The sequence below is a fragment of the Lemur catta genome, chromosome 1 (genome assembly GCF_020740605.2).
Source record: "Lemur catta isolate mLemCat1 chromosome 1, mLemCat1.pri, whole genome shotgun sequence".
NCBI classification, from domain to species: domain Eukaryota; kingdom Metazoa; phylum Chordata; class Mammalia; order Primates; family Lemuridae; genus Lemur; species Lemur catta.
The window spans coordinates 67,399,674-67,527,006 of record NC_059128.1 but is presented as its reverse complement, the minus strand read 5'-3'; the positions used below and the strand labels follow the sequence as shown (position 1 = coordinate 67,527,006).

The window sequence follows — 127,333 nt, the reverse complement described above, 5'->3', positions numbered from 1 at the left end:
TGTGACTCTGACAGGTGAAATATTTGTGTCAAGGTTTAGCATTCAATGAACCCACAGCTAATTGTGCCTCTTTAGTTCCTTGTTTGCATGTTTCATTACTGATTATCTTTGACATGCTCCATCTGATTCATGTGTTTTTTTATTTATGGAACAAATGTGTAGGCTAAAATTTAGATGGTACAGTGTAGGGAGGAAAAAATCATTTTTCCTTAACCCTCATGAGTTCTTAGTTGGAGTGGACTCCTGTAACAAAGGGCAGATTAACAGGAGAAAAACAAACAAATTTATTTATGTGTATATTTCATTTATACATGGGAGATACCCAGGGAATTAGAAATTCTTAAGAAAGTAGCATTGAATTCCAGTTTATATAACATCTTCAGCAAAGAACAGTAAATGTTTAAAGAAGTGACAAAACAAAGGAAAAAGACTTCAGATTTCTAGGGGCAGAAAATTGTGGGAAGGCAAATAAATGGCCAATAAAAGCTAGTTAGTAAAGCTTGTTAATGTACATTCCTCTGGTGCCATCTCCAGGCTCCAGAAGGGTCTAAAGTTGTTGGCAGCAGTTAATCTTTGTCCTCCCTGGTACGGAAAGAAGGCGGGATACCTTTTGTTTTCGTCAATTTACATCCTGCTTTTAAGCCAATGGAAGGAGGACAGAGAGCTTTCCTGCATCTGCTTCCTCTCAATGTCTTCAGCTCAAAATAATCCTTATGCCAGAGGGATATTTTGAGGTGGCATATTCCAGTCTGCCACAGTTCACATTTCTCTGATGCACAACTTAAATTTAATCATGAGGAAACATGAGGCAAACCCGAATGAAAGGACAATCTACAAAATAACGGACCTGTAATATTCAAGAGTGTCAAAGTAATGAAAGTCAAGAAAAGAGTAAGAAATTGCTCCAGACTGAAAGAAAATAAAAAGACATCCAACTAAAAGCAACATGTGATTCTGAACTAGAATCTTTTGCTATAAAAGACACCATTGAGGCAACTGGCAAAACTTGAATGGGACCTGAGAATTAAATTGTAGTAACGTACCAATGTTCATTTCCCGATTTTGATGGCTGTTCGATGATTATGGTTAAGTAAGAGAATGTCCTTGTTCATATGAAATATGAAAATACTAGTATATTGGGGGTGGGTGGGAGATATCATGTTTGCAATTTGGTTTGTGTCTCAATTGGTTCAAGGGAAAGAAAGCTCTTGGAACTCTAATACCAACTTTTATGTAAATTTAAATTTTTTTCAAAATAAAAAAATCATTACATAAAAAAAATCTCAGTGGGAAAGTCCCAACTGAAGACTTCTAAATCTAAGAGGACTTGAACTAAAATTTCAAATACAAGTATGTTGCAAAATACTCAAAACCAGGACATTTTCTGAGTTCTTTCACTCTTAACAATGGCTATCCTCCTAACTGGTTGGACCAGATCTTGTGATGCTGTAACTCAGAGCTGCCTCCACAGGCTTGTCTTATTCATCATATTTACAAATGACTTGGATGTGAGAAGCAAAACTCATCACTGCAATAGATGACATCATGCTCAGACAGAGAGAGCAAATAATATGGATGATGGAATCAAGATCCAAAAAGTTCTTACCAGCCTAAAGCAGTGGATTACATCCAGTAAAATGAAATTTCACACGTATGAATTTTTTGCCCTTGGGAACAGAAAACCAATTGTATAAGAACAGGACAGGAGTTGAGTGGTAACGAGTCGCTTATCAGCAGTACCCTAACTCACTTGACATTCACTAAGTGCTTGCCCAGTGTGGGGCTGTGCTAGGCAGTGGGGATACAAGAGTGAGTGAGACAGAGTTCCTGCCTTCAGTGACTTTGTGGTCTAGTGAGGAATATAAATAAGGAAACAGGAAATTATAATGCTACATGAAACACTATTAGTGCTAAAAAGCACAAACAGGGAGCACTTTACCCAACTCTGTTTGGATTAGAAATTTTTCCTAGAGCAAGTCACAGCTAAATGAGTACCCAAAATACAAGTAGGAGTTAAATAATTGAAGGAGCTCAGGGAATTTTACCCCAAAATATGACTCCTTGGTATAAAGGGCATTTCGAATTAAAGGCTCTTACAGATCAACAGGCATTGGAAAGGGGTTTCCCTCCATCTGCATAAAATCAGAGGGACCCATCAAAAAGAACAATTGACTTTCTTGGTCTCCTCTGCTGTTACCTCAATATATTGCAGGAAAGAAGATCAAGAATGCAACCAGAACTGACCCAACCCATTTTAAAGGTAATACCTGTTTCTCAGGTTTATTTAATTTCCAAAGAGATCATTTACAAGTCCATCTGTTTTCCCCCATCCATCTATTCTCCCAAGTATCTATTCATCCTCCCTAGTAACCATTTATTGCCCCTCAACAGACTTATCTATATTCCTCATCTCCCTCTCCCCTCTAAAATGAGGGTATATATACTTCTGGACCTCGTTGGGATATTGGGTAGTACTCTGATTTGCACTGGGTACATAAACTTACAATCTCGTTCTCTTAATCTGTTTTATTATGAGCTGAAACTTCCAGGGGTGAAAGGGAAGTTTTCCTTCTCCCCCACATAATGTTGAGGTTAAGAGCTTTCCAGACAAATTCAGTGGCATTTCAATGACCTGTAAAGGAGGAGGGCATGGTTCACTGGGCCCTGAAAGCCCTGGAGGGCCTGTGTGGCTGGAGTAGGAGGCTACAGGAGCTGGAGAAGGGAGCAAGGAGGGACCAGATCAAGAAGAGGGGTAAACTGGAATTTAATCCTGAGGATTAAAGACTTTTAAATAGGGTGTCAGATTTATCATTTAAAAAGATTACTCAGGCAGTAACGTAGGGAAAGTTAAAGTGAGACCGTGCTTGGGAGCAGGGAGATTATTAAAGAAGCAATTACGGCAAATAACCCAGGGCAAATAATGAGGGCCTGAAATACGCACTTGGAATGAAAAGCAGTAGACAGTAACGAAAGAGGGAAAATCAACAAACCTGGTGATTGGTTGGTTAAGATAATGAAAGAATTACATTGTCCTATGTGGCAATTTAATTTTTCATTTAATGCTCCCAGTAACACTCAGAGATAGAGATGCTGTTATTATGTCTACTTTACAGATGAGCAAACTTGGAAAAGTTAAATAACTTGTCAGAGTTCAGGCTAGAAAGTAATATATTTGATATTCAAACCCAGACAAATCAAAATATAATGGACTAAGCACTTATTTTCATATATCAGGTATAAGACATAAATAAGGACTAATAATTTTTAAAATATCAATTCCTGTTTAATCTTAAGAGTTGATGACTCTACCCTATTTTTCTGAATTTAAGTCTTTGTCCATAGATGTTCATAGATGTCCAAAAGTATTGACATTTGAATCACAGGTCATAGCAAAGAGGATAGTAAAGCAATTTCTGACATCTTCCGTTGTTACTAACAGAATGTCCAACAGCCAAGGAGGTCTGGCTTAGGTGATTCACTTACAAAGACAGGAGGAATATCCAGTACAATGAGACAGACAAACTACAGGGTTTTTAAGATTACCTTCAAAGGAATGACAGACTGATTCCTGACTTCTCAAAAGAGACTATGTAAACCAGAAAACAGTGACTATTATGTTTAAAGTCCTGAAAGAAAATTACAGCCAACTTAGAATTATGTAATCTGATAAAATGTCACATTAAAATGAAGGTAAAATAAAACATACTCAGACCAAAAAAATCTAATAGAATTTATAACTAGTAGCCCTTCACTAAAGGAAATTTCTTTCTTTCTTTTTTTTTTTTTTTGAGACAGAGTCTTGCTCTGTTGCCCAGGCTAGAGCGCTGTGACGTCAGCCTAGCTCACAGCAACCTCCAACTCCTGGGCTCAAGCAATCCTCCTGCCTCAGCCTCCTGAGTAGCTGGGACTACAGGTATGTGCTACCATGCCCAGCTAATTTTTTCTATATATATTTTTAGTTGTCCATATAATTTCTTTCTATTTTTAGTAGAGACGGGGTCTCTCTCTTGCTCAGGCTGGTATCGAACTCCTGACCTCAATCAATCCTCCCGCCTCGGCCTCCCAGAGTGCTAGGATTACAGGCGTGAGCCACCGCGCCCAGCCACTAAAGGAAATTTCAAAGGATGTATTTCAGGCTGAAGAGAAAAGCTACCATATGCAAATCTGGAGTTCAGGAAAGAATGAAAAACAAAAAGCATGGTAAAGCCAGGCACAGTGGTACACACCTATAAGCTACTTGGGAGATTGAGGCAGGAGAATTGCTTGAGCCCAAGAGTTCAAATCCAGCCTGGGCAATATAGCAAGACCCTGTCTCTAAAAAACAAAAACAACCAAAAAACCCCAAAAAAGACATGATAAATATGTGAGCAAATATAAAAATGTTGACTATATAACGCAATAATCATTTATAGAATTAAAAACATAAAATTAAAATATACATCAGTAACAATTTACAAATGTTATAAATTGAGTCAAATATTCAAGAGATGATTTTAGCTATAATTAACTTTAGGCTTTTATATGTTTAGTATGCATTTTGGAATTTCTAGGGTATACAATTAAAAGAATAGAGACACAGGATATAAATTCCAAGCTAGCAGAGAGAATAAGTGAAATGTGGATCAGTTAGGATAGGCTCGGTTGTGTAGCAGTAACAAACAACTTTCAAATTTGTTTGTTATTGCAAATTTTGAAGTCAAAATTTCTGTGGCATAAAGGTTTATTTCTCATTTGTTTTACATGTCCATCCTGGTCCAGTGAAGTCACTTGGGAACACAAGCTGACACAGCCTTCATCTTGACACACAATTTCACAATCACAGAGGCAAAGCGAAGAGAGCATGGCAACCCATAGGCCAGCTCTTAGGACTTCTACTCATACTTTCTTGACCAGAGAAAGTCACATGGTCACCTCTAAATACAAGGGATGTAGAAGTCAGATCCTTCTAGGTGCCTGGAACAAGAAAACTAAACATTTATGATTAGCCTTAATGGTAGATAAGGTTTATCACTTATAGATACATAACTAATCCAAAAGAAAAGAAAACAGGAGAGGAAAAAGAAATGCCAAACAAATGAGCCAAATAGAAAAGGCAAAATAAGATGGTAGATATGTACTTAGGAAGATGAAGATGAATAATTACAATACATATAAATGGTCCATTTGAAAGACAAGATTGACAGACAGAGGAAAATATAACTGTGCTGTTTACAAGAAACACTTCAAAAACATAAGAATTCAGAAAGCTTGAGAATGAAAAGATAGAAACCATAAAAACTGCAGCATATCCATGCTTTAGAATCCCATATAGCAATGAAAATAAATAAAATATATCTACTTGTAGCAACATGAATGGATTTAATTTAATAAGCATAATGTCAAGTTCAGTCACAAAAATAAAATAATAAAATCATTATTGACTTAAGTTCTCAGCAAACAGTGGGGTATTTGTTAACATTTCAGAGCTGCTGCTGATTGCTCAAGTTCCAAAAAATGTCCTCTTCCAGAGAAAAGTATTTAAAATTGGATTGGGAGTGGAGAGTAAGTAGAATAGTTCTGTTGGTGGGGGAGGTCTGGGGTTTGCAATGAACCTTCACTGACCTTCCAGCTCCTGAGAGCATGTTCCTTGTCATCTGTCCATCATGATCAATGGCCAGCCTAAGGGAAAAAAAGAGGGAGCTCTCTCCCCAATGCCCAAATGTATCTGCCTGCTTCTCTGTCTGTTACCATCTCTGTCTCTGAACCACTTCTGCTGCTCCTGACCTATGCCCATTTAACTTTTCAACTGTGACTTTATGGAACATAATACAGTGGAAAAAGACATGGGCTCTGGGGGTACATATCACATTTTATGTGATTAAAGAAATATTTCCTAGAGATGATTACAGGCAAAGCGCAGACAGTTTTTGAGCAGTGAAACTATTGTCTATGATACTATAATTGTGGATGCATGTCATTATACATTTGCCAAAACCTGCAGAATGTACAACTCAAGAGGAAACCCTAGCCGGGTACCGTGACTCACACCCATAATATCAGTGACTCAGGAGGCTGAGAAGAGAGGATCCCTTGAGCCCAGGAGTTCAAGATCAGCCTGGACAACATAGTAAGACTCTGTCTTCTAAAGGAAAAAAAAGAGTGAACCCTAATGTAAACCACAGACTTTGGGTGATAATGCTGGATTAATGTAGGTTCATCAATTGTAGATATTGTACCACCCTGGTGGGGGGATGTTGATAACTGGGAGGCTGTGCTTGTGGGAGGATTAGGTTATATATGGGAACGTTCTGTACTTTCTTCTCAATTTTGCTGTGAACCTAAAACTACTTTGAAAAATAAAGTCTATTTAAAAGGGAGGGAAAAAAAGTCTCACCTTTTTTGTTTTCCTTAAAAATTTCAAAGAGCAAAAAAAGACACAGAAAGGCCCTGGAAATGTTTTGGGCTAAAGGTGGCTAAAGAGACATGGCACCTAAATGCAACACCTGACCTAGGCTGGAACCTGTACTGGAGGGAGAAAATATACTATAAAGGATATTCGCGGGTCAGTTAACAAATTTGAACACAAATAGTAAATTCGATAAAATTATTGCATCAATGTTAAATTTACTGCTGTCTATTTATCGTTGTCTGAATCTTCCCTTTGAATCACTTCGGCCACCCCTGCTTCCTACAGTGCCTTTTCCCATCTGTGTAAGTCCTATCCACCTCCAAACTTCACCCAACCACCCACGACCACACTGAAGACTTACCCAAACATTTCAGCCCTGAGTGATCTAGTCCTCTGAACTCACAGAACCTCTTTCTGCTGACTTTGTGCTTTTACAGCCTCACGCTCTCAGTTGTCCCTCTCTATCAATATATTATATCATATCTCCCCACCTAAACGAAAAGCAAACTAAAAAGGGAATGTTGCTATATGCTTCCTTTTACCTCGTAGGTCTTGCTTATGATACATGTTCACTTTATTTATTTGACAATTATTTATTAAGCAACTAAGATGCACAATATACAAAGATAAATCGGATGTGGTCTCTGTCCACAAGGAACTTATAGTTCTATGTGGCGAGTCGAACTATAAATACAAGTTTTAAATGTGCAAGGAACATAAGTGAAGGAATAGGAATAGTTCTAAGGTAGGCTCCATGGAGCAGTTGATACTTAAAAATCAAGGCTTGAAATGTGAGTGGGTGTCCACCAGGTGGACAGGGAACTGCTGGCAAGGTCTTAATCTGGCACACAGCTGAGAGAGTATGGGTCACACGAAAGGCTTCTACAGAACCTCCGAGTCTGTGCTTGTGGGCTTTTAGCATGAGAACCACACTTCTCACCCCACCGCATCCCTATGACTGAAATGTGCATGAAAGGGAGGCAGTGATGGGTGACCTCAGGAGACTAAAGCCATTGCTGTAGACAGGAAGAGCTAGAGTGGGGCAGGGGAAGTTCCAGAGTTTGTCAAGGGCAGAGAACTGAAAAGGATGTCTTGCTATTAATCAGGGACATGTGCACAGTCTGTGAGACTGATGGGTTCAGTTAACTCATCCTGAGAACAAACTGTCATATGGTTGGGCAGGTTTCCCGCAGTGGCCATGCACCCAGAGAGGACAGACTGCACGCTCTCTGTGTGGACAGACCTATCAGACCATGATCAATGATGGGAGGACCCAATTCAAACTCTTCCCATCATTCCAACAGTCCCCATCACAGAAGAAGCATAGAAGCCTTTATTAACAGAAGAGAAGGAGTAAGCTTTTGGGCTTATCCTAGGGGACAAGAGCCAGAAGAATTTTCTTCATGTTATTTTTGTGGGTCTTTGTGCTGTGAAGGTAAATGGCACCATCTTTCAATCTGCATTTGAAAGCTTCCATCTGGCAAGGCTCTTGTGACCTGCTGGGATCATAAATTCCATTCAGAACTGTGTGTAATGTTCAGGTTCACCACCTGGTGTGACATCAACATTACCTTGACAATGAAGAACAAACATGAGAGGGTGAAGAATTCCAGTTCTCAAAGGAGATCATAAAATGTTTCAAGAGCACTTCCCAAAGTTTGTCAGGAGTTATAGGGGAAGCAGTTCCAGGGCCCAAACATTTGTGAATGAAGAATAAAGTAAACTTAAATGGAATTTATCACAGAGCTTTCTATGTTCTAACATGCATTGTAAATATCTAAGAACCAACTATGATAAGCACATTTCCTAAATTTCTTTGAATGGGTCCTATGGAAGAACCAGGAGAATAAAATGGAAATAAAATGGTCAAAGGGAAAGATGGCTTTATTTATTTTAACTTCCCCTGAGTGGTTTTAGTGACTATTTTGATTATTGTTTTTAAAGCCTCCTATAAGATGGTAACTGACTAATGTGAATCAATAAGCTTACTTGGCCCCCTTCTCCCCCTTTATAGCACCTGTGGGATTTGGAGTCCTGCAATTTTGGTCTCTTAGATAAAGGGGAATTAAAGAACTTTGAAATTCACTATTCGGGAGAGGAAAAGACATGCGAAGCAAATGAGAGAGTTCCATTTTAACTCTCCTGGGTGTCCCTAGAGACTTTTCAGATTGCCCTTTGTAAAGCCTTCTTAACTATAGACACTGCACATTATTGTGGATTAGAATCAAATATTCAATCACAGCACCAGTTTCCAAAGGATTCATTAGGATATCGAAGATACAAATGCATTTTCCACACTCCCTCTGCATGTCCCCACTTGACTTTTGGTCACATGGAAACCCCTGAGATAGGCCACTGAGTCAAAGAAGCCAGTTCTTGGCAGGATTGATTGAACTGGCTAAAGAGCTCACTCCCGAGGAGGGTGGCCAGTGGTCCAAAGTAAAACGCCCAGTTGATTCAGGCTGATGTCAGAATTTTATAAGAACCAACCCAGTGGGGAAGTAGGTACCACGGGAGGTTTCAAGCATTGTCTGACACTGTAAGTCATTTGGGAGCCATGGTAATGTTTCAGTGACTAGTCCATTGAGAGAAGGGCCCTGTCAGCAGCCAGAGGGCATGGGAAACAGGCCCCCGCCCTTGACAGGAGAGCACTGGTGAGAGAATTGGATCTCTAGGGTCTAGTCATGATGTCAGTGCCAGAGAACAACAAAAGTTCAAAACAGGAAACCCAGATCATTGAGATATAGAACATTATATTACTGTATAATATATAATTGGTAGAATATTCTAATTTATACATTTAATGACTTGTAGCAAACTCAGCCTACCAGTGCATTACATGTCCCTCCATTCATGGATCAAACATTTACTGAGCACAGACTATATGCAATGCAGAGCACTAGGTACTGGGGATGCAAACACACACCCCAGTCCTAGGGAGCCTCTATTACGGTGGACTCATTAGATGTGGCCGCTCATCTGCCTCAATGCACAGCCAGATGCCAGCCAGGCATTAGGGCAGGAAGAGAGTGTCTGCCACACTGGAAGCTTCCTCTTCTCATGGAGCCTTTATTTGTGTCCCCTTCTCTTCTTCCTCCCTTCCCCCTTCTTTCCTTTTCTTTTCTCCTTTTCTTCTTTTCACGTATTTCGTAGTCCCTGGCCTATTTCGTTACATGGCTCACATTTTATTGCAGCACAAGTGTGTCTCTGTCTACAACAATGTGTGGTGACCTGGACATCCCAGAGACAATAATTTGGAGATAATTTGGCTTGGGTATTATTAGTGGGCCTTCACGTGTTTTTGTTCTTTTTCCTAATAGAGAGAATGCTAATCCAGGAGATCCTATTTATGTTAAAGTTTGTAGACCTCTACTTCAGAGAAATCAGGAGTGTTTGTGAATTCATGATCTTACATAGTAGGGAGAGCAAAAAACACAGTCTAAGGGTATTTAGTTTTTAAATTATTCTTGTAGAAATACTCCATATTTTTATAGAATTTTCTTGTTTGCCAATTAACAAAAATCTATACAAAAATAACTTCTAATTTTTGGCAATGAATAGGAAAGGAGGCTCTCGGGAAGGTTAGTTACCATGCAATAGAAACTTCTCCATCCCCATCTTCTTGAGACTAGGGAAGAGATACTTATCATCATGCAAACCAGACCCTTTTCCAGTTCTCTCTCTCTCTCTCTCTCTCTCTCTCTCTCTCTCTCACACACACACACACACACACACACACACACACTCTCCAAAGCCCTCCTTTCAGTTAGGCCTGGAAAGAGCGCTGAGAAGCCCAGCATACGGACTCCCCTACCTTTGCAGAAACTGCCTCTGTAAGTCCCTGCAACTGGATCTAATACTGCAGTTCAAGGTAAATTTGATATTACACCTGTTCAGATATAACTTCATATTCTCCCTATTTTTGGATCCCGTGGTGGGAAAAGCATGGAGACAGAGCTCAGAAATTTTCCAGTAAGAAAATTAAAGGATTTGCATGAGGCAGGATGTTTTGCTGAGATATTAATATTGCTTTCTTCTCCTTGTATTTTCCTCATGTCCCTAGTTCTAAGCAGGGAGCCAGACCCTTTGTAATTCTTTGGTTCACAGATATCAGCAGAGTAGAAAGCAGAGAAGTATTTGAAGCTGATTTTAATCTCACTGTTTTTTGAGATACCTGAAATTTGATGAAAAGAAACTGCCTCTTTTTTTTTTTTTTTTTTTTTTTTGAGACAGAGTCTTGCTCTGTTGCCCGGGCTAGAGTGAGTGCCGTGGCGTCAGCCTAGTTCACAGCAACCTCAAACTCCTGGGCTTAAGCGATCCTCCTGCCTCAGCCTCCCAAGTAGCTGGGACTACAGGCATGCGCCACCTTGCCCGGCTAATTTTTTCCTCTATATATTTTTAGTTGGCCAGATCATTTCTTTCTATTTTTTAGTAGAGACGGGGGGGGGGGGGGGGGGGGGGGTCTCGCTCAGGCTGGTTTCCAACTCCTGACCTGGAGCGATCCACCCGATCCACCCGCCTCGGCCTCCCAGAGCGCTAGGATTGCAGGCGTGAGCCACCGCGCCCTGCCAAGAAACTGCCTCTTGAGAAGTGTGGAAACCTTGAGACTGGAGGGAGACTCTAAGGGCAAAGTTGGAGGGGAGGACGGGTGCACGGGAGAGGCAGCATGGTGCCCCTAGGCTGACTTCAGACACAGAAGATCCCGGCCGCCATGCAAATGCCTATTCCCTCAAGAATGAAACAGAAGCAGCTCGGTTAAGATTTACGGGCGCCTCCTACGCCAAAGAGGGGGAACCAGGTACAGGTCCAGCAGGAGTAGCAGCTACATGGGGCCACGGCCAGAAGCGGGCCTCGCCATCGCCCGCTCAGAGCCAGAGAAGCGAAAGCAAGGCAGGAGCCTGGGGTGCCGAGCCCAATGCGTGCCGGCAGGGGGCGCTCTCCGGCTGCTGCATTTTCTTTTTTGGGACGCGATCAAGATTCAGGTCGCAAAAATTCTCTTCAAAGATGCAAATTCAAGTGTGGCTGCTGTTTTTTTGTTTTTGGGTTGTTTTTTTTTTAAATATCCAACCCCACAACCACAGACTACCCCACAACTTGTGCTCGCTGGAGGGTCCACCCTCTGCGTTCTCTTCATCACTTCAGGTTTCTTTGAGTTGCCTCTCCCTCCCTCGTCTGCTGCCTGATCTGGCCCTGTGCATCACCGTCCGTCCCTGACAGGCAAATTCCTCCCTGGCACCTGACTTACACCAACCTTGTTCTGTCCGAAGACTGTGGATTAGGAAGCAAGTACCTCCTTTATTTGCATCCATTTGAAGGCCTGATGCTAACACAATATGATTTTCACAATTCCTCCCATTCTCCTCACTCTCCCATTTACCTCCAAAGGTTTGAAATGAAGTCTAGGATATAGTTGTATTTATTAATTGTTATCAAATATACTTCTCAGGATATCTTTTTGGACTTCTTTATTGGGATCTTAAATGTGAATCAGAGGAGGTGAGAAGCCATCAGTGACACTGCCCACCTTCCACCTCTAAGGGACGTAAAGAATCAGAAGCGAGGCCTGGCGCGGTGGCTCACGCCTGTAATCCTAGCACTCTGGGAGGCCGAGGCGGGAGGATCGCTCGAGGTCAGGAGTTCGAGACCAGCCTGAGCAAGAGCGAGACCCCGTCTCTACTAAAAATAGAAAGAAATTATCTGGCCAACTAAAATATATATATAGAAAAAATTAGCCGGGCATGGTAGCACATGCCTGTAGTCCCAGCTACTCGGGAGGCTGAGGCAGGAGGATCGCTTAAGCCCAGGAGTTTGAGGTTGCTGTGAGCTAGGCTGACGCCACAGCACTCACTCTACCCAGGGCAACAAAGCGAGACTCTGTCTCAAAAAAAAAAAAAAAAAGAATCAGAAGCGAAAAGAGAGGGTTTTTTTTTTTTCCTGCCCTCCACCCCCAACCCTCAAGAGAGGGTTTTTACCCCTTTACCAATTGTCAGATTTCCTGGAAACTCCGTAGGTCTGTCCTAAGCCTCCCTAGTTGACACTCAGTGCATCTCTTCTCCTGTCGTCCCTAGTAAAGATGGAGATCTCTTGACTACATGACATGTTCTTCTAGACACTATCTGTCCCTGTCTTAAAGCTTTATTCTTGTTCATTATATTATCCCACAAGCAGAACTGTAAGCATGCTAATGAAGTACAATTTAAATTCTCCACTTACTTTCTGAGCTTCAGACTAAATAATTTAATTTCTTTCCCCCATTTTTCCATCAGCATGGACTTATAAATAATTCAATTCCCTTTCTCCATTTGCTCTGTTGTCATTAACTTAGTTAAATCCAGTGCCTTTGGTGAGGATGACTGGCCAACAAGCTTCTTTCCTCTGGGTACTCAGAGTGTGTGTGTGTGTGTGTGTGGTTTGTGGTGTGACAGACCTGGTTACATACACAGAGGGAAGAGCACCCCTCTAGCCAGATGGGAACATGTGGAAATTCACTTCAGTAATAAACATCCTATGTCAGACACAGACCCAGGTGCTAGGGAGACATGAATGAATATGCATGGACCTTTCTTCTGATGATCTCTTGATTCAATTAAAGCTGAGATTCTGGACACAGTAAATTTAAAGATGGAATATTCTCCATAGAATAATGGGCATACCCTGTAGTTACCTCTGTCCCCTAATCCTATAAAAAAGAAAGTTCATATTCTTTGTAAGCATCAAAGAGTGAAAAAGAATCAGATCTGGCAATAAGCTTAGTTTTATTGCCTAAAAAAGCTAATGTCATGCTTACAGTTTCAGAACTATAGTGTTATCTCCATCACATAATGTGATTTTGCATATGTGGCTTTATTTCTCATATATTCATGGAACTAGGGGGACAAAGTATCCTGGGTTGGAGTTCTGTTCTGTCATTTGCTTGCAGGGGTGACTTAACAAATTCCCTTGCTTTTTCTGTGGGACTTAGTTTTAAGGGCCATTCTGTAGCTAGTACAGGCCACTGTATTGCTCCCTGGTGGCTCAGGAAGGGCAAGCACCTTGTTTAGGTCCCACGGGACTTTTAGTGACATCTGTGTCTGTTTTCAGACAAAGTTCATGCTTTCTTCCTGACACCTAGCTTTGTCTTCTTAAGAAAGCATGGCCGGAGACCAAGGGAGAAGTCAATGATGATGATTCTTGGAGAAAAATATTATTTCAAAAGTAGAGGATCCCTGGATAGTGTGTGTTACCAACCAGCCTTCTAAAAGACACAAAGAGAAAATTCTAGTTATTGAAAGGGTGAAGCATTTTTCTTGAGGGGTGCTTGGGGAGAAAGAAGTGGATTTACCCAATAGAAATTAGGCAAGAGTTCTCTGAGCAAACCTTGGTATTCCAAGTACTTCTCTGTCAGTATCACCTTGCTGGGAAAAAAGTCCAAAATTCTAGGTGAGTATGCAGTCTCCACTGTAGTAAGAACTGAAAATTTGTAGGGCTGGAAAGGGCCTCAGAATGTCTGATTAAGTAGCCAATATTGTAAGTAACATTAAAAAACTTTTTTCTGATTAGAGAAGTAACACACATTTAATACAGAAATGTTAGGAAATTTGGAAAAACCACAAATCTAAAAAACAAAATTTAAAAAACTAGTCAGCCATAATCTCACCAACCAAAGATAAATACTGTTTCTATTTACAACTTTCCAATCAGTGTTTTTGCTGATTTTATTAAAAACTAAAATGTGTGATATTATACATATTTATTTTATGGCTTGCTTTTTCTTACTTACAGTATAAAGGGAATGCTTTTCCATTTCCCCACACACATTCCCCCAGAGTGTATTCATAACAGTAGCATAGTTTTGCACCCTAGAGATGTGCCATCGCTTATCTAACTTTTATCTTACTGCTGAGTATTTCAGTTATTTTTCCCTACTCAAGCCTGAGAGCTGATTAAACTGTTTCAGTTGCTTACTTAATATACTTATTTCCTGCCGTCAGGAGCCTCCTTTCCTTCCAAATGGCACCATGAGCATGCACAATCCTAAAAATATATTTATTTACCTTTTTCCCTCTGAATAACTAAAGAGTTCTAGTTAAAGCAATCAGCTCAGCTTTCTGGGCTGAAGTCCCAGGTGGCAGTGCCACTGCCGTGATCACCACATAACCAGCCCTTCATTGTCCATAAAGCAGCTTCCATCAGTGAAAAGATCCCAGTTTGGCTCTGGCATTGGCTAATAATCTGAGCCTCCATAACCTCTACTGCAAAGGTTCATTCTCTTTGGCTGGTAACAATGTGGCAGGAAAGAGAATAGAAACGCTCCTTAATAGCAACTCACAAGTAGCCGCTATTCCTAGAGGAATAGCTAAAGCAAGAATGGCAGTGTTAGAGGCAGCTAATTACACTACAGGGGGCTTCTCATTCCTTTGTGAGTTTAGATTTTTTAAAAAGGATGCGGTTTAAATACTTAGAGAAATATTTTGTAAGGAAGTGCACTGTGAAAGCATTGCATTGTGCAATCCCATGGCATTTCTCTCTTTTGGGGGACTGGAGAGCCAATGTGAGCTCCACCCTGAGCTCAGTGGTCCAGTTAACGAAGAAAAAAAAAAAAAAGACTAAATTAAAAGCTACTTGTCTAAAGGAAATTGCTCTCCTTATAAAATCCCATGATAAATTCCAAAGATTTTTTGTTACTTTGGCATCCATTTTTTTTTTTTTTTTTAACAGAGACTCACTCTGTTGCCCGGCCTAGAATGCCATGGCGTTATCATAGCTCACAGCAACCTCAAACTCCTGGGCTCAAGCAATCCTTCTGCCTCAGCCTCCCAAGTAGTTGGGACTACAAGCATGTGCCACCATGCCCAGCTAATTTTTTCTACATATTTTTAGCTATCCAGATCATTTCTTTCTATTTTTAGTAGAGATAGGGTCTCGCGCTTGCTCAAGCTGGTCTCGAACTCCTGACCCTGAGCGATCCTCCCACCTCGGCCTCCCAGAGTGCTAGGATTACAGGCTTGAGCCACCATGCCCAGCCTGGCATCCATATTTAATCTTCCACTAATTGACCCAACCAAACCTCTTCTTAAGAAAGCTTAGATTCTTTCCTTCTCTGTGTTTTGAGATATGAATTTGCTATCTACTTTCCCTAAAACTCAACAAGGGCTTCTTCTCCACATAAATTTCTACCTTTTCCATTCATAAAGACACAGTTTGAATTTAACTGTTCTTTTAAACTAATGTTTTACTTGTCTTATAGCTAAAATTCTAAAATCAATACTATAACGTCTTTATGTGTACATATGTATATGTTGTGTCTACATAGATATAAATGTCTACACATATGTTTATATATTGTCTACACCTGGTACCAAAATAACTTAAAGATAAGTGAGTACTAATAAATTAAATAACTAGTCCCAATACTTTTCAAGTTCGTGTGACCTTAATAATCCTTGATAAATGAAAATAGTTTTAAAATTATTAGTAAAATAGAATTAAAAAGTCCTCAAAATTTATTTTAGACATTTTTGTCTGTGACTACTGGTCAGGTAAGTTTAGTCAATTTCTGTTAGATATTTTAAGGTCATAAAATTGTTGATAGTTGCTTAACTTGTCTGTAAACTTATCTCTTTAAATTTGATCTTTTAGACCATGGTGAGGTGTAGGGACAACACTGGCTTGTCTTTCTTGGCCCAGATGTGCCTATTGGCCACACTGGAAAAGATTAAATAGATAGATAGATACCACCTCACATAGTTACCACTTTCTTTTCTTGATGCATATGACTCATAGTTCTTAGTAAGATCATTTTTTACCTTTTACAATGCTTTATGCTACATAGTTCATACACACATACATTACCACATTAAGTTTCCCCTACAAATCTATTATGTATGTGTTGTTGTTGTCAGTATTTTACAGACTAGAAAACAGAAGCATAGAGAGGATAACTGGTCAACTCTTATAGTAAGAGTCTCAAAAAGACTTAGGACTGGTGCCTGGACAAGACTGTACAAAATCTACACTCCACATCACTATGATACAACACTTATAATGTCATTTACAGAGATGCTAACCTACATAATAATAATTTATTTCCCATGAGCCCTAAGATCTCAGTGAATACCTCTACATGCTCGATATGCAATGGGATTGAAGAGAGGTTGATTAATGGGTACATATATACAATGTGATAGAAGAAATAAGACCTAGTGTTCAGTAGATCAGGAGGGTAACTCTAGTTAATAATAATCTATTTACATTTCAAAATAGCTAGAAGAGAATAATTTGAATGTTTCTAGCATAAATAAAAGACAAATATTTAAGATGATAGATGTCCCAGTTTCCCTGATGTGATCTGAGCACATTATATGAATGTATTATATTATCACATGTATGCTGAAAATGTGTACATCTCCTATGTATCAATAAAAATAAATAAATTTTAAAAATATGCAGTGAGTCCATTTAACATGTATGCAATTTTCCAATTTCTAAGGAAAAATACTTTATTTCATCCCTTCTCAGATACACCTCTCTATAATCCCATCTGAACTTTATTTCTATTTAAGAACTTGTCATAGGGCAGGGCGCGGTGGCTCATGCCTGTAATCCTCGCACTCTGGAAGGCCAAGGCGGGCGGATTGTTTGAGCTCAGGAGTTCGAGACCAGCTCTGAGCAAGAGCGAGACCCCGTCTCTACTAAAAATAGAAATTATATGGACAGCTAAAAATATATATAGAAAAATTAGCCGGGCATGGTGGCTGAAGAAATTGCAAGCATTGGACATCATATTTTTGCACATGGAGCTTATGCAAAGGAGACATTAGTCAATCCTGAGACCAGTGTACTCAACAGTGGTTTTTACCACAAATGCAGAAATCTTTTTCTGGGACAATATCGTACGATGTTCATCAGTTTCAAAACGCGACTTAATAAAACACTAGGGCATAATTCTGGCTATTCCTCTCACTGGTGTGGATCAGGTCTGGAAATGTGCCACTAAATTGGGCTGCAAGGGAGGTTATGCTAATAAATAACAAAGAGCCCATGAGAAGTGCCTTTTGTCTACTAAAGACAAAATCATGCTGAAGTTACAGTGCATGTTATTTAACATAGGCTTACATTTATTCCTGCTTCATAGAAAAGGGTCCTCTCCCAAAGGTTTTAAATATCGAACTAGATCATTTGTACTAGTTCTGGAGGCAAATGAGGGTAGTTGGAAATGTACAGAGGAAGCCTACACAAGGAACAATCAGAAAAATCTCATGGGGCATGCTCTGAATACAATTTTGAAGGAGGAATATGGTTGAGAATTGAGCAGGTTATGGTCTGAGTCATTTCTTAAAACACTGTGACAAGTCTGATGGATCATAGGCACAAATGTCTCCAGGAGCCAGGCAGGTGTCATCACTGAGGGGACAGGACCAGAGTCAGGAGGGAGTGGAGTGGTGAAGGCCCCTGAGCTAGCACCCTTTCCACAAGGGGGAGCTACAACTCAGCTCTAAGTGAAAATTGATAGTGCCGCCATAACAGAGGCTGAGTGCACCAACCTACATCATAAGATTTTTTTAAAGATGAGACAAGAATACAAATTTTCTGAGTGAACTATTCCAATTTCAAATTTTAGCTTCCAAACCAAACTTTCTAAATAATGCTGTATATGCTGAAAAGAAGAGGGGTTTTTTTGTTTGTTTTTTGAGACGGAGTCTCACTCTGTCACCCTAGTTAGAGTGCCGTGGCGTCATCGTAGCTCACTGCAACCTCAAACTCCCGGGCTTAAGCAATCCTCCTGCCTCAGCCTCCCCAGTAGCTGGGACTACAGGCGCATACCAGCACATCCAGCTAATTTTCCATTTTTTTGTAGCGATAGTGTCTCAATCTTGCTCAGTCTGAGAAGAAGTTTTTGAGCCAGATATACAGTATATAAATATATGTGTGTGTATATATATATATATGTAGCCTCATATTATATTGAGCACAGATCTTTCTGCCCCGTGTGGATGTCAGCATCACAGAGGGCATACTCTGTATCTCATTCATCTTTGGATCCTCATAACCTATAAAAATGATCTCCACACAACATACATTACAAAAAAACGTGCTTCATGATAAAAGACAGTAATGAACATTACCCTGCTCAACAGGGTTTCAACGCAGAGCGCTATTAGCTCTGGATTGAGTCCTGACCAGGTCACCATTGCCCACATTTACATAAGGACATTAATGGTAAAATTATTATACTTTCAGACAATAGGAAGAAAGAATGGTAGTTAAAAAATTATGTGGATTCGTTTTGCTGGAAGGTTGTATGATGCCATGCAAACTTCTAGTTCTAGTTTTTTAACCTAGAAGCTGGACAAGAAATTTAACACCTCCTAGCACACAGGTCTTGCCCCCTGTAATTCACTGCCCACCTCTGTACAATGTCCCACACCATGCTCTCTGCTTGGAATCCTCATCTCTTCGCTAAAGTTCCAACAAAAGCCTGCTTATCCTTTAGGGCCAGTTCAAGTGGCCCTTTCTTCTGGAAGCCTTCTTTGTCCCATCAAGCCAAGTAACTTCCTTCATCCTCAGTGCCCATAAAACCATGTTCACATAAGTGGTATTACCTCTGTCACACCGTAATAAAATTAGGTATTTATAATTATTTTCCCAGTTTTCTCTGGGGACCAACACAAAATGTGTTTCATGTATCCAAGTATACACTATGACCTTTACACTTTCAGGAATACAGGGCCCTGTCCTTAAATGTTCATTTTATATTAATAAACATAGAATCATTTTCCTGTTAACATCACAAAATGAAATTTACTAGGAAAGTGAATGACAACTCCAGAACACACTGTTTTGTAGGAAATAGCACAGATTGAAAAGAAGCAGGACAACTCAGTGCTAGGTTAGAATCCTTTCTGACAGCTAATGTTCACTCTTCGCCAGATTTTACAGAATGACTTTCCTCTGAGTATTTTCAGGTTATGTGACTTTACACCAAGTGGAAACAATAATCAGCGCAAGAATTAAAAGAAGAGAAAGTGAATCCCAGGCTAGAGGAAAAAAAAACCTTTCAAATATGTGTAAAAAACTGTTTTAATAACCTGCAGAATCTTGAGCATCAAGAAATTCAGAGCTCAGGTTTCCAGCAGATTGGTGATGAGATGTGGATTTGTTTGAGAGGGAACTGGGGGTATTATAAAACATGAAAGGAAAGCTGAGTTCCTCCTGGGCAAATGGCCCTACCTGACTCCACTTGTTCTGAGTACAGGGCATGCTTTTATATATATTTGTCTTTTAGTGCCCTGCCAAAGCACAGTTATAAAATCTGTGGCCATTCTGCAGGCAGTGTATGGCTTTCATCCACAGAGTCCAGATCCAACCAGCAAAACTGGGTCCTACCACAGGAGGACCTGAAATTAGATTCCTTATCACAGAAGCAGCAGCAGTGAGGTCCTTGGGTATCCTTTGGTGAGCCAAGCGATCAAGCAAAAATGTTGATTGCAAAAGTAGACCACTTGCCAATCTGTGGCTTTCTGCGTGGCCAAGATTCAGACCCTCCTGGCTCTGCCAGCCCCACCCACCCTGGCTACTCTATATCTACAGTTCAAGGTAAGGGGGGATCGGCTGCCCCTGAGTCTCAGGTCGACCAGCTGGATCACAGGAGCCGCAGCACAGAGACTGGGTAAGTGTGACATCTAGAGCTGGGACAGGAGGAGCAGTGATGGGACAGCAACTGAGGGAGGGGTGAGCTGAAGTGAGTGCCTAGGAGACATGGCACACTTTGGGGACAGGAAGGGAAAGGAAATGGAACCCCAGCGTGACAGCAGAGGGGCCTGCAGACACTAAAGCATGTGTCATACCAAAACAAATGCAGGAGCAGTTATTTCTCTTCTTTCCTCACAGGAAACATGGTTCCAAAGCTGCTCGATTCCCAACTTTGTCTGCTTCTCCTGCTGGGGCTCATGGGAATGGTGGGCTCCTTCCATGCCGCACCTCCTGGTTTAACCTTGGCTGGGTGGTTTGAAATCCAGCACATACATCGGACCCACATCCGATGCGATAATGCAATGCGAGTAGTTAACAGTTACACAGGACAATGCAAAGTCCAGAATACTTTTCTTCATACAGCTTTCGCTAATGTAGTTAATGTTTGTCATACCCAAAATAGAACCTGCCATACAAGCAGAAGTACAAATTGTCATAAAAGTTTCGTCCCGGTGTCTTTAACCTATTGTATCCTCAAAATTCCACGGGCTTCTGTTGCAAACTGCAGATATAGACAGATACCAGAATGGAAGTTCTATATGGTTGCTTGTGACAGAAGATCTCCAGAGGACAATCCCAGATATCCAGTAGTTCCAGTTCACTTGGATGCAACCCTCTATGGTGCTGTGTCGGCACTTCATGTCATAGTTCCTCTGCCAAACTTCACAATCACAGCCAAGATGTCATCCCTCCATGCACCCTGAGCATCAGCATCTGTCCTCTCAGTCTACAAACTCCTTGAAGCTTTCCTGAACTCATGGGCCTTTTGGACCTTCCAATAAACTTCTTTGCAGAATCATCAAGGAGTCCCTTTGTGTCATTTTTGCCATTCTACTATCATTTAGTCACAATCTGCTCTAGAGATTTTTCCCTTCCTCTAGCCTGAGATTTGTGGGAAATGGAGAGATGTGAAGATAAGAGACTCTGCATCACAAAGCAACACAGACATCCCTCTCCCTGCTTTAGGCCAAGAAGCTGAGGTCTCAGCTGCTATCTGCCAACTGACAAAGACCCTCTCCTTGACCACACCTTAGTCATGCTCCTCTGAACCCTCTTCACAAGTAGGTCCTTAACTTGGGCTTCATTGTCCTTCACTGTGGAGTCCAGATTTAACAGGAGTCCTCCTAACTCAGCCTACTGTGAATCTCTCACCCTCTATAGCTGACCAAATTCCTCATTCCCTGCCAGCCCCCATGTGACATCTGATCATCCTGGCCTGCCTTCAAACAAACAAACAAAAAATCCAATGTCTAAGCTCTTTATATGTCAGGCAAAAAAGAGAAAAAACAATCCAATGGAGTCAATTTAGCAGTGATCCCACTAGCCTTGATATCTCCCATTGGTAACCTTCCCTCCACCAACCCCCACCCCATACACACCAACCTATAACTTGTGTGTAGATCCCCACTTGTCCTAGTTGTATTCCAGAGTCCAGCCCAGTTTGGCATTGAGGTCTCATTTACCCTACTGTAGTAGTCCCTGAGTAAATCTGGTTTTGATGCTTTAACTGTAGTCTAGCTCTGGTTTTCTTTGACATTATTTCCATCCCAAGGAGAAAATGAACATGTTTGATTCTTTCTGATTTATGAATCATTGTTTTGATAGAATTGAGCTTTAGAGTACAAAATAAACAAAAAGGAAATAAAAAGAGATAAGAATACTATAAATGTAGTGAAAGCAAAAGAAAACAGGAAAATTTTAGCCTCAGAGATATTTCTTTTAAAGGAGTGCAGCAATTTTTCCTTTATTAGTAATTCTACTAGGGGTGAATCCAGGCTTTGACTCAGATCTGGAATGAGGTAAATTGGTCAGAACAATATGGACAGATTCTAGTACTGCCTGGAGGAGAAGTGGCCATCTTTCCCCACACTATCCATGTCCTGGGGAAGAGGGCAGCTGGACACCTGGTGGAAAGGGGAGGGAGGAAGACATGGAAGTGGGAGCCCTAACCTAGGCCAGTCATCTCCTGCCCACTCTGCCTCCATAGCTGTCCCCAACGGTGAGTCATCTCTTCATTCAAAACCTGTCGGGAAGGACACCGGCTCCAGGATTGGGGATTTGTAGACCCAAGAGACAAGAGATGGGTAATGAGAGCCCCCACCCTGCCTCCATTATAGGGCTGCACTCAGGAATCCATGAGAAACAGGAAGAGAAAGTCCCTTACAAGCTATGGACACGTGCAGCTTTCAAATGAGTGTTCTGGTGATACAGTGGGTCTTTTTGGAGTGCCTCACTCAGAATAATACAACAGAGGTGTCAGGTCATCAAATCTGCACGTTTGCTCTTCAGTCTGAGATTCCCGACTTCCATTTTTCTGCTCTTGTTCCAGGTCCTCAGAAACAGCAATTTCCATTCCATAATGCAGCAATCACCACTCCATAATCTCAGTAATTCTTGTTCTTATTAGTAGCACATACAGCAGCTGCATTTGAGTCTCTCTTCTGGAGGAGCCATTGGAGATTTTCCTTCTCCTGGGGGCAGGGGAGGGAGTGTCTGTGGACTCAAGGGTTTGCACAGGAACACTGGGTTTGGGGATCCAGTGTTCCACTGACTTTAGGTAAAATAGGAAGTGGCATGACATGAACTCACTCTTTCAACAACCTTGGAGCAGCAGAGGAGGGGGTGGAGCACTGCAAAGCTGGAGAGAGAGATGGAGTGAACCTTCATCTTTATTTCTGTCCTGTGAAGAAAGATGGAGTGGACCTCCATTGCCTGTGTTAGCAGATCATGCGTCTCTTCCCAGCCAGGGATGCCACATCTCTAACACCCTAAGATAGAGGGATCACTCGTCTGCCCCACGTCTTCTCCACCTTGAGTCCTATCCCCTCTCCTGTCATTCATTCATTCACTCATTCAGGCATCCAGCAGACATCTATTGAGCAGATAGTGTGTTCCAGGCACGGTTCTACCAAGGTGACAGCACAACAGAACAAAGACAGGTTGCCGCTCTCCTGGTGCCACATTCTACTGGGATAAGAATTAATGTAAAAGTTGCTTTAAAGCATACAAAATTGTGTTAGGTGTCAGGAGGAAAATACACAGCACAGTACACAGAAAATTACACAGAGTAGTACAATGTGGAGGTGCTGGGAGTGTCATGGGAATGATACAGCAGGGTGGGACCAGGAAAGGCCCATCTCAGGGAATGAAATCTGAAGAAGATGATCAGCAGCCAGTCATGCAGACACCAGGGGATAATCAGCCCAGCACAGAGAGAGACAGAAACAGAGACAGAGTTCAAATAAACTCAGAGACCTCAGCACACAAGTTGGGGAGCTGCACATAGAGTGGGACTTACCAGTGAGATCCAGATACAACATGAAAACAGCCAGCACAACGGGCTGGGCCAGCACCTACACCTGGTTACTTCTTGTGCCCAGGGGTAGTCAGGAGTCTCCTCCAGATCCCACTTTTCTGACATCAAACTATTAAAAATTAATTTGAGGAACAATAAAATTTAAAGACTTTATTTGATACCAAGTAATTGGCCTCCGTGGAAAAAAATTTTAAAAAATTAAAAGAAAAAAGCGTTTATTGGAGTAAGTAGCAATTTATGCATTTGAAACACAAACCAAAAGAGGTTTAATATTCTCATGACTAGCATCAGGGGCAAGTTTTTATTAGGAAAATGTGGAAGCTAAATAAACTGATTGATTGTAAATACAAAATTCTCTTTTTTAGTTCATCTTCTCAGAAAGACCCTACTTATTAATACATGGTCATATACTAGTTGGCTGATTATGATTGGCTGAGGTTAAGTTTTATTTCTGTCTAACATAAACCTTTACCAGAATGGACCCAGGTTAAGTTTCACTTATCTTTGCAGTTTAAGCAAGTCTAAGTCTATTTTTAATGCCTACTTGGCTTTAGAAAACAGAGCACTAGGTTAGAATCCTTCATGACAGCTAATGTTCATTCTCTGCCAGATTTTACAGAATGACTTTCCTCTGAATGTCTTCAGGTTATGTGACTTTACACCAAATGGAAGCAATAATCAGAGCAAGAATTAAAAGAAAAGTAAATATAATGCAAGAAGAGTCAAGAAAATAAACACTCAAACATATGTAATAAACTATTTTAGTCACCTACAGAACTTTGAGCAGCAAGAAATTCTTAACTCAAGTTTACTGCATGAGATGGGGTGATGAGATGGAGAACATTTGTGTGAGAAGGAGCCAGGGGTAATACTATAAACAGAAGGAGGACATGAGCTTCTGCTGTGCAAACAGCCCTCCCTGGCTCAATTTGTTCTGAGTATTTGTTCTAGGCCTGCCTTTATGGATCACCATCCTGTAGAAGCAGAGTTATAACGTCTGTGTTCATTCTGCAGCCAGAATATATTTTTCATCAACAGAGTCGAGATCCACTAGCAAACCTCTAGCCTGCACAGGATGCCTTAGATCTGTTACAACAAAGCAACAGTAGTGCTGTCTTTGGGTATTCCTTAGTCAGTCAAGTGATCAAACAAAAAGCCTCACTGCACAACTGGGCCAATCAGGAGGCTCAGACCTTCCTGGCTCTACCAGCCCCACCCACCCAGGCTAGTCTATATTTACAGTTCCAACTAAGGAGGGACCAGCTGTCCCTGAGCCCCCAGACCTGCTGGATCACAGGAGCCACAGCACAGAGACTGGGTAAGTCAGTGACCCCTAGAGCTGGGACTGGAGGAGCAGTGATGGGACAGCAACTGAGGGAGGGGTGAGCGGAAGTGAATGCCTAGGAGACATGGCACACTTTGGGGACAGCAGAGGGGCCTGCAGACACTGAAGCATGTGTCATAACCAAGACAAATGCAGGAGCAGTTACTTCTCTTCTTTCCTCACAGGAAACATGGTTCCAAAGCTGCGCAATTCCAGACTTTGTCTGCTTCTGCTGCTGGAGCTCATGGGAATAGTGGGCTCCTTCCATGCCACACCTCCTGGTTTAACCCGGGCTCAGTGGTTTGAAATCCAGCACATAAATATGACCCACGCCCAATGCGATAATGCAATGCGGGTAGTTAACAGTTACACAGGACGATGCAAAGGCCAGAATACTTTTCTTCATACAACTTTCAAGGATGTAGTTAATGTTTGTGGTACCCCAACTATAACCTGCCTTACAAGCAAAAGTACAAACTGTCATAATAGTTCGATCCGGGTGCCTTTAACCTATTGTAACCTCACAAGTCGACCGACTCCTGTTGCAAACTGCAGATATGCACAGACATCAGCACAGATGTTCTACATTGTTGCTTGTGATAACCCATCTCCACAGGACCCTCCCACGTATCCAGTGGTTCCAGTTCACTTGGATGGGACATTACAGCTCCGGGATCAGCATGCTGTGCCATGACTCATCTGCCAGGATCCACAGTCCAGGAGTCTCTATGTGTCTATTTTTGCCACTCTTCTATCATTTAGTCACAATCTGCTCTAGAGACTTTTCCCTTCCTCTAGCCTGAGTGTAGAACAGGACTGAAACAATATTTTAGTTAATTCTGTGATGACTTGTTTTGCTTATAGCTAACAGCCAAAGTCCGCTTTTATATACAAGGCTTGCTTGCTTAACGCTTGGTTGCGACAGAGAGCTAAAAACATGCTCCAATGTAGTTAGAGAAAAACAACCACGAGTAGCTTCCTGATAGGGGGCCAAGGCCTGATCAATACGTGAATAAGTTTGTGAGGGGTGTATGTCCCCTTATCGGAAGTAACTGGCTGTAACGAATTCCAGCAAAGAATATAAAAGACATGCACCCCCGCTGCGCGGAGTCCCTGCCCATGGAAAGAGACCACTGCGTTGGTGCTCGGGGCTTGGACCCTAGCTCGAGCTAGTCAATAAACTCCTTTGCCTTTTACAGCCTCAGTGACTCTGTCATTCTGTTCCCGGGGCCGAGGGAATCCGGCTCTAACATGAGATTTGTGGGAAATAGAGAGATGTGAAGATAAGAGACTCTGCATCATGAAGCAACACAGACATCCCTCTCCCTGCTTTAGGCCAAGAAGCTGAGGTCTCAGCTGCTATCTGCCAACTGACAAAGACCCTCTCCTTGACCACACCTTAGTCATGCTCCTCTGAACCCTCTTCACAAGTAGGTCCTTAGCTTGGGCTTCATTGTCCTTCACCGTAGAGTCCAGATTTAACAGGAGTCCTCCTAACTCAGCCTACTGTGAATCTCTCACCCTCTATAGCTGACCAAATTCCTCATTCCCTGCCAGCCCCCATGTGACATCTGATCATCCTGGCCTGCCTTCAAACAAACAAACAAAATCCAGTGGAGTCAATTTAGCAATGATCCCACTAGCCTTGATATCTCCCATTGGTAACCTTCCCTCCACCAACCCTCACCCCATACGCACCAACCTATAACTTGTGTGTAGATCCCCACTTGTCCTAGTCATATTCCAAAGTCCAGCCCAGTCTGACACTGAGGTCTCATTTACCCTATTGCAATAGTCCCTGAGTAAATCTGGTTTTGATGCTTTAACTGTAGTCTAGCTCTGGTTTTCTTTGACATTATTTCCATTGCAAGAGATACAGGGGCCAAGGAACAAGTAGAAAATGAAAATATTTGATTCTGTCTGATTTATGAATCATAAATGTTATGATAGAATTGAACTTTAGAATACAAAACAGAAAAAAAGGAAAGAGAAAATGATAAGAAGCTAACAAATATAGTGAAAGCAAGAAAAAGAAAGGAAAAATTTAGCCTCATAGATGTTTCTTTTAAATGAGTGCATCAATTTTTTCTTTATTAGTAATTCTACTCGGGGTGAATCCAGGCTTTGACTCAGATCTGGAATGAGGTAAATTGGTCAGAACAATATGGACAGATTCTAGTACTGCCTGGAGGAGAAGTGGCCATCTTTCCCCACACTATCCATGTCCTGGGGAAAGGGCAGCTGGACACCTGGTGGGAAGGGGAGGGAGGAAGACATGGAAGTGGGAACTCTAACCAAGGCCAATTGTCTCCTGCCCACTCTGCCTCCATAGTTGTCCCCAACGGTGAGTCATCTCTTCATTCAAAACCTGTCAGGAAGGACACCGGCTCCAGGATTGGGGATTTGTAGACCCAAGAGACAAGAGATGGGTAATGAGAGCCCCCACCCTGCCTCCATTATAGGGCTGCACTCAGGAATCCATGAGAAACAGGAAGAGAAAGTCCCTTACAAGCTATGGACACGTGCAGCTTTCAAATGAGTGTTCTGGTAATACAGTGGGTCTTTTTGGAGTGCCTCACTCAGAATACAACGGAGGTGCCATGTCATCAAATCTGCATCTTTGTCCTTCAATCTGAGATTCCTGACTTCCATTTTTCTGCTTTTCTTCCAGGTCCTCAGAAACAGCAATTTCCATTCCTCCCACCACTCCATAATCTCAGTAATTCTTGTTCTTATTAGTAGCACAGACAGCAGCTGCATTTGAACCTCTCCTCTGGAGGAGCCATTGGAGATTTTCCTTCTCCTGGAGGCAGGGGAGGGGGTGTCTGTGGACTCAAGGGTTTGCACAGGAACACTGGGTTTGGGGATCCAGTGCTCACCAGAATCCACTGACTTTAGGTAAAATAGGAAGTAGCATGACATGAAGTCACTCTTCCAACAACCTCGGAGCAGCAGAGGAGGGGGTGGGGCACTGCAAAGCTGGAGAGAGAGATGGAGTGAACCTTCATCTTTATTTCTGTCCTGTGAAGAAAGATGGAGTGAACCTCCATTGCCTGTGTTAGCAGATCATGTGTCTCTTCCCAGCCAGGGATGCCACATCTCTAACACTAGGATAGAGGGATCACTCGTCTGCCCCACGTCTTCTCCACCTTGAGTCCTACCCCCCTCCTGTCATTCATTCATTCACTCATTCAGTCATCCAGCAGACATCTATTGAGCAGATAGTGTGTTCCAGGCACGGTTCTACCAACGTGACAGCGCAACAGAACAGAGACAGGTTGCTGCTTTCCTGGTGCCACATTCTACTGGGATAAGAATTAATGTAGAAGTTGCTTTAAAGCATACAAAATTGTGTTAGGTGTCAGGAGGAAAATACACAGAACAGTACACAGAAAATTACACAGAGTAGTATAATGTGGAGGTGCTGGGAGTGTCATGGGAATGATACAGCAGGGTGGGACCAGGAAAGGCCCATCTCAGGGAATGAAATCTTATCATCAGAAGCAGCAGGTCACCAAGGAAAGACACCGAGGCAGAGGGTGGGGGTGGGGAACTCATCTCAACACCAAGAGAAAGAGACAGAGAAAGAGTTCAGAGGTCCTGACATTGACAGAGCCTTGGCATGTTAGTATAATAAAAGTTGGTCTGGCAGGACAAGAACACTTTAGCCATGAGTATTAATGATAGCAATTAATGAGGTTCAGACCCTTCACACCTGTGAAGTTGCAAGAAGAGTAAGTTCTTAGTGGGGCACAAGTTGAGCATGTTAAATATGAGAATAATGTGACCTAAAGATCAGTCTAGCTGCTGTGTGGAACAGGACTATTTGGGGGACAATATTATCGAACTGAACTGGAGTCTGCTCATCCCGTGCAGTAAAGCCAGATTTGCAGTGGGAGAAAGGGGCATTTTATCGTATGTTGCCGAGTAAGCAAAACAGGCAACTAGCGCTTAAGATTTGAACTCCATGATGGCTTACAAGGAAGGGTTTTTAAAGGCAGGGGTACATTTTAGGAAAGCAGAAGTTGTAAGCAAAATCATAAAACCAGTACATAGAGCTTATACATTGGTTTGGCTCAAAAAGGTGGGATATCGTGAAGCAGGGTCTTGCAGGTCAGAGGTGGATTCAGAGATTCTTTGATTCCTCTAGGTGTGACTCTCTCCAGGACACTCAGGAAGAAATTTAGAACAAAGAACAGCAGTCAGAGTGGTCTACATGATAGAAGTTGGCATTTTCCATTTGGTGAGGATTTCTGAAAAACAACTCGAGAACATAATTTAAGATGTTATCTTTTAGTTTCTATAGGGAACCAGACTACCTTGTGACTCTGGCATACTCAGGAGACTATTGTTACCATCTTCTCTTTTACCAGGTTGCTCATTTTCTTTGAAGTGCTAGGTAGGTGCCTGGGATTTCCCTTGAAGGGACTCAAGCTTCTTTTTTGCTTCCATGCTTGAGGGTTCTGGCAGGCCCCTAAGAAGAATCCCTGATCCATCTCAACAAGACTGGAAATGGGAATACCAGTCAGGAGCTGACAGTGTCCAGGCCAAATAACAGCACATAGACTAGAGTATTAGCAGGGACTTTGGAGATAAGGTGCAGATTCAGAACAGATGTTCAAGGAAGAATCAACAGGCCCCAGTGGAGAACTGGAAGTTGAGGGAGAGGGAAACAGAGGAGTCTTCCAATATCAGTAGATCACATCATCATCCTCTCATGTTGCAGTCCCATCCTAATCCCCTCCCTGTATCCATGGCCTCCCTCCTACCCCTCTATACCTTCCTTACCCTCTTCCTGCCATTCCTGTGCAGCTCCTCTTCCCCAGTCTGTATGCTGAGAATTGGGCTAAGATCAGAGGCAGTTCGTGGACCCAGAGCTCCCAGAGGGAAAGATGATCCAAAGTAGAGCAAAGAGGGTCCTGTGCTTGGCCATGTGGACACCCTGGCTGGCCTCACTACCTTTTCTTCAGTAGACATCCAAGGCTTTCTGATCGCCCTGAACCAAAGGCTAGCACCACAGAGACTACCATTAGAAAAGTTAAGTGATCATACCTGTAAGGCTGGTGGCAGTCACCCCTCCCCTCCTTAATGGAAAAAGAAGAAGCCCACGAGACCTGCCAAGGACAATGCCTGCAAGGCCCAGCTAAGTTAAAGGACGACCACACCTGGATGGTTACCCTGATAAGAGCCTTGGTTCCTGGAGTCCACACATACCACCGGCCCCTCCTATTTCTCAATACCCGCCCTAAAACTGCAACAAAGAAATTCCTCACTCTTCGCGCCAAAATCTTCCCACCGAAGAAACCCCCATTCCCCAACCTTAAAAACGTATATAAGCCCACTCAAAACTTCTGGGCAATGTGACTTCTCGGGTGTCTCTCTCTCTCTCCCCCCCGCCCCCACTGCCTGGGACCCAAGAATCTCGCCCAGGCCCCTCTCTTGGGACCCATTACCCTCACCCAGGAGCGCCCCAATAAAGCCTCTTTACTTATCCCTTTCAACTCTGCTAGTATTTCTTTCTCTGGCGCCGGCCAATCCGAAAAACCTTACAATACCAGCATATTCCAAGGACACAGTCCTTGGAGTCTATTTCTCTTCCCTGAACCTCCCTTGCCTGATTTTATTAAATTCTCATAATAACGCCACACCTTCAAGAAGTCTTACAGGAGAAAATACAGCTAATGGTTCTAACACATTCTGTGAAGTCCAGCATGGAGGGAAGGTCAATTCACAATGCCACTGTTTTTACTTTATTTAACATTTTAATAACTGGGAACATTTCAGGACAGGTGCCTCTAGGTGGGAGATGAATGGAGGTTGTTAAGATGGCAAGTCATCAACCTTGGGGAGATACACTTATAGGGATTATGACTGCACTTGGGATTCATGGATATGAGACCCCACCAGTGAAGTGGTCCACAATCTTCAAGGAGATCAAGCATCTCAATGAACCAACAGTAGGAATAGTACTTCAAGATGGTCATGGATTGGTTTTTCCATTAGGGAGAGAAGGCTCCACTGTCAGGTAAGAGAGGGGAGAGGAGAAGGATCTAGGCTAAACAGTGTGATTAATTTTGCCTGATATTGAGATTTTATGAGCTGTGTTTCCACTTCCAATTTCACAAGGGGGTGAGGCAATTAATAGGGAGAGGAGCACAGAAATCCCATCTCCATCCCTGTTTCAGATTTGCTATGAAAAATAGCCTTGTTTCTCAACTAAAACTTTATTTTGGTTAATAAATTTCTTTCTTAAAATGCAGAGCTAGCTGTCATTCATGTCTCAAATCTGATTTACAATTACTTAAGAAGGTCAATAGCCTACTTCAAAATTCTCATTATTTCAAAGATCTTTTGGATATAAATTTGGTTGTTGTGAGAGATTCTAGCAAATAGGGCCAAGCAGATTATCACAGTGGATACCTGGAAAACTGAATATATTAAATTCTTACCATACATCCCCACTGAGTTAGAAAATATGACTCTATTAGTCAAAGTTATCCAGGGAAACAGAACAGATATATAGAGATATAGATGTAGCATAGACATAGACATATAGAGATTTATTATAAGAAATTGGCTCAGGCAATTATGGCATTTGAGAAGTCCCACGATCTGCCCTCCATAAGTTGGCAGACCCAGGAAAGCCAACGATGTAATTGAATCCGAGTCCTAAGGCCTGACAACCAAGGCAGCCAGTGATGTAAATCTCGGTCCAAGCGCAAGAGAAGATGAGACAGGAGGTCCTAGCTCAAGAAGAGAGGCAAGAAAAAAGGGGTGAATTTCTCCTTTCTCCTTTCCGCATATTTTGTTCTATTCAAGTCCTCAACAGATTGGATGGTGCCCACCCACACTGGGAGGGCAATCTTCTTATTGAGTTCACCAATTCAAATGCTAATATTACCCAAAAACACCCTCACAGACACACCTAGAAATAATGTTGATCTCAGCACCCAAAGCCCAGCTAGGTTGACATATAAAATTAACCATTGTGATGACCTATGGTTTGCCCATGTGCACCACTAGACATTATCAAAATCCCACTGTTAGCGGGACCCACATATACCAGGTCGGTGTACTTCTCAATTCACCAGAGATTCATTTTGTTCTGTGACATCACATTTGCCTGGAATGGAGCCAAGAACCAGGCCACAACTAATAATGAGAAAGAAAGAATTCTTCATTTGCTTTTGTATAAATGAGAGAGAAATTTGCTACAATCCTTTGATCATAAGTAGTTATCTCAGAGACAAAGAGATTCGAAACCAAGCAGAGGATCTAATTAGTCATCTAATAGTCTATTATAATAATTTTTTTAAAAGAAGCCACACATTTTCCTTTTACACTGGGCCCCACAGAGACATCATTGGTTCTGACTACAGATGTATTGTATAATGTCTTAGCTGGGCCCCATCCTATGATTACTGACCCTTCCCAATACAGATGCTATTGATGGTGCTATTGTTGCTTCAGGCTCCACCCTCACTTCCCTGAATCCCAGTTGAGCTGGGTACTGAGTTACTATTGGCAGCCACTCTGGACTTCCTGACAATACCAGGTGTGACAGGGTTTATTTACCACGTAGACAAAATTTTGAAGCCTAGACTACCAGAACAAAAAGACTTCCTAAAGGAAGTTCTATGGATTCTTAGTGGGTGCAGGGCAACAACAGAATATACTTCCCTAGTCTTCAAATTGTGCAGTCTTCTAACTGCAGAGGCATGGGAAAGATTCGCTTTGTGACTAAGTTGAGCACAAGCATTAAATATTAGTAATCACCAGAGGAGTTTAGGTTCTTCTCAAGTATCTTAATAGATACAACAGAAAATCCTCACTGAATTCAACCTCATTTGACTCCTCAGTAAATAACCCCTGAGAAAGTTATTGATTGAGTGACCAAATGCAGATGTTTTGATTTGATAGATGATTTCCAAACAACATCTTCCTGCCACTGCCTCATATACAGAAAGCATGTTTGGATTTCTGACCTCACAAAATGTCAATATATTTTTATTGTCACCTCTAAAATGAGCATAACAAAATGTCAATGCAGAATAGCAGCTGCAGGACTGTTATGAACTCAGGATTCAATATGAGACAATCCCCATCTCATTTACACACCCCAAACCTTGTCCAATATTCTATAGAAGCAAGACTCAAATGTTTGCTCTCAGGATCTCTTTACCCTGTAAAAATTATTGAGAACAGTTTGTGTGTGTGTGTGTGTGTGTGTGTGTGTGTGTGTGTGTGTGTGTGTGATATCTGTTTATATTTACCATATTCAAAATATCAGAAATTAAAGCTGCAAATTTTAAATATATGTTATTCATTAGTTCATTTAATAACAATGATGCACCTACTACATGTTAATGTAAACTTCATGTTTTTATGAAAAATAACTCTGTTTTAAAAAAAAACTAGTGAGAAAAAATGACATTTTTAAAATTTTGAAAACCTTCCATGAATGACTCAAAAGACAACTGGATTCTCAGATCAGCTTTGGCATTCAATCCGTTGCACTATGTTGTATTGCTGAACTCTATAAAGAACATCTACCTTCACAGAGATACATACTATATTTGGAAAGGTGAGATCTCACAGGCACCCCAATGGACGCTGGGATTCACCAGTGTCTTTGGACTACAATTTGACAATCCCTTTACAGAAGTAAGACTCCTATGCTACACAAGCCTCCAAAAACCTGAACAGAAACACACATCGACCCTAGTTAAGGATGAATAGGAGAGGTTAACGATACAGCTCAACATCAGGCTATGATAACACCACTGAACTCAGATATGTGAGTCATTGCTTGTCAATACATACCTCTGTCTTCAATAAAAATGGCAAAAGTATTTTACTATTTCATAAATTTAGTTTCTTTGTATAACAGCGATGGAGGCTTGGCATGACTAACTCCATTTTTGCTTCTGACCACCAGCAGCAATATCTCTTAGGTTAAAATTTCTGCTTAGCTCTGTATGTGGACCTGCTAATTAGGAGAGGAATTAAGTTTAAATTTAAAAGAAAAACGATAACTGTCCCTTTCCCAAAACTAATTCCTGGGGAGATAAGGAAAGTATGCACACAAGTAACAAGTTATGTTAAAGATTTATAGGAGGTCAACTGACCTAGAACAAAGAAGTTTCAACTTTTCTAGAACAAAGACGTTTTGCAACCTCCTTGGATCCTCACTGACCCCCAGATATCAGTGGTCAGCAGTCATCTCTTGACCTTAACGGCTTCCTCTTCCCTGTTCCTTTAACATAAAAAAGGAACCTAAAGTTTACACTAACTTAAGGTGGTTCCTTGAGACACTAGTCCTCCATCTTCTCTGTTTGCTGGCTCTCTGAATAAAGTTGCTTTCCTCGCCCCAACACCTTGTCTCTCTACTTATCAGCTTGGGCTTGGTTCCATTTGGTGTGCTTTGAAACATAGGTTTCATGGCAGTGTAAAGGGCGGAAACCACAGAATGGAGGACTCCTCCCTCTTGCATGTTTTATGAGTATATTTTATTAAGGAAAGAACACATAAACTAGAAAACAAAACCCAGGTACCGCAGGTAGGTCAACCTGGATGGTTATGACCATCTTAGAGATGGGGAATTACATACACCATGAATGGATAGGAATTACCTTCAACCTACTCTCCACCTTTGTTCCCTCTGAGACGGAGCCCAGAAATGAAGAACACCCAGGCTCTGGACGGGAACACCTGTGGTTTAATAGCTACTTGCTATTAATTCACTCTCTGTGCCTTGAGTACTCATCTCCAAATGGGGATAACAATGTCTGCCTTATAGACTATTGTGAAGGTTAAACAAGTTTATATAAATAAAGTGATTTCCTCTCAGAAGTTGCTTTAGCTTTCAATTTGCTCTACAGTAGTCATGATATGAAAATGAAAAAAGTTATCCTTCCCAGTGTCCATGTTTTTATTCTACATATAAAAATAGGCATTAAGTTCACCCTTTCTAGTATGAAAGATTACAGTCTAACGCAATAATGCTGAGTCTGAGTGTAGAGATGTTAGTGGATTCTCATTACATGGAAAATGACAGACATGTTCTCCCACTACAGGTGATGTTTTGTGGTGACAATGTTTACGTTCCCAGGATCCTTTGGTTAAGTGACACACATGTGCATCTGGAAGGATTTGCTGTTGCCAACCCACAGCTCCCACCACCCTATACGTGTGCAGAGCTTCAGTACATCAGGTCCTAGAAACATGGATAGTACACAGGGGTGACTTGCCAACAGCAATGCACTAGTGATACGTACAAGGGGGTCGGTGTTGCTCTTTCATTCAGGATATACAGTTCAGAATTGTTTAAAGTAGTAAATTTGGGCCGGGCGCGGTGGCTCACGCCTGTAATCCTAGCACTCTGGGAGGCCGAGGCAGGTGGATTGCTCGAGGTCAGGAGTTCGAGACCAGCCTGAGCAAGAGCGAGACCCCATCTCTACTAAAAAAAATAGAAAGCAATTATCTGGCCAACTAAAAATATATATATATTAAAAAAAATTAGCCGGGCATGGTGGCGCATGCCTGTAGTCCCAGCCACTCGGGAGGCTGAGGCAGTAGGATCGCTTAAGCCCAGGAGTTTGAGGCTGCTGTGAGCTAGGCTGATGCCACAGCACTCACTCTAGCCTGGGCAACAAAGCGAGACCCTGTCTCAAAAAAAAAAAAAGTAATAAATTTGGGAATAAACAAAATATTCCTCATAACTGTTTAAAATATGGTTGTATATCTTTACAATGGAATTTTATGCAGCTGTTCAATAAAATGAGCAGGGTACTGGCATGAAATATTATCAAAATATATTGTTAGTGGAAAAGAAGTATGGCATAGGCCACTGTAATAGTCTGCTTGGGCTGCTATAACAAAATACCGTCAGCTGCTACAACAAAATACTACACACTGGGCTGCTTAGACACAGAAATTTCTTTCTCCCAGTGCAGGAAAAACCAGCTATTCTCCTCTATACTCACACTTACACTTCTGGTCACCAAACTTGGACAGGTTTTCCCACATGGACCAATTCTCTAACACCAGCCGGGTGTCCTACAATTCAATCGTGACACTAACTGGAGTTGGTGCAGACCCCACAGGTCCAAGGGCTCAGTCCCACAAGACTGTTCCCAACTTCAGTTGCCAATCACAAGTAGTAGATCATTATCTGTGCTTTTGACCTATTGGCTACAAATCAGAGGTTCTTATGACTCTCTCCTCAGGTTCTATCATTTCCTAAAATGGCTCACAGCACTCAGAGAAACACTACTTAGGTTCACACATTTATCATAAAGGATATACTAAATATATAGATGAAGAGATACACAGGACGAGGTTTGTAAGGGTCCTGAGTGCAGGATCTTTTGTCTCTGTGGAGTTGGGTTGTGCCACCATCACAGTGTGCGGATGTGTTCTTGTTCACCAAACCCAGAAGCTCTCCAAACCTTCTTCCTTTTGGGGTTTTATGGAGGTGTCATTATGTAGGCATGATTGATTAAATCACTGGCCACTGCTGATCAATTCAACCTTCAGTCTCTGTCCCCTCCCCAGAGGTTAGGGGTAGGAATGAAAGTTCCAACCCTCTAATTGAAACCATCCCCACAGGGTTGGCAAGAATTGCGTGTCAGGTTCTGGATGGAAATATAGGTACAATTAAGCATTAATCAGGTTGTACTTTGGCCCACTTCCTTATAGCTGTTTACTTACAAAAAATTACATAGCTCTAGATACTGACCATTTGTATCCCCTTGTTCCTACAGACAGGATTTCCAACATTAGAATTATAGGACTTTTGTTTAAGAATTGCTTACCACATTTTTCGGAATTCCAGCATAACAGCTAATGCCAACAAGTTTGAGGACTCCCACAAAGGAACTGAATCTGCATGAGGATGCAGTTTCTCCATCTCGCCTTCCCATAACTTCACCCTGCACTCTTCAAGCAACCTACACTGTGTTTCAGCCTACTCCAAACTCCTTCGAATCCCAAACTCAGGGAGGCAGATTTGAGGTTTCCTCCCATCTCCTCATTCAGCAGCCCTACATTTAAACCTCTTTCTCTGCTGCAACCCAGTGTCTCCATGTATTGACTTGCTGCACATCAGGCAGCAAACCTATTAAGGTCACATAATCACTTGGTTGGTCCTCCAGGCAACCAGCCCACACACATCGTGAGGCTACCCAGGTGTCCCCAGCCACCAGTCATCTCATTAGCACATACATTTCAGAAATTTTAAGAGTTTTAGGAGCTATGTGTCAGGAAACAGGGATGAAGACCAACTACATATGTTATTTCTTATCATAAATCACAATATCATGCTCACAGTTTTGGACGCTGGGAAGTCCAAGGTGAAGGTTTTGGCAGGGTTCAGTTTCTGGTGAGGGCTCCCTTCCTGGCTTGCTGACAGCTGCTCTCCCACCGTGTCCTCACATGTGGGGTAGAAGGAATAAGCTCTCTGGTGTCTCTTCTTATAAGGACACTAATCCTATTGAATCAGGGCCCAACCCTTATGACTTATTTTAACTTGAATTACCTCTTTGTAGGCCCTCCCTCCAAATACAGTGACATTGGGGGTTAGGACTTCAATGAATTTTGGAGGGACATAAATCAGTGAAGAGAAAACACTGTTTATAGAATGTTACTGTCTGAGGGGGCAGGGGGGAAAGAGGAATTACATACAGAAGTCTATGCAAATGAGAATAAACCTATATGCTTGTATGTATACATATAATAGAAAGGGTACCAAAAAACTGAATAATTATTCTTCCTGGAATTCAAAACTAGCTCCAATAAATAAAGAGTAAATGGAGATATCCCTTTCACTGGATATTCTTTCCTAACGATTGAATTGACATTTTTGCCTTGTGAATGTATATGCATTCCATCTGTGCATACGTACTTTCCATATGTACACTCCATGTGTGTATAGATAGAGATATAGATAGATACAGATTTATTAAACACAGACTCCCTGCTAGGAGAAAGTTCAAACAATGAAGAAGTCAAGTAAAACTTAAAACTACATAATAACGTAGTATTCAGTGACCTGGAAGACTGAGGGTTAGAGAGACCTCCAGCCCTCCCTGCTGAGAATCACAGTCATGTAGCTATCCCTCGCTCCACCTCCTGCCCTCCTCCTTCTCCACTCCCGCCACGCGGTGGCAGGCAGCTCGCGGCTCTAAACTGGCACTCGTTACGTAGGTCTATCCCACTCCTTCTCACTGTGGACGGAGAGTGTGAGTATCCCAAGGCTGCAGTAGCAATGAGATAGAGCTTGGGAGCCAGATAGCTGAGAAATTGTAAGAACCGTGTGCTTTGAAAGCTGATATGCTTTGTGATGTTGAAATCCCCTGAGTTCATTTCCCCGGGCTTTTCCTCATTATCATAGAAAAGGTATTTGCAAGTTCCGCGTCTTAGTACAGGAGGAAAGCGCTAGTCCTCTTCATGCAGCGGTCCCGACGCCGCAGCGCCCCCTGCCGGCCAGTGCGGAGGCCGCGGAAACCTACCCCTGCTCTGCCTACGGTCCTTCCCCCGCAAGGCTCTTGCCCAGGCCGTGCTGGTCACTTCAAAGGTTTGCTTTTATGAAAAGAGGCCCAGTCCCGTCGCCTGTCCCCTCCAGATACTCTCCCAGGAATCTGTTTTCGATCCCCACAGTGGAGGATCCAATGGATCGGGAATTAAGAAGGTCGGAAATTAAGAAGACACTTTATAATCGGAGGCTCGGGAGGCTCAGGGTCGGCGCTGTCAGGAGCTGTATTAGAGCATTTCAGGGAGTATCAGTTCTGTGAGCCAGAGGTCACCACCCCTGCATAGGGGGTGCTGTCCGGGGGCTGCCAGCTCGGACACGAAGATGAAGAGGCATAGCCCCTGCCGGTCAGGCACTTTCCGTGCAGGAGTCCTGGCACCACAGAGGAAGGACAGCAGGTGTGGAGGTGAGGAACATTTCCTGGGAGAGCTGTGATCAGGTTGAGAATGGAAGTAGGGAATATTGGTTGTTTGGGGATGGCCAGACTTCACTCCCTCTTTTAGAAACTGTATCAAGATTGTTTCTGTTGTTGTAATCCATTGGCTACTCTGTCCTAGGCTGTGGTTGGGTGGACTGGCTCCACCCCAGCTCCAAGCATAAGGTAATCAATGCATGCATCTGATTTCTAGGGTCACAGTAGTTGGGTCCTCAAGCACTTGACCCAATCAGTGATATTAGCTAGGAACGTTGAGGGATGAGGCAAGTGCTCGTTCATACTGGATTTGATCAAGAGACCTAAGGGCTGGAGTTACTCAAGCCATCTTACAATACATCTTGCTGAAATGAAGCAAAGATGAAGAAGGGAACCAAAAAATAGACGGAAACTGGGTTTTGTTTTTATCATCTGAGATATCATAAATTGTTCACGAAGCCATTGCCATCACTTATTGCTTAAGACACTCTTAACCATACACACAGGCTATTAGGATTTTTTCACCTGTTTTCTTCCTTTTCCTAGTTGTAAGAAAAGGTGGACTAACACACATAATTTAGTCTATGTACTAGCATTTCTTAATTTCATATTTACATCATTACTTAAAGTGTCAAAGTTAAAAGTTTGAGTACCTAGGTATTAAATGAATAAAGCCTTAAGTTTTTTCTTTTATTTCTCCATTCCAGAAAAATATTCCAAATTTCCTCATGCAAACTGTGCACCATAATACCCTAGCCCATTTCCTGGTGTGCAATTCTGAGGTGGACACCTGGTCAACAAATTTCTCATCTCTGTGCTCCTTACTCTGATTTCTCACTGGTCTCACCAGTGGCCCATGTGGAGGGAAGGGAGTGTAAACTGAGTCTCACAGACCATGTAGAGCAGACAGGATCACTTCAGCAAACATTGAGCACCTGCTACAACACAAGCACAGACCCAGGCACTGGGAATGCAGAGATAAAGTCAAGATGGCTCCTACTCTTGCAGAGCAACTAGAATGACACAGAATCATCAGAATCACAGACAAGTCATGCTTAAAGGAGTCATTCCCCTAGTTACATACACTCCCAACTGAAGTGAAACTTGAGTCTCTTCTCTCCTTCTCATATCACAGAGCACAGATTATGTGAAGCTCCTTTTGATGGTCCACCATGATGAAAGTTCTTCAGATCTGGCAATTTCCTTGGACAAATTTCCTACCATACACATTTCTCAAAATACAATGCATACACATATTTAGGATTGTAGTAGTGGGCCATTACATGATCTCAGCTGTATAAACATTAATAGAAGTCTCAGGGCAAAACTCTGGGGGGATGAAGTCCAGATCATGTACCAGTTAGATATGGAACCTTAGGGAATCATCCCAACTTTCTGCTCCTCATTTCCAAATTAACAGGTTTGGGCAAAATGGCTCTGTAGCTCAGACACTTTGCAATTCTATGGGTCCTTAATGAGAAATTATGTGTGCATGCATGTGTGTGTTAAAGAGGCATATATCTGGTTATTTGGTTTGTGTTCATGAATTACTTGATTACTTAAATTGTATTATTCTGAAAAATAGATTAATTGGATAAATAAAATATAATTAACCAAAATTACATCATTTCATCTCGTTGATCATTATTCCTGTAAGTAACCATAGTAAAATCTAATTATATTTATAACGGGGAAGCTATTTTGGCCTGACCTTCAAAATTGTCTTTGCATTTGGGTAGGATAAAAGTCTAGAAAAAAATCTTGAGGGATTATTTAAAGTATACTTAGGATATAGTGCTCTTGAGACTATCTGAGTTAGCTGACTTGTGAAAAAACTAGAGAGATCAGTTATTCAGTAAGTATAAATTTAATTGTTACACTGCTCAGCATTTCTCGGACAGGAAGGGTTTTTCTTTCTGCTCACAGCTGCCTCTAGCCAAATGGAAAAGCAAAAGCACAAAATTCTTTAAATTTTAAAAGGAAGCCATGGGTAAGCAGTGATCTATAAAGACCAGCACACAGATTATTAATTTTGTCTCACTGGGACACTTATAATCAATTCCTAAGGAATGATAGCTAATCTTCTATGCTAATAAGCTATATAATCAAGCATTATGCACAAATTCATAAGTGGTATTTTCTGCCAGCATGCCTGCAGTGAGCGCCATGCTGGAAAAACTTTCACAGGCTAAGTATTTTCCATTTGATTCACCTGGGGAGTTTTGTGCACCATGGATTTTTGGGCTCCACTCCAGATATACTGACACAGAGCGTCTGCATGTGGAGCTCAGGATTCTGCATTTTCAAACCTTTCCTCAGGTTGGTTCTGAAATAACCTGTCTCCAGTCTCACATTTGAGATCCACTTTTATCTGACACTGACTTCAGAAGCCTTAATGGACATTGGTAATATCATGGTGTTGGGGCTATTCCAAAGAAGAGTAACACCATTTGCATTGGCATCCAGACAATTTCAGCTACATACATCTCTTATCCAGCATTTATATCTTGGTGTTAGGCTTCCATTCAATTGACACCCAAGAGTACACAACTTGACCTATCAGCCATTGTAACACTCTCCACTTAAATGTAGAGAGAATACACGGACAGTTTAGCTAAAGTCCACTGTGTCGTATGAAAAGACTCAGTCTCATTGCTGTATGTCTTGGGTTTAGAAGAGTGCCAGGCACTGAGCAAATGCTTAGTGCCTGTTTGCGGTTAACAACTGTTAAAAACTGTTTGGGGTTAATAAAAGAGGACATGATTAACTCTTCAGATAGCCAAAGAATCAAGGGAAGTGGTTTGAGTAGCCAAAAGACAGTTGTTGTCAAACGGCTGATAATAGATAAACTAAAGCTGCAACCAAGATTCCAAGGAGATAACAGCATTTCACAAGGAGTAGGAAAATGCCATTATTCGATTGAGTCTATTGTATAATTTCTCACTATTCTCTGGGTTAGCTCACTCAAATTGTTTTGGCTCCACATGGTACCATCTGGGCTTGGTATTGCAGATATAATTTGGGCTAGAGATTTCAAGAGGACCTCACTGCATGTCTGGTTGTCCTCTATCTTCACCATCCAGAACCTCTGTCTCAGTACATTTTCTGTTGCTGTAACAATACGTGAGACTTGGTAATTTATAAAGAAAAGAGGTTTATTTGGCTCCTGATTCTGGAAGCTTAGGAGTCCAAGTAGCATAGCACTGGCATTTGCTCGGCTTCTGATGAGAGCCTCATGCGGCGTCACAACATGATGGAGAAGTGGAAAGGGAAGCCGAAAAAGGGATAAAACATGAGGCACAACCTACCTTTATCACAACCCACTATTGTGGTGACTAATTTAGTACCTGGAAAACCACATCAATCCATTCATGAGGGTGGCGTCCCCATGACACAAACACATCTGAAAGGCCCCAATACCTCTCAATTCTGTTACACTGGCAATTAAACTTCAACATGAGTTTCGGTGGGGACAAACCATACCCAGACCATACAAGCCTCTCCCTCCACATGTTCTTTCCAAAAATGGAGCCCAATCTTTACATGCTGCTCAAGCCTCCAAGACAGTGAAACAGCAGCAGAAAGCCCTGTACTCAGAGGTGTACATGGTCACTCTGTCACAGTCTTTTAGTCAAACTAAGTCACAAACCCAGCCCAGAGTCATTGTGACAAGGAATTACAGGAGGGGGTGAATGCTAGGAGATATTACTGATTTATGAGAAATTAGATCAGCTTCACGGGCATGTGAACTGTGAAGTCACACAGGGCTCCAGGCTTAGAAGGAGCCCATGCTTGGTTTAACAGTCTTGTGTTACCATTTGAAATTCCTAACAGCCTCATTTTACCTTAATCACCTCTTTTGAAGCTCTATCTTCCAACACAGTCACTTTGTGAAGCACCAAGGGTTATGACTTAAATGAATTTTGAAAGAGCACAATTCAGTCCATAGACTCACCTCATTTTTATTTCTACATAGTCCATACAGAATCCTGAAGGGACGGGGATGTGTATTCAATACCAAATCTATCATTAATTTTTGTGGGAGTTTGGCAGGTTACCTCATCTTTCTGTTTCTCAGTTGGAAAAGGACAGGGTTAGAATAAAGGAATTTCAACTTCTTTCCAGCTCAGACTCTCTGTGTTCCTCACAGTTCCTGATGAAGGAATACAGCTGTGTGGGGGTGGGTGTATGTGTGGGTGTGTGCGTGGGTGTGGGGGTGGGTGTAGGGGCGGTTTGAGTGTGTGGAGGAATGTTGGCAGAAAATGTAACCTATATCTCTGTACTGATAGATCCTGAAAATCAAATGTTCTTAAAATATTATGGATTTAAGTAAAATGAAATATTGTCTGGTGAAATTATTGTTATTTCCAAATTACATTATTACTTCAAGACTGTCCAGCAAAAACCTAATTTTATTGTAGGGAACAACGAATGCCTGTCCCTCAGAACTGTCATTCAGTTGTCCAACAGAAAAGACTACAATAATGTCATGCCTCTAGAGGAAAGGAGTGCTTAGCACACTAAGAGACACCGAGTTGGCAGACACCAAGAGAGTAGAGCCCATCCATGCCCATTTCTAGAATAAGGTTCCTTTCATAACCCACTATTGGTCTCAGGAGAACAAGAGGCATCAAACTTGTTGAAACTAAAAGGAAGATTTATTTGGCAGGTGTTATACAGCCAAACTATCTCAATATCGTTTACTATTTTTGTGTCTTATGGTTTGACAAGGAGGCCTAAAAATAAAAAAGGAACCACTAGCACTTTGGTGAGCGTATTTCGTACAAGGCAACTGGGATTCAAACTGACAGTGGTGTGGTCAGGAGGTGACACTCTTCTCACCTTTACAGAGACGATACACGTGTTACCTGTGCTCAGGACTCTGGTGACCCACCAACAGGCTTATTATCCTGTGTATTCATAAAGGGTTTTGCTGTTTCCCTGGTGGAACAGAGCAGGCAGTCACCTTGTCTGAGGTCACATTGTCGGTGAGTAGCATTTAGGTACACACAAAATAAAATATCATATTCTGAGGCTGCTGCTACTGATTAATTTTTTTTTCAAGAAAATGATTTGGTAACACAAATGAGAGGGGGAAAATAAGGAAATGTGTCACTAATATAGCTCATTCCTATTTCTAGTTTGTGAAGAGATTGCCTTCACATGTCAGTTTAAGTGCTTTTTAAAATGGAAAATCCCAGTTTTCTCTCCCCCCTCTCTTCATGCTTAGCGGAAGGAAACAACAACAAACAAGACAGAAAGTTAACATTTTGTCTATTTCAAGTTCATCCTTGAAATTACAGTGTAGACTAAGTAAACATGATGGTCAGCTACTGCCCTCTGTTGGTAGCATGTGGGTATGCAGTAAACACGTCAACCGTGAAAAGCTGAGGGGATGGTAGCATTAAGAGAATAAATAAGAAGATAACACTAATGGATTTAAAAAACGATCTTTGTTCCTTAACTTCACATTTATTGAATACTCTAGAAGTTAGAGTAGAAAGCAGAAACTTATTCGGTCAACAAACTGGCTTTGTCATTCCCCAATGACTCATGGGGGAAAAAAACAAAAAACTGGCTTTGCTAGGAGATTAGTATTATAGCTCCAAAAATGACTATGATTAATTCCTGCTCTGAAGGCCCTGAGGATTTATTATTATTTTCCCAGAGCTCTTTTGAAATTATTTTAATGTTTACCAAACATATTACAGCATGTCTGACATATCAAAATCTAATGTTAAATGTTACTTTTAGTTTTTTCTGGCTAATGCCATGTTCTTTTTTTTTTTTTTTCCAACAGAGTCTTGCTCTGTTGCCAGGGCTAGAGTGCAGTGGCATCAGCTTAGCTCACAGCAACCTCAAACTCCTGGGCTCAAGCAATCCTCCTGCCTCAGCCTCCCAGGGTACAAGGATTACAGACATGAGCCACCACACCTGGCCAATGCCAGGTTCTTACAACATTCTGACTACATTTACCTTGATTCTGATTCAGTCATCTGAACTCTTTTGTTGGACTGACATGGTCCAATGTGAAGATAATGGTCACCTGGTTGGGTATATTCCTTGCTGAATTTCCCTACAGTGGCCCATGTAGGCCAAGGAAGGGGACATGATGAGTCTCTGCATGTTTTTAAAAAATTTCTTTTCCCTTATAGTTTCCTGTTACTGATATAATAAATAACAAAAAACATAGTGGCTTACAACAACAAAAATTTATTATCATGTAGTTCTAGAGGTCAAAAATATGAAAAGTGTTCCAATGGGCTAACCTCAAGGAGTTGGAAAGGCTGCATTCCTTCTGGAGTCTCTAGAGAAGGCTCCATTCTCTTGCCTTTTCTAGCTTCTAGAGACCATACATATTCTTTGGCTTGTGGCCCCTTCCTCCATCTTCAAAGCCAGCATCATAGCATCTTCACCTCTCTCTCTGACTCTGCTCTGTTGTTACATCTCCTCTGACTCTGACCCTCCTGCCTCCCTCTTATAAGGACTCCTGTGATTGCATTGGGCCCATTCCAGTAATTGGAGATCCTTCTCACATCAAGATCCTTAATTTAATCACTTCTGTATAGTCTCTTTGCCATGTTAAGTATGGCATCTTTGCCATCTTCGGAGAGCTCATTATTCTGCCTCTCACATCCTTCTTGCACCTAAACCTTCCAGAGAAAATGTTTGTATGTGAGTAGATTGGAAACAGGTGAAATTAAAACTACTGGGATAGGACCCACTGATTTCATGACACAAAAGGGGAACAACCCTGGCACCTGGACCGGGAACACCTGAGACTCTGGAGGTACAGAGTTAGGAGCAATTAATGATACCTTTGTCTCCTAGATTCAACACTGGTGCCTGAGCCAAATAGAAGCTGCAGTTGACAATCTGTGAACATGTCTGTGCCTGAATTATTCTGCTATGTCTGATATCATCAGTAGCAGCTCTCAACATGGACCCTTTTTATACATGTATAAATGCACCAACCTTGCTTCATTCTGTTACAAATTCACATCCTTCTCTGATGCTTGAGAGGTCTTGGTTATGCCATGTATGGTAAAGTCTACAACTCAGTAACACTGCCCAAGTGATTTAACCAAACCAATGTAATGCTAATCCAAATCAATTTTAAAGATGCATCCTAATAGGAGTTACCTGTGCCTGTTTGGGTTATATGTTTGTATGTGGGTGAGAGTGGACCCTGGAATGTCTCTCTGTTGGGGACAGTGTTTGTCTTGTACCCCACCTATAGCCCCTTATAATTATTGGCAATGACACCAAAGATCATCAGGTCAGTGTAAACTCCCCTGCATGGGTTGTAATGGGTAGTAGACTACCTTACATCCTGACTGTCTAACTCCTGTTCTCCCCCAGGACACAAGTCTGAGTGCAAGACCCTGGAAGTCATGACCCATTGAAGTCAACACTGCAGGCTAACTTCCACCCTGTTGTTTGGATGTCTTTTTGATAGTCGCCTTAATTAAATGCCGTATGAGACAAATTGAACTGGTTTAGTTCTAGCCTCTGATGATCAAATTAATCAGAGTGGCCAACAGAGTGACATAACAAAGTTCACCAGAAGCCAAGCAAGATGCATAGGGACAGAGGGTGGGTAGATGAGAAAGGCAATCTTTCACAGGCCCTGAGCATCCCTGCACATTTTTAATGGGTGTGCCAAGAATGCATGGCCCTGATTTCTCTTTGCCCACACCATTTCTTAGTGTTGTGTTTATAGTAAACAACCTTAAGGACTGAAATTATATAAAGTCAGATATTTGCTTCAAAAGAATTAAGTGGGGTTGGGACAAGAATTGAATGAAGGTATAGATGAAACAATATTGTCCAAGACTTCATCACTGTTGAGTCTGGGTCATGGCATAATCATGGGTCATGCGTACACGTGGGTTCAAGTGCAGGCTTGCTTACTACTTACTGCAAAAGCAGTGAATCCCCAAGCTCAGTACTCTCTGGCTGTGACATAAACCCGTTGTCTGTGTTGCATCCTTCTAGGACCTTTCTGAGACTTGGGACATCAGATTTGTGGGACTTGGGACAAGGAGAACTGATGCAACATGATGCCATGCTTGCTTTGTCATGAGTAATAATGAGACTCCTATGACCCAAGAGCCTTGGGTGTTCTGCCAATATCCATAAAATAATAACAGACTCTTATTAGATTGTAAGTAGAGTAAGATCCCAAACCCTGACAGGTACCAGTGTTTTTTCTTAATTTACACATAATAATTGTACATATTTGTGGAGTACATGTGATATGTTGATACATGCATACAATGTGTGATGATTGATTCAGAGTAATCAAGATATCCATCACTTCAAACATTTATCATTTCTTTGTGTTGGGACCATTCCAAATCTTCTCTTCTAGTTATTTTGAAATATACAATAAGTTATTGTTAATGATAGTCCCCCTTTTGTCCTATCAATCACTAGAACTTATTCCTTCTATCTAAGTGTATTTTTGTACCCATTAATCAACCTCTCTTCATCCTCTTCCCTTCCCATCCTCTGGTAACTGCCACTCTGTTCTCTACCTCCATGAGATCAACTGTTTCAGCTCCCACATACGAGTAAGAACATGTGATACTTGTCTTTCTGTGCTTGGCTTATCTCAGTTACCAAGATGACGTCCAGGCTCATCCATGTTGCAGTGACTCACGAGTCACTGTTGGGTGACTTCTTACCATCACCTGACAAAATTATTCTAGCATCATACTTCACCATCCTTCCACACACCAGGCACGTGAGGCTGTTCTCAGTGAGACATCAATATCCTCAACAAAATTCTTGGCAAAAATGTTGACTTGGACATGGCTGAGAGCAGAGCCTACGATAGAGACCTCCTTTGGTGTCCTCCTGTCCAAAATTCATTAATTGTTTAGTATGTTTAACAAATTCTGTTGATTGACTTTTGTGTGCATGCCTGGTCACACTTTTTTAAGTATTTGGCAGCTTTTTTTCAAATAAATTTACTTATTTAAATGTACATATAAAATTATATGTGTTTACTGTGCACAGTGTGATGTTTTAAAGTATATATACATTGTGGAATGGTTAAATCTAGCTAATTCACAAATGCATTACCTCACATAGTTATCATTTTTTGAGAAATGTCTATTTAGGCCTTCAGAAAGACAGTAATGTCTTACTCAAAGGAAGACGTACAAATGGCCAACAAGGATATGAAAAAATGCTCAACATCACTAATCATCAGAGAAATGCAAATTAAAACCACAGAGAGATAGTATCTCACTCCTGATAGAATGACTATGATCAAAAAGAAAAGAAGTAACAAGTGCTGGCGAGTGTGTGGAGAAAAGAGAACTCTTGCACACTTTTGGTGGGAATGTAAACTGGTCACATTTTATTTTATTTTAAAGATATCTGTCCCTTGAGTACCTAGTCATAGACTATTTTCTCTGGAAGCTTACAGTCACTTTGAGGAGGGGGAAAATATGGCCACAGCAACAAGACTATAAAGCAAAGGTTAAGTTCACAATCTGGGACCAGAAGGCCGATTCTGGCACCTACAGCCACCTTCGGATTACCCCACACTATGTTATTGCAGTATTTGAACTTAGTTGCCAAGTTGTAAACATTTTGACTTTTCAACCTAAAAATCTAGATTTCTGTCTTCTTTCTAAAAATCAGAAAGACTGGCAAGCCCGGACCTGCATTTCCTCAAGGCAACACTCAATAGAGTCAGAAGCAGCTGCTCTTTTAAACCGGGTTAGAACTCTCCAGGTCACCAAGCGCTGCCTGCTGTCTCATGCCTGTTTACTCCTTCTGATACCTGCCTTGGTCCTGCAGACACTGGATTTTGTGGCCCCTGGGGAATAGGAACCCTCTCCTGGGAGAGATCTAGACCATACCCTGCTCAATTCCCAACATTCCTCCTCCCTCTAAATTGGGTTCTGCACATACTACTAAGGGGATTTCTTCAATTATTTCCTCGGTAGCTTCTCTCTATACTATTTTTAAATGTTCTCCATTGTCTAGGAAGAAAATCCATGTGATCTAGTCTGACATGAAAGACCTGAAGCTGAGCATTCATATGAGTGAAGCGGAGGTGGAACACAAATCAATATTGATCAAGTCACACTAGATTCTCGGCGTGATTCTGCTCTCTTGGCAGACTCCTCCCATTACCTCAGTCACCTCAGCACCCCAACAGTGGCACACCAGGGTATTCTACACCTTAGTAACCCTGAAGAAGCCCCTTTCTGACCCAGAGGGCTCTGGGCTGATGCTTTGCCATTGACAGTAACTGAGAAATCTTATAAACCTCAAACACAGGGAGAGCACTTCTGCACTTGTGGGTTCTTAAAAAAAATTGTTTTGAAAGCCAGGAGCAGTGTCATGCACCTCTAGTCACAGCTGCTCTGGAGGCTGAGGTGGAAAGATCACTTAAGGCCAGGAGCTTCAGGCTGTAATGTATGATCATGGCACCTGTGAATAGCCACTGCACTCTAGCCTGGGCAACATGGGGAAGATTGTAGGATCAGGAAGGACTTTGGCTGTCATGAGGCAGTCCTATGTCCACAAGGAAGGGGACTGGGCTTTACAGTCAGGCAGATCTGCAGTGAAATCGAAGCTTTGTAATGTGAGCAATTTGTGCACTATGAGCCTTCAATTCCAGACCAAAGAAAGTCTTCTCTGATTCCCTAAACTGGGTCAGCTCCTCTTGTTTTATGCTATTATGTAACGGGTAGCCCTCTTTCATGTTATTTGTTACTGTGGGTGATAAAACAGTAATTTATACAATTATTTGAATAATTTCTGTTTCTCCCACTACTCTGTAAATCTCATTAAGAGCAGAGACTGTATTTTGCCAAACCAAGGCTTAGTGCATGGGATATATTTGATAACTACTTGCTAATGAAGGTTCAAATGAATTAGTGAGTCAATGAATGCATGGATGGATTATTAAATTGCATATTAACAGTAATGTGCCTAAAAGCAAGATACCACTTGCTTTTAAAATGTGGATCCCTCTTTTTTTTTTTTTTTTGAGACAGCGTCTCGCTTTTTTGCCCGGGCTGGAGTGAGTGCCGTGGCGTCAGCCTAGCTCACAGCAACCTCAAACTCCTGGGCTTAAGCGATCCTACTGCCTCAGCCTCCCGAGTAGCTGGGACTACAGGCATGCGCCACCATGCCCGACTAATTTTTGCTATATATATTTTAGTTGGCCAGATAATTTCTTTCTATTTTTTTAGTAGAGACGGGGTCTCGCTCTTGCTCAGGCTGGTCTCGAACTCCTGACCTTGAGCGATCCACCCACCTCGGCCTCCCAGAGTGCTAGGATTACAGGCGTGAGCCACCGCGCCTGGCCTGTGGATCCCTCTTGACAAATAAATACTCTTCCATCTTTCTGGTGGCCAGAACTGCCTACCTCATCATGATCCCTTTTGAATTGCTGCTGACTAATTCAGTTCTAGTTTTGCTATAAATTGTGTAAATTATCACAATTTGTTTGTAAATTACACAAAATTTTAGTTCAAAATTAGAAATGAACAAAGGAAATATGGAATACAAATGGAGTTTGAAAAACACTATCCTTATAATTATTAAGTTCCTCTGGGTGCCACCGCATAAAGGATCAGGAAGAGATCACACTTGAATCCCAGCTTTGCCACTTAAATCAGGTGAACTTGGACAAATGACTTCATCTCTCAGAGATGGTTTCTATGCCTTTAAGGAGAAGACAATTTTGGCTTCCTCTTGGAATCTGTGAAAGCATTCAATTATTATTAATACATACAATTTACATATATGATATGCAACAGTTAATCATGCAGCAAGCATTTTATTCATTCGTTCAACAATTATTTTGGGGCACTTAGTATATCCAAGCACTATGAACACCAGTGAACAAATATAGGCACAATTTCTAATCTCACGGGGCTGACAGTCCAGCAGAGAACACATACATTCATAAAACAATCACAAAATAAGCATATAAATACACAAGGATATGGACTACACGGGGAAGGAAAGTGGTTCTGGGAACGTGGCTCCTAGGCCTGAGGCCTCCCTGAGGGAGTGATGGATACACTCTCCTTTACTTTCTCCCTCTCTTTCAGCTTAGGGAGTTTAGGAAGCCCAACCACAGCCCCAGGCGCCAATGACTGATACACTGTAGTCATTTAATTACTATTATTTAAACAGATGAACAGACACAGAACATGCAGTGTCCCCACACCCATCATACCTATCTCTCGCCCTCTCCCCCACCATCCAGTCTCCTTTCCTGCTCCTCTCTCACCAGCCATCCATTTCCCTCACTCTTCTTTCTTTCTCTGTGTAGATTTTTTTTTCTTCTAGCTGCTAATGGGGTTGAGGCACAGAGAAATATTCAGAGATGGCCAGTGTATCTATACTTAATTCTAGATTTCTCTGTGTGTCACCAGCTGACACACTTAAGGCGGTGTTTGAGAACAATAAGAAGGGGACCTGGGGTGTTGAGTGAACACAAGGTGAGATGATTCTGGAACTGCTTTTCCCCCTAGGCTTCCACTCCTCTGAACATAGAACGAACACCTCTGAGAAGGACCCTGAAGTTCCATGAGGAAATCCTCATCCCAGAGCTATAGCTTCAGGAAAATACAAGGCCCCTCATGACAAGCTCTGCCCTGTAGTTTTAAAAAAAAATAACTTGCAATTTACTTTAGAATTTTCCTCAGTGTGAACGTGAAGCTAAGTTACTATCTCCTTCCCAATGACTGAGTTTTTCTAAGATATGTAAAAAGAATTACTTTTCACCCTCTCAGTGAGGACCAGAGATTGATGTAATAAGATGATGCTATTTCCGTATGCAAGTTTATTTATGAGCTGCCATTACCAGGGGAAAACTGAATTGTTCTAATGGTGGTGACAATTTATGCTAGCACGTGGAGCTGCAAGGGGTCCTGCCTGCCCCGTCTGCCTCTCCCTCCTTCACCACCCCAGGTCAGCTCTCCGTATGAAGACTCGCGGCACACAGTAGGTGTCCAGCAGATGTGGGCCTGCCCTGCCCTGCCCGTTTCCCTGCAAGCGAGTAAAACCCTTCAAGAGGTAGGTGAGGGCACATTCTAGCAGGATTGGTCTATGCCAATTAAATCTCCCGTGTTTGTCCCCTGTGGTTCTCATTAGTTGTAGGGAAAGAGATTTGAAAGATCGAGGCCATCCCAGAGAGGCACCTGGCGGAAAGGGTGTTTCTGGCCCCTGTTGGCCCGCGCGGTCCGGGCGGTGCGGCGCCCCCTGCCGGCCATGGTGGCGGCGGCCGCGGGAACCTGCCCCGCACGCGGAGGCGCAGCGCGGGGGCGGGGCGGCCCCTCCTTCGCCTCCCTCCCTTTTAGGCAGCTGCTTCCAGGGCAGTGCGGGCAAGTCTGGGGATTGTCTGTACAAAGCATGCGGGATGCTTTCGGCGTAGTGGCTCCAGACCCCCTTCCCAGGAGCCTGTGCCGCCATCGGGAATGACATCAGAGCGGCCCGTGGGCAAACCGGCCCCGTGAGGCCCGAAAGCATCATCCCGGGAAAGCTTTCCCGAAGTAGATGCTTTCCTACCCCACCACCACACACACACGCGCGCGCGCACTCGGTCCCCGACCCCGCCTCCCTACCTTCATCCCTACCCCGGGAGACGGCGGGAAGCTGGGCCCAGCAAAGGATTTCGCGGTCTCTTCTGCCCTCTGCTGGCTGGAAGGCGCATTTACACATAGCGGTCATCGAGGGTCGCCGAGGGCGGCTTGTCCCTCTCGGCTCAGTTGCCAAGGCCCCCAGGTATTGCAGAGGCTGTGAGAGAGGCGGCCGGCTAAGGTCAGCGAGGGGTGCGGATTCCAGAGAGGAAGCATTAGCAGGAAGGACTGAAGTTCCCACAGATAAAGAGGGGCTGGATCACCAGCAACTTGTCATACGAGGGGTAGGGGTGTCTGCACGTCTTTAGTGAACCTGTCAGCCCCCATTAGGATTCTTGGATGGCCAGGTGGAGATGCAGTCACACCAGCAGCTGGTAAGGCCGGCCTGGAGCCCAAATCACGCTGACATCTCAGGAATATTGTGTAGTGGCAATTGTCTCTGTGAAGTTGCTGCCGAGAGTTATGCAGAAATGTGTTGTGGTATTCAGATCCTTCCTAATTAAGGGGTTTTAGATGTGATTATTCCTGAAAATGAGTCCCTGTAATGTTGTAATACAAACATTTTGCTGCACTCATAGGGCCTACTGGGGCTCTCGATTTGAGGAGTCTTATTCAGCAAACATTTCTTGAGTACCTACGTGCCAGGCACTGCTGGAGGTATGTGGGAGTCATCAGGGAATACAGGGGACCAAAGAAAATATTCCGGCTTTTATGGAGGTTACATTCCAGTGAAGGCTGACAGACGGCAAATATAATACATACGTAAATTATACAGACTGTTAGGTGATAAGCTCTGTGAAAAACATATAACAGGAAGAAGAATGGGGCAACCAATGGGTAGTGTTTTCAACTAGGGTAGTCAAGGTAAACCTGCTTGATAAGCTGACAGTTAAGCAAAGACTTGAAGGAGGTATGGGAGTTAGTCATGCACATATCTCAGGGTGTGTCTCAAAGCAAGAATGTGCCCGGGGTCTTTCAGGAACAGCAAACAGGCAGATACCAGAGAGAGTGAGTGGGAGGGAGAAGAGCAGGGGATTTGTTCTGAAAGGTAAGGGTGTGGGAGGACTGATCACTTAAGAGCATACAGACTTTCATAGGGCTTTTACTCAGAGGTGAAATGAAGAAGCGCTAGAGGTTCTGAGCATAGTTACCCGATCTGAGTTATGTTATGAAAAGATTACTTAGGCTGCTGTGTGTGGAGCCCTGGTGCAAGGCTTTCATAGTCATCCTGGTGGGAAGATGACTAGAAAGGGAGTCCATATCTGAGTCGTGTTTTCTGTCTTAGAGGAGGGAATGAAGAGATAGAGACTAGGGCATCTAAATCTCACCTCCGGCTGGCACAGTGGCTCACACCTGTAATCCTAGCACTCTGGGAGGCTGAGGAGGGTGGATCCCTTGAGCTAAGGAATCCGAGACCAGCCTGAGCAAGAGCGAGACCCCGTCTCTACTAAAAGAAAATAGAAAGAAATTATATGGACAGCTAAAAATATATATAGAAAAAATTAGTTGGGCATGGTAGCACATGCGTGTAGTCCCAGCTACTCAGGAGGCTGAGGCAGGAGGATGGCTTGAACCCAGGAGTTTGAAGTTGCTGTGAGCTAGGCTGACGCCACGGCACTCACTCTACCCCGGGCAACAGAGTGAGACTCTGTCTCAAAAAATAAATAAATAAATAAATAAATCTCACCTCCCCTGATTTACCAGTCCCTCCTTCCAAGACCCCAGACCCTCAGTACTTCACATTCTCTGCATCTCTCCTCACTCCTCTAAGTACTCACCTGAGGAACTCACTTAGTCATATCCTCCTTCCTCCGAAACATCCAGCTCTGGTGCCTCCATCCTACTACCCTGACTCTGCACATTCTCCTAGACAGCTCCACGAGTTATACATAGACCCAACTCATTTTTTTAAATTTGCCACATAGTGCTACTGGAATCCTCTTATCAAGGAGTGATATGTTTAATTCCCAGTTCTAGACTAATTTTCTGTGAGGATCACCATTCTGGTCCTCAGCTATGAAATGAAGGACTTAGAATAAAATACCTTACAAATTCCTTCTACTCAGACTCTTGTAGATCTCTGAAGCTCTGATTAAGGAGTGTGTGTGTGTGTGTGTGTGTGTGTGTGTGTGTGTGTGTGTAGAGGAAGGCCTACAGAAAATGCAATTTATGTTTCTGAAATTTTTTACTACGTAAATCTGATTTTCTTAAAATATCATGCCTAAATCCAGAAGAAATAGCCTGATTACCTGAAATAAAGTTATTGTCCTATATATATATATATATACACATACATACATGTATGTGTATATATACACATACATGTATGTATGTGTATATATATATACACATACATGTATGTATGTGTATATATATATATACACATACATGTATGTATGTAAGTTTGTTGTTGTTGTTGCTACCTTAAGACTACCAAGAAACACTGTTATATTGCAGTCAGCACGCAAATCCCTCTCTCTTTTCTCTTGTTCAATTGTGTGAGAGAAAAAGATCAACACAGAAGACTATAGGATGATCTTACACCTCAGAGACTGGGTTTGAGGACTGCTTCATACACTGGGGGCTGTCAGTCAGTCTGCAAACATTAAGGTAGTAGTTCCCATCTTTAGCTGTTTCTATTTCACCTGCCTCTGATCTAATAGGAAAATAAGAGTAAAACTCATTAAACCTAGGGGAGGCCTTGATGAGTGCTTTAAAGCCTAAAATATTTCAGCATTATTCAAAATTTTTATGACTTATGGTTGTGCAAGGAGTGTTGGAAATAAACAAGGAAGCCACCGCCTCTTTGGTGCACCTGTTTCATGTAAGGTAATTGGGATTAAGCCTCACAACAATGCTGTCAGTAGGTAAAACTCTCTACATACTTTTCTAGAGCTGATACAGGCTTTCATCTCTCCTCGTGATCTAGGGTGACTCACGGTTAGACTATGTCTGTGAATCATAAAAGACTGTAATGTTTTCCTGGGGGAAAGGGAAGTCAAGCACCTTGTCTGAGATCACATGGTTGGTGAATAGCAGAGCCGTGAGTGAAACTCTGATCTTTTTTAAAAGTCCAGGCACTTTGCACAGACAACCAAGCTTCTCCCTCTTAAGGAAAGGCTATAAAGCAAGTAGGAAGTCAAAATGGGAGGCGTAAGGGATGATGCTCCATGCAGGAAATATTCTGGTTTTGGAGGAAGAACATACCCTGACGTGTAAGGAAGCCAAGGATCTCTCTGAAAGGCACCAACGGGAAAATCCCAATTACTAAAAATATCAGCAGTAATTACTATTGTTGGGAAACAGTGGAATAGCTCAAATTGAGAAATCCAGGCAATTAGGGTGTAGACCCAGTTCAGCTTACTCTTTAACTCGAGTTTCCCAGACATCAGGCATCCTACATCATAGCTCCATTCCACCTGTACTATTAACAAATATTTTTTATCAACTATTTTTTCACAGCTTCATAAAAGCAGTAATACACATGAAACCACAGATTTGACGCATTATTTATTCACATTCAATAAACACATAACAATGAACACTTTAAATGTGTATCTGTGTACTCGTAACATCAGTCATCTCACTCCCCACCAACTGTACACGTTTCACTTTTTCACATACAGCTTTACCTCGAAATTTAACTTAAAAAATTCTACCTGAAAGAATGCTGTCACAGAAGAATAAAGGACCCAAGGACAAAAAAAACTTGAAGCACAAGTCAAAGATTTGGTCATATTTATCCAATTCTGTTCAAAAAACAAGCTAAACCAGACAGGTTCTATATTGTCTTTATTATGAAAATGTTCCAAATTGCTTGCTAGGACAGTTCCTCATATTTTTTATGAAGTTAACAAAAGAAGTGATTTGTTCTGATTCCATGAGTAAAGTAGTATGTTAAAAGGTGATTCTTTCTGTCTCAGATTTAGCAAGGGTCCTAAGAAACAGGGGCCAATGACTAACCCATCTCAAGTCAACCAGAGCAGGACTTGGTGAAAAGGAAGGAAATGAAACCCTGTTTTGTGACCTTAGCTTGCTATCTGCCCCTAGTCTATAAAAAAGCTTGCAAATACCTAGAAAAAAAGTATAATTTTCCTCAATTTACATGGTAGTTACATTCCCAGCAAATTTTCTGTGTTTTAAAACCATGCAAAATAAGCCAGGTGCCGTGGCTCACACCTGTTGTGCCAGCTACTGGGGAGGCTGAGGCAGAAGAATCACTTGAGCCCAGCCTGGGCAACATAGCCAGACCCCATCACTAAAAAAATAAAATAAAATAAAAAGGAGTTAGGTTAGAGGCTCAGATGATTCTAAGCTGTTTTCTTGCCTACATCAATATACAAGAAGACAGTCATAAGTTGTGTAGGATATTCACTAATTCTTTATTTTGCAAGACTTTCTGACACATTGCTATACTCTGAGCACACTTGCTCCCACCCATTAAATGCCAGTACTGACCTCCTCCCCAATCATTATAGTTGCCAAAAGTACCTCTAGGAATTTCAAAACCACAAAACCACTAAAAACAACTGGTCTAGAAATATGAAGAAAACATGTGTAAAATTACTTTTCCATTACTGTGTCGTTATGTGATCAAATAGGAATAGCTCAAACTGCATGTTAACATCCTCACATCCTAGCAGTGTATATTTTATTTCCTAAGTCTTCATTTATTTTTAAGGGACTCTAACAATGTTCAACTATTTATTCACTCAACACATTCCAAGTTGAACAATGTGCCTGGCCCTCCTTAGGCACCGGAGATGCAAATGTGAATAGGATACTTTGTGCCCTCCAGTGCACCAGTTAAAAGACTGGACGCTCACAGGCACTTAATGATACCCAGTGATAAGTTAGCATCATAGAGTTTTTTGAGACCAAATTAGCAGAGCACACAAAATGTTCCTATAACACAGTAAAGTTAGTTCCTTTGCATTCCCTCTTAAATGATGTAAAACTGGCAAGAGAGAGCCCCAGGATGTCTCTAACAAGGCCTCCCATGCAACAGCCTTCCTCAGGGAGGCCCAGCCACTGACCCACCCCACTTTCCCTGTCTGTGCTGAGGGGCAGGGTGACCTGCTTCGTAAGTGATCCCCTCGAATGCCTTGCTGCAGTCTTTCCTCAATGACATCTAAGGTGGGGAAAAAAGGACTGCTTGTGGCCCAGATGTAAACAGACTTTCCGCGTTCTTTGGTAGACGGCAGTATTGAGGACATTAATGCTTTTCTCCAAGATGACAGTCCATGTCAGCATTGGTTTAGAGTCGAATCGACATTGGACGGAGGTGGAGGCTCCGTTGGCGGAGTGGAGGTGGGCAATCTGCCTGTTAGTGGCGGCAGGAAGACGACAACGCAGACTGGAAGGAGGAAGCGGAGAGAACCAGGGTTCTTTCCTCTCTGCCCATTACCCAGATCCTGCTTTCCTCAAAGCCATGTCAGATGTGTCATCTTCAGAGCAGACCAGGCAGCGAGTTAGAGGGCAGGAATGGTTCTAACAAATCTTTCCTGGATCGTGTTCTTTTTTGTCAATAACCAAATTGGAGACACTTCTTCTTTAGCACCCCTGGCCCAGCTGTGGCCTGAGGACACCTAGGCTCACCCAGAAAGAGCTCTTTTAATAAACATGAGTTGAATAAATCTCTGATGTTGTAATAAGTGTCCTGATGCAGAAATAAATCCCTGGTTCTGACAGGTGGTGCTTGCTACAATAGTATATAAAGTTTGTGGCTTCGGGAAGGTGATGTGATCCCACTGTAATTCCCCGAGAGGCCATCAGCTCAGGAATTCTTTTCCCCATCTTGTCAGACATCCAGTTCTACAATTTTGATGGTCTCTTTGTGTCTGATATCCCTCACACCCAACCTGCCCCACTATGATGTACTTCTACCCAGAGCATACCACTTATCCACTGGTCTCTATATTTAATTATTCACCAAGATATAAGCAAAAGTTAACTCTTACATGCTTGATTTTACAAGGTCAAGAGAAATTCTTACCCAATGATGGCTTGAGTACCTGAAATATTTTTGAAAAAAGGGAGGGAAATTTACAAAACTCTTCCCTTGTCTTCCTTATCCACTCACTCACTTAAATTGTCTATAACTGCAGTCCCCAAGCCCCAGGGCCACCGACCAGTTCCTATCCGTGGCCTGTTAGGGACTGGGCTGCACAGAAGGAGGTGAGCGAAGCTTAATCGGTATTTACAGCTGCTCCCCATCACTGGCTTCACTGCCTGAGCTCTGCCTCCTGTCAGATCATCGGCGGCATTAGATTCCGCATTATGGTGAGTTGTATAATTATCTCATCATATATTACAATGTAATAATAATAGAAATAAAGTGCACAAGAAATGTAACATATTTGAATCATCCTAAAACCCCACCCCTGGTTCATGGAAAAATTGTTTTCCAAGAAACTGGACGCTGGTGCCAAAAAGGTTAGGAAGCACTGGTCTATAAGACTATAAAACATATAAAAGAAATATTTTTGTTGGTCCCCAGCCCTATAATGATTGACCAATATACCTGTATCCAGATTTCTCTATAATCAATAAAGTTGCATTTTTACATTCACCTTCTGATTTTACTCAGCTCCATCCTGGAACATTAAATCTGCCTTGGCTTAGCCGTGTCAAGTTCGCACTTGGCCCTTCCTAATGGTCATGGCCCATGCTTGTAAATCACGTCCAAGTCCCTCCGTGGCTGTTCCAGGGCCTTAACGCCTCGAGGTTGGCCTCTGTGCCATGTGACTGATTAGCTTCCCATGGTGACCCCTTCAGTCACCTGCTCTGCCCTGCCCTGCCTGGAATGTCCTGATATCTGAGTCAGCCTCAGCTCGTGCTACTCTACATTGCCTGCTTCTTAATCCCCAGACCCGTCCCTTGCTGTTAACTTCCCTATTTCATTCCTGAAACCTGACCCAACAGGCCAGTATATGCCATTGTTCAGTGGCTTTTAGGGGATGTACATAGAAAGCCCCACACAAGAAGAAGGAAGGTCTAGGGTCACCTTGCTGAGCCCAAGCAGCCAGGGAGAGGTTAGTACACCAAATGTCTTTTGAGCTAAGTTAGTTAGTTCCCTCCATTCATTGCAATTAAATTAACCTGCACCATATCGTAATATGGTATACCCAGGATTCTTTCCTTCTGGAAAGTTCTCTTGTGAATCAGTCCCTGTTGTAGGGCAGTACCTTAGAAATGGTATTTCTAGAAGGCATGGAGAAGTAGATGATAAACCTGAGTTTCCTTCTTGGAATTCCTCTCCTGAGTCTGAACTGGAAACCACTGACCTAGCTGTCGAACAATGGAGGCCCCTGACCCACACCACTGCAATGAGATAATTTTAAGATTTTCTTCAGAGAGGCATGAATTGAGAGTAGGAAGGCTTCTACATCCTCTCATTGCCATGGCCATTCTGGTCCCCATGTCAGAGTCTCAGTCCCCTTGGAGAGATATAGGAGATTCCCAGTGACTGTCCAATCTTTGGCTTTTCCTCTTAGACCTTATCCATGTGGCAAAATCCACACAGCACGTCTAAAGTTCCCATGTGACCGTGACTCTTGAGGGCATTAGGGATCCTTTCATGCCATCCCATGCCAAAACTAACACTGCCCTGTGGTGCTCTCCTGTCCCATATCTGTAGGAATCCCAGAGTTTTAGAAATCTGTAATCCCTCCAGAACCTCCTTACCTTCTTCAACATAGATTTTTGCCAAAGGGGACCAGATCCAATTGGCAAACCTCTGCCCTGAAGCAGGATGCTTTGTAATGGGTTGATTTCAATAGCACCAACAGTTCGGGCCTTGGCCAAGTTACTAAATGAGGAGGCCTATTGCACCAGAGGACCTTGTTCCAATCCATGGGTTTCTTCACAGTGGAAGCTCAGACGAATCATGATGCAGCTCTGACTTATACCTCTCCCTACCTGAGGCCAAGAGGCTGAGGCTTCACCTGGGATCTGCCTCTTTCCCACCCAAGAGTCAAATGAGCGCCAGGAAGTAAGAAAAAAAACAAATGTGATTGATTCTTTCTGATTTGCATCTCATTTTTCTTTTTAAAATTAATCATTAAAAAATTACAAAATTTACATTAGAAGTTATCTTGTAAAAAAGAAAAGGAAGAAAGAAGAGAGGAAGGAAGGAAGGAAGAAAAGAAGGGGGAGGGAGGAAGAGAAATAAAACAATAGAATAGAAAAAAGAAAAGAAATCAGAAAGAGACATAAGTCCAAGAAGAAAAAGTAAAACTTCAGCATCATGTGTCCTCCCAGTGGCCCAGGTGGAGGGAAGGGAGTGTGCACTGAGTCTCACAGACAGCGTCACTTCAGCAAACATTGAGCACCTACTGCAACTCAAGCGCAGAGTGAAGCACTGGGAATACAGGGATAAAGTTGACATGGCTCCTACTCCTCCAGGGAGACCAGAATGACTCAGAATCCCAGACGGGTCACATTTGAAGGGGTTGTTCATATACTCCCAGTTTAGGCAACACTTGAGTCCTTCTCTCCTTCTCCCATGCTAGAGTACAGACATTGTGTGAAGCCCCTACGTATGGACGGTGAGCTTTGATGAAAGTACATAAGATCTGATGATTTCCTTGGACAAATTTCCCACAAGAAATCATTTTACAAAGCCTAGTGGGTGCCCATAATTTGGAGCGTGGCTTTTGGGGCCATGACATGATCTCAGCTATAAAAATAGAATTCTGAGGGCAAGAACCTGAGGGATTTAGTCAAGATCTTTAACTAGCTAACTGTAGAACCTTGGCAGATCCTCCCAATAGTTCTTTCTTCATCTGTAAAAGGTAGGGCCTGGACAATTTTTTTAAAAATTAGCCAGGTGCGGTGGTGTGTGCCTGTAGTCTCAGCCACTTGGGAGGCTGAGGCAGGAGAATCCCCTGAGCTCAGGAGTTCAAGGCTGCAGTGAGCTACAACACACCACTGCACTCCAGCCTGGGCTACAGAGGGAGACCCTGTCTCAAAAATAAAATAAAATAAAATAAAATAAAATAAAATAAAATAAAATAAAATAAAATGAAGATTTGTTAAAGGAACTGAGGTGGAGGGAGCTATCACTCAAGGAAAAGGCCACAGCCCACCTACTTATACCTTCTAGACATAGTATAAGAGATCCCATCTTATCCCAAAGGATCTTTCATACTCACCTAATTGTTCCTCAGTAATTGCTATAACTTACATTTGTAAAGTGCTTTAGGGATTTCAAAGCTTTATTAAAATCTGCTTCTCTCCACAACCGTGTGAGTTAAGGCAAGTGTTTTTACAATCCCATTTCATAAAGAGATAACTGGCTCTCAGGAAGTTTCAGTGAGGTGTCCAAAGTCAGACGGCTGTTAGGTAAGAGCCAGCCTAGAATAATGAGGAGCCCTTCAAATTGCCCCTAAAGAAAGTCCCCCACCATTAGAAACCTGCTTCATGCTACAAACCAAGAAAGCCTCCCCAGCCTTCTCTTCCTCTCACACTCACTCTGCCTTATTCATAACTACCGCACTCAGCCCCTTGCCCACCCCTGCCTTCCCGCTCTTCTCCCCAGGACCACAGCCAGGTCACCACAGCTACCTCTACCCCTTGCAGTGAGAATCTCACATTCACAGTCCTGACCGCACGTGTACCCTCCTTTACTCAGCCTGGGCTAAGGATCCTACAGAGTGAGACTGGGCAATCCCACAGCTGGAGAGGTGTTGCACCTGTCTCCTCCCAAGCTGTATTGTTATAGCAGGACCAGGTGGAGATGGGTAGCTTGGGTACTGCCCCATTATCTTCCAGGAAGGAAAGCTGAGACCTTCAGTCCTGACATGGAGACTGCATAGCAGGAGCCCAGCTGTCCTTGGGGAAACCAGACTCAAGCATGGCCTGGCTTGAGTCATGGAAGGCAACCCTGACTCCTGGGCTCCCCAAATAACTATTTCTGCTCTCAAGCCTACTTTTTCCCCCCACAGGTCATATGAGAAAGGGGTGTGATTGTTGCCTTTTATCCATAAGATCAGTAGCTATGGAGGAACAGAGTCTAACTAGGACGCATAAAACCCTTGGCCAAATGCAAACCAGCCTGAGCAACAAGCCAGCCTCCACCCTGCCTCTGCTCTCCTTACGCCCTTCTCCCTCCCTGGGAATCTCTGATCTGAAGCTAGGAAACCAAAGGGCCTGGGAGAAATAATATTAATAGTTTTTAAGTGAGGATGAGGTCCCTCAAAGGGGAGGGAGAGGCTGGGCATGATGGCTCACGCCTGTAATCCTAGCACTCTGGGAGCTCAGCACTCACTTGAGCTCAGGAGTTCGAGACCAGCCTGAGCAAGAGTGAGACCCAATCTCTACCAAAAATAAAAAAAAATTAGCCAGGCATTGTGGCATGCGCCTAGAGTCCCAGCTACTCAGGAGGCTGAGGCAGGAGAATCACTTAAGCTCAGGAGTTTGAGGTTGCTGTGAACTAGGCTGACACCACTGCACTCTAGCCCAGTCAACAGAGTGAGACACTGTCTCAAAAAAAAAGGGGGTTGGAGGGGAGAGGAAGACTATAGGTATACACACCAAGCCCAGCCAGTTTTTTGTTTTTTTTTTCATTGTCTAAGCCCTACAGCTAGAAGCAAGGGAAGAGGGCCTGAGGGACCCTTAGATGGGGAGAGGTCTGGAAAAAAAAAAAAAACCTGTGTTGATTTTATGGGTACCCACCTTTCTCTTTAATGCCTGCTCAGTTTCCACAAAGGAAAAAAGCCCTGACCCCAAGCACACTCCCCCCCCTAACCTCCAGAGCTAGAGCTTTGGTCTTAAGATTGTTTTGCCGCAGTCTGCACCCTGGAACAGCTCTCCAAAGGCCTTGCCAGCCTATGCACTGCAGCCTGAGTCACCCTCCCAGACCAGGCCAGTCTTCGTTTTGCTGTTGGTTGGTTCTTTCAGCCTGCCCACTCATCCTGGCTGGCCTCCTTCCTCCAGGATCCAGAGCTTCTCCTGTTATTCACACACCACCTTGATTTGTCACAGGTCCATAGACAGGAATCATTATTACTAATCTGCAAAACTGATGCAAAAAGATACATATTCATTTATGATGGATGGCCCATAGCACATGCTAAGTAAATCTTTACTGAATGAAACAGGTGTGCCCTAGTGAACAAAGGTTGCCTCAGTCCCTAAACCAGGCATCTCATTCATGTGGCCCTTGGCAACATGGCAGGGTGATGACAGGCCTTCTCGTGCTGTGAAGCTCTCCAGAGTCTCCCAGACCCCTGCTTATTGTCTGCATAAGGGAGTGCTTTCTCACATGCTACTCCTATCTGAATGCCTTAGGGACCAATAGGGTCACTGCAATTGTGATCCCATTCTACTTGTCCCATTTCAGAAGAGATGGACTATAAGAACAAACTATATGTTGACTCTTCTTAGTATGGCAAAACCTTTCATTCATGAAGCACTCTCTTTTAACTTTCCCTATAGGTTTATAATTCTCAAGCTACCAGTTATGTCTATTGACCTTCTCTGGCTCTTCTGAAAAGTCCTCCCACCTCACTCTTGGCAGTGGCGATAAGCAAGGATAAGTCTATTCCTCTTAGGAAACAATTAGGGTCTGTCCCCATCACTTCTCCAGGGGCCCGTTGCCAGCTAGAGCTCCCTGGGGAAAGGGAAGGGGTCATGCAGCTATTGCCTGCCCTGTGCCCTGTGGTCTCTCCTACCCAAGAAGCCATCTCTGCTCCCTATTAGGGGCTCAGGGATCACTGAGGTACTGCATGGTGCTAAATGGACTCAGGGAGCATAGCCCATGCTTGCCAGTCACTACCCCAGAGAAGTTTGTGGCCACGTGGCATGATTTGCCTGTGTCTATCCCCAGGCAGTGAGGAGATATGCATCTGTCTTCAGAAAACAAAAACCAGAGCCAAGGGAAAGAAACTCAATACATAAAAAACTTTCTTTTTCTAAAGTCAACCTGGAAAATGGTTGAATAACTTCCTGAAATCCCTTCCAGGCCTATTCCCTATGCTGAATTATGGACAGCCATCTCTAGGCCTTGTTCTGTCTTTGCCTGGAGCATACTTCCCCACTTGGTCTTCTGGGGAAATTATTATTCATCCTTCCAGATTCAGTTTGGTATCATCCCCTGCAGGAAACCTTCTCTGTGCTCTGCCACATGCTTCCCAGACCTGCAGTTAGGCCTCCATCTTCTCTGCTCACCTTTGTATTATAATTACCTGACTATAGGTGTGTTTTCCCCAGTAGACTGTCAGTTCCTAAAGGGCACAGTATACAACATTAGTCAGTGTTGTCTCTGCCTAGAATGTTATCTGTCATATGGAAGGGACTCTATAAATGTTTATAGAGTAACAAAATTGGGATCAATTGACCAAAGGGCACAAACATCCCTAAGACTCTTGGTATGCAGCTTAGGCAGCTTACAACCTAAATTTGTTACAGGCCTAAGGCAGTTAAGATTCTCCACATTACAGACTCAGTTTCTTTTCAGGAGCCACAGGTAAGAAATACAGTCTGACAATTTTCAGCACATGCCTAAAATTTCTGGAAAAGTGCAAGTCTATAAAAATGACCCTTCCCTCCTATCTCTTTAAATGTTCCAAATCTGTTCTCTAGATCCTCTCCTTTTAAACCTCCAGATGAAGAGGGAAAGCAGGAGTAGGAAGCAAGGTATTGACAGAGCACATAGCTCAAGGACTCCTTGGCCAACTTTGCTGCCAGTTGGCTAAGTTGTTGTTGTGACATCAAAGGCCAATGTTGTCTTCTCCAAAAAGTGTGATCTGAAATCCAATTCAAATCCCTATACCTCCCTGGTATGGGCCTCCCTCATTTCCTATGATGGACAGTTATTTAAACAACACATATTATTTTACCATGGTGACCATGACTTTTCATAGTATATACTAAATAGAATTAGGGAAAATTTATAGAAACTATTTCATGTCACACAATTCAGCTTGGCACAGACTCACTCACTATTCAGGTTTTAAAGCCAGCTCCAGTTGCATTTCAAAGTTCCCATGTACTGCCAGTCCCTGTTTTAGGCCAGAGCTATTTATCCCTTGATCTCTGAAGAAGAGATCTCTGAAGAAGAGGGTTCTTTCAGTCTAAACTCTGGGCCCAGCCTTCATGGCTCAAATAGAAGCTACCCTCCAAAAATCCATACAAAGCCAACACAAGAGATTATCTATGTTTTGTTCACAGAACATTTCTAAGATAGTCCCCTCATGGCCAACAATTCTAAATTTCTCCTGCCCTGAAAGCTGCCCCTTTTGTGACTCTAAAAAAAAAAAAAACTCTTCTTTTTTCAAAATTCACCAATCCCAGGGCATCCAGAGAGCCAGCAACACATCCTTTCTAGGCACTCATCCCATTCACTCAAAAAATATTTGATCAGGTATTTATTAGGAATCTACTAAGAAAACTTACCAGACTTTGCCTAAGTGCTGAGGATACAGCCAGAACTACTCTTAGACTCAAGTAACAGGGGCCTCCCCACTGGGCCTCACATTTAAGAAGGCCCCACATGTAACTAAAACAAACATACAAAATGGTAAATTTGTTAAAGAACAAAGAGATGCCTCCTGTCACTTGGGATCCAGTACAACCCTTAATCCTAAACTTCGACTTTTATGACAAACATGGCTCTAATCCAAGGGAAACACTTCTTTACATCTCTTGTGTTAGATCCTCAAAAGATGATTGCATCCAAGTGACATGACAATTGTACGTTGTGCCTCTGCCAACACAGGTGTCAGATACTGCTTCCAAGTACTGAAAAGATTTGGGCAGCAGAAGCATTTAGGTAAAGGAAAAGACCAACTTGTCAATGTCTCCTTCACAGATAGCATGACTGCAATAGATTATGATGTATCATTGGTGTCAAGCATCTATTTTCTTGCTTCTCTTTGTGTTTCAACGCACAGTTTCAAACGTGCTCACAAATTAGCACGAGATTCCCAGAAGTTGTACATGGCAGCTGAGGTGCATTTTGCAGTTTTTTTTTTTTTTTTATTTGAGACAGGGTCTCACTCTGTCACCCAGGATAGAGTGCAGTGGTGTCATCACAGCTCACTGCAGCCTCAAACTCCTGGGCTCATGTAACCCTCCCACCTCAGCCTCCTGAGTACCTGGGACTACAGGCACTCACCATACCTGGCTAAATTTTTAACTTTTTGTAAAGATGGGGTCTTGCTATGTTGCCCAGACTTGTCCTGGCCTCAAGTGATCCTCCCACCTCAGCCTCCCAAAATGCTGGGATTACAGGTGTGAGCCTCTTCACTCACCCAATTTTGCCATATTAAACAATTTCTTTATTCTTTACTCTGAAATCTATGTATATGTAAATTAGGGCAACATGAGAAATTGAATACTTATTCTTTACAATACTCTACAATACTCTATATATCTAGACATTGCTTTAAGAAGTGGTAAGGCCGGGCGCGGTGGCTCACGCCTGTAATCCTAGCACTCTGGGAGGCCGAGGCGGGAGGATCGTTTGAGCTCAGGAGTTAGAGACCAGTCTGAGCAAGAGCGAGACCCCGTCTCTACTAAAAATAGAAAGAAATTATCTGGCCAACTAAAATATATATAGAAAAAATTAGCCAGGCATGGTGCCGCATGCCTGTAGTCCCAGCTACCCAGGAGGCTGAGGCAGTAGGATCCCTTAAGCCCAGGAGTTTGAGGTTGCTGTGAGCTAGGCTGATGCCACGGCACTCACTCTAGCCTGGGCAACAAAGCGAGACTCTGTCTCAAAAAAAAAAAAAAAAAGTGGTAAAAACTGCAATATAAGTTATAGAAATTTATATGATAAAATTAAAATAATCCATAATACTTACTGCCCTATGTTAATTTATCATATGCGACCCATCACAATGTTAGAACATGATATGTGAAATCACAATTCATTTCCAATCTAAGTATTGCTTTAAGAATTTTACTAACAATACTGCTTACTATGACCTTAGCAGAGCAAAATTTCTTCAAACTAAAATTAATTTAAAAAACTAATAACTACAATGATTCTAGAAAGATTGCCTAATTTGATATTCATTACTGTCAAAAGAACATAAATTTTGTGAATATCTAGACTGTAATAACATACTAATTTTGCAGAAATGAAGGAAAGAAAATAAATTTTATAAAAATTTGGCTGGGTTTGGTGGCTCACACCTGTAATCCCAGTGCTTTGGTGGGAAGATTGCTTGAGGTCAGGAGTTTGAGACCTGCCTGGGCAACATAGTGGGACCCCAGGGGGTTCTACAAAAAAATTTAAAATTAGCCAAGTGTGGTGGCATGCGCGTGTAGTCCCAGCTACTCAGGAGGCTAAGGTAGAAGCATCAGTTAAGCCCAGGAGTTCAAGGTTACAGTGAGCTATGATTGTGCTGCTGTACTCCAGTCTGGGTGACAGAGCAAGACCTTGTCTCTAAAACAAAAAAGAAGAAAGAAAAATATATAATTTATGAATTATATATATATTTTCAAATAATGACAGCCTACCAGCAGACACTTGACACGCACAAAAACAAATTCAGTCGTCTTTGAAATCTGGCCAGCTTTTTGTCACATAAAAAACACAACTCAGCACATTTGTTTATTTTTTCATAAATATATATCTGTTAAGATACAAGGATGAAACATATTTAACAAATTGTTAATTTGACTTATAACTTTTAAATATTCATACACGCATTATGAGGGCCTCGTTTATATCTGTCCTTGAGCCTGGCGAACATTAGAGGCAGATCTACCTACACCTGCCTACAAGAGAGAAATGGTCCCTGTCCTTATGGAGCCTACAGTCTAAAAAAGAAGAAAGACATTTAACCAGTAATTTCCAGTTGGATGTGTAAATAGCAAGATAATTTTTTTAAGCATAAAACAAAGTTTATTGAGGAAGGACAAGATAGGTTTACAGGGCAAGAGCAAGATACAGGTTTACAGAGTAAGAGCAAGATACTCTCTCCACAGAATGGCAAACAGCCCTCGATGGTAGTAACAAAAAGGTGCAGGATAATTTTTGAGCTATTAAGTTTTTCTCTGGTTTCTTTCCCCTTTTCTTTTCCCTCCATCAATCAAGTAGCAGGCTCTGTTTTCTTTCCTTAGAGTGGATTTCAGGATGGAAAGCAGAAGTAACCTGCAACACAATTTCTTTCCCGGCGTCCTGGCTTATAAAAGATCCATGTACCCTCAGAATGGCATAGAAGCCTAGAGCAGTAAACATCTCTGTGGCAGCCAGTGTTGTCAGACCTCTGATCGAAGGAACCGCTTTCTCATACCTATACCCTGAAACCTTGGCACAACCCTGTGGTGTGAAGGTGGGGCAGCAAAGATAACTGAGATTGAGTTTTGCACTAAAGACACAAATTAAATTGATTTATAGAAAAAATTTCAAAGTGATATTTCTTGCATGCCTGAGTTTATGTAATGAGCTTCATATTCATATTAAAAATAGAAAGTACCAGGCACTTGGGAAGATAGAACAGAAGAATCTAACCTACTGAGGGGTGTTTTAGGTCCCTTTCCTATACCAAGCATAATGCTAAAGACTTGCTCATTCCCTCATTCAAGAAACACTGAGCGCGGCCGGCCAGGCGCGGTGGCTCACACCTGCAATCCTAGCACTCCGAGAGGCCGAGGCGGTTGAATTGTTTGAGCTCAGGAGTTCGAGACCAGCCTGAGCAAGAGCGAGGCCCCATCTCTACTAAAAGTAGAAAGAAATTAGTCAAACAACTAAAAATAGAAAAAAAAGTTAGCCAAGCATGGTGGCATGTGCCTGTAGTCCCAGCTACCTGGGAGGCTGAGGCAGGAGGATCGCTTGAGCCCCGGAGTTTGAGGTTGCTGTGAGCTAGGCTGATGCCACGGCACTCACTCTAGCCCAGGCAAGAGAGTGAGACTCTATCTCAAAAAAAAAAAAAGAAAAGAAACACTGAGTGACTACAATGTGCCAGGCACTGTTCTAGGTCCTGGGGATAGAGCAACAAACAAAACAGAAAGAAATACGTAGCCCTTATGGAATTTACACTCTGGTAAGAAGAGAAACCACCACCACCACTCCAAAAAAAAAGGTATTATATTAACAACAAGATATGTAATATATTTGACAATAATATGGGTTTTTGAGAATAATAAAACAGGAAAACTGAGGAAAGGGATGCAAGGGGTGGGGATGGGGGTAGCCAGGAAAGGCCTCTCTAATAAGATGACACTTGAACATAGGCCTGAGGGAAATAAGAGGGGCTTGCCATGAAGATGACAGGGGAAAGCAGTCCAGGCAAAAAGAATATCAAGTACAAAGGCCAAAAGTAGGAGCATGTTTGCAGTGTTTGAAGAACAGCAAGAAGGCCAGTGTGCTTGGAGGTGTGAGAATCCAGAGAATGGGACAGTAAATAAGGTCTAAAGGGTCAGATCATGGAGGGCCTTGGAGATCACTCCAAAGACTCCAGATTTTACCCAGAGTGACATGGAAACCTAGTGAAAGGCTTTAGGCAGAGTAGGGACATGATTTCATTTATGTTAAAAGGATCACTCAGCTGCTCTGTGGAAAACTGGCTGCAGAAGGTAAAGGCAGAAGTGGAGGAACTAGTTAAGAAGCAGAATCAATAATCACTGTGAGATCACGGTGGCTTGGATCAAAGTGCTAACACTGAAGGTGGTAAGAAGCAATTACTTTATGGATTGGGGTTTTTGGCTCTATCTTTAGAGTTAATAATATTTACCACTGGCTTGGAGGTAAGTCTGAGAGAAAAAGAGAAGTTGTGGTTGACTTCAAGATTCTCACAGGTCTCCATGACTCCAGGAAGACATAAGAGATTTTCTGGTTTAGAACAATACAGAAAAAAGGGGAGGAATACATATTTATCAGAATGGGTCACTTAAATTATCTTGACTAGAATTAAATTTGGCTGGAGTCAGGGGATCTCTTAAAAGTGTTAGGGATCATAAAATAGCCATCAGACTCTGGGGCTGGCAGAGATCTCCTGAGGCCCACTAACTTTGACTTCTGCCCCCTGGCAGGGTTGCCTCTGCTCATTACAAGTCAATACTATTTGGGATCTTTGGGGGCAGAATTTCTTTGGCTTCCCATAGAACTTATTCCAGTTGCTTCATACCTTCATTGTTGAGAGTGTCTCTAAATATAATCCAATTATTACCTATTTCCCTTTTTCATGGACTCAATAGAAAAGAACAGTTGGTCATTACCCATCTCCAAACACATCATCCAACCTTCCTCAGAGATGTTTATTTTTCTTTACTTACATTGGAAGGTGGGGCTATTTCTCTTTAATATTGTCTAGTTTCTCCACACTTATATCTGTACTTAAAATGTAGAGCCACTAATTGGAAATTCCAGGTCAAGGTATGACCAGTGTTAAAATGGCAGAATTCATAGATTAAGTAAGAAATGGGCTCATTTATGCTTTTGGTGGGGTTGTGACCTGGTCAAATGATTTGATTCAGGTCCTCAACCCAGTCTATACTGCTGAATTTTCCCAAGCATGGAAACAAAGAGTGGTCACTTTATCAACATCATCAACAAACATTTATTAAGCATTTTCAATGTACAAAGAATTGTACATTCTTCATCCATAGGGAGGGTGGTGTGGAGGTTTTAATTTTGTTCTGGTGAACAATGCTTTGGATTAAGAACAAAGACACACAATTTAGGTCTAAATCAGCTTTTGAGCTGTTACATAATCTGAAGGAAAGAGATAATTCAATTAGTCCAGTGTCAGAATAGAGGAAGCCACATCTATGTTGGCAGTTTGATTAGAAAAACAGGAGGGACATTCACAGGCACCACCAGATTCTCCTGCTCTTTACTTCTCACTCTCCAGGGCTTAGTCTTAATTGGCCTCAAACTATCCTCAGTTTCAAGTCTGTTTTGGAAGTAAGACATGAATTCAGAATAAAAATAAAAATGTCATCATGTCTTTTCAAATTCCAAAACACATATGATGAGAATAATAGCATAAATTAATTCAGCATTTACTTTGGGCCAGACATTATCTCATTTAATCCTCACTCCAGCAAGTAAGGCAACAACTATTATTATCTCACTGCTCTAGAATTCAACCTCAGACTGCCAGACTCCAGAGGCCAAGCACTTTATCCCTATGTTCCGCTACCTCCCTGTAACAAAAAAAAAAAAAAAAAATAGCATCATCAATCTTATGCTACAGCTGACCTATAGTGGCAGGGATATTTTTATTTTGCTAAAACTTGAACCAGTAATTTAAAGGAAAAGCTAAGTACCACAAGAGATGAAGCTAAGTGTGGTAGTATGAATCAAAATGAAGGGGTTGGGGAAAGCAAACCAAAAAGAAGGTAATCCTACAAAGGGGGAGAACAGTGAGAGAAATGTCCTACACACCTCCTCAAGTCTCCTTATGGAATATTCAGATTATAAAAGATCTTCTTTATGAGAATCAAAGCTTAATGACCTAAATGCAGACCAGACATTTAGCTCTCCAACTGATTTGTTCCCCATATTTTATCCCATAATTATCATATTTGGACTCTCAAAATTACAGTAAAGACAGTACTTCTATCCATCCTGTCACCAGATTTCTATCCCAAGAGGTTAAAGATATACCATAGTTGACTAAAGTGTTTGCTGTAGGAATCAAGAGATTACTGCACAGTGAGTTCTTTTTAATGTTACATGTTAATTTAACACTTCTGAACACTTAGCATAATATTCTTAACTTGCCTTCCAGGTACCAACAATATGTGGTACAGTATATTGTTTAGAGGTGAAGCAGAGACTTAGACTCCCTAAATTTAAATCCATTACCTATCAAGTTTTGTGATCTTCGGCCTACTTAACCACCTTGAAGCTTCACTTTCCTCAACTGCAAAATGGGGTTAACAACAGAATCTGCCTCATAGGATTGTGGGGACCAAATGAGGTAATATTGTGAAAATAAAATTTAAAAACTGTTGGAACACCAAATACACTAAGCCTTGACAGAGATGTGATTGGGATCTGCCGCATAGCATGTAGTTGCAACTTCTGCTTATAGATTAACTCTTTTCCTCATTGTTCCTGTTCTGTAAGTGACTCCCAGAGACCAGAGCTCCTCCCCTTCTAATCACTGACCTTGGTTATAGATTAACTGCCTTCTTTATTGCTATACATAACTCAGACCAGATGGCGCAAAAGATTCCATGACTGTTAGATCTTCAGTGTAGAATGTTAAAAAACACCTTTCCCAAAAAGAACTCCACCTCAACTAGATTAGAAGTAAGTGCTAGCCTTGTGTAGCATATGTTGAAACCCTGTTAAGCTTCCGAAACGTCATCTACATTTGGAGCACTGGTTTCCATTCTTTGGACTCTGTGTTCCTAAGTGGCCATACTCAAGCTTTGTGCTCGAATAAACTCAGTTTACCATATTTCCTGAATCTTGTTATTTAAGGTTGACAATATGTACAAGGTCTTGGCACAGTATCTGACACATAGTGTTATGTTAACTTACTAAGAGGGCCAGTTTAATTTGAAGAGAAACTAACAAATGTAAAAAAAGAAATTAAACCTATTATTGAAACCTAGGTTCAATATTTATTAGACTATTAACTATTAATTTCTGTTGTCTTCGGTCCTTTAAATCTAGTTTTTCTCATCCCATCTTAGCGTTACTGCATTCTCCCCTTTTCACACAAGGAAACAATTCAAGACTCAGAGTTCTCCAGAGAGAAAAGCAGGAAACACAGGTAATCAGTACATCCAAAGAAACAGTGCCACGGCCCACGCCGTTCCGCCGCACCCCTAGATTTCCGGCGACCAGGTCCAACACAACCTTTAGGCCACTTCGCATCCCGCTGAATATGTCCGAAAGGCCTCCCAAGTCCCGCCCACGTACGGTTTCCGCCTCAAGGAGATTTGCATATCAATTGCTTATTGGCTGCTAGCAAACACTCGCTCTTCTCAGTGGCTGATACTGCCGTGCGAAGCCCCGTGAAGGATGCTCGCCGCGGCGTTGTGTCTGAGCGACACAGGCACGTACATTTCCGTTTCCGGTTCGCCTCCGGAACCATGGCGACCGCGCGTGGACTTGGGTACCTACTGATACTAGGCCGAGGGTGCCGCGGCCTTCGAGTAGCTCCCCAGTCCCGGGTGAGTGCCTACTTTCCCTGCTTTCGGAGAGAACCTGGATCTCCAGGGACAGCTCCACTCCGAAGATGAGCGCTCTTGACAGCCCTTGGCCCTAGCGAGTGCCCGCAACCTTCCTTTCTGCCCGGCAATCAGCTTTTCTTTCCTGGCCTGCAGACACTCGCCTCCCTTGTGCCTGGCGTGACCCAGGTAGATAACAAGTCCGATTTTCTGGAGAAGAGGCGCCATCGCAAGCACCCTGGCATCTTGCAGCTACCGCACGTGCGATTGCCGCAGGCACTGGCAGACGCTGCGCAGTTACTGCTGCTTGGTGAGTAACGGTGGGAAAAGGAGGCCGGAGGGGGGGGGGAAAAAAATGGGACTCTGCACACAAGTGATTCCGCTTTTCATCTTTGGCTCCTAGAGAGCGCAATGCCCGATGTGGAGAAACAGGTGCAAACACTGACCAGTTATCTCTGGAGCCGACATTTGCCTGTGGAGCCAGAGGAGCTGCAAAGACGAGCTGTGCAGCTTGAGAAAAAATTCCTGGACAACCCAGGTTGGACTTAAGAGTAACTAAAGAGTAAGCCAGATTGAATATCAGTGGGAAATGAAGAGTAGGAAATAGTTTTACAGGCTCTCAAATAGATACTGCAGTTTATTCAATTTTCTTATAAGAGTACTTGTTATAATGGTGCCTTACTAAGAAAAGGTAGATTATTCCAGAGATTGCCTTTGGAGTTTAGATAAAGGTCAGAGAGTGCCCCAGTATGCTGTTGAAATCCAGATCTTTGTTTTGTTTTGTTTTCCTGCGAGTCCACTGGATTAGGACCTTCTAGGTTTTTATTCAGATGAAATAAAGTCCCTGTATGGCTCCCTGTTCAGTACTGAAAACCCTCTTCAGCGATAGGAGATAAGCATAACTCATCAATTTATTTTCATGATTGTGAGCTCCTTCGTATTGTAGAACTGCCTTTTATTCTTCTTGTATTCCCCACATATTCCACAGTGGGGAATTCCTAGCTCAGAGTAGGTGGTCAGTAGATACTTGCTCAGTAGTACTGAACTAAACACAGTCATGAGACTTAGATTTCAAGCTCTTCTCCTCCCCATAGGAATACTGGCAATTGTCACAATCTTAAATGTTGGGGAAGTGAGGAATGCACAAAATACTCTATCCTTTTCTTTAAATTTTTATCACACTTCCCTTCAATATAAAACAAAACCTGTGGGTTAGGGTTGGTTAAGTTGAATAAACTGCTGTTAGAGACAAAATACTATCTGAAACACTCTGGTAGTGGTAGGTGTTACTGTTACTTTTACCTGAAGTTTTTCTCTAGGTTTGCCTTTTCTCCGGTAGGAGCAGGGGAGGACTGGGTGGGCAGTATATTCAAATATTGGATGTGAGCCCTGTTCTCCCTAGGTCCTCACTTCCAGTCCTTGTTCTTACCCCAGACTTATCTCAGACAGAGGAGAAACTTCATGAAGCAGTGCTACATGCCCTGCGTAAAACTACCTACCATTGGCAAGAACTGAGGTAAGGGGGACTAGAAAGGATACAAAAGAAAGAAAAATTGGACTGCAGAAAGAGAGTTGGGGGAGTACCATTACACAGTCAATGTAGTATTTTAAAAAGCTACCTGGGTTGTTAAGGCTCCCCAGGACCTTCTGTATTGGAGAGTGAGGCCTGAGCTAGAAGAGCCCTTTCCAAAGATGTCATTTCCTGAAAATCTAGAAGGTAATTATGGGATTATGGTTATTTCCCAGTAGGTCTGACACTATGATTTCTATGGCAGCTACAGTGAGGGACTGAGCCTGGTGTATATGGCAGCAAGACTGGATGGTGGCTTTGCAGCAGTCTCCAGAGCATTCCATGAGGTGAAAGTCCCTCAGTTTCCAACCTGAATCCTTTTACTATCAGTTCCCTTATTCATAAAGTAATCTTCTAGGCTAGGGATTCTTAGGACATTGCATATGCATATTTTTAAAGAGGCTATCTTCATACTCTGAAAGGATTCTATAACCAAAAAAAACTTTATTAATAGAATCATTTTGTTTTAGGAGCTTCCTATTCTCAAAAGACATTCACATCTCACCTTTTCTGTCATAGTCCCCTAATTCATATTTACCAAGGCCCTAAATAAATATCCACTTACCCTACTGTGGGGTGTTGTGTGTTTCTTCAGATCCGGACTCGAATTCCAGAGTTCCAGCCACAAACCTTGATGGACTTTGGCTCTGGCACTGGTTCTGTCACCTGGTAAGTAACTTTCTTCATCCTTGCCTTTGTCAATTCTAGTTCTAGAGAACCATACTTGTACCACTCCAATATCAAGAGACTAGGAAACCAGAGGGAGAATAGGAAAATTGGGAACCTAGAATGTTTCTTCCTCAGATTAAGCAAGGCAGAAGAAAGTAAATGGATTGGGGCCAGAACTTAAATGTCAAGTGAAAAAAGGCCAATGTTTAGAAAGGTTAAAAAGGAAAGGAATTTAGTATAGGGGATAGGTTTTGCATATCAATCAAAATTTTTTTGCCTACAAATAGTTTTTTAAGTCTGCCTTTTTTTTTTTTTAGAAGCTGTAAATGAAGTAAGAAAATAACATTGTTAGTATTCTATTTTAACATAACACTCTATTTTCCCAGGAATGGGGTTGGGAGTAGGTAGGTCTCTTATAGAGATGACTCTCTGTCATGAGAATTGGTGATTTATATTTTCCATCTTAGGGCTGCTCACAGTACTTGGGGCCAGAGCCTACGTGAATATGTGTGTGTGGACAGCTCAGCTGCCATGTTGGATTTGGCAGAAAAGCTACTGAAAGGTGAGGACAAGCTATAAGGAAGAGCACTTCTAAAGTTGAGGAACTTAAACAAAACAATACTAGAAAGGGTGTTTTATTGGGAAATAGAGGAAAGGGCTAAAAATTAATATGAATCTGGTCTGCTTCCAATGTTTTGGTCAAGCAGAAGGTATTAGAGGCCTTTGCTAGGTAGTGGAGGGGTTGTATAAGGTTAACAGGACTGGAGACCCAATATTCTCCCTGCCCTTTTTAATATTTACTTAAGCTCTTGCATCTCACTCTTACCTAGTGTTCTTCTGTATTCTTGGGGCCATGTTTCTTACCTGGATATCTTGTCAGTTTATACCTGTGGCTGTTAACTTCCTATACACTCATAGCTACCACATTCTTTCCTCCACAGGTGGTTCAGAATCTGGGGAGCCTTATGTTCCAGGTGTCTTTCTCAGGCAGTTTCTACCTGTATCACCCAAGGCAAGTGGCAGTGTTTAGAGTATTCTAAATGTGAGATGTAGCAGATGGAAAACTGTGGCCTCAGCCTTGTAACCCAGCATTGAGTATTAGAAGATAAAGAAAAGCCATAGAAGAAATTTAGGGGCTAGGACTTTGTTGTACTGTTGGAATGAGGAGATGTTGAGTCTGTCGTGTCCCTTGTCTTGGTCCTCAGGTACAATTTGATGTGGTGGTATCAGCCTTTTCCTTAAGTGAACTGCCCAGCAAGGCCACCCGCACTGAGGTAGTTCAAACCTTGTGGCGTAAGACAGGTCATTTCCTGGTGAGTTGAAATCCCTTTTCCCCACATTTCAATTCTTAAATCAGCTTCATGGATTTCGTGTCTTTTTTTTTCCTCTCATTGTCTTCATTTGTGAACATTTTTGTCATTTATGGTTCTCTTTATCCCTCTTTGAGGGTCTTCATCCCCATCATATATATAATGCCCATTTCCTTTTAGGCCCCCTATTCCATCTGCGAATGCCCTTACAGAGCTACTGACATTTATGTTTTCATGTAATTCAGGGTTTCTGCTTATTTCGCCCTTTTGTGAACAGGTATTGGTGGAGAATGGAACAAAAGCTGGGCACTGCCTTCTGATGGATGCTAGGGACCTGGTCCTGAAGGTAAGGTTCCTTCCCTTTCTTTCATTCCCCCACCCACCTGTCATCAATTACTGTTACTTCCTTGAAAACTAAAGAGACCATCAGACATTGGTAAGGGTGACTCTCGGGAAACTAGGCATATAAAGTCATTGTGATAGGGCAGTGGTTGGCAAATGAGGGCCTGTGGATCAAATCCGACCTGCCACCTGTTTTTGTATCAGCCATGCTTATTCACATCTCTGTTGTCTGTGACTGCTTTCACACTACAGAGTTGAGTAGTTGAGACAGAAACAGATTTTGCCTACTCTCTGGCCCTTTAAAAGAAAATTTCCTGGCCCCAGTCTAGGACACTGCTCAGCCAAGAACCTTGTCACTGTGACAGAGTATGAGCCAGTGTATAATCATAAATTTAATCGTCCTGGAGTGGGATTTTTTTGAGAGTGGAGGTTGCTGACAAGGGAGAGCACCGTACTATGTGCCAAGTTCCTGCCTTTCTCTTGCTGTTAAGAGAAAGTTCTTTGTTTGGAGTATTAAAGATCCAGCCAGCTTAACTCAAAGGACATAGTTAATCATTATGAGAGTTGAATGTTAAAGGAGTCCTCAATTTACTGAGTGTAGCAATTGAGTTATAAAAGTAGACCCCTCAGACTCAGCTTTACTTCTTTGATTTCCTGTGATTTCAGGGAAAAGAGAAGTTGCCTTTGGACCCTCGACCTGGTTTTGTCTTTGCCCCAGTGAGTATTACTTCTGCTTGTCCCAGCACACATCTGAACTAAGGTGTGGCCAGGAAAAGTGAGAGGGTAAAGCTGAGCCACTCTCCACTCCTTTGCGTGCCTATCCAGTTCCTGCCTAATGATTCCCCCGGCTCTCCCTACCTCCCACTCCTGTCCTCCCTTCTCTCTGGCCCCACTTGACTCTATCATTCTTAGTTCTTAAATTTTATGAGTGATGACTCTTCTGTCTCACCTCATGTCTTTGTGTTCACAGTGTCCCCATGAACTTCCTTGTCCCCAGTTGACAGCCTCTAAGCCCCTGGCCTGTAGCTTCTCCCAGGCTTATCATCCCATCCCCTTCAGCTGGGTATGTACCTGGGGATGTTGCAGCCGGGAGAAAATAGTTTAGGAAAGCAGGAAGAAAAAGAATCAGAGGTGGGAGGAATTGGAGAATTCAAAGAATAGCCTGGAGACTTTACAACCTGCATGTGTATGATTTATACAGTATGAAAAAGAACTGCAGGAATGGGGGAAAGGGTTAAAAAGTTTTTTCCCATATTTTTTTCCTCTAAATGGTCTCTATATCCTTATCTTAGAACAAGAAACCAAAGGAGGAGAAGTTCTCTATGGTGATCCTTGCCCGGGGTTCTCCAGAGGAAGCTAATCGCTGGCCCCGTATCACTCAACCTGTCCTTAAACGGCCTAGACATGTGCATTGTCACCTGTGCTGTCCAGACGGGCATATGCAGCATGCTGTGATCACAGCCCGCCGGCATGGCAGGTACAGGGGATGTGACCAGAATTAGTGGGCGGTGGTGAGAACCTGCAGCCCACATTGACATCTCTTTTCTGTAGGGATTTGTATCGCTGTGCCCGTGCCAGCTCCTGGGGAGATCTTTTACCCGTGATCACTCCGTCTGAGTTTCCTCCGTGCCCTGCTCAAGATCCCCCTGAGAGCTGACAAGGATGTGTAAATATTTCCTCTATGAAGCCTGCCAAGGCTGAAGCTTCCTGGTATCCAGGATGGGAATGGTTGTACCCCCAAATGTCTGTGTTTTTTTGAGCTCTTAATAATAATAAAACATTTTTTAAAGAATGGAAGTGGATTTTGTGATTCTTAAAAGGTCTAGGGGGTCAGTTTTCCTGGCCTATTGTCCTGTAAAGAAGAAAATCCTGGCGGGCACAGTGGCTCACACCTGTAATCCCAGCACTATGGGAGGCCGAGGCGGGCGGATCGCTCGAGGTCAGGAGTTCGAGACCAGCCTGAGCAAGAGCGAGACCCCGTCTCTACTAAAAATAGAAAGAAATGATTTGGACAGCTAAAACTATATATAGAAAAAATTAGCCAGGCATGGTGGCTCATGCCTGTAGTCCCAGCTACTCGGGAGGCTGAGGCAGGAGGTTTGCTTGAGCCCAGGAGTTTGAGGTTGCTGTGAGCAAGGCTGACGCCACGGCACTCACTCTAGCCCGGGCAACAGACTGAGACTCTGTCTCAAAAAAAAAAAAAAAAATAGAAGAAGAAAATCCTCAGATTTTCAATGTCAAGCTTCCAAATAAATCTCAAGCTCACCCTCTCCTATAAGAATATTGCTTCTACCAGAGACCAGGACGTCCCCAGGAAGATAATTGGATAGTGGGGAAAGCCGGCCCCAGCTGTCTGAGAACTGGCTCAACAGGTCTCTGGATTGTTATATGGGCCACCTGAATAGGAGAACCAGCAGCTGCCTCGCCCCTGTTTTTTTCTCTCTCCTTCCCTTCCGTCTTTCCCGGGGTCCCTCAGCTACCCTGGAGTTTGCCCCATACATTTCCCTTGAGAGTTGATCCCCATTAGGACCAAATCTTACATCTCCACCCCTATATATTCAGGTAGGATCCTTTCATTTACTGGGTTCATCTCTGATTTCCCCTAGGCCCTGCTGTTTAAAGGGCCAGAGCAACTGTCTTAAAAATGCCTCTCCCATAGTTCTTATCAGGAAACAAGCACAGTCAGAGTTGTGACAGTATCAGTGTTGTAATACCAGAAATCTCAGCTCCCCACTAGACATTTCCATGCCTGGAGCTATTTTTCTGGGATTACAGGAAAGGGGAATCCCCTCTCCTACTAGTTCCCAGAGTGGCAGCAGCTCCACTCTCAGCCCCACCTCTTTACCTCCAGGTGGCCCCAAATGCTCTGTGAAAGGGCCTGGTTCGGGTATCAGCATTGCAACCTATAAGACTTGGGGTGGGCTGGAGAGGATATGGAAGGCTTAGATCAAATGTCCTGAGTGAGGCAGGACCAGATTGTCCCCAACACAAAATAGCTGGGAAGTAGCTACCATAAACTCCTATTTTGGATTAGACCAACCCCAGGCATGAGCTAAGACTATATTCCATAGTCCTTAGATTAGTCATCACGTTGAAGAGAGTACAGCACTGAGCTGTGCCTGGCAGGGAGTCTGGAGTTTCTGGTTTCCAAACTCAAGAAGGCGTGAGCCAGGGGAGGGGCCTCCACGTAAGGGGAGGGCGGGAAGCTGGGGCAGGGCCCAAGTCAGCTATGCAATGCTGCGCTGCGCAAGTGGAGGCAACACAGAACAGAAAAAGGATACCAGCAGTCTCCTGAAGAGTGGATACTCCAGCTTTGACCACCTTAGATACCACTCCTGCTCCAAAGATTCTAAGTCCATTTGTCATTGGGAGGCCCCTGCTTATCCTGCATCCCAGAGATGGAGCCACTACTAGGAGTAAAAATTGGCAGCCTGTTTGCTCTGCTGACTCTCACTTTAGGCGGTGGCCTTGTTCCCATCTGCTTCAAATGGTTCCGCATTGATGCAGCCACAGGTACAGATAGACCTGCCCCATCTTTGTTCCATAACCTGAGTCTCACTACAACCCTATCCTTATACCTTGCTCTGATTCCTTATACCTTGCATCATCACCAAGATCGGGATAATGGTTGCTGCGTATTACTCTTTACACACCTTTGTCTATCTCCTCATTGCCAACTGGGTTGTAACTTATGCTTTTTATTAGGTCGTCACCGCCGGGTCCTCAGCCTCCTGGGCTGCACTTCTGCTGGCGTTCTCCTGGGAGCAGGGCTCATGCACATGACCGCTGAAGCCCTGGAGGAAATTGAATCAGAGTTCCAGAAGTTGATGGTGCAGGTGAGTGGCATAGATGCTAAGCTGCAAGGCTGTGAGGCCAGAAGGATAAACAGAACCAAGGAAAGAAAGTGGGGGAAGTGATGGAGCAAAGGACATGGGTGAAAGGACAGAACTCAACAACTCTTTGTGGAATGATGAAAGCAGGTCAGATTGGACTTTAAGGAAAGTGGTATTACTAAAAAGACAGGAGCTGAGCTGCTCCATTCCCCATCTAATTTCTGCTTCTTTCTCCCTAGAACAGGACAGAAAATGAGGGAAATTTTTCTGATGTTGACTCAGCTTATGTAAGTATCTCCCACCAGCCCCTATCTGGAAGGTGAGGAGAATCAGAGTCCTTTTGTCCCCAGGGCCTTTTGAGAGGAGTATGTGAGGAATACCAAGAATCCCTTCTCCCCAGCTCAGACATTGTAGAGGAAAGGAGGAGCCAACCCAATCCTTTTGGGTTTATGGAACCCCAGAAAAAGCTCTCGCTTTATTCTTTCGTTTCCCTAGACTCTCTGATGTGCTTCACATCATTTCTCTGTATTTATTTATTTATTTATGTTTGAGGCAGAGTCTCACTCTGTTGCCTGGGCTAGAGTACCGTGGCATCAACCTAGCACACAGCAACCTCAAACTCCTGTGCTCAAGTGATCTTCCTGCCTCAGCCTCCCAAGTAGCTGGGACTACAGGTGCCACCATGCCCGGCTAATATTTTCTATATATTTTTAGTTGTCCAGATAATTTCTTTCTATTTTTAGTAGAGACGGGAGTCTCTCTCTTGCTCAGGCTGGTCTCGAACTCCTGACCTCAAACGATCCACCCGCCTCGGCCTTCCAGAGTGCTAGGATTACAGGCATGAGCCACCGCGCCCGGCTGTTTCCTCGTATTTCTAACCCTTTTGGTATTGTATCCTTTAGTCCCTCTGGCATTCTTGTTGTTGCATGTGCATGTCTACCCTTGGCTTCATTCACCCACCCTTTTTAAAGTTCTGCTGCCACATTTTCCCATTCTCTTCAATCTCTCAATCCCTCATCCATCCAGCGTACTATCTTCCCTTCCCTTCCCATTTCACAGCCCCTCTTTCTGTTCCTAGATGGAGTATCCCTATGGAGAGCTCATCATCTCCCTGGGATTCTTCGTTGTCTTCTTTTTGGAGTCACTGGCATTGCAGTGCTGCCCTGGGGCTGCTGGAGGATCAACGGTGCAGGAGGAACAATGGGGTGGGACTCATGTCTTGGAACTCCACAGCCATGGCCCTCTCCCCTCGCCTTCACGGAGTCCCCTCCGAGCCCTCATCCTCTTGCTGTCACTCTCCTTTCACTCAGTGTTTGAAGGTCTAGCTGTAGGGCTGCAGCCAACAGTAGCAGCCACCCTGCAGCTCTGTCTTGCTGTCCTGGCTCATAAGGTGCTTGTAGTGTTTGGTGTAGGACTGCGGCTGGTACAGATAGGCACTGGATCACGATGGGCGGTGATCTCCATACTGTCCTTAGCTCTCATGTCTCCTCTGGGCCTAGCCTTTGGGCTGGCTGTGGTTGGAGGGGACCCAGAAGGGGGGCAGGGCTTAGCCCAGGCCGTGCTAGAGGGTGTGGCAGCTGGAACCTTCCTGTATGTCACCTTCCTAGAAATTCTGCCCCGGGAGCTAGCTGGTCCTGCGGCCCCTCTAGCCAAATGGGGCTGTGTAGCTGCTGGTTTTGCCTTTATGGCTACTATTGCCTTGTGGGCCTGAGAGACTCCTGGCTTTTCTGATGGGCCTATCCAGGATGATCTCTCTACCCCCAGGAGAGACCTCCCAACTGGCTTTGGCCCTTGGACATTTCTTCACTGAGACTAAATGACATTGACTAGGCACCATCTCCATGGACTGGATCCCAGCTGTTCCTTACGTGAGATCCCATTTCTCACCCAGAAGCGGAAAAGGAATGTTTTGAGTGCCTATTAATTGGAGAATTGGTATAGAGACCACTCCAAAGTTGATTCTTGTCCCATTTATACTACTGTGTGTAATAAAATGTTCGTTTTGCCTTTCCTCTTTAGCTATATTCTATTTCATTTCTCCTAGTTCCCTAGAAGCTGCCTGGTGCAGGAAGTAGTGGAATGGGGAATGGGAAGAATGAGTATTGGATGTAGCATTTTCTTCTGGAATTAGGGCTTCTAGCCATTCTGTCAGTTGCCAACCACACCCCCAGACATGGGAGCTTTGCTGAAATTCCAGCAAACCCCTCCCACCATAGCCCCAGAAGTTAGGAAAATGAGCCAGAGTTCCCAGCATTTAAAGGGAAAGAAGTTTAAAAACAGAAACCATGAGGATTGGTCATTTTCCTACACTAACCACCCACCCTACTCCCAGTACCTATTGTAAGCCACCCACAACATACCCAACAGGCTCTTGAGATAACCTAAATGGAGCCTATTTCCATCATGTTCCTGTTTTTCATACTGAGCCCAGTGTGGCTTCAGGGATACTATTGCTCTTCTTTGAGCCCTCTACCTCCTTCCGGCTGCCTTGTGCTGAGGGATTAAAAAGCTGTGTGTTTGGACAGGGAGAAAGGCGCCAGACAAATGCCTGGGGTGATTATTTGGCTCTGCCAGGACTTAGTAGCTTTCCTTCTGCCTGCCCTACAAATTGTCTTTCAGTTTGAGTAACCCTTATAGTGTGTTGCTTCTCTTAAAAACTGCTAAGGACAAATACAAAAGCAGGTTATCTGAAATTGAGAAGGAACAGGATGACTGTTGCCTGGCCCCTAAGCCATGAGATCAAGGAATATCTCAGACTTAGTGGAGAAATGAGGAAACAGAAAGTGTGCCCCGTGAGCTCTATTACCCTCACCAGTTTGCCCCTTCTAGTATTTTCAGTGTGGAAGCCCAAGTAGCCTTAACACAGGCAGACAAGATCTCCTGCATTTCATTCTTGTCTTTGTCTCCTGTCCATGCTGTTCCCCTCCCTACAAAGTAAGAAATACTAGCCTCCTCACAAGCCCAGTTTACACACTCAGGAATCAGTGAGATGGCAAGTTTAGGCCAAAATGATGGATAGATAGATATATAGACATGTCTAACACAGGAAATAATTTGTTTGAAGCACCATCCTGTTGTGTTTTCTGTTCGGTATTAAATGCAGTAATGTAATATACTCAGAACAGTGCTTAGTTGTAGTAATAATACAGTTTCTACACTGAGCACCTGCTACGTGCCAGGCACTGTGCTACTGCCTTCACATACATTATCGTACCTTCACAACCTTGACGGGTAAGATATTATCCCCCTAGTAAGTCTAGGGAAACTGGCATTCAGAAAAGTTAAATAATTTGGTCACATAGCTAGCTGGGCTTCAAGCCCATGTTTCTATGACTTTAAGAAAAGCTCAATATATAGATTCTCTTCTCTTTCCTTACCTTTACCTTACCAGCCCCTCCCATCTCCCCAACCTGTATGTTAGGATCCCAGAAGAAAGCAGATAGTACATTGGATAATTGAGGCAAGATTAATAAAGGGAGTATTTAGTAAGGTGTGGGTGGGATTTGAACAGAGAAATAAATGATGGTGGAATACCCTGGGGCTGAGTAACAACAATGCTGTTACCTAGGCTGAAGAGAAATGAGCAGCTATCAGAAACTAGAGAGGGCCATCTAATAAGAGCTGTGGCCTTTGGAAGAGGGATGCAACCAACCTGCGGGGACCCAATAAGGAAGGACCAGGGGAAAACCTCACTCTCCTACTATTTGATCTACTGCCAATGTGTTATACTGGGGGAACCCAAACAGAAGGCAGAACATAAAAATGTCTGTTGGTGCATCGCAGGGAGGTCATCCTCATGGGGCACAAAGCATAACAAACAGATCTAGAGGGGCAAGCAGAAGATGCTCCATATACCATCCATTCTCTGCTATTTTCAACTGAAGTGATTTTGCCAGAACTTTGGAAGGGACACGATTGTAAAGAAGCTAGAGAGCCTTTTTCTAGTACAGAGGATCTGTATGGCTATAGAAAGGAGATTTAAGGAGAAGTATGAGCTGTCAGGGCTCTTGACCATGTTCTGGGCCACAGATGCTGTCAGTATTTGAGGTAAATGAGGCAGAGGTTGGGATATTTGCAGCATGGGTAAGTCAGGCACTTCTGCCTTTTACTATCCCAGGAGCCCTTGCATTCCCCTTTAGCCTCTTCTGCATTCAGCCATCAAGGCTTTCTTCCCTTCCCCAGGCCATTTCCTTTCCTTTTCCCAAAATTCTTACCAACCAGGACCAAAACCATCTTTAGTTTGAACCATATTGTATCAAGAGCTGGAATAAAGATAGAGAATTGCTCCATATAGATAATATCAGGGGAGAAGATCAGGACCAGGAAAAGGAGATAGTCTCTGATCACTTTCAAAAGATATAAATTCCCAGCAAGGAGCCAGAGAAGGCTATAAGGCAGCAGAAGATGAATGTGATTTCTGAAGGAGATTGAAACAAGAAAGCCACAATAAGAACAGGCATAAGAACCACAGGACAGGAGGGAGAGCTGAGATAGTTGTGGCATGGTGACTAGAAACCAGATCCAGGAGTAAGCCTTGGTTCACTCAGCCCTAAGAGATAGGCTGTAACAGATGATAGCTGGAAAGATGAGAGTTGAAAAATAAAAATAGGAGGGAAGATGTGCAGGATGAGGCGAAGCTAGCTGGAATAGTAAGGAGAGAAGTCTTGTGGGACAATTTTCAAGTCTCCCCAGTCCCTGTCCCTCTTCCACACTCCTCATTTTCCACCCCAACACATGTATTTTGCATACATATAAACAGGAGGAAAACAAGAACGAGGCCTCCAACCACCTTCCTTCCTATAGCCACCTTTCCATTTCTGCCACCAATAAATTTTTCTATGAAATAACCCTTTAGAATTCCCTCACCTTTCCTTCACTTTCAAGCTGAGGGTTTCATTTGGATATGGCAGTTACAGGATGACAATTTGTGAAGAAAGAAAGATGAGATACCAGAATTCAGGGAATATGCAGGAGCGGAGTGGTCAGTCAGGGACAAAACACATCCAGAAACAAAACCCTGTCCCTGAAGGCCAATTTTGGAGTGCCTTGCCACCTTCACCACAGGAAACAGCCCCTTGCTCTGGGCTCTGGTCTGATAGGGTACAAGGAATAGCTGCCAGAATTTGAGCGGGTTGGCATGTGTGAGTGTGGTCCCCCACTGCCCTGAGGGGGAGTCCGTTGCCACTAGCAAGGGTGAAGCAAGAGGGGTGCAGAGACGAATGAGGCCCCCAGGCACCATCCCTCAGTCTGTGGGAATGCTTACAAAATGCCAGTTGTAGATAGTTTTGAAATTTTAATTGTGTTCTGAGTTACTGTCTTAAGATTTGCTGGATGTCAAATACAGAATGCATTCTACTTTTAGTGTATATTTATCCAATTTGGGGGAAATTCTGATGTGAGTAAGGAGAGAGGGTATAAACAAATCCCATTGCTCTAGGCACCATTTACCCTCACCACGCCTCTGGCCTCTACTCAGAACTGACTCTCACTTTCTAGTTAATCCTAAAAACTCTCTAGAAATCTCCCACTCCAGCATTTTCCCTAACCATTGAGGTAATCTCTAATGTCTAACAGCTATGCCTCCTGCTGCAGTTTCCCTGTTTTGTGTGTACCTTCAGAGACTTGCCCTTTAAAAATCTCTTCATGAGATCCAGAATTTTCAAGCTGAAACCATAAGGCTCTTTTCACTCTGTTCTTCTAGTTTTATTTTCTTTCCCATTGAATCTTCTCTCAACTATCTTGGGCTTCTGTCCCTAAAGTCTGGGAAATACATTCCTTGAGAATGAGGGGAAGAGAGAAACAGGAGTCCTAAGCCTAAAACAGAGACAAAAAGTAGGGAGTTTGTGGTTCGGCTTCTATAACATCACCACGTCTCTCCTCCGAGCCTCTGAGGCCTGGTATTGAGAACGGACAGGAGCAGCTGGCAACGCTATCAGGACCTCCCCATAGAGCGACTGCGTAGAACCACAAAGGACAACGGGCTGTAGGACTGGGGAATCTTAGGAAAGGTCCCGAGAACTGGGGAAAGTTATTAAGCACCATGCCAACCACAGGGGGGCACTGCGTTGCCATGGGCTGGACTAGAACATTAGGACCAACAAAGGAGGGAGGTCGGTCAAGGACAGCAAACCCCACCCCACCCCCACTAGCTCCCAGCAGAGAGCATCTTTCCCTCTACCTACCTGCTAGGTTTCTTATACAGACACATCTATGGGAGAGACACATACAGTCACCACCCATTTCACACACCTACCTACATGACAGATACACACGCACACGCTTACATACGTACATGTAAAGGTAATTTGCTCCCATTCCTGGAGATTGCCCTGCTGATGGTATTTCTATATAGGCAGATGTGCAAAAAACACCTGCCTTCCCTTCCATGATGCACAGCAGCAGCTATAGCCAGTAAAGGCTGATGCTGATTGTAGTTTTTTGCCTTTTCCTCATGTTTTGCCTAGGAGCTAGAGGGCCCCAATGATTCCATTTCTTTTCTTCAGTGTGGCATCTCAGCACTCTGCTGCCTGCCCTGCATGTGGTCACCCAACACCGTCACCAGTAAATACCTAACTCTTTAACCCTGCTACTTACCCTGGCCTACTGCATTTAAAATATAGACTCAGTCCTATCAGAGAGACTGATGAAATGCTCGAGAATAAAGAACGTATTCCATGCCCCACTTCCACGTCAATCAGTGTGTCAGCACTAGATATCAAACTGCATTAGTCCTCAGCTCAGTTTCGTTGAGGAAAGGGTATAATTACTTGTGGGGTTTCTATAAAGCAGTGTGGCAAATGACCCTGTAATATTCTATCCACAGTGCTCTTGCCAATAATGCTACAAAGTGCCTTCTCATTTTTATGTCTTGTGCCTCAAGAGCTGCAAAATATATGAATTCCTCTTGATGATTGTTATTCATATTTGTTAAATAGCTTCTTAGAGAACCACAAACATTAGCTCCTAGATCCCTTGAATTCCATGGGAGAGGAGGAATTCCCAAGAAGAAATCATTTTTTGCTGTGACCTTCCTGAAAGAGTCTTCAGATTGGGATGAACTATGAGCAACCCAACCCCTATAGTAACTTCGTGAGCTCTGGTCTACTGGTTGTGCTGACCCATCCAGAACGGACTCTTGGTGACCCCTAGGGAGGATCCTGCAGGAGCGTGGGTCGCAAGACATCCTTGGGCACTTCGGTCAGATTTCTTTATTCTTTCTCAGAGATCATGATGTTGGTAGCATCTCTGAAATCCTATGGCCTTTCTCAATGATCCATAACTGATAAGGAAGGCTTCTAAGATCTAAGCAGCTCCTCTCTCCCAAGCTTGAAAATACTATCAATATCAGAGACAACATCACTCTATTGGAATGGGGCTGGTTTCTATGTGGTCATATTTTGTGAAGTGTCTATGCCACATACACCCTCTACCGTGGTTTATGTCCCTTTGAGAAGAGAATGTGAGAGCTGGGCAGGGAGAGGATAGGAAAAGGGGCAGGATGTAGGCATACCCAAAGAAGAATAATGGTGTTCAGATTCCTCTACAGTTTATTGTTACAGCAGAAGTCGTGGGAGACAGGAGGCACCTTCCACACATAATGCAGTGTGGTCAGAGCCCTGGGGTGGCCCTTTCCACCCCTATGCCGAGCCCCAAGCAGCCCAGCCCAAGCTTAGCTCCCTCCCCGTCCCACTCTAGATGCACACCTACAGCTACCAAAGTTAGTGCAGCCAAATGGCCCCAGGCCCCTCCTATTGCCCACCTAGAGCCAATCCTTCCCCCAGACACCTTCATTGCTCACCACCTCCCATTCCAACTTCTTTTACACACGAGATGTTGCTGTCACATCCTGAGGACCACTAACCCACCAGAAGTCTCCCCGTGACACACATTCATTTAGGCCTATACCTTTCGGCAGCCTGCAGCGTTAATGAGAAGCCATATCAGCTTTGGTGAATGGAGCCCCAGCCCCAAATCCCCTCCCCTTGCAAATACGGGATAAGTAGGGAGAATCTGATGGAGGCACCATGACAACCGCACCAACCTCTTATCCCTCATCTACAGACACCTAAATCAGAGAGAGAGGACACATGCCCTCTCCACCTTAACACCAAAATGGGGGAGGAGGATAATTTAGGGGTCTAGGTCCCTAAGAGATATTAGGGCATCTCTCCCAGGAGCTAGAGAGAATCACAGGTTAAAGGTCAAAGTTAGGGTAGCAAAGATGAAGATCGTCTCCCCACATGATCTGCCCATTTTCCCTTGCTTCCTCTGGCCCAATGCCCTTATGCACCTCCCAGGTTAGTTCTGGGGGAGGTGAGGGCTGGGTTCCACACTGGGGCAACAAGGGTCATTCAACAGGAGACCTCCATGGTGTGCCCCGGGGGCCCTGAAGAAAGAGTCCCAGACTCGCTGCTCTGGGACAGGGTGCGAGAGCGGGACCGGTTGCCATCAATGGATGCTGCACTGGTCAGAGAGGCTGTGCGAGACCGGGACAGGCGGGTCATGCAGGATGAGGCCACTGTGGAGACAGAAGAATACATACGTAGTCAGAGAGAGGAGGTGAGGAAGGGAGGCTGGCAACTCAGTGGGCTTGGATGGAGACACAGCCACTGAGCTTGATTTGGCACATGGCGGTGAGTCCAGGATGGTTCCACCCCCTCAGTGCCCCTCCCTCCTCTTGTGCAGCAATCCCTTGTCCTCACGATAGCCTCTGTCCCCATACTCACTGTAGCCCATGCCTTGCAGGAAGTACTTGAAGGCCTCGGTCAGCTTGCCTGGCTGTGGAAGTACAGTGAGAAGGGGATGGAGAGATGAGGTTAGAGGCAGAGCTGGAGCCCAAGGCTGTGGCAGTGTGGGGACAGGGTGTGCGGCAAAGAGCACAGTTCAGTGCCACTATCCTTTCCCACTGCCCCATCCCAGAGACGGCAGGGGTACTCACCTGAGTCAGCTGGGGCTGACCTCCGGAGTCAGCCATCTGTCAGGAGAGAGCCCCCAGAAAAAGTGATACACAAATTAATCAAATGAGCTGCAGAGGTAGAAAAGGGTCTCTTTTCCCTAACTACTTCACTCCAGCCCCTTTGCTTTTTCCTTCATTCACCTCACTTGCTCCCGTGCAGGGCCCTAGAGGCTCAGCAGCTGACTCTAGAGAAGACATATGGCTCTGGACAGGGGCCAGGAAGCAGGGTACTGACCTTGAGGAACGAGGTCTGGGTGGGGTCCAGCTTTGAGTTACATTCCACCTGCAGTAAGCACAAGGCAGAATGAATGAAGTCACATTCCCTGTGACCCCCTCCCTCCAAGGGACCCAGGCCCCAGTCCCTTTCCTGTCAGTCCCCTACCCAGGTCCTTCTTACCAGGAATCAAATTCTTACGCCCCAAAGTTGATCTCCCTGTGTCAAACAGGTTATCCCCTTGGCAAGGTACCTCTCTGACCACCACCCTAGGACCCCAACCCTCCCTCCCTCACCCAAAATTCCCTACTAACCACTGCATCTTCGTGGGGTGCTTGGTCTCCTACCACCAGCATCACAGGACACCTAGAGGCATTGCGTAGGGGAGAAGGCAGTGAGCCCCTAGCACTCCCTCACCTGCCTCTTCCTAGAAGCACAGCTGGAAAAATGGCTCCAAAGAGGAACAGCCTCTGTTTCCCCCTGCTGGCCCCAACAAGAGGATTCAAAGGGGGAAGATCTAGAGGGAAGCGGTTTGCTAAAGAGGATGGTGTGGGAGGTGACAAGGAAATTCCCTGGCCAAAGACTCTCCTTCTTCTAAGGGATATAAGCACCTAGGGGACACCCAGGGGGAGGGGCAAAGCTTTCTCTCTGAAAGTCTTACTTGAGGGTGATATCACCTCCACGCTCAAAGTTCAGGTCCCGGCGGCTAGAGAGGGGTTAAAGAGTAGGAATTTTAGATAGGCAATGCTGTCCATCCAGATATATGCTAACTCCCCCATGAGGAAGCTATTTTCCTCCCCAAAATTATGATCAAATACACATTGATGATTAAAAGTGGAAACTGAAGGAGAAGGTGGCAGGCAGATCCCAAGCACACCCCTGTAGTCACCTGTGCCCTATATCCCCGGTCAGAGGGCAGCAAAGGGGGAGGGAGGGCATAGGACAAGAGATCATCTTACTTCTGGGAATCCAAAAATCCAAGGGAGGTAAACAAGAGAAAGGGAACAGCTCCTCACAATTCTTCCCACTGGCTTTGTGTGGAAGCTGCCCCAGTGGTACCCCAATCCTGCCTTCTTTGCACACCGCATTACTTCCCAGGCTCCCCTCTCCTCCTCTGCGCTTCCCCATGACGCCTGGTCACTGCTACATTTCTTTCACATGCACACATGCACACACACACACACACACACACACACACACACACAGCCCACCCACTTGTTATAGCTGTTCCAATACAGTTCAATGTTCTCCAGGTTGGGTGCATGTGTAATGATATTTCTATACTTTTGTATCAACTCAGAATTTCTAGACAGCTCTTCCTGAAGGAAAGAACAGGGAGAAAAATTAGGATTGGAAAGAGAAGCCAACAATTACCGGAGGAAAAGAGGTAAGCCTTCTTCCCTCCCCAGACCCTGTTTTCCAGCTAAGGAATTCACCCCCAGCATTTAAGTCCCCACTGGTCCCCTCTATTCCCTCCCTCTTCCACAACCACTTGCCTGGCTGAAAAGATGTCCGAGGATCATCTCCGAAACGGAAGAGGTGAGGCCCGTTAGCTATGAGGAAAGGGCAGGTGAGAAAGTTCAGGGCATTATGGGGAGGAGAGGCCCAGGCAAAGTGACCCAGCTTCACTTTCCTGCCCCATCACCCCCTCTCCTTGAAGTCCAGAGTCCATTCAGTTAAATGCTGGAGGAGCCTCACTGGACCCACACAAGGGGAACCCCCACCCTAGGTCTCAGCACACAGGGCTCTCCAAACCTTGTGGGCTGCCCAATCCATCCAACCCTTCGCGTTGGGATCAATGTTGATGAGGACAAGACCTTCAACCGTGTCTGGGTGGTTAAGCTGAGGGGCAGCAGAAGGAAAGAAATCAGAAACAGGGCATGGCCTTATCCCCTCCCCACTGAGCTCTGCCCACTCTTGGACTCCATAGGGCCTGACCCCCACCCTCCCACAAACACACACTAATGAACGTTACTCTCCTAATCAGTCTGCATCCTCCTTTCCCTCATCTGGGGGGTTTTATTTCTTACAGCATATCGCGACAGGACGTAGGCTCCAGCGCCAACACCAACTCCAATTATTGTAGAGAAACTGCAAAAGGGAAATAAATGTATGTCTCATGGGCTCTGGTGTCCAAAACCTGCCACAGCCCAGTCTCTTCAAACTCCTCACCCTCCTTCCCGAGGCCAGGGGCACAAAGGACAGAAAGGGGCCTTCTTTCGGGAGATGCTAAAAAGAAGGTGCAAGGAACTAAAGGTTGGCACTGGTAGTCAGTGTAGATCCCTAAAGCCTATACCCCACTTCCTCTTGGAGAGTTAGTGTCTTGAAAAGAAACACCCATCTACCAACCAACCAACCAGACGCACTGTTTTCCTACATAGATGGCTCTTTATCCACTCTCAATTTCCGGGAGCTAGTTCAACTTGTTTTGCTTTAGTTCCTGGTTCCTCTAGAGCAGAAGAATGGAACTTAAAGCAAGATGTAAAAACAGACACAACTTTACTGAACAACAGGGAGAGTGAGGGAAACAGAGGCAACGAGGTGAACCAGAGCTGCTGAGAGCACTGGTGCCTAGGAAAAGCCGAGCTGAGAACAGCAGCCAGGAGTCCTCTGAATGCCAAAGACGCCTGGTCTGGCTTTTCTTCCTTCCCCCACACTCCCTTCCTCGCAGGGCTCCGGGTTCACCAGGTGTGGGTGTGAAGGAAGGGGAGTGGGAGGGAATGAGACAGGTCTATCGGGTTCCCCAGGGATTATGTCACCCCTTCTTTCCCTGCCTGGCTTTCTGATCAGAGAAGCCCCTCCTCAGCCTGTGGCAAGGCCAAGCCTGGACCCTTCCTTTTCCTCTCCTCCCTCCATTATGGGCTACTCTGCCGACTGTAGTCAATTTTCCAAATCCACTCCCCTTCCTTTCAACAATCAAAGTGGGAGCATGAAAGAGAAAGGATATATCGAGGTCAGAGGACAGAACTAGCCCAGGAACCATGGTGGACCCAGGAGTTCGAAGGTTCTCCTTGTGCTGGAAAGAGAATTCTGGTTTGGAGGGGGTCCCCAGGCCTCTCACTTTAAGTACTGCAGGATGCAAGGGATCATGTCTGCAAGCTGGTCCAGAGATGGGTACTGATATCTGGGGAAGAGAGGTGTGTCAAGGAACATACCAACCTGCCCCCATGCCTCCCACCCCAGGATGTCCTCATCCTCTCCTGGAATCACCACTGCCCTCCCTTTCCTTCTCCCCCGTCCAATCCTCCCCACTCCTGCCCAGTCCCTCACAGTCTGGGCAAGGGGTAAAGAGCTAATTCTTACCCCAAAGGGAACACAGGAGCCCCCTCTTCCATTCCAGGGGCATCCACATGAACCCGCACGAAGTTCTGAATGATTTCCTGCATATCCCCGAATTGAAACAGTGGCTGGAAGCAAGATTTATCTAAAGAGAATCCACATCACCCCAATAATAGAATCAGACAGGAAAATATGTCCACAAGTCAGAACTCACCCTCTTTCATAGCAGGAGAGACCTTCTGCCCACCCCTCCCTCTCCCCCTCCACTGGGTTTTTACCCTTCCCCCAGCCTCTTCCCAGAAAGGAGTGAGAGGGGAAATTAAGGTCCTTACAGTTGAGTCCCACATCGTGGTAGGTGAGTATCGCTGGACGTTTGGGTTTAGGGGTGCCATAGACAGTAAAAGTGACAGAGCCATAAGGTGTCTCCACAGAGTGAGTCTGCAGGAAAATAGGTTACTGTCAGGTAGGATTTAGGCTGAAAGGAAAAGGGGCCAGAGGAGGAGCAACACTAAAGTCAGGGAGTTGGGAGGGGAGGGACAAAGAGGAGAAGAGAACAAAGAATTAAAAATAGGATCAGCAAGAATTTAGGAAAAGGTGACACCAGAAGATGAGTTTGAGGGTGGAAAAGAATAATGATAGATTAGAGAGAGAAGGGAAGAGGAAGGAAGGAGAGGGGAGAGATGGGTATGGGAAAGGAGGAGAATAGAAGGAAAGGAAGTGAAGAGAGGAGAAAGACCCAGGTAGGGGCCCTCTCTCTACTGCGGAGAGGAGAGGCCTTCCGCCCACCCTGGGACTGCCCCCAAGCTGTTACCTGTCCCTGGTCCAGGAGGATTCGGGCAGCTAACTCAGCCTCCTGGAGAGAGACACACACAGACAATACAGAAACACACGACCGTACAGAGTCACAGATGGAGAGACAGACACAAAGAGGTAGGTAAAGAGAGACCGACAGAGACCAAAGACAGAATGAGATTGACACAAAGAGACATGGAGAAGATGAAGGTTAGTGTAGTGACAAGACGAGGACCTGGACTCCCAACTGTAGCATATGGGGAGAGAGACTCGGGTAGAGGTGGAGAAAGCAGGGGTGTGGGTTAGAATGAGATCCGCGGGCTTGGGAAGTCAGGAGCCGAGGGTGATGCTTAGAGGTGTGGAATTCGGGCATGGGAGTCAGAGGGTCTCTAAGAACCTTGGCTGCCTCAGGTGTCTGTCCTGGCAACAGTGGCTTCTCCTCCGTGATCTGCACCTCCTGCAGCTCCGCCATGGTGGCCTGGCAGGGTGAGGAAACAACAATACTGGGAGACTGTATCCCTACCCCACACCTCAAACACCAGGCTTCCTCTCTCAGCACAGGATGGCGCAGGGTGCAGAGGGACCCAGGAGTTGAGGACGACTCCAGCACACGCAGAGCGGCTTTCCTGCCCCAGCTCCATTCCCAGGCAGATCGGGAGGAGAGGTTGTGGAAGAGGAATCAGGACACCTCATCTCTTCAGACTAGCAATCCTCACTGCCACCCCTCAACACCCACACCTCCGGACCCCCCCCCTGGACTGAAATACCAGGGTGGGGCAGCCGTGAAGCTCGGATTTCCCAGGCTATATTTAGGGGCCACCCCACACTCTCAGGTAGAGGGTGAAATTCATAGCTCAGTGACTGGGTACTCTAAAGGTACCAGGGACAGAGTAATGAAACTCCACAGTCCACTCTGACCTTCAACTAAAGCCTCAAGGTCAGAAACTCAAAGAAAAAGGGGCTAAAAGGGACCAAAGCAACATGACAAATGCGGGGAGAGGGAAAACAACAAATAGGGACATCTATGTCCTACAGATCCAATGCCTCCCTTCCCCCCTCACTCTCCCTCCCAACTATGAATAAATTAGCATACATTCAACATTAGTGGGGTGTGAGGAGCAGAGCACCTGGACAGACCTGCACAGGAAGGAGTCTGCAGCCTGGGGGTGGGGTCACTTACTGGGCTCCTATTGGCTGGATGTAGTGGAATTAGGGGTCAGGATTCTCACTCCTCCTGACTCTGGGGTCTGAGAAAACACAGCAACGAGGTGAATGACATGGGAGACAGACCCTGGGTCTTTTAGGGACAGATAGCCTCAGCCAAGACCCAGACTCCTGGGGTCACTAACCCTCCTAGGGTCACTAACCCTCCCCAGTCGCTACCCCCCGAGTCCAGAGAACACGTCCTCTCTAGGCATGCACGAGAATCAATACAGGCTGGAGGGGCCTGCGTGTCAACACAGAACAGGTACCAGTCCAGGCTGGGGGAGGAGAGAAGGAAGTGCTGATGTGGAGGAAAGAGCGTGGCTGTGTCAGAACCTCTGGATCCTAATCTCGGCTCTGCCACTACCAGCGTGACCTTGGCCCAGTCAGTTACTACTCTTGTACTCAATTTCCTATCTGCAAACCAGAAAACGGGGACTAGGGGATCCCCAAGATTTTTGACAGCTGTCTAGTAAGATAAGGATAGCAGAGCATGACTGTTTCCTTCCACTTAAAAACAAACCAAAAAAAAGAAAAGCTTCGTGCCTTCGCTTCTCTCCTCCACCCAGTCTCTGCAGGTCCCGCGAGCGGAGAAAGGGAGGGGAAGGCCGTCCCGCAATCTCCTCCCATCTTCCCCCGACGACTAGCGAGGGCGAGCGCCAGCCGGGACAGGATAGGTAGGACGGATGGGACTGGCCGGGCCCAGCACCCGGAACCTGTCCCTACGAGTGGCTGCGCTGCCTGTACGCGCGGGGACCGACACCTTTGCGCCGCCCGCTCGGTGTGCCCTGGACTCTGGACGCAACCTCGCGCACACCCCAAACACACCCCGCCGCTTGCGGAGCTTCTCCCTTTGTGCGCAGCAGCCGAGCGCCCCCTCCTTGCGGGCCTCTTCCCGGGAGCTGTCCGCTCCAGGGGATTGGGATCAAACCGCCCACCCGCCCAGCTGGCGCCTTCCAGGCCCCGCAGCCCCCCGCCTGCCCCTCCCCCTACCTGCTGCCGCCGCGGCCGCTTCCACCTTCACTTGCCTTTGACTCGGGCCCGCCCAGGCTCCGGCTCCCCGCAGACCCGCCCCCGGCCCGCCTCAGCCCGCCCACGGGCCGGCGGCTCCCAGCAGATCCGCCCCAGACCCCCAGTAAACACGCCCCCCCCTTTTACCCCGCCCCAGACTGCCGCTCAGGGAGGGGCTGTGCGGGAGCGGGGGCGCGGTGGGGAGACTCCAAGAAGAGCAAACTGCTGGATGCTTCCAGGCTCCGCTTGCGCTCCCCACAACACACCCCCGCAACGGGGCGGTGTGGGGTGTACGGAGATCCCTTAACCCTAAAAGGGATCCCCTCGGCTGCCCTCGACAGCGCCCCCACCCATGACCTGGATCTGCCTGTCTCACCATGGCTCCTTGTTTCGCCCCCAGACCCAGTGGTGGGGACAGATATGGGAAAGACGAACCCAGGGTACAGACACCCCACGACTTCGACTCCGCCAGCCCGGAAACAGAGAGCTAGATTAAGGAAGGAGGAGGTGGGTGAGCATCGCCGCCAAAGAGGCGGGGGTCTCGCCGGCTGGGAGGGGCAGGGGTGCCAGCACCGAGTAGGGGGACGTCTAGGGCGCAGGAGTTCCAACTCCCTGGCGCCCAGGGTCCTGGTACCTCTCTTTGCTTCGTCCCGACGCCTGTTCTCCAGCTGCTTGGTGAGAAGTTGGACAACAGGACGGGAGGGGGGGCGGGGAATGTGGGGGGCCGCTATAAATAGAGGGCGATCACAGGAGGGGGGAGAGGATGGCCAACGGGGACTCCCGGGTCAAGGCCTCAAGGGGGGCGGGGGAGTGGCCGGGGACCCCCAGAGGCTCTGACTCCTGGGTAAACAGGCGCAGAGGCGGAGTTAACCCTGCGCGGGTGGAGTAGGGGCTTGGGGAGGACACTGTGTCCTGGGCTGGGACCCAAGAGACCCTGTGGCTTCGGGCGCTAACCCCTCCCAGTCCGGCCCAGAAACGGAGGGAGAGACCAGCTCAGACCGGCTGAATAGCAATGCCCAGGCGATGATCTGGGGACTGCCCCGTCTTTCCCTGTTCCTGAGTGGGCTTACTATAGGTTTCACACACAGGCACACATACACACCAGATGCACCCTGCCCGTGCCCCTCAGAGGAAGGCTCCTTGGAACCGGATAGTTGATGTGGCTAAGGGAATTTGAAGTTGTCTTAAGCAAAAGGAAACCAGATTGAATTTCTCCCCACCTGCCCCCCTTCTTGCTCCCCCAATCCCAGGATCATCCCCACCCCATCCCCCTTCAGCCTGGTTCCTGAGTTGCCATTTCGGGGGCTGGGCACCAGGCCAGTTGGGAACAATGGCCAATGGAACTTGAGCTGCCAACTGCAACACTAGCACAGACTGCCCCCCCAAGACCCCCAAATTGCCCTCCCCCCTCTTGCCTGGGAACCACCCTCCCACCACCACCCTCACCACCCGCAACGCCCCTCCCATCCAAGGAGCATCAATGCCCCTTTCATCCCCACTTGGCAGGGTCTATTGGAAAGAAGGAGAGGCCAAGAGGGAGGTGGTGACCCAGAGTAGGAGAACCGGTCAGGCTCAAACCCAGCCTTCAACAACCCCAAATGTAAGGGCTCCCCCTACATCCCCCAATTTGGAGCACCCAAGTTTTCTTCTGTTCCCTTCTCCCACTCCCTTCATAACTTTTTCCCCAGAAACTGGCACAGAACCTGGACACCCTGGCTCCTTGCCTAGTCTCCTCTTCCCTCTGGATGCCAGTTTAACACTCTCCCGGACAGGGGAAAGCCTGCTGGAATTAGGATCATAGCTAAAGATGGATCGGACAGGAGAGAGATCTCACCAGCTCTAGTGGAATTTAGGAAGAAAGAGACCCTAGAGTGAGAACTTTTGCCTTCAGAACTTTTTGCTTCTCTGATGTGTCTAAAGTAGTCTTACTTGGAGTGGGGGAGGGAAGGACCTGAAGGTTCCAGCATCTAAATTCGTCTCTGGGTCAGGATGACTCAGGGGGAACCTGATAAGGGGCCTGCACAGGGGCATGGGGCGGGCAGGAGGTGGGAAATTTCCACTGAGATCTGTTTGCTTCCTAAACTAGGGGTCCCACCCAGCCTGCTGCAGTTGAGAAGTAAGGCTGGTTCTGCCCAAAGATAGAGTTCTTCCACATCAGAGCATCTCCCAGCTGGACCTGGGTGTAAGTGTTCCAACAAAGACAAACTTCCTTCTCTTGGGCCAGAAGAGGCTTCAAACTATACCTTCAACTAAGCAACAGTTTTAGAAACCTGCTATGTGCAAGCCATTGTGCAGATGGAATTCAAAGAAGTGTGAAGTCTGGTCACATACTCTTTAGAAGTTTATGATCAAGTAGTCTAGAGAAGGTATAAGTACAGAAAAAGTTAAGAAAAAATATGTATATGTAAAATTATTTGCTTAGATAATAAGTCCTGTAGCAGGAGTTTCCCGCCCTTCTCAAGTGGGAGATCTGAGATTTCCTTTCCCACATGATGGTTTCAGTACTCTCTGATGGAGAAAATACAAGGTGTGAATGCAACAAGAGCTTCGAATAAGTTTCTATTATGTATTCTGATAACCACAACATCTGTAAATGAAGTAATACCATAATATGCAAGGCATATATTATTTATTCAATTTACACTCACTCTTCTGTATACATACAGATTCCAGGGTCCCTAGCAATACTTCAGAAATCCTCACCCCATGAGGCTGCAACCCACAGTCCAGAAACCATTATATTATGATAATTCAGAGAAGAGAAAGGGTTTTGTTCCTATGGTGAACCACTCAGACAAGAAGTGAAACCATGGAATATTTGAGTGATAGGGAGGAGCATTCTATCCAGGCAAAGAAAGAAGATCAGGGACAGTTTGGAAGCAGAAATACATAAGTCACTTTGGAGAATTGAATAGTAGCTACTATGTGCAAGGCACTTATCATAATATTATTCCCCTCTACTGTAAGGTAAGTGATATTGTTCTGAGTTTACAGATGAGGAAACTGAAACTTAAAGATGTTTAGTGACTTGCCCAAGGCCACCCATCTAGTAAATGATATTTCTAGGATTCAAATCCCCACCCAGATCCATTCCACTCCAGGAACTATGCTCTTTCCATTACCAGGTAGCCTCTCAAGTGTATAGCAATTAGGCCATTATGGCCCCAGTTGAAAAATAACATTGATGAGAGGTAGATGATGTTTGGTGAGGTAGATGATGTTTGTTAAGGGGATACTGTTTTGGGAAAATTAATCTGATGAGGAGGGTGTAATAGAGATGGCTACAGGTAGATGGGAGCAAAACATTAGACTTAGGAAAGAGATCATTTGGAAGCCAAGGTAGTCATCCAGATAGGAGATGATAAGGACTTGAATAAGGGTGAAGGAATAGAAATGGAAAGAAAGGAATGCATTTGTAAGACAAGGGAAAAAACATTTGTAGGAACTGGTGACTGATTATTAGATGGAAAGGGGAGGAAAGTCACGAATCTAGTTGCTCTGTGTTAGGATCCCTGAAGTTCATAGGGCTTCTGGCCAGAGAAAAGGCCAAAGAGAGAAATCCCTGAGAAACATCTTTGACCTGCATGGAAACTTAGATTTTCATAGTCTGAGACTCACCCTCACTCTGGACCAGTTTACCCTGACCTTCCCACCTCCGTTACACCCGAAGGCCCATGCTCTTTCCCTACTGGACCAAACATTGGAAGTTATTTAAAGTTTCTGTTGGGGTTTGTCTGTTAAAGCCAGTGAGATTCTCCATGCTGGTCACTACACCTGAGCCCGGAGACTAGAAAGGATGCCAACCTGTTTTCATTAATCCCTTCTGCTATGATCTGAATGTTTGTGTCCCCCCAAAATTCATATATTAAAATCCTAACTCCCAAGGTGATGGTATTAGGAGGTGGGGCCTTTTGGGAATTGGTTAGGTTTCATGAGGGCAGAGCCCTGATGCATGGGATTAGTGCCCTTATAAATAGGCCCAAGGGAGCTCGTTCACCCCCTCCAGGTGAGGACACAGCAAGAAGGCACCACCTATGGACCAGAAAGCAGCCCTCACCAGACACTGAATGTACCAGCACCTTGATCTTAGACTTTCCAGCCTCTAGAAATGTAAGAAATAATTTTCTGTTGTTTATAAGTCACCTAGTTTATGATATTTTGTTACGACAGCCCAAATGAGCTAAAAACACCTTCCCTGGGCTTGCCTCAGCTTTTGTTGCATAGCAGAGCAGAAAGCAACTTGATTAGGACCCACAGGATTGCTAAACTGAGCTGAAATGATGGAAGTCTGGTCATCTGAAAAGGTCAGAAGGTTGGCAGCTTACTCTGTTCACCGTGCAAAGACCCTCCCCCTCCCCCAAAGACAGGGGCTTTAGTTGGGGCCAGAAGTGATATCACATAAACACTGCTGAAGTCATAGAAGCCTGCCTATCCTCCCCTGTCTCCTCATTGCCATCCAGTCTCCCCAGCCAGCTGGCTCCTGCACATATCTGCACACACATACAAAGGCTGGGAGAGGTCAGACACCATCTGGGCACTCTTAGGTACATAAAAGTGGTGGGGAAAATGGGGGATTATTCAGCATATAGGATCCACCCCAGTGTCCCCAGTGCTGGGAAGGGGAGACTCGTGTTGTGGTTATGGTAGGTAGAATGGGGGTGAGGGGTAGAGGGGAGGGAGCAGCAGGGATGAGGGGAGTTATCTCTGTTGCTGATTTAATCTTAACCCTCATCCTCATTACTTGTCAGTCCTCCCTTTCCCTCCTCCCTCTCCCCCCACTGTCTTCCCCCACCTCTAGCTGACCATGGTATCTGAAGCAGAGAAGACATTCCAGCGGTTTGCTACCTTTGGAGAATCGTCAAGCAGTGGCACTGAAATGAACAACAAGAACTTCTCCAAGCTATGCAAAGACTGTGGCATCATGGATGGCAAGAGGGTCACCTCCACGGATGTGGACATTGTATTCAGCAAAGTCAAGTGAGAAATCACAGATACGGGGGTGGGGGCGAGGAGAACAAGCAAGGTAGCTGGCCATGAAAGGGTTCATGTGGCTCACAGGCAGAACATTTGCCGTGGGCCTACCAAACACCTACAGGCTACCTGGCACCATACTGTTCTTTGTCCTCGAGACACACAATGATGGGTCAAAAGAGACCAAACCTAAGTAAGGGAAGGGTTGGGCCTTGAAAGGTAATGAGTACATGCTCCAAAATTCCTGGATTTCTGTCTGACTGACCAGGGTCAAGAATGCCCGAACCATCACATTTCAGCAGTTCAAAGAGGCAATGAAGGAACTTGGCCAGAAGCGGTTAAAGGTGAAGAGTGAAGACGAAGCCCTGGAGAACATCTATAAACTCATGGAGGGCAAGGACCCAGCCACCACCGGTGTTACTGTGAGTGATAGTCTTCACCTCTACCCCTTGACCCTATGTCCCTGAATCCCTACTGGTCCAGTCTCCCCTCCTGCCCACCAGGGTCCCTAACCCTGCCAACAGTTGTGACTATAGGGACACAGGGCAGAAAGCATGTGGTGCACTGCTGGTGTTGGAAACAGACTTTAGAGATCATCTAGTCATTTCAGAGACAAGGAAACTGTGGCCCAGAGAGGGGAAGTGTCTTGCCCAAAGTCCATAGCCATTTTATTTATTTATTTATTTATTTATTTATTTATTTTCTGGAGGCAGAGTCTCACTCTGTCGCCCTGGCTAGTGTGCAGTGGCATCATCATAGCTCACTGCAACTTCAAACTCCTGGGCTCAAGCAATCCTCCTGCCTCAGTCTCCCGAATAGCAGGAACTACAGGCGTGTGCCACCACACCCAGCTAATTTTTCTATTTTTTATAGAGACAGGGTCTTGCTCTTGCTCAAACTGGTCTCAAACTCTTGACCTCAAGTGGTCCTCCCACCTCAGCCTCCCAGAGTGCTAGGGTTACAGGCGTGGGCTACCGAGCCAGGCCTCATAGCCATTTTAATAGTAGATTTAGACTCATTCCCAAGTCTCCAGTATCTGACTCAGGCAACTAGGGCTTGGTGGCCTTTGGAGGACTTTAGTGTAGAGGATTTGGTACCTGATCCCCACTCCTCTTCCTGCTCTTATTTAAGGTTTAATCTCAGGCCTCCTGCCTTTCACCTACCCACTTCCTTTATTGTCTTCTCTGTGCTAAAAGCTCTTTCGGCTCTCATGTTGGGTCTGGAAGTGAGGTCCTCTCACAGTACCCTCGTCAGAATAACTCTTCTGGAAATTGAAAAATCCACCCTCCCTCTGCACACCCTGCACACACTCCCACACCAGACTCCCCTTCCCTTGTGAGTGGATGGCTCTTGCCAGAGCTCCGGCTCACAGCTGCATCTGAGCCCTAAGAGAAGCAGTCCCATGCCAGAGGCAGAGCAAGAGCTCCACACACTTGTTCCAAATATCTTGGGCCATCTCTGGGGAAGGGCTGTGGCAGTGCAGGGGGAGGAAGAGGGCTCAAACCCATTATCTGGCTTGTAGAAAGCAACAACAGCGGGTGCAGTGGACCGTCTGACAGACACCAGCAAGTACACCGGCAGTCACAAGGAGCGCTTTGATGAGAGTGGCAAGGGCAAGGGCATCGCAGGACGGGAAGAGACAACTGACAACTCTGGCTACGTGAGTGGCTACAAGGGTGCTGGCACCTATGATAAGAAGAAGTAATGAGCAGCCTCGTCTTAGCCTAGTAGCCCCCTGACCCTGCATCTTTAACACCAAGGAGCTGGGGAAACAATAAACATCTGTGTGTGCAGCAACTAATGAGCTCTGTCCAAAGAGGGTGAGGCACGATGGGCCCACTGGTGCAGAGAGAGGGAGAAGAGACAGTCTAGGGAGTCATTGTCTTCAGCCACACACCCTTACTCTGCTTAGCCTCATGCTTACCAGCCGTAAGTTAGCATTCCCCTCAGTAAGAACAGGACTGAAGGATATATTTGGAGATAAGAGATGAACCAGATGTGAAGGCAAAAGTATTACTGGTGTCCACCACATCCCCCACCTCCCAAAAGGGAGTAGCAACTCCTAATTTGATGTACGTTGACCGATATGCCACTTATTAGATCCTTCCCTGTCCCTCCACCTTTCCCATATGTGGCAATCCAGGTTTTGTTGGGAGAGAAGTGGAAGCCAGCTAGGGTGGCCTGATTCCTATTACCACTTCATTCTAAAGCTGGAGGAAGGGAGAATCCCTTTTCAACATCCAGCCCTGAACTGAGTTTTACCCACCTCACCTCCAGCATGGTACACACGGAACAGCAGCTCTTCCTGACCACCACAGGTAGCCCAGGAAGATGGCCAGAGGTGGGTGGCTACGAGGACTCCAAGAGCAGGAGTTCTGGTGCACCGGAGAAAAAGGAGTTAAATCAGAGTGGAGTCAGATGTGTGTTTTTAACTTTTTATTTTGAAATGAGTATAGATCCACAGGAGGTTACAAAACATAGTACAGAGAGGTCTCTTGTGCCCTTCACCCAGTTTCTCCAATGGTTATATCTCATGTAACTGAGTTGTGGTTTCAAAACTTTACATGACTATCAGTGTCTAGAGGGTCCCTGCCCTCCCCAAAAAACTGACCAGAGCGGGGCTGCCTCATCCCCTGCCTGGTCAGGAGCAGACCCTGGAGTCTGGGGGTTTGAGAGGAGCTACTGGAAGAGAGAGGAAGCAGGAACTTTTAGGGGGTGGAGGGGAGAAGATATCTTGAAATTCAAGTAAGCCAAGGTGGGAAGGATGGCAGAAAAAGAGGTTGGAGAAAGGAAGGCAAGGTGACTAAAGGCTGTGGGACAGAGACAGCACTGGGTTCCATGGTAGGAGGAGGGAGGGAAGGATAGTTACATGAAGGGAGAATCTATGATTTCACAGGGTGGAGCAGGCTGGGAGCTGAGGAGTGTGTGGGGAAGTGAAGCCAAAGTGAGTCTGAGGGCCTCAGGGAGCTTCCTGCAGCTAGAGACACCCATTGTGCGGGTGGATGAGTGGAGGGCATTATGAGGGAAATGGGGAAGACAGAGCCAAGAATGGTGGTGGGGATGGGAGGTGAGACGTAGGGCTGGTGCCTGTTGCCATGGTGTGAGCTGAGGCCCTGGGCCTCCATCCAGGATTTAGGATCTGGCCCAGTGGTGGACAGTCACTGCCAACTGGACACATTCAGCTTCTTGGGTGGGTTTTACTGTCTCTGGGAGAGGGAGGATGGGGGTGGGGATGGTAAACAAGTTGGAAAGAGCCTAGAAGACCGTACAACTTTGCATAGTGATCAAAGTGCACTTACCTAGTCTCTTGGGAGGGGACCCTGCCTGCTTCAGAGTCAAGAAGGAAGTCTTGTTTCAGGGATCAGAGTTTTGGAAATGAGGACAGACTGGCCTATGGTGGTAGAGGTGGGGGATGGGCTCAGGAATTAAATTCCCTAGTAGAAGCCAATGATACCTATTGGTTCAGCATCATACTTGCGGGAGCAGAGCAGGTAGAGCCTTTGGTTGGTTTCGGTGCTATTGTAGCGGCAGCTAGTGGGTGGCTGTTTGAGATCCAGGAAGCAGATGGTAAAGGGGTAGCTATCCTGAGTGAGTGTGCAGTATTCATTGTAGTTCTCACAGAAGTTCTCACTATGCTTGCACAACTTCCTGATGTCTTTCCAAGGGGCATGTATCACATAATGGATCTTTGGGCAATGCCAGTCTTGCATCCTGCCCCGCACATAGGCCATCAGACCATTACAGTAGCCCTGGAAACCCTCCGGGTATCTAACCTTGGGATAGTCTATGTGTAAATTGCGGAAGTTCTTGATGGCGATCGGCAGCTTGATATCCAGGACCAGAGTTTGCCCCAAAACAAGCTGAAGGAAAAGGAGCCGGGCCACAGCTGGTGCCATTCCACCTGCTGGTAGAGTTAGGGTGGTTGGAGGTAGGGGTGGGCCTAGAGTGGCTGTCTGCCCCTTCCAGAACCTCTAGCATTCCCCAAACTTCCCTATGTGCATTCCCTTCCCTCTAAGAGCTGGACGGTACCTCAGAGATCACCCCACCCAAGTCTTCATGACCCAAAAAGATGTGATGCTTGCCCAAGGCCACCAGCTGACCGGCCACCTTCAGCCATCCCTCCACTCCCCTGGTCCACCACAGGGTTTCAGCCTCACCCAGTCCGTGAGCTACAATACTTACAGAATAAGAGCTCCACTGGTCCTTGGGTGAGAGGCTTTTTCCAGTTATCCTTGGCCCCAGCACCTTTTCTGGTAAACGATTCAGAGAGGATAGAAGGAACAAGCTGGCCTGATAATTCTCTCTAGAAGGACAGAAGCTGAAGACAGCTGAGCTGGTGGGCTCAGGGATTCTTCCTGCCTGAGGCCAAGGACAGCCCAGAGGTGAGAAGAAGGTAGAAAGGTTTCTGGGTGAAGACTAGTCTGGGAGGAGGTGGTGTCCCCTAAGTTTGAGGACCCGCTGTGCTGAGGGGGTTGGATGGGTGGGAGGAAAGAGACATTGCTATCTGGTCTCCTCCTCTCTGGTGTCATCAGTACACTTAGTTCCAACCTCCTTGCCAGAAGTCTCTCAGTTCCTGGGCTTTCTTTGATGTTTTCTCTGGCCCATAAGCTCTGCTCCGGTGGCAAGGTGAGAAGGAAAAGACTGTTGTGTTTCCGAGGAACAAAGTGCTTCTTATTCCTGACCCTCAGAGGACAGAGCGTGCACCACTCTTGTCCCACGCACGGGGACCCAGGAGGCCGTGTGCACAGGGGCCTCCCACCAAAGTGCCGACCTGAGAATCAAAGACCCCCATGTGGACGCCCCACAGTCCCTGTCATCAGCCTCACTCCTGCCACACCGACACCCCTCACCTGGGACCTCAGGCCCTGTCACAGTCCAAGTGTTCCTGGAGATCTCTGCATGCGGACTCTGAAGCCTCCAATTTGGCAGGTTGGATTCAACAGCATAACCTAGACTTGAGGGGATGTGGACCCCAGAGCCTGGCCTGATCAGATTAGGGCTGGGCTCCTAACTCTCTTGTTTATCAACATCTGCCCCTTCATCAGAACCCCGGAGCTTGCTCCCTGGCGCCTGCCAGCCGTAGCCCTTGACTTCCACAGGCCTCTCAGCCTTGTCTCCCTGCAAGGTGTTTTCCAGCTTTGGGGCTTCCTCTTAGGAGAGCCTCTTCACTCTTGCCCTGGAGGGCAGGAGAGGGGAGATAGGACGCATAGAGTTGAGCGCTCCAAGGCCCACAGTATGGCTCAGGAGGAGGAAGGGGTGAGGCCACAGAGAGACATACTGGTGTTCTTCATTCACAGCCCTCTAGACTGGCACTTTCTGACAGCACAAACTAGAGTCCCAAACTGAATCCATCTTCCCAATGACTTGCTTCTCTTCCTGTGTTATCTATCTCAGTTTCCTCATTGACCTATGCAAGAAACCTGAGAGTGATCCTGTACCCTTCTTCCTCCCTCACCCTACCTATTAGAGGTCTTCCTACCTGGTGGTTAAGATCAAGGCTCTTGAGTGGAACAGACCAGGAATTGAACCCTGTCTCCACAGCTCACGTGCTGCATACTACCAGTCTAAGTTTCCTAAACCACTACACTTCCATTTCTTCATCTGTTCATGAGGATAGTATTTTATACCTCGTGGCAGTGTAAGGATTCATTAAGAGGTATATTAAGAGCTTTCAGCGCTGTGCCTGGCACATGGTGAGTACTCAGTATGAGCGTTGAGTCCAGCCATCATGCAGCCCTGACAGTCTTATCTAAAACTTTTCCCAAGCCCGTCCGTTCCATTCCTTCTTCTCGGGCTCTCCTCTCTCCTGAACATCACATGCTCTCCAACTCCAACTCTAGTGAGGCCTAACTCAAATATATCTTTTACACAGCTGCCAGAGGAAAAAATGCAGTCCGTTCTTAGGTCAAAAACTCTGCAGTAGCTTCTTATAGTCCAAACTACGTCTCAGAGGACGTAAGACCTTCCATGATCTTGCTCCTGCCCGGGTCTGCAGCTGCATCTGCCTCCCTGCCCTGCTTCCCACTTGTGCCCCCACCCCTACTTTGTGCCCTTGCTCTGCTGTCTCTCCTACCTGGAATGCTGCTGCTCCCTCTGCTTTCCCTCCTACTCTGTCAGGCCCAATGACCCTTGGGGAACAGAGCGTGCACCACTCTCGTCCCACGCACGGGGACCCAGGAGGCCGTGTGCACAGGGGCCTCCCACCAAAGTGCCGACCTGAGAATCAAAGACCCCCATGTGGACGCCCCACAGTCCCTGTCATCAGCCTCACTCCTGCCACACCGACACCCCTCACCTGTGACCTCAGCTAGCTCATATGAAGACTCAACCCAGAGGTCCCACTGAAGAAGCCCCTGCTTGGCAGACCTCCCCAGGGAAGTGTGCACAAACAAGTGTGGATAGAGCGCACACAGGCAGGTGGCTCATCTGCGTCCTGCAGCCTGCTCAACAAGACACCACTGAATGGGCGCCCATGCAGGGTGGTGCCTGAGCCTGGCTGACTCAAGTCTTTGCTTTGAGGAAGCCAGCCACATTGTGGTCCCAGCCTTAAATCATGCTGCCTCTTCCCTGGTCCTTCAAGGCTGCAGCTTCCCTGAGAAGAGAAAGGGGCTTTTGATGCCTCTTGATCCTCCTGTTCCTTCATTCCCCACCCACCCATCATCACTCTCCACTCTCCTACTCACCACCACTCACCCCTTCACACATGATTACTGAAACTGAACAGCACATCAGTAAAGAGTTCAGGACTTAATATTAATTGACCTACTGAGCTTCTGTTTCCTCTTCTATAAAATGGAATAATACCTTCCTTACCTCATAAGGCTGTAAGAATAAAATGAGACAGCAAGCATGCAAGTGCTTTTTCATCATTAAATAACATATAAATGGATCGCCAGATATGGCCTTCTAGGTTCTACACTGAGTCACTTTTGACATCTGCAGAGCCTTTTATTCCCTAAGTAAGTCTTGCGACAGCATCCCCATCCACCCCCCATGCCTGCTCTGCCAATCTAGAGCCCCCTTTAACTCCTGACTTAGAAATCATCTCCATGAAGGTTTTATGATTACTTTAAAATAATTTTTAAAAAATTATTGTCAGATAGTATCTGGAAAGCACTAGGGGCCAGGCACAGTGGCTCACATCTATAATCCAGCTACTTAGGAGACTGAGGCAGGAGGATCACTTGAGCCCAGGAGAAAAAGAAAGAAAGAAAAGCACTAGGACAAATGTCATGGAAAATATACAAGTAAATAAGACTGTTCCAGTCCACATTAAATTTATAATTCCATAGGAAAGGCACATGTATAAACATATGTAACCAAGGCATAAGTACAGGGCCAGGAAACATGGTGAGAAGGGACTGAGTGACAGGCCTTCACGTCCCCAACTGCAGTCCTGATGGTCTGTTCTCTAAAATCCTGTCCTAGAGGTGGTGATCCACAGGATTGCGCCATGCACTATGACATCCTCATCATGGTTTCATGAGCTCCCTAAGCCTGAGATTTGTGGGGTTATTCCCCCATTGCACTCAACTTTGCATATACAAGAATTACCCTAGATATGAAAAACATTAAGTTCTAGAGAGACAATAGCTTGTTCAAGGCCATATGTCTAATTCAGTGATTCTCAACCAGGGGCAATTTGATAACGTCTGGAGACATTTTTGGTTGTCTGTCACAACTGGGAGTTGCTACTGGCCTAAGGCTGGAGATATTGCTAAACATCCTACAGCCTACATTTCATAAGACAGTTCCTATAACAAAGCATTATCCAGGCCAAGATGTAAATAGCGCCGAGATTGAGAAGCCCTAGTCTAAATGATGGGATAATCAAACTTTCTAAAAAGAGCAGACTTACTTATACTTTATGTAGTAAAAAGAATTGGTAAACATTTAAGGCTTAGAAATATTTTTGTTAAACAAATTTTGATTGTAATGGTGCTGGTTCTTCTACCAGCAAAAGGAGTACTAATAGTTCACCATTGAAATGATAAATTTGAGTTATTTTTCCTGTAAAGATGACCCTCTGCATGTAAACATCTACACGTTCTCTCCCTTCCCTCCCCAAGGATAAGCATTTGTAGGACAACTGGCTAGGGTGGCAGGTGTAGGAGTGACTCCATGTGATTGAGGAGAACCCTAAGGTTTTACCCTGAGTGGGCTCACCATGCTTTCAATGGCATTACTTTTTGCCCTGTCCATTTCAAGTTGCTCAAACAGTGTACTGTTTCATGGACAGTGCCTGGGTTGTCCTTGAACCCAAAGGATTGCTTCAGCCATATCAACCTTCAACCCTAGGGCTGAAGTCGGGAGCTGTATTGTCGGTTTCTCGATCTGATAACCATCTCTGTGGTTTGGTGGTGATCCTACTTGGGACTGGGATCATTCAGGAGCACGTGAATGCCTTCTAAAAGTTGAATCAGTTAGGGTCATATGCAAGGCACTATGCTATGTCCTATGAAACATGTAAAAGAAGTGTAACAGGTGGGCCTACTCTTCTGGGAATTGACAGTCTAAGTTGGAGGAAAACAATAAATATACACAAAGAAATGACCAGTGCTTCAAGGCAGAAAATTATACATCTTGAAGACAGTAAATGCTGTAGGAATTTTGAGGTGAGAAAGATGTCTATGAATTGGGAGGGTCAGAAAAAGTTTCCCTGGGGGGGGTCACCCTGGGGCCTTGGGATGGATCTCATGGGGTAGTTAGAAGTTCAGTAGAGATAAAAAGGATTATGCAAGATACGTTTGACAAATGGGAGAAAACCAGCCTGGCTAGGCACTCAGTGGGAGAAAAGTCAGAGATGAAGTTAGAAAGACAGGTTTGCCTGATTGTGGCAGACTCTGACTGTCAGGCTAAGGATGTTATACTTTATTCTGTACATAAAAGGGGAGCTGGCAAGGGCTCATTCCCGGACCAGGTCCCTCTCTCCTGCATCCTGGCTTGTCTAAAGGCATTGGTGTGGGAGCCACGGTCCCCACCCTTCTGTAAGTGTGGCCTCCTCCAGACCCACAGCTGTTCCAGGAAAGGTCATGGGAATTCAGAGACCTGAAGCCAGTTCCACATCTAACCCCAACTTGCTGCATGTTTCACTTTCTCAGTCAACAAAAATGAGCCCATTACCTTTATTTATCCCAGGATCAACAAAATTAGGATACCAGAACTTGGATCTGCTCCTGCTTGGAGCAAAACTCTCATGGGCTTCCCATTGGTATCCAGAGGCTGTGCGGAACTCCGGAAGAGAGAGGGAGAGGCTCGGCTCTGAAGGGTGGGCACCAATCCAGGCCCAGCCCGCCTCCCTTCCCAACCCCCTCCCTCCCTCCCTCCCAACACAGGCCAGAGGAAGCAGCAGCTGTTGTCCTGTGGGGAAGACAGGCAGAAGTCCACCTGGCACTGTTGGGATTTTCACAACACCCACCCCAACTTAAACACACACACACATACACACACACACACACACACACACACACACACGACAGCAGCCTGGGGAGAGGTTGGGCCAGCAGCAGTGACTATGGCCATAGAATGAGAAGGAGGCTGGAATAGTGGTTGCTGGTGTGAGAGGTTTCTCTTCCCTCCCACCTTCTCACCCACCATTTTGTCTTCTGCTAAGTTTCTCTTCTTCCCTCTGCAAGACTCCCTGACCAGTCCTTGGCCTGATGCCTAACTCCTTTTGTTCTCCCTAACCTTGTCCCCCTTCCTCCATCTTTTCCTGTTGCTCCATGAATACAGTGAAGGTAAAATAGCAAAATTATCCTGCCAAGTGCAAAGTGAAGCAGATCTTGGAAGCTGGATAGTTTAAGCAAACAAACAACATCACCTCCCTTACCCAAGTAATTGAATCAGAGCAAAGGTTGCAGCTTGAATTGTACAGATGGTAGGTTCAACTCTTCTACTTCAATTTTCATATGCCAGCTTAAACCTTTATTGTCTTTTCCCTTAGACCTGATAGAGTAGGGCCATGTTTATTTCGCATTCACGCAGTGCTAAGGCAGCCTTCTGGACAGCCCAGTATAATGGAATTGAAGAGCAAACTGGGATAATTGTAATGACAGGAAAACACAAGAGCAGAGGGCAGTTCAAATCGTGGTTTGGAAACATCTCACTTTAGGATAATGGGAAGTGGAAAGGGAACTGGGCTTGGAATTCAAATGAGCTCGCAGCTTCCCACCCAGCCTCCATTCCAGGTTAGACTGGCCAGTGCCAGCAGGCATTGGATCCACAGTCTGCTGTTTTTCAAACTGTGGATATCTCCTAACATTGGTGTTTCTACAGCAGCAGGGACACGATGCTCTACCCAGAAGTTCAGTGTGCAAAAATTCAAGCACCTTAACAAAGAAGTGAACTACGGTCCCCTCAGCCAAAGCCTTGGGTGAGGGGAAACCAGAAGAGCCACAGGCCCATGTGAACTTGTTCTTGACTCTCTTTCGCCATCTAGTGGCGCTCCCCATCTCCAACTCTACTTTTTCTTCTAAAGACCCTTCATCCTGACCCACGGCTGTGCTCTCCATCTACTAAAATTATGCCCCCCTGGCCTCAAGAAGAACCCCCATCTTCCTGACTCGAAATCCCAACTTCTGGACCAGAACATAAACCTTATGATCAAGATGGTGGTTTATGTGATCTCTCTACAATTGTAATCTACACAACAGATAGGCTCTTTACTCCTCTGCTTAGAACCCTCCCAGGGCTCCCCATTGCTCCTGGTGCCTGGAGTAAAAGTCAGAGCCCTTCTAATGGTCTCTAAGGCTTCCCATGACCTTCCCTCTGGTCCCTCTCTGAACCCCCTGCTCACCTGCTCCAGCCACACTGGACACCTTCCTGTTCCTCCAACACCACAGACATCCGTCTGTTCTAGGGCTTTTTTTTTTTTTTTTTTTAAATTTCAGCATATTACAGGGGTACAAATGTTTAGGTTACATATATTGTTATAGGGATTTTGCGGCGCTGTTCTCTCTACATGGAACATTCTTCCTCCAGACAAACACAAATTCACTCTCTAATATTCAACTCTGTCCCAGAGTCACCTACTTCAATGACCCTACGTAGAAATCACTGCCCTCCAACCCCTATCCTGTTCTACTTTTTTCCTTTCCTTACTGACTTTCCCCAATGGAATGTAAGCTCCACAGAGGCAGGGATTTTTGTCTCTTTTGTTCATTGACATATCCCAAGTACCTTGGCACATAGTAGGTACTCAATAAATTCTTGTTGGTCAACATAGTCATATGAATGAAGCACACCTACTATTTACAGGTAAATTCTGAAAACAAAAATACTATTCATCTCAGTTTTCCTGGCCTCCCCACCCACAAACAGCAATGCTTCTCTGCCTCAGCATGTCGGTTCTCCTGAGTGTCATATTCCAAGCTCATGGGAACCCCAGAGCAGCCCTGACCCTGACTTTCCACACAGCTGTTACCACCACAAGGAACAGGGCATACAAAGTGAAGGGAGGGTTAAGGCAGGGTGTTGAAAGAAACACCAACACCTTTTTCAAACACAAACATTTGGACAGTGTTTAAGTCTTGCAACATTCAATAAATAAAGGAGGGAAAGAATAAAGTTGAGAGGTGTTGCATGCCTTCTCTAGGTAAAGCCAGGTGGCCTTGGTTGGCACCTGGAACTGGAGGGGCCCGGAGGAATGACTTCTTGTAGACTAACTGAGCTGTTGGGGATGTTGATGGGCATCTTGGAGGTACTGAGTCATCCACTTCCCTTGTCTCCTCCATCTCCTCCGAAAGATAAGCAGTATCCCCAGATGACAAGGAACCATACAAGGCAACTTTCTAGGCTATTCTGTCAGAGAAAAAGCAATCCTTAACACGACAGTGATTGGCTCTTCCCAGTATCGTGGACCAGAGGTGTATATAGGAGATAAATGACAACTCTCCCTGAAATTGATTTGGGTTGACACCTAGGTCAGGTGCTTTAAAGAGTCATTAAAACCATGTGGCCAGGGGCTAAATATAGGCTTTGAATGCAAGGATTCAAGCTTCCGCATTGCTGAACACATCTAGGCAGGTACAGGTATCCATAGGTATCCACTTATCTGGGACATGTAAGTGGAGAGGCATGAACCTGATTCATTTCCTGATCCAGGAATTGCTGCCCGGCCCGCCCCCAAACAGAAGCAGCATCGCCTGGGCCAGCTCTTAAGGCCGTAGGCAGCAAGAAGAGGCCCTCAGAAGTCTGAGAGCCCAGGAGTGCGTGGACATAGCCTCAGCCCACTGAGCAGGAGTCACAGCACGAGGACTAAGTGAAGAGGTGCAGCTGCGGCAGGACCCGGTGAGGAGACAGGACATAGAAGGAGGGATTGGTTCTGACCAGGTGAGAGTACCCTCGGGTGAGTGATAAGATGAACAAGGAAGGGACTCGACTTAGGGGAGATGAAAACTCGCATGGGGAGAGGGGAAAATGGTATTGGGGGTAGAGGCACAAAATGGAGAAGAATGGGGACACAGAGGAGATGGGATTGGGGGTGTGGAGGGGATGAGACACAGACATAGGGACATGGGGCCACAAAGGGGAGGGGACTTGAGGGAGAGGAGATGGAACAGAGCAGGAGGCAACAGGGACAGAATGAAGGGAGTGGAGCTACAAGGCCAGGGTCATGGGGCCACAGCGGATGTGCACACAGAGGGAGAGGAAGAGATGAGACACAGAGGAAAGGACACAGTAGGACAAGGAGATGGGTGACCCACTAGAATGATCAGTATAGGAAGGCTGACTTCTCAACTGAACACCTCCTGCTCTCTGTCCCAGTGACCCCAGCCCTCCATTCTGACTGCTCCCCCAAGAAAGATGGCACTAGCCAGGACAGAGTTCCAGTCCCTGCTGCTGCTCCTGCTGCTGGGGCTGTGGGTGGCCGAGACCCCAGTCAGTGCCAAGCCCAGCCACATGACTTCATCTCAGTGGTTTCAAACTCAGCATGTGCAGCCCAGCCCTCAAGCATGCAACTCAGCAATGCGCAACATCAACAAGTACACAAAACATTGCAAAAACCTCAACACCTTCCTGCATGAATCCTTCTCCAGTGTGGCAGCCACCTGCCAGACCCCCAGTATAGCCTGCAAGAAGAAGGGCCGTAAAAACTGCCACCAGAGCCATGGGCCCGTGTCCCTGACCCTATGTGAACTCACCTCAGGGAAGTACCCGAACTGCAGGTACAAAGAGAAGCACCTCAAGAAGGCTTACATAGTGGCTTGTGACCCTCCCCAGAAAAGGGACTCTCAGCAATTCCAGCTGGTTCCTGTGCACTTGGACAAAATCCTTTAGGTTTCCAGACTGCCTCACTCTTTGGCTGAGGCTGAATTCTCTCTCCAGGCCTCTGCACCACTCTGCCTCTCCTACACTCAGAGCATTCTCTTCCCCTCATCTCTTGGGGCTCTTCTTGGTTCAGCCTCTTCTGGGAAGCTGGGGGAACTAAGGCTGACACCTTGGTGGGCTGAGCTCCAGATGATATGGTCTTTCATCTTTTTGTTGCTGTTTTCCCAGAAGCTTATCCCTCAGTGGCAATCTGAGCAGGATCAGGGGTCTGGATTCCCTGGTCTATGCCCTTGTACATCTCTCCCCTGTCCCATGTTATCATGGCAGCATGACAAGGGGAGGAAACAAATGGAAAAAGGGCAAGTGGGATTTATGCACAGAGCTTTTCCGGTTCCTAGACTAGTAGTCTTATCCAGCTCTGACGTGGTAGTCAGGTGACCTGTATGGAGAGAGGTGGTCAGAAGGAAAGAAGACAAAGAAATACCACTTCATATTTATATAGAACTTCATGTTCTTCACAGTAATTCTCTAATCCCTTGTGACAAAGACTTGACAGGGATTACTTGCTTTCTTTATGGATGAGGAAATTGAGATTTCAGAAAGCTTAATTAGTTAAAGAGCTTGTCTAATTGCTTAGTAGCAGAACCGGGACTTGAACCTAGGTCTCCTTACTCTAAATGCGGTGCACTTTCTACTATACCAGTTAGATAAGAAAGGAGAGACCATTGCAGGGACAAGAGGTGAACTAGGTGAGAGTTCACGCATGAAGAAACGTACCCTGAGAGCTCTGAAGAGCCAGTTACCCAGTGTTGGCTGCAATAAATATCATTACCTCTCCAGCCAAGAGACTGTTTATGAGGTGCCCAGGGATCTTCATTCATTCATTCTCTCTCTATTTCTCTCTTCCTCTCTAACTGCCCCTCCCCCTTCTCTTGCCCACTGCTCTTTCGACCTGGGCCCTGGGCCTGGCTCTGGCTAGATCCCCTTGGCCTGCAGGCATAAGGTAAAGGGAGTGTCCCAGCTTCAACCCCCTGATCCAGGATCACATTTCCCTTGACCTTAAAGGACTTCCGTGGCTCTGAGCCTGCTTGTCACAAACAGGCTGGTGGGAGCTGCCAGAGCTTCCTTCCTCCTGATAATATCTCCCCTGCCTCAGTGCTTCCCTGGCTCTCCACTCTGGCAGTCTGCCCAGGCCTGAGGGGTTGAGATGTGAAAATGCCATCTCCTTGTTCCCCTGGGCTGCAGACACCATTACTCCCTCTCTGGTAAGCAGAGCTGGAGAAGGTCTGGCTTTGTATAGCCGAATCCTAAAGGCCCCTCTAGCACTGTCTACAACCCTGACCATCACCCTCCCCTTCTCTCTTTCTTTATGTCAGTCCCAGACAAACTGCACTGTGCCCCATGCCTACCCTACTGCAGACCCCAATACATTGTCAGCCCTTCCTGCCCCTGCTGGGGATTCTATTCTACCTATCTCTTCCCACCAACTGCGGTGACCAGAGTCAGAGTGAGCTTTGGAGCCAGTCAGAATTAGGTACAAATCCTGGCTCAGTCGTTCCTGGCTGTGTGACCTAAAGCAAGAGGCAGATCTGTTTCCCCATAGCAAAATGGGAGTAATCTTACCTGCCAAACAGGATTGCAGGAAGATTTAGAAGTGACATTTATGAAGCTCTACTCAGCCCCAGGTACTGTAGGCATTAGATAATGATAACTAGTCGGTGCTGGCAGCAGTAGTAATATCCACCTCTGGAAAACACACAGACCAAGGCAAATGCCCCACTCAAGTTTCTAGTTCTATTCTGCTGGATGGGTGTTCATGCATGGACTAGGGGACAAGCCTGCAAACAGAGTCCTGCCAGGGCAGCCGGGTTGTTTGAGATGATGAGGGAAGAAGGTAGGGAAAAGATGATCAAAAGAAAGGGGAGCAGATCATTGAGCAATTCAAACAGAATGTGGGCCAGTAAGTTGATAAGGTGGCCATCACTGAGGCTTGAAAATAGAGGAACACTAAAAGCCTGTTGTGGCCAAATGCCAAATGACTGTGTGTAAAAATAAGTATTCCCTGGAAACAGAACATTGCCATCATAGAATTGACTTATGGGATACTCAAATAAATCTGAAGTTTTATCCAAAATCTGAATGTGTTTGGAACTCCTGTGGTCACTATACTACACATTTACCTTCTAAATAGATGATTTTCCACTGAGGTGCACAGAAAAGCAAGATGCTTAGGGGTAGCTGATTTTTCTCTTCACTTTATTCTTTTTTCAAAACTCTTTATTTTCTTTATTGGTGATTTCTCTTATGGCTATTATGGTTTTAGAGACAGTCTCTTCACAAAATTTGGAATGGATAAAATTATGCCTTTAATGCATCCTCCAAAATAAGAATTTCTAAATAGGACTTTTTCTTGAAAGACTTGACCTAAATAACACTAAATACCTAAAAAGTTCTAAAGTAATCTGTGGTGATAAAGGTCAGAATAGTTGTAGCCTTGGGGAAGTACTAACTGCAAAGGGGTCTCGGAGAGCCTTCTGAGGATTTGAAAATGTTCTATTCTTGGTCTAGATATGTTTACTGTGTGAAAACTCATTGAACTATATACTTAAGATTTATGTAATTTGCTATATATAAGTTATACCTCAATTTTTAAAAATCTTCCAAAAAAATATTCTTCTTAAGGATTATTTTATTTACATGATAAATAATACACTCCAATCAATTCTAAAAATAATATGATATAATTAATCATAGACAGAACTATTATATAATCTAATTTCCATTGTTCTGCCTTATACTATTTGCTAAATTAAATAGTACTGGTACCATTTCTTAAATTGTTATAAATACTTTGGGCTTAAAAAGTATAGTTGACCCTTGAATAGCATGGGGGGTTAGGGGCACTGACCCCTTGTGCAATCAAAAATCTAAGTATAACTTTGACTCCTCCAAAGCTTAACTACTAATAGCCTATTATTGACTGGATAACATAAACTATTTGTTAACACATATTTTGTAAGTTAAGTATATTATATACTGTGTTCTTACAATAAAGTAAGCTAGAGGAAAGGAAATGTTATTAAGAAAATCATAGGGTAGAGAAAAAATATTTACTCCACAAAGTGGAAGTGGATCATCATAAAGGTCTTCATCCTCATCGTCTTCATATTGAGTAGGTTGAGGAGGAGGAGGAAGAGGAGGGGTTGGTCTTACTGTCTTAGGGGTAGCAGAGGTGGGAGAAAATCCACATATTAAGTGGACCTGCACAATTCAAACCCATGTTGTTCCAGGGTCAACTGTATATAAGGTTTTTCCTATATAAGGTTTTTCCTAACACATTCTCTCCTATTATTTATATTACCTGTCAATTAATTTTCCTATTTTTTAGCTATGTGAAAATTCTTATTATTAACTGTTTTATATGTAATATTATAAGCTTTCACAAGCATTAATTATGGCATTTTTCTTAAAGTATTTAGTATGCATTTGTATGTCCACTGACTAATAGAATTTCACATTTTTAAAAGTTCATAAGGCCTGGGCATGGTGGCTCACGCCTCTAATCCTAACACTCTGGGAGGCCAAGGTGGGAAGATCGCTTGAGCTCAAGAGTTTGAGACCAGCCTGAGCAAGAGCGAGACCCTGTCTCTACTAAAATTAGAAAAAATTAGCCAGGTTTGGTGGCACGTGCTTGTAGTCCCAGCTACTTGAGAGGCTGAGGCAAAAAGATTGCTTGAGCCCAGGAGTTTGAGGTTGCTGTGAGCTAGGCTGATGCCACAGCACTCTAACCTGGGCAACAGAGCAAGACTGTGTCTCAAAAATAAATAAATAAATAAATATAAAAGTTCATAAGGAAAATTTTATTCCAAGTTACATCTAGAATGCTTATCAGTATTTGAAAGTGACTATTCAGATATTAACAATGAATCCAAATTACCTGCCTTGTTCTCATTACTGATGGTTTAACTGATTAGACTTGACAGTCACCCATTCCTTCACATGCTCTTGATCACAGCCAAGTTCGGGGATGCCAGGACTAATGTTGAAATAGACATTTGACGATTCAAACCTTCCAAAAGCCAAAGCTGAGTCCAAGATGGTAATAATTTAGTCCAAATACCAAAGCTGACTGAACCATGATGAATTCCTACCTGAAAGTTGAAGAATGAGAAAAGAAGACCAATCAGTTATGAGAGATTTCTGTTGCTGGGTGTGAGAGCTTGGAGAGAGGAGGAGGGTGTCCAGCGGAACACTGCCTAGCTTTGTGTAAATGGCTTTAAACATGGACCTAAGGAGCAGAAATGGAGTCCAGTAAAGAAAGTCACCCCAAGAACTGGAGCTAGGTTGAGCCGGCTTTCCTAGGAGTGAGGTAGATTAGGTAGGAGATTTTTGCATATGACTCTGGTTCCCAGAAGTCTCCACACACTATAATAAATGAGCCTATGAAGAAGGCCAACAGAATCAACATGAAGAAAAAAGTTCTGACTTCCAGGACATTTCCTCTTCCTCCCTACACCCTGCCCTTGAGATCAGAACCCTTTGGGCCTCTTCATAGTGTCTAGGGCTCTACGGAATAACCCTAGAGCTACGGCCCCCCAAAACGTAGCAGTAGCCACAACACCCAGGGAGCCTTCTCTTTGGGAGAGACTTGCCCCACTTCATTCCATTTCTCCTGTACTCCTGCACAGCTGGGCTTCCCAAAGTGCTTCAAAAACTTCAGAACCTCATTTTAAAGTCCTCCTCCTACCCCCACCCCACAATGGAGGGACAGAAAGAAGAGCAGTTATAGCTCTTACCAGGATGTTTACCTGTGCGGGACCCCAAGCCAATAAGCTTGGGAGCATTCATGGAGCCACAGGGACATGAGAAAGCCACATTGCTGATGAGACCTTGTAAGAGGTCCACAGTTCACAAGAGGAGAGGTAAGGAAAGCTGTCGGCCCATGACAGAAATACGCACCATTATAGAAAGGCCTCTTAACTCAGGGAGGCGGGAGTTTCCTCATCTATGTGAAGGTACTTACTTCATAGGCATATTATGTGGATTAAATGTGACAATACATATAAAGCACTTAGTACAGTGGCTAGCATGCAGGGAAAGTTTGAGAGATGTTAGCACTTGTATTTATTACTGTGGTGTCAAATGTTGAGCGGCCAAACCTGTGATGAATAGAGCAGGCCTGACTTCCTTTACAGAAGAACAAAGGATTTAAACAGACGCCAAACTCCTCCCCGTCCTCCTCTTGCCAAAAAGCTCCCAGCCAAGAGTAAATAAGGTAAGGTTCAAGGTCAGACGAAAAGGACAGTATGCATTAATTTCTCTAGATAACATAATTTAAGGGGAGTGGAAGAGTGCTTTCAATCGGAGGGGAAAAAAGGCTACCCAGGATTTCTGTTAAGACTACTTAAGGGAGGTTTGTCTAATCTCTACCCTCCATGAATCCAAAGATATGAAAATAAGTTGGAGGATTTAGAGCCACTAACTTCTGAGGGTGCACTCTGTATCCCCTCAAATCTAAAGCATTCAATTATCACAGCAATTGATGGCTCTCGTGACATTTCCAACTTCCCCTCCTGAGATATTTAAACCAGTCCTTAGATAAGCTTACTATCCTTTCATCTCCATCATGGAAATCTCTCATATTTTTCCCACCCTCCGATTCAGCTCCATTTCCTAGTTCATCTTCCATTACTCAAAACCTCCACCAATGCCCATGGCTCGTGTCCAATGGACTGGTTATAGTGGGAAAACATTATGGTCACTACTTTCTCTGGCCTTTGCATAGAAATTAGTTGAATTTATACATGTAAAATATAAACTGACCCTGGTGTGAATGAGTACAGATGCTTGTGCCATGGCATTTAGCACAAGATGAAACTTCACATCTGCATGGCTTTAGGGCTCTTTCAGTAGATAGTCATAAAATTATAACGCTGCAGGACTTCTTGTCCAGTTATCTCAGAAATCATCCAGTCCTGCTTTCTTCATTTTGCAAATAAGAAAAATAAGACCCAGAGGACTTAAATACTTTGCCCAAGACCACATGGCTACTTTAGGCAAGAATTCAGGTTTTTAAAAAATGAGTCCAGTGTTCTTTCCAAACTGGCACTCTAATTAATGGTCCCAAATTGATCTCAGACATTTTTCAAGGTCAAATTCACCATACATAAACTGGCAAATCAATCTGCAAATGGGCAGACTCCTGGATGTGAGACAAAATCATGTTCATCCAAAAGAGTGCTTAGTGCAGAAGATCCTGACCCATTTGCATTTCTGACATTCATCTGAATGCACATATTGTAACAGTGAGATTGAGAAAAAAAAAATAGTACCCAAGAACTTGATGGTAAACTAGTCAAGCATGTCCCTGGCTATGCCATTAGCTGTTGGAAACATAAATAAGGACAGGCATCAAGAAAAGAAGGCCTTAGGCTGGGCACGGTGGCTCACGCTTGTAATCCTAGCCCTCTGGGAGGCAGAAGCGGGAGGGTCGCTCAAGGTCAGGAGTTCGAGACCAGCCTGAGCAAGAGCGAGACCTTTGTCTCTACTAAAAATAGAAAGAAATTAGCTGGACAACGAAAAATATATATATATAAAAATTAGCCGGGCATGGTGGCACATGCCTGTAGTCCCAGCTACTCGGGAGGCTGAGGCAGAAGGATTACTTGAGCCCAGGAGTTTGAGGTTGCTGTGAGCTAAGCTGACGCCACAGCACTCTAGCCCGGGCAACAGAATGAGACCCTGTCTCAAAAAAAAAAAGAAAGAAAGAAAAGAAGGCCTTGATCTCCCATCTGCTATTTGGGACCAGGGTGAAAACATTATAGAGATCCTTTGGTGGAGCTCCAGGTGGGCCCGAGACATTCCAAAGCATTTATCATCGGTAAGGGTGACCATTCTTTGCACTCAAAGTTGGCACATCCAGAAATGGATCTTTATGACCAACTAGAGCCTGCAGAGCAGTGCTTCCCAGACTATCCCCTGAAGTGCTAGTAACTGCAGAAGAGAATTAATTATAATAAAACACCTAAAGTAGTGCCCGACGAGTTTGAGCTTTCTGTGTCGTCTCCTTCTTTCACTTAACTAATATTTATAAAATAGCCATGTGTATGGATGTTTTATATGCTATCTTAAAATTTCATTTGTGGTAATGACAGATCAATGTTAATTTCCTGGTTTTGATGGCTGTACTCTGGCTATGTAGGCAAAGGTACTTGTAATTAGGAAATTGTCACTAAAGTATTAGGGAGTAATGGGCAGCATGTCTGTAACTTGTTCTCAAATAGCTCAGCAATATTAACAATTGGGGAATCTGGGTGAAGCAGACAGGCGAGTTCTGTGTACTATTTCTGAAACTTTTATGTCATTTTGAAATTATTTCAAAGTAAAAATATTTTAAGTTATTTTAAAAATGTAATTCATTTAAATTTTTCCATCATACAATTTTATTTTCTGTAAAAATAATGCCTTAAATTAATCTATCACCATGCCCAAAAACATAGTTTTAGTAAAATTAGGAAAGACGATATTTATCTTGTGACTTTGAGCACCCCCTGCACACATCTGCATACTGCTTAGGGTAGGAGCATACTGCTCAGGGTAGGAGTATACTGGCCTTAACTTGCTCTCTGTGGGTTCCTATCTCTGACCAGTGTTTGTCTTCAAGAACTAGGTGAGGAAGGTAGGATAGTCATGAAGCCAGAGCAGTAGGAAGGTCCTTACATGCTGAAAAATGAGAAAACTGACACAGAGCACTTAGAACAGTGGCCGGGACACAGAAAACCCTTAGTAAACATTAGCTGTGATTGTTTTTGTCATCCCTGGGAGGTTTGAAGACTGCACGCAGGCTTGTTGTGGTAAGTCAAAGGTCATGTGAGGGGAGCCACATGCCTCAGCTCTGGCTGGATTGAAGACTGCATCCTCTCCCTCATGAGGACAAATCTGGGAGTCAAGAACAAAGGGAGACAGTTCACCCACAGAGGCAAGATCATGGTGCAAATGGGCACCCTAAGCCCCAAAACCATTTGTTGGGAATGTTATAGAGAATATACCTCTGGTCAGTGCAAGAGATAAGGTTCCATGAACTCCGAAGTGCCTTCCAGCTTTGGTATTCTATGAAACTGGGTCCATGTAAAGTTGAAGTGCCTTGCACAAGATCATGCAGCTAATTAGTGACAGAAGTGGGGTGAGAATTTGGGGCTAATAGTGTGTAATTTGGGAAAATTGGCTATTTTTGTATATACAATCATACACAAAGCACAATGCCTTGGCACATGAAGCACTTTTAAAATGATAGCTATTATTTTTAACAAAGCAGCTAGCACTTTGCCAAGCACATATTAGATGTTCATTAAATAGTGGTTGGTAGTATTCTTTCTTCCTGTTGATGTTGTACAGCCCTGTGCTGACCAGAACCTTGAGTAATGTGGTGTATGTTATCCTGGCTGCCTTTAGTAAAATAGTTAATATTACACTCTATACCATACTCCTAGGCATTTTAACATTCACCACACCATATGAAATATATAAAATATATATTCCTCATATAATATCATTTTTGCAGAAATGTATCTGAAAAGATTTTTAAAGTTTTACATTTGAAATTATTTGACTGCAAGTAAGTTGTGATTGGCACTGTTTTTTCTGCAATCATGGTACTTGGGAATTCCTGTAAAATGAGAAAGTCTAACCTAAGATTATTTTCCAATGTAATGACCTTTTATATGTGCCAAATTTCAAAATAAGTGAAATCAACTCTATGTCACTTTGGTAGCAAGTAAGTACATTTTTTTTTTTAAAGACAGGGTCTTGCTCTGTTGCCCAAGCTAGAGTGTAGTGGTGCAATTATAGTTCACTGTAACCTCAAATCCCTGGGCTCAAGCAATCCTCCTGCCTCAGCCTCCCAAAGCACTGGGATTATAGGTGTGAGCCACTGTACCCAGCCAGTAAATATTTTTAATTTGATTCTGCATTTGACTTTTCCTGTATTGGAGCCTATATATATATTTTTTTTTTTTAGTCTCAAATAGGCACTTGAAAACTTCCCAGACCCTAGGCACTGAGCCTCTAGTGCTTAATGGATAAAACAGCCCTGAGAGTGTGGCAGTTGGGAAAACTCATGATGAATTACTAGGATCAAAATACACAATCAAAGGAACCCCTTCCTCAGGCTTCCCTGAATGAGGCTAGCCTGCTGCAGGGCCAATACCTACTTGAGGGAAAGCATGTTTGCAACTTAATTAGATTCAGAGCTCACGAAGTCTCTGGTAAGTCATCTTGGTCAGGAGGAAATGTTTAGGCCAGGCCTGGGCTCCTGCTGCCATCCCCACTCTCTCACTTTAAAGCCTTGCAGCTTGGAGTCTGCCATTGTTAATGAATAATCGCTTGGCAATCCTTCCATCCCAATGGGAGAGGCTCAGATGAGGGCCTCAAGAGAGAAATGACTTCCTGGGGGGAAAAAAAAAGATTTGCTCCCTGCTGCCCAAGTTAACTGCTTGCTGGGTAATGTTTTCCTGGGTTCAAAAATCAATGTTTTGTTTGCTTTGTGGGGAGGAGTGCATGAAGGGATCCCCACTGCAGAAAGGGTGAGTTCTATTGGTGAATAGGGCAGAGGGACAAACATCTCAGAAATTTTACTTTCAGAAATGCAGATACTAGGAGGCTTAGTGATTTTTTGCCACTTTGGGAAGCATTTTATCTCAAAGGCAGAGAAGTCACACAAATCCCAGAGGTTTAGATGCTGGGTAGGGCCCAACACACCAACACAGATCTGAGAAACCGCAGTTCAGAGTAAGTTCCCCCAGCTGCGGTCATTTGCTTTATTACTTTACAATTTTTGCAATATCTTCTTACCACCAGTATTATAACTTGCTAACTATATATTTACTCATTTAATTGACATAATTATTTGAAAATGAAACTGTGTAATATCATCTTTCAAAGAATACTAGCGTTAATAAATAGAATTTAAAAATAAATACAATCAATGTCATCCAATTTTTAAAAATTGTATCCAGATACTGTTTTCAGCTGAAGACTCAGCCTGAGGCCTGTTAGTTACCTCTATTGTAAAGGAGAAACAAACATTAGAAAGAATAAAAGAATTTACCTTCTTGCTCTAAGAGGAGACTTTCTCCTAAATGTTATCAGAAGAGTTAGAAGACAATTACTTAAGGCAATGTTCATGTACCACCTAAAGCCACAGAGACACACTCACTATGCTCTGCCTCTATGGGAAACTTTTTCTCCTTCCCTTCTCAGGTTGGCAGGAGCCAAAAGGGATGGGTTGAAAGTCAGGAAGCTCTTAACCCCAGCTCTGCCTCTCACTCAGTAGCCTTGGGAAGGGCACTTGCCCTTTCAGTGACTTGAGCTCCTTCATCTGTAAAATGAGGGAGTCAACAGAGGTGATCTCTAAGGTCTGTCCCAGCTGTGACCCTCTATCATTCCAAGACCCTCTCCTGCAGGGCAAAATGTCAGGCTCTGTGGGAAGAACCCAACTCCCCACGCTGCTTTGCCAGCTGTAGCAGCGATTCCCTTACTAGGAGCAACTGTTTTTCCCAACTTCAGTGAGAAACTGGGCCATAGAATGGAGAGGAATTAGTTTGACTCCACAACCTTAATGTCAACTCTTTCAGGAACACCTAAGCTAGCCTAGGCGAGTGGGGTATGGACCCTTGGCATATTTTTCTTCAAAGTTCAGTTTCTCTTTTTGTGAGACCACCTCTGAGTTTCCAAAAAGACATGAGCGTGTGGAAAGGATAGGAGTTTTGGAAGCTGAGCGGTCTTCATTAAAAACAGGGAATTTCCTTGGCTCTCCTGAGTCTCACTTTGTTCATATATATAATCATACCCCATAACTACTGGGAAAGATAAACGATATAAGTATTTATTAGAGGCATAAAAAGGCACACTATTTGCTGGGACTGGACAATAGACTGCCAATGGTGTTCTTAAATATCTTGGACTGCAGATTGCCCTTAACAACTGACTGAGGGCAGGAAATTCTTAGAAAGACTAGGGCTCCCCCATGATGACCTATTCACACACCTACCCTTCCTCTCTGTTCCACTGCCCCTTTAGGAGAGATGGTACCAGCCAAGACAGAGTTCCAGTCCCTGCTGCTGCTCCTGCTGCTGGGGCTGTGGGTGGCCGAGACCCCAGTCAGTGCCAAGCCCAGCCACATGACTTCATCTCAGTGGTTTCAAACTCAGCATGTGCAGCCCAGCCCTCAAGCATGCAACTCAGCAATGCGCAACATCAACAAGTACACGAAACATTGCAAAAACCTCAACACCTTCCTGCATGAATCCTTCTCCAGTGTAGCGGCCACCTGCCAGACCCCCAGTATAGCCTGCAAGAATGGCCATGAAAACTGCCACCAGAGCCAAGAGCCTGTGTCCCTAACCAAGTGTGAGCATACCTCGGGGAGGTACCCAGACTGCAGGTACAAAGAGAAACAACTGGATGCATTCTTCATTGTGGCCTGTGATCCCCCACAACAGGAGGATGACCTGGGGTATCCACTGGTTCCTGTGCACTTGGATAATGTTGTCTAAGGCCTGGTGCTCATCCCACCTCACCCCCAAGCTCTGTAGACGCTATGTTGCTGCTGCATTTCCGCCCTTGAGTTATTTATTAATCTTTACCCGCTTTACAAATGCCATTTCCCTCCCACACATCCAACCTCACATACTCTTGATTCCTTAGGGGGGTTTATGGATGCTCCAAATGATGAGGGAAGAGGGGACATTCTCTTTAGCCTGTCAGTGCTGCTTACTTTGCGTTCTCAATTTCTGATACTGTGTGCCCCTTCCAGAGTCAAGCACTCAGGATCTCAGCAGGGGCGGATTCAAGTTTTTTGGGCCTTGTGGCTTATATAATTTTGGAGACCCTTTTAAAGAAACAGAATAAAAAATTATAATACAAATGCAAAGTAAGTCAGGGCCTTGGAAGGGGTGGTTGGACAGTTCAGAGAGATCCCAGGCTGGGGTGATTATCTAAGAAGGGAGGGCAGTACAATCTATGCGGGGTTCCCTGCGTTGGGTAAAGGAATGGGCCCGATTTTGCTGTAATAAAAGACTCTGCTGTTCCTGACGGAGTGTGTGTTCCTGTCTAGGGGTAACTAGGGAAATCTGGAGCTCCCGTTCAGCGGCCTGGAAGTACCTTCTCAGCCATGTCAGTCATCAGCTTCACCTGTCCTGCAGGCCGGCAGGAGGGCAGCACCCTGAGCAGGCGCAGTCTTGGAAACTGGGCCTTGATCCTGTCATCCACCCCCCGGGAGGGCTGTCTGGTGGTCCCATCTCACACGAAGGGAGAAAGAACAGGAAGAGCAGGCTGAGCCCCAGGATGCCAGTCAGACCTTAGTCCTGACCTCCTCGCTTGTGCTCAAGACCCAAGTTCACACTTCATCGGTAGGACCCAGAGCAGGAGCCTCAGCCTTCTGAGTGAATCTTTCTCCCTTGGGAATTTCTCAATCAGGACCTACCTACCAAGAATCTTTTTTTTTTTTT

At 44.5% G+C, this 127,333-nt stretch overlaps 9 protein-coding genes across 28 annotated transcripts; 7 read left to right on the top strand and 2 right to left on the bottom strand.

Moving 5' to 3' along the window:
• The first annotated feature begins 20,262 nt into the window (after positions 1–20,262).
• On the top strand, positions 20,263–20,907 carry LOC123621283 (eosinophil cationic protein-like). The gene has a single exon (XM_045527171.1). It carries the CDS (start codon positions 20,263–20,265, stop codon positions 20,821–20,823), a length of 561 nt encoding a protein of 186 aa, XP_045383127.1. The 3' UTR covers positions 20,824–20,907.
• A 3,803-nt stretch (positions 20,908–24,710) lies between these two features.
• On the top strand, positions 24,711–25,882 carry RNASE2 (ribonuclease A family member 2). The gene is made up of 2 exons (XM_045527170.1): positions 24,711–24,753; positions 24,945–25,882. The coding sequence occupies exon 2, from the start codon at positions 24,950–24,952 to the stop codon at positions 25,451–25,453; it is 504 nt and encodes a 167-aa protein (XP_045383126.1). The 5' UTR covers positions 24,711–24,753; positions 24,945–24,949; the 3' UTR covers positions 25,454–25,882.
• A 47,377-nt stretch (positions 25,883–73,259) lies between these two features.
• Positions 73,260–79,096, top strand: METTL17 (methyltransferase like 17). Its single transcript, XM_045527161.1, has 14 exons — positions 73,260–73,411; positions 73,565–73,718; positions 73,812–73,946; positions 74,843–74,924; positions 75,184–75,265; positions 75,574–75,647; positions 76,115–76,209; positions 76,589–76,659; positions 76,853–76,960; positions 77,235–77,303; positions 77,966–78,016; positions 78,270–78,362; positions 78,592–78,776; positions 78,851–79,096. The coding sequence occupies exons 1-14, from the start codon at positions 73,331–73,333 to the stop codon at positions 78,954–78,956; spliced, it is 1,386 nt and encodes a 461-aa protein (XP_045383117.1). The 5' UTR covers positions 73,260–73,330; the 3' UTR covers positions 78,957–79,096.
• A 1,441-nt stretch (positions 79,097–80,537) lies between these two features.
• SLC39A2 (solute carrier family 39 member 2) lies at positions 80,538–83,150 on the top strand. 4 transcript variants are annotated; one of them, XM_045527124.1, is made up of 4 exons: positions 80,538–80,812; positions 81,005–81,135; positions 81,372–81,419; positions 82,211–83,150. In XM_045527124.1, exons 1-4 carry the CDS (start codon positions 80,698–80,700, stop codon positions 82,841–82,843), a joined length of 927 nt encoding a protein of 308 aa, XP_045383080.1. In that variant the 5' UTR covers positions 80,538–80,697; the 3' UTR covers positions 82,844–83,150. The 4 variants fall into 4 exon arrangements, with proteins under 4 accessions (XP_045383080.1, XP_045383090.1, XP_045383107.1 ...); XM_045527134.1 differs by lacking the exon at positions 82,211–83,150 and adding an exon at positions 81,876–81,909; XM_045527151.1 differs by lacking the exon at positions 82,211–83,150 and adding an exon at positions 81,876–81,896 and having other exon boundaries at positions 81,377–81,419.
• A 5,511-nt stretch (positions 83,151–88,661) lies between these two features.
• NDRG2 (NDRG family member 2) lies at positions 88,662–97,284 on the bottom strand. Of its 9 annotated transcripts, none has more exons than XM_045527008.1 (17): positions 97,222–97,284; positions 95,554–95,620; positions 94,771–94,851; positions 94,393–94,434; positions 93,914–94,019; positions 93,606–93,726; positions 93,364–93,426; positions 92,333–92,393; positions 92,058–92,144; positions 91,799–91,855; positions 91,518–91,621; positions 90,964–91,008; positions 90,617–90,668; positions 90,324–90,371; positions 90,071–90,106; positions 89,859–89,910; positions 88,662–89,650 (listed from the first exon to the last, which is right to left on the bottom strand). In XM_045527008.1, exons 3-17 carry the CDS (start codon positions 94,843–94,845, stop codon positions 89,484–89,486), a joined length of 1,116 nt encoding a protein of 371 aa, XP_045382964.1. In that variant the 5' UTR covers positions 94,846–94,851; positions 95,554–95,620; positions 97,222–97,284; the 3' UTR covers positions 88,662–89,483. The 9 variants fall into 9 exon arrangements, with proteins under 9 accessions (XP_045382964.1, XP_045382971.1, XP_045382953.1 ...); XM_045527015.1 differs by lacking the exon at positions 97,222–97,284 and adding an exon at positions 96,964–97,058; XM_045526997.1 differs by lacking the exon at positions 97,222–97,284 and adding an exon at positions 96,570–96,667.
• Positions 94,143–103,355, top strand: TPPP2 (tubulin polymerization promoting protein family member 2). 7 transcript variants are annotated; one of them, XM_045527074.1, is made up of 6 exons: positions 94,143–94,511; positions 94,930–96,253; positions 96,988–97,094; positions 101,336–101,564; positions 101,827–101,980; positions 103,081–103,355. In XM_045527074.1, exons 4-6 carry the CDS (start codon positions 101,392–101,394, stop codon positions 103,261–103,263), a joined length of 510 nt encoding a protein of 169 aa, XP_045383030.1. In that variant the 5' UTR covers positions 94,143–94,511; positions 94,930–96,253; positions 96,988–97,094; positions 101,336–101,391; the 3' UTR covers positions 103,264–103,355. The 7 variants fall into 7 exon arrangements, with proteins under 7 accessions (XP_045383030.1, XP_045383021.1, XP_045383056.1 ...); XM_045527065.1 differs by lacking the exons at positions 94,143–94,511; positions 94,930–96,253 and adding an exon at positions 98,674–98,769 and having other exon boundaries at positions 96,762–97,094; XM_045527100.1 differs by lacking the exons at positions 94,143–94,511; positions 94,930–96,253; positions 96,988–97,094 and adding exons at positions 97,171–97,262; positions 98,674–98,769.
• Positions 103,356–103,986: 631 nt separating this feature from the next.
• RNASE13 (ribonuclease A family member 13 (inactive)) lies at positions 103,987–106,922 on the bottom strand. Its single transcript, XM_045526990.1, has 2 exons — positions 105,741–106,922; positions 103,987–105,462 (listed from the first exon to the last, which is right to left on the bottom strand). Exon 2 carries the CDS (start codon positions 105,452–105,454, stop codon positions 104,993–104,995), a length of 462 nt encoding a protein of 153 aa, XP_045382946.1. The 5' UTR covers positions 105,455–105,462; positions 105,741–106,922; the 3' UTR covers positions 103,987–104,992.
• A 6,841-nt stretch (positions 106,923–113,763) lies between these two features.
• LOC123621123 (ribonuclease 8-like) lies at positions 113,764–126,875 on the top strand. 2 transcript variants are annotated; one of them, XM_045526971.1, is made up of 2 exons: positions 113,764–113,846; positions 125,904–126,875. In XM_045526971.1, the coding sequence occupies exon 2, from the start codon at positions 125,909–125,911 to the stop codon at positions 126,377–126,379; it is 471 nt and encodes a 156-aa protein (XP_045382927.1). In that variant the 5' UTR covers positions 113,764–113,846; positions 125,904–125,908; the 3' UTR covers positions 126,380–126,875. The 2 variants fall into 2 exon arrangements, with proteins under 2 accessions (XP_045382927.1, XP_045382917.1); XM_045526961.1 differs by having other exon boundaries at positions 113,808–113,888.
• On the top strand, positions 113,794–115,016 carry LOC123621114 (ribonuclease 7-like). Of its 2 annotated transcripts, none has more exons than XM_045526946.1 (2): positions 113,794–113,846; positions 114,324–115,016. In XM_045526946.1, the coding sequence occupies exon 2, from the start codon at positions 114,363–114,365 to the stop codon at positions 114,834–114,836; it is 474 nt and encodes a 157-aa protein (XP_045382902.1). In that variant the 5' UTR covers positions 113,794–113,846; positions 114,324–114,362; the 3' UTR covers positions 114,837–115,016. The 2 variants fall into 2 exon arrangements, with proteins under 2 accessions (XP_045382902.1, XP_045382894.1); XM_045526938.1 differs by having other exon boundaries at positions 113,817–113,888.
• Positions 126,876–127,333: the final 458 nt, after the last annotated feature.

Excerpts from the sequence above, each read along its gene's own strand:
- RNASE13 (XM_045526990.1), bottom strand. The coding sequence starts at position 105,454 with ATGGCACCAGCTGTGGCCCGGCTCCTTTTCCTTCAGCTTGTTTTGGGG.
- METTL17 (XM_045527161.1), top strand. The coding sequence starts at position 73,331 with ATGGCGACCGCGCGTGGACTTGGGTACCTACTGATACTAGGCCGAGGG. Across the intron at positions 73,947-74,842 it reads AAAATTCCTGGACAACCCAG|ACTTATCTCAGACAGAGGAG; the intron begins GTTGGACTTAAG and ends TTCTTACCCCAG. Across the intron at positions 76,660-76,852 it reads TTCTACCTGTATCACCCAAG|GTACAATTTGATGTGGTGGT; the intron begins GCAAGTGGCAGT and ends CTTGGTCCTCAG.
- LOC123621114 (XM_045526946.1), top strand. The coding sequence starts at position 114,363 with ATGGCACTAGCCAGGACAGAGTTCCAGTCCCTGCTGCTGCTCCTGCTG.
- LOC123621123 (XM_045526971.1), top strand. The coding sequence starts at position 125,909 with ATGGTACCAGCCAAGACAGAGTTCCAGTCCCTGCTGCTGCTCCTGCTG.
- LOC123621283 (XM_045527171.1), top strand. The coding sequence starts at position 20,263 with ATGGTTCCAAAGCTGCTCGATTCCCAACTTTGTCTGCTTCTCCTGCTG.
- TPPP2 (XM_045527074.1), top strand. The coding sequence starts at position 101,392 with ATGGTATCTGAAGCAGAGAAGACATTCCAGCGGTTTGCTACCTTTGGA. Across the intron at positions 101,565-101,826 it reads ATTGTATTCAGCAAAGTCAA|GGTCAAGAATGCCCGAACCA; the intron begins GTGAGAAATCAC and ends CTGACTGACCAG. Across the intron at positions 101,981-103,080 it reads CAGCCACCACCGGTGTTACT|AAAGCAACAACAGCGGGTGC; the intron begins GTGAGTGATAGT and ends TCTGGCTTGTAG.
- SLC39A2 (XM_045527124.1), top strand. The coding sequence starts at position 80,698 with ATGGAGCCACTACTAGGAGTAAAAATTGGCAGCCTGTTTGCTCTGCTG. Across the intron at positions 80,813-81,004 it reads CCGCATTGATGCAGCCACAG|GTCGTCACCGCCGGGTCCTC; the intron begins GTACAGATAGAC and ends GCTTTTTATTAG. Across the intron at positions 81,420-82,210 it reads CTGATGTTGACTCAGCTTAT|ATGGAGTATCCCTATGGAGA; the intron begins GTAAGTATCTCC and ends TTCTGTTCCTAG.
- RNASE2 (XM_045527170.1), top strand. The coding sequence starts at position 24,950 with ATGGTTCCAAAGCTGCGCAATTCCAGACTTTGTCTGCTTCTGCTGCTG.
- NDRG2 (XM_045527008.1), bottom strand. The coding sequence starts at position 94,845 with ATGGCGGAGCTGCAGGAGGTGCAGATCACGGAGGAGAAGCCACTGTTG. Across the intron at positions 92,394-93,363 it reads TGCATCCTGCAGTACTTAAA|TTTCTCTACAATAATTGGAG; the intron begins GTGAGAGGCCTG and ends TCCCTTTTGCAG. Across the intron at positions 90,107-90,323 it reads CCCAGACCTCGTTCCTCAAG|ATGGCTGACTCCGGAGGTCA; the intron begins GTCAGTACCCTG and ends CTCTCCTGACAG.